This window comes from Bactrocera oleae, chromosome 4 (assembly GCF_042242935.1).
Source record: "Bactrocera oleae isolate idBacOlea1 chromosome 4, idBacOlea1, whole genome shotgun sequence".
NCBI lineage: Eukaryota > Metazoa > Arthropoda > Insecta > Diptera > Tephritidae > Bactrocera > Bactrocera oleae.
The window spans coordinates 70262190-70406368 of record NC_091538.1 but is presented as its reverse complement, the minus strand read 5'-3'; the positions used below and the strand labels follow the sequence as shown (position 1 = coordinate 70406368).

The 144179-nt window shown below is 37.9% G+C and overlaps 1 protein-coding gene across 1 annotated transcript; it reads left to right on the top strand.

The window, feature by feature from the left end:
• Positions 1-36092: 36092 nt before the first annotated feature.
• Drl-2 (Derailed 2) lies at positions 36093-129535 on the top strand. Its single transcript, XM_014240910.3, has 11 exons — positions 36093-38345; positions 70563-72265; positions 91672-91799; positions 92116-92353; positions 92496-92664; positions 92790-92950; positions 93622-93770; positions 122035-122429; positions 122491-122631; positions 122730-123026; positions 124114-129535. Exons 2-11 carry the CDS (start codon positions 72151-72153, stop codon positions 124223-124225), a joined length of 1905 nt encoding a protein of 634 aa, XP_014096385.2. The 5' UTR covers positions 36093-38345; positions 70563-72150; the 3' UTR covers positions 124226-129535.
• The last annotated feature ends 14644 nt before the right edge of the window (positions 129536-144179 follow it).

Sequence of the window (144179 nt, the reverse complement as noted above, 5' to 3'; positions counted from 1 at the left end):
CCATATAAACTGAACAATCGGAATCAACTTCTTTCTTTAAAATAAAATACGTAAAGCGATTTTTGGGAATTAAAAAATAAACTACTGTATCATTTGTTTTCAAAATCTAAAGCCATTATTATACATAACTTAAGAATACTTAGCAAAATTTGTAATGAAAAAAAGCAAACACGCGATTTCCAACGGACAAAAAAAGATATCCTCCAATGATGCAGTGATTTCGTTCTTTTCAGTGGATGAAACCTAAAACAAATTCTCTGTGGAAATATTATTCGGATAATGGCTCACGGTCGAAAAGTAAATAATTGACATTGTATGGAGAACTATTTAAAACTTTAGTATGTCATTTTTAATGATATACGCTATAGAAATATGCAAAAAAAAAAAACTTTTTCAAAATTTCACATTAGGCTTCACCCTTTATGACATTTCATACGTTACATTTTCATTAGCGTAACAGTGCAAATGTGTATTAAGATACAATTTTTCGGCATACCTACAAAATAAAGTCTCTATAGACTCTCTGCAAGACATACCTTTTCATACCAAAACAATGTTACACATGCTTTGCTTTAAGCCAATTAGAACGCTTCTTCATTTTAACCCATTGTCGTGCAGTTCAAGCATAAAATCTGTAGAGCTCATCTTTATAAGTGCTTAACTGAGATTGAATGTGTTGTTGCAATAAATAAACTAACTCACTTCCAGCTAATGTCATAACGCAAACGAAAAAAATTCACTGTTAAAGGGGCAAGGAACGAATGGACTCGAGGAGAATGGGGGCCTCAGCAGACATAAAGTAGACCAAAGGAGGAGTGCAAATATGTGCAAATGCTATAAAAAGGCGCCACCACACACCACTATTTGCAAATAAATGAATGTGTTATGCAAGAGGAGTACATATGTTTGTATATTTGTGTATGTGCATATGCGAGCACATAACTGCTGTGCACTATAAAGTTTGGGGCGCTCTAATGGCGCTGCGAATAAAAATTGTAGTCTTCAACGTCAACACTTTCGCCGCCTTTCCACTTTGTTTAATGTGCATAGGGGCAAAACAACAAACAATAAAAATAAAAATAAGAAAAACCAAAACATAAATCGTATGAACCTACAAACAAACGCACAAAATTAAGCGCCAGCAAACAGGCAAACTACATATGTATGCAAGCATGCAGTGCATTTCAACCCTTCCGCGCTCGCATGCCGCGCCGCCCATGCAAAGTCATCTATTAAAGCCGGCATGCAAACGTGCTTTTGCTACCCGAAACTTCTTCCTACCACAAACAGCAGCAACAACAAAACGAATGCTCGTCGTCACACTAACTCACTCGCTCACTCGGCGTGCACTCAGTCAGTTACTCATACGCTCACTCACGAATTTCGTACAACCAAATTAAGTTGTTATACTCTGGAAAAAATATGCAAATTGTTTTTGCTTCATGTCAGACATAAACTTTTTATGACCAAGTGACATGTAAGCCTGCGAAAGCATCACCAGCCAGCCGCCTTGCTATCGCCATCGTCAACACCAGCGCAGTGTCACATCCAGCCATAACTAGCGTACAACCATCAGCGACTGCCCCAACTAGTTGTTTCACAAGGAGCGAACAGCAGCGCACACATACCGCCGCCTGCGAGAGCCCTCGTGTTTGCATATACGTTGGGCGCGCGGCAGTAAACGGCCTTTCTCCCTGCTGCGCTGCTTATTACCCTTTCTCTTGTTTTTACGCGCTGCTTTATGACTCCTGCCAGCGTGTTTTTGCCATGGTTGCCCATGTCATTGTCATTGTCGCCGGCACTTTGTCTGGCGCCAGTCGTGTGAGTTCGTAGCACTTTACTAGCCTGCACCTCACACTACCCTCCACATAGCTGCCCCAACAATGGATGATTTTCAAGCGCGCGCACAGTTGCATTTAAAGCTTGTCTGTTCGCCCGCTCGCTCGCTCGCCTGCCCGCGGGCGGAGTTACAGCAATTTGTAATTTCGTTAGCTACGCTGTCCATTAAAACTGAAAGCCAAAAGCTTTGGTGGGCAGTTTGAATGGCAGGCACTCTATTGAGCGTACAAAAGCCAAATAGGCTGTGGGGCGCAAAAAGTGAGCGGCGAGTGACGAGCGATGCGTTGCATGCAACACTTCAACCCGCCGCCAACATTGACAATTGCGATACAGCGCTTGAGTTGCAGCGCGCGGAGAGGGTCTGCGGTGATTTTTGCTGTTGCTTTTACCTACATGCCAGCGCAGTAAGTGGACGTTACAGCGCTGGCATATGAAGGCTGCCGCATTTTCTCGGTTAATTAAGACATTTCATACGCTCTATCGCGCCACCACTTTGAGTGCTTGCTTGCTCTTAAACGCTTTGTGGCCTTCGCATGCGCTCGATTGGCGCGCAACTCCTACGTGTACTTAAACATAAGGTATTTGTCATGTTATTATTGTTGTATACTGTTTTGTGATTTTTTTCAATAGTTGCAAGTTAGTTATGTTCGTGCAAACCGCGCACGGATAGGCTACCGTTCCGCGGCGCGCATTATTTCATATGCGCGACATGTGCGAAAATGTTAAAACACAAAATATAAATTAAGTTGTTGAAGCAACGCTCACACCGCGATTGAAAGCGCAACTAATAAATGGGGCCACATGCAATACGCCAATATGCTTTACTATATATTTAGTTAGTTGTAGTATATGAAATTGCTAGGTGCGCACCGCCTCGCTTCACACTCACATCATTGCGGACGCGTGTATGTGGCAATTTCCTGTGCTGCTTTTTGTACGAGGACACGTAATCAAATTAAGCAATTATTACTGCTCCGTTTGTGCAGCGACTATGATGACTACATCAACGACAACTAAAGCAACAACAATAGTAGCATATTGTACACGAAAATCAACACTACAAACACTGTTGTCCTGCGGCGGCGTGACGTGCGCGCCACCATCCACCCAGCACTCAAACAACAACAGACGACCAGTCTAAGAGGCGGCGTTGAATGGGCCGACAAACCAAACAACCGGCGGGCATTGAGGTGTTGAAAGCGTTGAATGTTGCTGTTGTTGTTGTTGTTGTCGCGGTAGGCGGTCATCATCATTTCGAAATCAAAGCACTTGGCATTTAAAGTTACACTGTGTAACTAACTAAATTGACTCGACTGCTGACGTCGGCGAGGCGGAAGGCGACGTCGAGAGCGCTGGCCGACTCACAACATGAATTGTGGAGGCGTGACCTGTACTGCAACTGCAATGCTTAAGCAAACACAATACTACAAATGCACAAGTGGACAAACAAATATTGATACCAGTCAGGCATATGATTTTACAGCGTTGAGTAAGGAAATAGTACAGTGCCGGTGTGTGGATTTGGGAACAAAAATAGACGCATGATTAGCCTTTAGTCAAAGCCTCACTCCACCTTACTTCTGTTTCTTTGTGTTATTATTTTACAAGCATAGCCTATAAAATTAATTTTGTACTACGGAAAATTCTTATTCAATTCTGCTGTATTGTCCATTGGATATAACCTTATCTGCAGTAGAGTGAAGGATAATTGCACGGTAGTTGGCATTGTGGGATCTTAACAAACTAAAATTTTAAGTCGCTATCTCAAATGCTTTTTGTGTGTTGACCATTTTATCAGTTTTTGCTTGTTTTTTTAACCGCAAGTCATTGTAGAGACAATATCTTCTAATAGAAAAAGATTTTTTTTGTTTTATCCACTGAAAAGGGCGGAATCACTGCAGCAGTGCAGGAACGTTGCGTTTGCGCCGTCAGAGATCGCATGTAATTTCAAAAATATAACTTTTTTTTCCAATTAAGTTTTTGTTTATTCTTAAAATATGTATAAATACTATATTAATAAAACTTTAAAACAATTAATTCAGTATTGTTGTTTAATTCCCAAAACTGGACTTTTTTATTCTGTCACACTAGGTGTGCGCCTTAATTTAATTCAATTCAAACGTATCAAAACCCAAAACACTATTTTATTGCTCACTGCTGTGAAAATGTGCTGCATACACATATATTTTAACTCGTAGGCGCGCATAACGCGATAGGATATGACACGCTCATCGCCTACAACGCTGACATCGCGTGCCGATTTGCTTGCAAATGACGTGTGGAGGTGGCATAAATGCAACTAACGCGCGACATGTTCTTGTTACTGTGTCAGTTATTTTGTTGTTATTGCCTATTGTGTCCTGCACTCAATTCTATGTTTTTTCATATATTCTCTTTGTTGTGTTTGCCTTCTTTTTTTGTCGCGCGCAGATCAACGTGAATGCATTTACAATTAGTGTCACCAGCAGTCTGTTCGCAGTTTGATGACGAGCGCGGCTTGGCCGTTGTTGTTGTAGAGATTGAGTGTAAGTTCCCGGTAACTACATACTGTTGCGAATATACTTCAGCAGGCTGAACGGCCTACATGTTCGGAATATGGTATATAATCCTTTTGATAGGTGTTTTTAGGGAATATTGAATATTAAATTTTTTTCTAAAGAAATTATTTCGTTAATGCAAGTTTAAAATAAATACGTTTTTGAAAATCGGCTGACACAAAAAATAAAAAACATCAAAAATATATTATTATAATATAATCGTGGACAGACGAACTTTTTGTAATAGTTTTACTGCATTTATGGATTTTATGTTTTCTTCGAATGCCAAATGTACAGAATAGTGTGTTGTTGACTCAGGATGGTGGTAAATTTGTCATTGACACCGTTGAAAATTTACTGTGCGACCCCACCCAAAAAGCTTTCCAGATTATTCAGTCTTATACGACAATTATCGCTTTTCCAAGAGCACTAATTCCAATGCTATCATCGTGTGATATCACATTTCTGGATTTTTTCGCTGCGGTCAGCTAAAGTTAGACGATCAGTTATTTTCAACTAGGCATTGCCTGATAAATATATCTAAAAAGATCATATGAAAAATTAAAGTCGAGCGGCTTAGCCGTTTTGGAGAAATTATCCTCACCGCCTTTGAAAGTAGCTTTTCGAGAAAAACGCGTTTAAAGTTTTGGGTGCCGCTTAACGATTATACGAAGTAAAAATTTCTTAAACATATGCTTCTATCTCCGAAAATATTTGCCGGATCACTTTCAAGTTTTCAGAGCATATTCTCAAATATATTTACATTCGATATATTTGCAAAAGCAAAACAGAATTTTTTGAAATTGACAAATCAATATATCCTCCTAAAAATGCATATGTACCCATAGTTTAAAAAGTAACTATCTTAAATTTTCCTTCAAAGTTAAAGACATTTTTTCTATCCCATCTTTAATTCAGTGCTTAATTCTCTACCGCTTAAGCTTACATATTTTCACACTGAACGCATGAAAACTCAACACTCCTCTCAAAAAACATTCTCCAACCAACTGCAACTTTAATTGTGCGTCCTGAATAACAAGTTCCCAGTTAACTGTTGTTGGAAATAGAAAATTCAATGCCAACCAAATGCATAAGCTTCAGTGTTAGTTGTACTAATGAAACAACAACAAATAACACACTACTATGTGTAGTGTTGAACCTGTCCAAACCGGGAACTACAAAAATTTCAATTGTGTTAGGTTGGGTTGGAATGCGAGGAATTTCGGGTGAATCGTATTGGAGTGAATTACGGCAACAAACTGAAATTGCAGCAACAACAAAAATGTAAAATAACAACAGCACGAAGCCAGAGTAGCAATGAAAATCGCCAATGAAAACCACAAACAAATGTTTTGTCTTGTAAACAAGGAAAACAACGACGGTTTTTCATTTCCGTTTTCATTTTTGGTTTATTTAGTTTGGAGTCAGATTATTAGTGGGTCAGGTGTTGGTTGGGGGCGTGCGTACAACGGAACACACTAATGCGTACTCAAAAACCCCAAAACACCGAATTGGGTGCGTCCGTTGGGGCAGACCGGACGAATGGTGCGGACGCTGCTTTGCGCGAATTAAACGCTGTGGCTATAAAATTTCCATAATGAACATTGACCACGCAGCCAAGCGGTCGAGCGCTCGAACAGTCGGGCAGTCGAGCAAACGTCAATGGATGACATTATGTTTGCGGTTTGGAGCAAGGATTTATGGCTTTATGCTTTGTGCAAATACAAATGCTGTGAATATATATTTGTATATATTTGGGTGTGTGTGTTTGTGGAAAGTGAAATGTGTGACGTGATGCGTTGGGCGTTGGTGGCGGGCCACTAGGGCAGCGTCAATGACTTTCCCACTAACCTAATGAGCCATTAAGAAAATTCATTAGGGTTAATAGTCACCAGCGACCAACGAACGCCAAGCAAATGAAAGTCCTAAGTCGATGGCTTCAAAGCGCCAAGCCACGCCATGCGCATGCAAGCATAGCAAAGCGAACACAACAAACACGATAAACCATTATTTATCGACGCAGTTTTGTGGCAAATATGCCGCGCTGCGTAATAAGTGATAATAATAGGAAAAACAACAACACATTCGACATAATTTACAATCAATACATTAATATCCAGTATAGATTAAGGCGCCATGTAGGTGTTCAGCAATTTCCGGTGTGCCATTCGTCATTGCAGAACCTCTTAAGTTGTTCCACGCCACAGCCCTCAACATAGGTGACACGCTACACCTACTGCGTTCGAATCGTAAATTTCGTTCAGCTGAAGCCGGCGCCCATGCATGCTTTATGGCTTGTTTCCGTCCGTCCATCCTTCCTTCCTTTCTGCTAGCCTCCGATACCCTTAGACCCGTCAATAAATTTCCTTTTTATGGCATCAGCATTATTTTGGACGTGTTTTATTTGCCATAGCATAATATTTGATGGGAAGGCATGCGTATGTGCCTGGCTATTCGCTTGTTTTACATGTACCAAATCCACTTTGCGGTTGAAATCGAGAAACGCATTTCCAGCAGAGCTCCACTCCGGCCCTGTGTTGTACACTAACTGTTTTTGCTTCTCTTGGCACTTGTTGTTGCTGCGTTCGCAAAACTCGTTAAAGCAAATGCAACAGCCAGCGTGATAATGTTCGCATAAAATTTGGCGGCAACGTTTTATTTTCGGTTGGGCCACGCTACGCTCGTTCATCATCACGTGACTGGACAAGCTGCATCGACCTTTCCCAATTCGTGCTGGGATTACACCCATATGCCAAAATGCTTTGGTGTATACACGGAGAATGTTTGATAGGCTGCGGTAAAACCGGTGAGTCAGGAGGTGTAATATTGGATTGAAGCAGTGCCACTAATAACAAACAAAGGGTGATCCTGCAAGTTTAAAGATCCTTATAACCTCTCGATCTCATTTCCGTGAGACCTCTATTTATTATTGTGATGGTTGCTTTTGAAACATGTACAAGTTAGGTACAAGATAATCTTGAATAATTTAATAAGAATACTTCACTAACTAACTACACGGTATAGCTAGATGGTTGTTCGTTTTTGACTCATGTTTTAATCAAGGATGAATTTTGCTACGAAGTTTGTTAAGCTGAAGTGATCTTTTTATGAAACTAGATTCTTGAGCTCATTGAGCTTCAATAACGCGTTAACACGCTCTACTCCATCCCTAAGCTTCGCCTAGTCATCGAAATCAACAACTAAATATTTTTCAAATCTTATATATAATTGGCGTTATATTATGGCTTTTCAAATCGGGTCTTAAAGCAGATCAAAAAAAAAAAATTTTCCGAAGAAACGAATAATGCCTTGATATCTCTCAGGTAAAACCCACACCTATGATCCGAAGCAGTAAAAGCAGTTCGTTCCTTGAATTTCCTTTTAAACGTCGATATCGCGGATGATCAGCTTAATCTCAGTTCTTACCAATATTTTGGGGTTCTCGAGAAAGCTAAATTAACAACAACGTGTCACAGTAACTCTGCGCAATTGTGTCGATCTCCAACAAAAAATACTATTTCTTTGTCTTTCACGATTTAACACATATTGAGTACTGGTCGTTATGTTCGAATCAGCACAATCACAAAGAACTTATATGTTTTTGCGCTTACCACAAACATAAGCTCAGCTGTTGCGCAAGAATATGGGCTAGCTAGCATATAGTTCAACTAAGAGCCCTTGGTTTCTAAATATAAAATAATTTTTTTTTTTCCTGTCGATAGTAAGTCATTCGGCAAACAATGCCAAAGCTCTGACTATACTTCTTGTATAATTCTTATTTTGACAGATTACAACAAAGCAATTGACGAACTTTCTGCTTGATTATAAAACTTATTTCAAAAATAGGATATATGGTATGTAGCGCCAACATTTTGTCTCCATTAGCCTCATTAATTATTCTTTTTTAGTTCTATTTTTATTAATCCATTAATATGGTCAACTGGGGCCTACGATAGCAACCGCAAAGAGGATTACCCTACGGAAAAACGATGTCGACACTGAACCACACCATACCTGAGCCAATCATACGCACACGCCAATATACTTGTATACTTATATGGAATCCCTATATTCACACACGGCACCACTACACTACTACACCACCAAGGCTATCAAGTCTCATTGCAACGACCCGCCAGGCAGCACGTGTGCTCGTGTATCAATGCAGCAGTGGCATACAGTTGGAACACCTTGCTTTAAGTATCAATGTCGTTGGCAATAAAAATATTCACTGCCCTATGGTGTACCTGATGCTTGGTGGTGGCCATGACACACGCTGTGACTCGTCGCACACACTCGACCATTTCCCTTTAACCTGCCTTTGTGAGGTGCCGCATACACGTTTCGATTTCGGGCGCACTCCCCTTCAAGGGAGTGTCAAAGATGTCGATGTTCGACATATTTTTGATATTCGATACTTGAGTTCGATTTGTTGCAGCAATGAAAAAGAAGTGCGAAGAGAGGGCGCATGGAGATGGGTTGGCTGAAAGTAGTATATCAGAGTGGGACACGCGTGAAGAGTTGCATGTGCGTATTGCTCATCGATACTCGCCTGTCGGTTGTTGCTGTTGTTGCAGCAGAAATTCTTATTTCGACTACAGTTACATGACAACCCCCCTTTTATCTCGACTTTCGTTCACAATACCTCGTGCGCTTTTAATACTCTTATTCGGTTTTTTTTTTCGTAGTTGTCTTAACTCGTCTCAATTTCGGCTAACAACCACTCAAATCACTCAGGATCTGACATTTCAGCTGTAATTTTGTAAGCTAGCATCAATGAAAATGACAACAACAAATGAAACGGAAAGTTGGAAAAAATGTAATTGCATTATAAAGTCTACAAGGGGTGCTAGAGGTAAATGGGTGATCACTGTCGTCCATCATACATACAAACATAATTTTGCCTTTAGCGTTGTTGACAAATGCGGCGCAAGTTAGAACTGAGTGACAAGCTATGTGCTTATGTCAGTGCTAGTGACATTGTACCCACCTGCGAAACCGTCCATAAGTTCATCCATCTGTCGCTTCGTTAAGCCGAATCCAGCCTGATAGATACGCTAGGCAACGCGATTTGTGGTCGAAAATCGTGCTTTCACTATCAGCTTCTTTGCACTCTCATCAATATGCCTTCCAATTTTTCCACGCGTCCTTGTCCGTGCTCGAGTCCGTTTGACTGACTGATTGCCTGCTTGGGTGATTAACGCGAATATTGAACCCAGCGCAGTAAACCAACAAGGCAGACGGTTCACGGTGACCAAGTTAAAGTACAGTGTGTCAACTATGGCGTGAAGTTTTCTAATACTGTCGTCTTCGGAATTATTTTCAAAAAAAATTCAGTCACCTTATTTAATGATGGCTTTTCCAAAACTTCGTTTGAAAATCGGTTGAAAAACGGATTATTAATGTAGTACAGTTCGACGAAATTCTTATTCTTTTAAGATATGTGAACCACAAATGCACAAAAGGCGGGCATTCAATTTAGAGATTAAACGTGGATTACTCGGTTTCATTCTAGATACAGCTGGTATATCTGACTTCCTTGTTTTCATGAACTGGACTACATGAATTACACCAGCGTTAGCTTAAAAAATTGTGATTAACTTCCTTAATTATTGTGACCTCTATCTGTCGACAAGTAATCAAAAAATCGATTAAATTTCTTGTTAATCCAGCAGCCCAGAGACCTGTCTGCTGGCACATGAAAGTGAGCTCTAGCAGCGAAGTTGATTTCGAGTATTCCTCATCTACAAAACTGATCAGCCACGCTTCCACTTTTTTCCAAATGTCATGAATGATTCTCATGTTCGCAAACTAGGCACTGGCCTAATAATTAGTTGTCGCAATATACTCCACCTATTACTTTTCCGATACCTTTGAAAGTGACTCTTCGAAAGGCGAAATATTGTGAAATAAATTTGCTTTTTCCGCATCCGTACGGAGTAGAAGAAAAATCCGATATTTAACTACTTGGACCCACTGTACAAGCGACCAGTACAAAATTCTCACTGCCATAATTCAAGTTTGACGAAGGGCTACTTCAGTTGCATTTTGGGCGACCTTTAGTAAATCGATTTATCATGTGCTCCCCAGAGCACTCAGAGAGCAAATCCATGTACAAATATGCCGTACTATGTGATTGAAACCGAATGCGGTAAAGCACCAAATAGCCGTTATTAAGCCACTAACCAAGTAATCGGCGATGGCAGTAATACAACGCATGCTCCACCGCCCCATACCCGCAAAGGCAGCACCGGCAGATCTTGATAGCATAGGCTGGCAGAAACGTTTAAAGCCGTTCGAGTGGCGGCCAGTTGAGGCAACGAAAACCCATCAGTGGTGATTAGCCAACATTTTAGCATTTTCGATTAGGAACTTTTTCTTTCAATTTGTGCTACGTTTACATTTGCTGCTTGTCTCGCAGCGACTCTTCACTCATACTCATGCCACACTCAACTCACTCAGCAAGTTGCACACTTTAACGTTATTTCATTCTTTCTTTTTGCTGTGCGCATTTTATTTCGCATTTTTTGAAAATTGCTGCTTGCTATTCGTTTTCATTCCATTCGATTTCTACATTATGTTGTTGTTGTTTGTATCAAAAATAAAACCACAGACATATTTTCCAACTCATTTACTGCTCCTATGAAGCATCTAAAATGCAAATATCATTTTATTACCGAAGAGCGAATTCATGTATCGACTAACACACACACACACACACACATACACAAACATCCTCGCATAATAACAATGCAGTAGCAGCCGTCTCTCGTTGTGTGCGCTTAACAGGAAGGAAAGTATAATAAGCACGCATACAAACAATGTGAGAAGACTGGCAGCAGCCGCCGTGTGATACTTAGTTGCTGCCTCTGGCAAGGATTGCTGTTGACTGTAGTGGATGCAGCGGTGTGGGTGACAAGTGAAAACTGTGTGAAAAGTGTCACAGCGAAAACACAAAACCTTATTAAGGATTAGTAGTTACACGCAAAAAAAGTTTCTAGCGAAACTTTATATTCATGAATATATTGAGGGTTGGTTGATAGAGAAGAGAATGAAAATTGATTCTTTGGGGTTTTACTGTTTCTGAATATAAATTTACAGCTAGCAGCAGAGCGAGCTAATTCTGGTTGCTTTTGAAATACTTCTGGTAACTATGTATGCTAAGGAAGTGAGCTTTTGAACCCAGGTTTTAATGTGATAATATCGAGTTAAAGTTGTTTATATATTTACAAATTATTCTCTTGTGTCAAAGCAACAATTTTGGAGAATGAGTTGTCCTTTAAATGTTCAGGAATTTGTAACATACCATCGGATCACAATTTGACCCGGACTGTTAAAAAAAATAATATAATAATGCATTGGAATATTATTAATGGTCAAATCAATTTTATTCTAGAAAAACAGAGACATTTCAATCTCTGAAATATTCTTATGAAACAGTCATTCTGACGCCAGTTTAAAGCAGCCAATATAACATACGGAGCTCGATTACTGATCACTGAAACTTTTTCTCTTTTCCAAATAAAAGTTTACATATGGATCAGTCAAAATATGCCTCTAACAGCTGTTAAAAAAATTAAGAACTAGATATTGCTAACGCGTGATTTTTCACTTAGATATCCAGTCGAGTTCTAAGGACCAGCAAATAGTAGGATTTTTGTCTGTTTAAGACTGATTCAATTCAATTTTATTAATCCATCCAATATATGATTATAATGTATGAGAACGAGTTTAAGTGAGATTGAGATTATTTTGTTACCATCGGCTTAGAAAACACTTCGCCGAAGTAAAAATACCGAAAAGGGTAAAATATAATTTTCTATTATTTCAAAAAAAAAAGGTTGCTCGACTTTGAATCAGAAAAGTTTTCAAGTGATTAATTAATGCGCATATGTTTTTAGTAAATACATATAATTAATCATCATTTCTCACAATTTCGCGTTATCAACATCATAGTTAGGTAGAATCTGCGATAGAAACTTTTTCGTTCAATGTAGAGTGCCTTAACTGAATTATAACAATAAAGTATGCGAGCAAGGAATAAGCGGCTGGTGTGTGTGTGTTTGTGCTCGCATACGGGAGTATATTAAGATCGAATGCTAATAAAGTTGTGTTGTCATCTTGCCGCCGCTTACCATTTCTATGCCAGATGGAAGTAAGAACAAGAAAAAACGTTAGCTTCGGCTGCAACGAAGCTATAATACCCTACACAGGCGCAGTTTTTAAAGCGACTATATCTATATTTCACTAAATCTGAAAACGTATATGCTATAATGATTCGATGCGAACAATATGTTCAAAGTTTGTAGCATTGTCTTGGACAATAATCCATGTCAAATTTCTTGAATGTATCTGATTAAATAAAAATGTTGTCCGTACAAGAACTTGACTTTGAACGATTAGTTTGTGTGACTATATGCTATAGTGATCCAACGTGTGCAAAATATCAGAATTAAATCTCAAAAAATGAGGAACTAGCTCGTGTATATACAGACGGACGGTAGGACGGCCACGACTAAATAGACCCAGCACGTCACCCTGATAATTTTTATATGTTTATACTTTATAGCGTCTACTGCGCTCCTTATGGGTGATATAAATTTCGTGGCAAACTTAATATACCCTGATCATGGTATAACTACTACGCACACACATATACACGTAGACTTACATACGAGTACAATAGGGATATGATATAGTTCACTGTTCTCTGCCACCAATGTGTGGGTTATTTAGTGCATATATGTATGTGTACGGTGCTTTGTTTGTTGGGGACTCGGTCTCGTGATTTTAGTAGCACTCACTTGTATGTATATGAGTGTGTGTGTGTGTGCTTGTGGGGGTGTGAGTGAGATATGGGTGATATGGCGCCAACTTGCATAATTCAATTACATCCGATGTAGACTCATAAAACTAAATCAAAGGAAAACAAAGCGTCACGCTTCATTTATTTTTATGCGCCCGCAAAGCAAGCTTCCTACTGCAACAGGGTGACAGGGGCTGACGGGCGGAGTCGGCATTGATAAGCAGCCAAGTGCTACAGCCGGCAGCCAGCAGCCAGCAACCAACAAGTCCAGGCGCTGGTGGTAGGAGCAGACAACACACACATACACCCACACGCGTTCACAGATCAGACATCAACGAAATTGACAGGCACGCCAGAAGCTGGCGAGACACACGCATATTATGGAGATGTATTCGGAACAGGCGGAACGGGAGCGCCGAGCACGAAGAGGAAGTGCCGTTTGCAAAGGAGGCGTCAGCCAGCCAGACATAGTGCAGGCGGAGCAGTAGGAGTCAGCAGCTGCAATGTCTGCGCAAGAGAGAGAGAGAGAAAAAAATCAAATAAAGGGAGCGAAATAATAAACTGCAAACAAAAACAAACGCAAGGACCTAAGTGCGGCTGTTAAGGACTACAACTCATATGTGACTGCGAAAAACACATACACACAAGCAGACAACTATTACATACGAAGTATGTGTCTGCTCGATATTTCGCGAGCGTGCCAATTCTCACACCTTTCAGATCTCAAACTTCCGCTGCTGCTGCTGCTGCTACGGCTGTCGCTGCCATTTGGTGCATTAAGTATGACACTCGATGGTGCCTTTATAAGTTAATAGGTTAGGCGATTGGGTGGAGTGATAAGATTATTCAAACTTTGGCAGTAAGTATCATTGTTGTTGACACTCGGCGTTGCGGTTAAACTTGAAACCCACACACACCCACACACGCTCTCAAGCCTACAAATGCAATGATATTGGCGAAAACAGAAACAATTTACGACACGACTTTCAATGTTTGGCAGTTTTGCAGTCGCGTCGGCCTTAAATGGCTGGAATTGAATGAGGCGGCTGAGGGTCCCCGAGCTTCGATCATATTTTCGTACGATAACGCACTGAAGTTAAGTTGCCGCGTAAAAAGATTAAAAATTCAAAATTTATTTAGAGAAAACGAGTGGCTCATGTGTTATTTGTGGGGCAATTGCCGCGAAAGAAGCTTAATAAAGAAAGCGAATTTCTCAGTTGTTGACGATGTTGAAAATTGCAAAGTGATGCGAGTCGTGCTATTAAAGCGGATTTTTATGTGCCTGCAAAAAAACTTTATTACAACAACGAACAGGGCGAAAAATACATGCACATATTTAAATAAAATTGTTTAAAACAGCAATAAGTGCGAAAATTGGTGTTATCGCCGTTACAACAACAACAATAAGGGAGTATAATTTTAGTCGTACGCACATAAGAATTGGTGCACTCAATAACTTAGCCAAAACTCACTCCGAGAACAGAGTGTGCAAAGATATCACATTCTATTATGAACATACTCGCTCACACTTCCTTATTTTTATGTTAGAATATTTTACTTTATTTTAGCGCTCTGACAAATGAAGCCAAACATGCTAAAGACTAGGTTGTTTCCTTCTTCCAGATCACTTCTAAATTTTAAATCAATGGTTTCTGCTCTTAAATTATGTTAAGCAATATAGTACCAGACTTTAAGCAACATATAACAGCAAAAAGCCGCAAAAATAGATAATATCTATGCTGCCAGACAGAATACCATGACCTCTTTAATCGTTGAATCCGAAAAGTATGCTTTATGTACTCGAGAAAAGAAATAATATTCTCTTAAATAGGCAATAAATATAATTGAATCTTGAGACAATAAGAATATTAGCAGCTTGAACTACAACAACATCAAGTGACTCCGCTTGGCTACGAAAAACATCTTTTACAACAAACACAGCATTTTTAGGAACTATAACATACGCGAATTAATCACAGCATGCAAGTTGACTTGCGCTGTACTCATTTCTCTCGCGGTAGCTTATCGTAATCGACTTTCATTCACTACTGCCTGACATTGCTTCACATTCACTTATCTATAGCAAACAATGCTTTGTGTTAGTTCAAAAGAAATATAGTTTTGGGTTGACATAGTTTTTGTCATTCTGAGAACTACTTGTAAGTATGTTCTTGTAATTTTTAATGAAGTTATTGTCGTGTGTTAAATTCTTTGGGTTACCCTGAACTAGAACACGATCAAGAGCGATTTTTCAAGAGCTAACAATCAAATCCATGAGATTCTTAAACCAGCTCACTGTTTCAGCAAAATAAATTGTTCGATTATAACCAACTAACCAGACGACTAAACATGAATCCATTTGAGGCAATATCAAATCAGCGATCACAAAAGAGTTTACAGATGTGAGCTGTATGATAGACGTGACAAAAGTTTATATGCTTACGATGAGTTTTCATCGCATTTTAAAAAGTTTACCTGATTTGTCAAAGCATAACTTTGCTGAGGGCACATATGAGAAGTCGATATTGAGGGAAACTATCACGGATTGTATATCATTGTTTGAAGAATCTGTTTAACTAGAAATGCTGTTCCAAGTGGCAGTCAATCGAATATCGACACACATACTGCGTTATTGATCTAACACTCAAAAAACTTGGAAGCCATTATTATTGACTATGTTTGAAATATTTATTGGCTTTTTATACATTTCTTCATTCTTCTCTATAAAAAATTTAGAAACTCAAAGAAAAATATGCTACTTAATGGCTTTAGATGAGTTTTCGGCCGCGTTATGCGGCAAAGTTCCACGTCTTCCTCTTAGTTGATCTGGCTTCTTGAAGAGCATAGCAACGCCAAAGTTTTACGAATGCCCATAAAATCCATTTAGACGCGACGCAGTAAAAGTTTAATTCAATTATGCATTATTGCCTTTTATGAGCACACATACTCTCGATAAACTCGAGAACGAAATATTTGAAAATGCTCGTACGCGCTTTGTGAATGCTCAGTCAATAAAAACGAACGAGTTGACATATGATAAATGCAATTACTGGACAATTCAGAATAGATCTACGAAGCAATTGACGGTCTCCCACCGCTACAATGCCATGTATCCATATGCTTATACATACGTACACACACATGCGAGTATGGGCGCGCAAATATTTCTGAAATTCTTAGACGTTTGGTTAAAAGTTATCAAAGAAGATGCCTACACACACAAAAACTGTCGCTAACGCGCATCTGTTTGAGTGTGCGTTCGTGCCGCCATCAATGCGGATGCGATTTCTGCAAACTCATTCGCATTAAGTCGCAAATGACAAGGCGCGAAAAGTTGGCACATGAAGACGCCTACCAAAGTAACGGACGAACTAAAGGACTAACAGACTAAGGTACTAACAGACTAAGGCACAGACGGCCGGAGTGGCGCACGGGCCGACGCATAATGGTTGTCGACTGTTGGTCGACTGTGGCGCAACGGATTTGAATTTATGCCAAGTGTAAAGTGTTGGCGCATTATTATCTTTAGAACTTCATAATTCTGGGCGATGCTCCTTCGGCACAGACGCGGGCTCGCGCGTCGGATGTGGCGCTGCCACTGCCGCAGACCTTGTATCTTGACTTCGACTGCGGCTGCATGACAGGCCATAACAAGCAAAACAAGCTGTGCCAAACGGCAAGTGACAAGCGTCAACAACAACAAAAAATAGCAGTAATAATAATAATAGCAAACACACGCACACACAGGCCAACGTGCCGTGCAACATCGCGAGTTGATTACACGCAAGCTGAGTGCAAAGAAAGCGGAAAGTAATATTGTTAGCGTGCGCACGTAAAAAATCGTATAAAATTATAATTTGTATAAAAAATGGAAATATTCGTACGCAGGCGATGGAAAGTTAATTTTGTGATATGCGATATGAGTTTTGGCTTGCGCTTGTGCGGTGCTAAAATTTAATTTGTGTGTACATACATGTGTGTGTGTGTGTTTGTGTGTTGAAGTGTGTGCGCTGCGCATGTTTGCCATATCATTTTTGGCTTTCGCACGCTCTGGCACCATTGCCAGCAATTATAATTTTCAACAAGCCAACAGCAATAACAACGCCGGGCGATAATTGGAAAATCGTTGCTGCAGAGGCAGCGAAGCAGCTCATTTTGGCTCACCGCCAACAAACAAATAAAATTATCAACGAAGTTGTGACGGCAGTCGCATGGGTAAAGTATCTGCGCGCCACTTCAACTATGTGATCAATGCTTAACGAGTTAGTATGGCCCAAGACGAGAGTCTACGCGTACGTAGGCAGGCTCATAAGGGACCCCTCAAAAGCATACAACGACTTCTCCCTGTAGAATGCCGAAGAACATAAATTCTATAAAATAAATGTCACACGAATATGTATACTGTATGTGATATGCGTGTGTGGTAATTATCAGTTGCATGTCTCAACAGTCGTTGCCAAACTGTTGATGAACAACCAAAAACAGTGTCTGCTAAGCAAGTCGTAAACAATTTTTCAACATCTGTGTGAAAATACCGTAATTAATGGTCTCAAGTGTTAAGAAAAATTTAAGAAACAAATAAATGTGCTATATATTACTGATTTAATCTCAAGTATCTCAAGCCTCACATTGCGCAACATTTTTAAACCCATTGGCTCATTTTACTTAGACTCGGTTTACACATGAAAACTTATGTCGCTCGTTAACGGTTTATTCTCTGAAAATGAAAATGATAGCGAATTGCGGAGCAGCGAACTGTTACGAATAACAACCCTTCGTCTCTCCTCGTCGTTACTTCGCCTACAAAAAACCAATTTTAGCGACAAAGTCTTCATGTGTGAGCTCAGTCTTCGTAACGTCGAAATGCGATATACAATTTTATAAACAATTGTTTTGATATAAAATATGTAACGGCACTTGAATATCATATATATTGAAACCTTAATTTCTTTCCTCCTTCTAACCTTATACCAGCTGAGTCTGCTTAGCCATAATATTGATTAATATTCGCACTGATAGCTATCCCATTTGGGGTAAAAATTAATATTTCTCTAATATTGATCTGATATCGGATAGAACGCACACCCTGCCTAGTTCATACTGCGCACATCTAACGACTAAACTGGATGAACGCTGTATTAAATTTTCTAATGCCCACAAAATCCGACCCTATATACATATGTACATACATAGATGCATTCACGTATGTATACTTATGCAGTATGCAAAACCACTCGATAATTTTACATATTAATGATCATGTAAGTGTGAACAAATGTGTGTTGATGTCAATTTTAGTGATTTTAATTGTTTTTAATATTATTTTATTGGCATAAAAGCATAATTTTCGAAATATATATTCGATAACGCCTAGTTAAATGACAACTTCACATGTAAACTCATTACAACAAAACAAAAAACCATAATTTCAGCGAAATCATATGCCACTAACACGACATTGCTGCATAGCACTGCTTTGTAATTAGTAAACATCTGTTTCTGTTTTCAAGTGAATAAGTAAATGCGAAAAATATATTTTTCTTGCAAATTCACATAATTTTATATACTATATATCTACATTTTTATAACACTTACACAATGTTTGGGTAATTTGCGAGGCTTTTTTAGTTTAGGATATGATTTGCCAAGCGCATAAGCTTCCACAAAGAATAAAATGTAATAATTGAAAATATTTTAACAAAATTCATACATATGTGTGTGTGAATATGATATAAAATGAAATGTGAAAAAAAATAATTTTTTTATGTGTATTATGGTACCGTGGTCATCTCAATCGGGTCTACAATACCGGAACGGACCAGAATTTTTATCAAGTCAAGGACTATCAACTTGACAACATTCCTCAACATTATTTGAAAAATTAATTCTGCCATGTTTCAATGAATTAAGACTTAGGATAACGTAATAGCGCATATTGGTTCAATTTAACGCTTGCTCATCCATTTTAAGTATGATCAAATACAACATCACGACGATTAATATTCCTTTCTGCCTATACAAGTAAAACATACACATAAAAACGCAACACACACAAAAATATACAAGTTTGAGGTGGAAAAAACATTTAGTGCGATTCGTGAGTCGCGTCACCGCGTATGAAATATCGAAGTAGTGGTTGCCATATTCGCTTGAATTCAACATAAATAAATATTCCTTAAAAAATATGAAGTACCATGTTTTAACAGTACCAGCTAAATAGTACAGTACCAGGTTAATTTATAAATTCTTACAAGAAAACAACGCTAACCTCAAAGACAAATTTTTCACCGAATAAAAATTAAGCGCGCCCTTTGCTATATATGTACGTGAACCGTTATGCATCTCTGCAATGATTATATATTATTCTAAAAACACTAGTATAATTTAGAATATGCCACAACCGCCGTGTTATTCTGTCGCAAGTCTCAATCTTTCATTGATCAGCAAGGTCAGGAAGTGACCAATTTTGGAGATCGTGAACGAAAACATATTATTGTGCTTTAAAGAAATTGATCAAAAACGACATCATTATTTTCTTACAAAAATTTTCTTAGTCAATAAATATAAACCACTGTTTTTTTTTTAAACACTGAAGGTATATTAAGTTTGGCATGAATGGAACACTCAGAACGTCGGATACCCTACAAAGTATATAAATTATTAGCGTGACGAGTTGACTCGATTAATTCATCACCGTCCGTCCGTTCATCCGCGAAATACAAAAGTACTTCAGTTTTTGAGATATTTTTTCACCCCAAGAAAATCTATCTGAACCGCTATACGATAACGGTGCACTATAGCATACAAGTAGCTACAATACAAATTGAACGATAAAAATAAAGTTCTTGTATGGAAAGTTTTTTTTATTTAGCAAGATGTATCTTCACGAAATTTGGCATCTGCGAACATATAGTCACATATCAGATTGTACTACTTTAGCATAACATATATGTTTTCAGATTAATTTTAACTATTAAATTTTGTTCATACGTCATTCAAGTAAAGACAAAAGGCAACTAACCAATTAATAGCCAAGTTAATTTCGTAGAAATGACAAACAGTTAACTTAACAACTTCCGAATAAGTTGGATTTAAGTTCCCTCATTTACTTCCATTTGTAAGCAATCAAGATAACTCCTAACTCTAGTCTCGACGCGTACATATGCTCACACATTAATTCCGTAAGTAAGAGCAGTTGTTGTAATATTTTTTCACTTCAAACACAATTGCATTATGCTCGAAAGCCTTAAAGGCACTCACGATTAAACGATTATACTGCAGTATTTCATGTTTCTTCTGCAACTTTTTACCCAAACGATACAAAGCAAACACTGGCCGTTGCTTAAATCCAGCGGAAAAAAGAATGAGGCGAAGATAAAGAGTACTCATTGGAAAAACATTTGCGAAATTAAGTAGACAAACGTTGGCTGTGAAAATTCCCGCAGGAAAAGCACAATGCCAAGCGAAAGGTCCTGAAAGGACACAATCGTACACTGGCATTTATGCAGGCAATCGCTTAAGCGTAAAAGACGTTGATATTACATAAGAAATTATTGTACATAAAGAGAAATATCAAATTAATAATTCATTGTGTGTGCTTTGGGCAGTGATGGTATGTGTATGTGTGTCCGTGGCGTAGCACCTTGCTTATTATAAGTATTTTGCGCCGCTGAGGAGTTTTCTTTTGCACCGCTGCTCCTTTGCTTCCCCCCTTTGGTGCGCCTTGTAAGCGGACGAACGACCTGGCCAATTGTTGCAGTCGGAAATTATAGCGCAGACACTGTTATTCGAGCAAACAATAATGCAAACATATGTATGTGTGTGTGTGTGTGTGTGGAGACGGTGGAGCGCGCCAGCTGGCCGCCTCATTATCGGCATGTCCGAACAACTTGTAAGTGCTCGCCCCACAACTACCCCACCGCTCCACTTATTGCTGTTGTTTTTGCTATTTACTAGTTACTGTTGTTATTTTGCCAGCATGATTGTCTTTTGTGTTATGTTTTCGTTATTCTCCGCCTGTTGTGCACTTTTTTGCGGTCCTCTTTTATGTTCAGCTTTTTGTTGCACGCTTCTTGTATATATATGTGTGCGTGTATGCATGTTTGTATATGTGTTCTAAGTGTTCAAATGCGTGTATGTTGGGGAACGTTTTGTTGGCCAATGTCCATTGTTCTGTGTCGTTTTATAATGACACAATATGGCAAGCTGTTGCCCTCGACTCCAATGTGTTTAACACCGAAACGACACAGTGGGCCAGGTGTGAAGCAAAAATATTCAGGTGTTTTATGGAACGATTAACGGAAGAAACTCTTTTCAAGAAATTTTTATACAACAGCAATAAGAAAGCTAGCTATTCGGACTCGCTACAAGACAGTATGGGGACTCCTCATTAAGTGATATAATCCACCATCTTTAGTTCCAACAAGTTTTGTTTAACATATTTATTGATATAAGATTTACCATTGTGAATCGCTGAAATGTCAAATGACTGTCAAAAATTAGTATAAAGAGTATCTTTATTGAAATGAAAAATTAAGACTAGGAATACTAGCTGATCAAATCCGACCCGGACTGGTCCATCAATAAAAAAAGTTTTCCTAAATTGCTACAACCTTTTTTGTGTGCGAGTGAAATTTGATTTCCATATGTCATTTGTTGTGTGTTTGAAAGCTGTTTGTTTACGACGCGAAAAGTTTGACGAGCGATTTTTACCATGGAAAAAAATTGAACCATGACTTTCCATGAAATCATATTCCAATGAAATCACGGCTACAGAACCGTTGAAAAAGTTGTAAAAGTGTTTGGAGAGTGGATTTTTTCACGAACACAAGTATTTGAGTGGCACAAAGCAAAGAAGGTCGTGAAGTCTTCCAAAACTTGTGTGTCGTCTATCGAAAAAGTTAACGGAACAATGTGTGAAAATCGTCGTGCTGACATTCGAGAGATAGTAGAGACTCAACATCTCTTACGAATCGACTCAACCCATTTGGTTAAAGTTTTGGGTATGAAGCGTGTCAATGAATCAAAATCTTACCAAAAGGCCTAAATCTTTTGCAAAAAGCTTGTCGAGTAGAGGTCACAAAAGAGAACACTTAAAGTACGCTTGTATTAGCACAGGAGCCTATTTTAAAGACGATAATAACGGTTTGTACTAAATTGTTGTTTTTTACAGTTTAGGTCAAATTTGATCAGATGGTATATTTATTTATAGAAAACGTTGTTTATAGCTACTCGAAACTAAGGGTTACTAATATATTTGTTGGCGTGGATTCCTTTATTTCTCCATCAAAGAATGAAACACAATTGTGCAGAGGACAAACTAGCGCGATGCTGCCGGTCCGTTATAAAACTAGTATAGTTTGTTCCATTCGCCACTAAACAACTCTTGACAAATCGTAGAAAGTTAATTTAAATTGAATGTTTTTATCCCGGACAAGGCAGCTTTTAAGCCACAACGTCGCCTAATTATAGACCGAAAGTCATGCTAAATCTTATAACCATATTATAATATTATATTTTACTAAAAAATATTTTCACTTCAATGCACTGTACAAGTATAACAACTAAATACTAACCTAGCTTTCAACACCTCCACCGCGGTCGGTATCTAGTACAGCTATCCGGTTGGCCGGCTGCTACGTGTCGTGTCTGGCCAGCTTGGGCGATTTGTTTTCCGGCTTCTGTTTTTCAACTCATTGTCACTGCTCCCCGCCATTGCACCTTGCACACGTACATTTCTTCATTTCTTTTTGTACGCCATCTTAGTTGCGGCAAGGACCTGTGTTCTTACACACTTCTAAGGCTTGTGGGGACACTTGCAAGACAATGGGTATACTTACAGGGCTTTCTATACCAATTCATGTAAACACATATATACAAACAAGTGTTGAGTGTGTGTATGAATGCGCACTCAGCTACAAATAGTGAGATTTGGTCACGTGTCCGTTTTGTTTACATTGCGCATTAAAGGATTTCATTTCTTCGGCTGACGACGCCAATGTAAGTGCGATAGTGCGAAAAAGTGTAAAGGGAAATTGTAGAAGTGACAACAATGCTTGGCATTATTTCGATTACAAATAGTTGGGTTAAGAGTTCGCATTCACTTTTTTCCTCACTTCATACAGTCGGCAATACCCTGTGATTTTGATTGCTTTGCGCGATTGTTGCACTTATGTGCATATTGTTTTTAGGGAGAGGCTAGTTTAATTTTGGAGAATGACTAATAATTTGATTTGGTTCCGAAACTAGTTCAATTTAGGGAGGGACTGGTTATGGTTAAGCTAAACTACATGAGTCGTTTGATTTGTTAAAAAAATTCGGTCGCATCCTTCACAGGTGCATTTCTCATACATACATTATGTGTATAACTAAATCTGAAAAAATTTTTTAGTTCCTTTTAGTCACGCTGTTTCATATAAGCAAGCTTCGAGTCGAATTGAGTTTACTTAATAAGGAAAAAATATTATTTTTGGAGATCTTTATCTGAATTTTTAACTGTCAGTTTGATCTGTCAAGTTGATCTCAACCATTTGTTTGGAGGATGTACCGTTGACTTCAGTAATAATCCATGACATATTTCATGTAAATATCTTGTAAATTAAATAACTTTGTATCGCAGGTATATGCTATAGTGATCCGATGTCGACGGTAACGACAAATCAGCATTTTTTTTATGGAGAAAAGAATATACAAAATTTCACATCGATATCTCAAAAACTGAGGGACTAGTTCGCGTATGTGAAGACGGATAGACGGTCATGGCTGAATCAACTCAGCTCGTCACGCTAATCATTTAAATATGCAACTTCTTTATGGGGCTTTCGACGTGTCCTTCTGAATGTTACTAACTTCATGGCAACCCTGTTCAGGTTAACATATTACAGTTATTTGTAATACTTCTGTCTTAAAAACATTGCGGACATAAAAGAGATGTTTCCCTTAGGTGAATATATTGTTTTCAAATTGAGTACAGCAACTGTACCACATTGGCTCCGTATGTAACTAGCTCGGAAGTAGTTACTCACTATACAATAATGAACCAAACCTGTTTCCGTTTTCCTGCAGAACATTACAATCTATGTATATGCATGTATTTAAAATAAAATATTTATTTTGAAAGCAGGAGAACAATGCTCCGGTTACCCCGTAATTTCTACCTTCACAAGCAAACTGTCGAAGCAAAGAAGTGGACGATGAGTTTGTAGAATACGTAGTGTACATAGCGCAGATGCTGCTGCTAAAGTTGGAGTAAGATATGGTGTAAATTTTCACACTTGCCTGTCTTGCTGCCTGTCACACAAGCACACAACCGCCGGCCAACACGGCCGCGGCGCGTCACTCAACTCATATTACTAGTTATACCCGAACAATGCAATGCAATCTGAGCCGCAGGCGTTTGCAGGCGCAAGCGTATGTGCAAACATAACAATTACAACAACAACAATAGCGTCGCTTACAAATGGGAAAGTAAATAACAACAACGTGTCTACTTTCCATTAATATTTCCAAGCATTTATTTGCACAACATCAAGCAAACGAACAAACGAGCGGTGGTGGAATGAGAACCAGGAGCGAAAGCGGCCAGCAGTAGCAGCAGCTGTTGTTGCACTGGCGTGTGATAGCCGTGCTGCAGCGGAAGGGATCATTAAGTGGGTGTGATAAGTGTTTGCACTGGAGATAAGTGTACCGCATCACACGGCGCCCACCCGCGGCAGCGTTGCATACAACACTAGTGCCACAAATGCACACACTAAACTCTGCGTTGCTGTCGTACATGCTTACATGCACTTATGCACTAATGTGGGTGTATGTGCCTCGGTGTGGGTTGTTTTATGTGTATGTGTGTGTGTGTGTGCTCATCGTCCATTTGTACACATTTTGCAGTTAATATGTTTGGGTGGCTGAGCGCAGATTAGTGGCCTGTTATCACGAAAAAATGCACTGCCATATTGCCACGCAGTTGTTGTTGTTGTATGTGTGGCACGTTCGCAAAAAGCATACAGGGATTTTCGTTTTGCGCTAATCTACACATACTGCCACGCACATATGTACATATTTACGAAAAAGTATTTAATACGCGATTTTCACACCCCTTAATGGTTTAATAGAGTTGCTGGCAAGCTGCCACAGCAACCTTTCGACATCTACAACAATTCGGCTGTATGAGAAGGGCGACGGGAAAGCGAGTTACTGTTGCACGTCATTACGGCTGATTAGCAGTGACTAAGCAAGGCATCACTACGTAGGAGAGACGGTGGTTTATTTGTAAATATAGTTTGTGAAAATAGTATTCAAAACTAAGTGCAACATGTTGCATAGGATATGAAAAAAATCTTCTTCTAAATTTATGAAAAAATAATATTTTAAATGATATATAAATTAGCCAGAAAAATCTCTTCCAGTTTACGTTACATAAAATATGGTTGTGAAGTCGAGCTTGATTTTATTTCAAATATTTTTTGACTTACTGGCTTCTAAATCTAAGCCACTCAGTTCAATCACTCTTTCAATTAATCTTTAAGTGATTACTCTAAAAGAAAAAATTATCCAATCACTATCAAATTCCCTACATGTTCTATATATGGTTTTCCAGTTTTTTGATTTGATCTGAATTCGTGTTTTGTTAGGCCAAAAACTATAAAAATTTGGAGTAAAAATAAATTTAAACTAAAATTTTTTTTTTTGTTTTTTGACCGTATGCCATTGTACGGACAATATCGTCTCGAGAGACATTTTTTTTTCTAGGTTTCATCCACAGAGAAGGTCGGAACCATTGCAGCAGTGGAGGATCTCTTTTTTTTTTTGGAACCGTCGGAGATAGCGTGTAACACGAAAAACTTGTAACTTGAAAATTTTACTTTTATTATTTTATTAACATACATTTGATTGATATTTATTAATTTCGATGATATTATTAAATATTAACCAATACGATATATATACATTAATTAGAGACATGTGCGCACTTTTTTGACTTCGCGCCGAAATGTAGGCAACGTTTCACACAGCACTCTGTTCTTATCATGGTATTATGATGTAAATGCTAAACTTTCTACTTCAGAGCAAAGCAGGTGGTTTAAATTGTGGCTGGGAAGGTTTATTTATTAATAAAAAAGTACTAAATTTGTTTTATATTCTATATTTTAAACTAAGTACATTGTATCGTTGTCTTGGATAATTATCTATGAGAAATTTCTTGAGTACACCTCGTCAAATAAAAAGTTTTACATAAAAGGACTTGATTAAGAACGTTTAGTTTGTATGACAGCAATTTGCCATAGTGGACCGATATTGGCAATTCCGGCAAAAAAACCGCTTCTTTGAGAAAAGCAATGCAAAGTTTAAGATGGATCTATTAAAAATTGAAATACTAGTTCGCGTACATATAGACAGACATATAGACCGGTTATGCCTATTTGAAAATGTGTATGTCTTATTGAAAATTTTTCTTTAATTATAATTTATTGTACAATATAATGGAAAAATGCCACTTCATACACTGTAACTCAACGTCCAAAGCGTTGATTTCTGTGATGCTTCTAATATTCTTGCTTATGCACGTAGCTTTTATCGCTATTACTAATATAATTGCCTCACTGCTGTTGTTGCCATTGTTGGCAGATGACGCGATTCATTGATGGCACACGCGCCACACCGGCTTTTGAGTAAATCACAATTTTATCGCCACCAATTACCTCATCGTGGGCGGATAACACATCGACCAACAGACGCAGTCACAGCATTTGGCATACAAATACATGAGCAGTGCCTTGTGTGTATGAGTACATACAATAGTTTTCCATATTTAAAAGCGTGTACATATTTGCAATGCTTGCAACCGGTTAACACGTGCGTGAATTGTAAACAAAACACTTTGCAGCTCACAACCCCGGGTGAAGAGTATATTCCCTCGCTTGTATTCTTATCGCTCATTACATATTTCTCCTTTATATCCTGCACTTCCTACATAAAAGTCCGTATATTTATGCGCTTTATCCTCAACTTATGCCTGCCACCACTATTTTGCTCACAAATATATTTGATGTGATTGCATAACTATAAGTGTGTGTGTGTGTATTTGCGAACTCTGTCTGAATGCACGCTCCATTGTTTATTTGCACTGCACTTCTTACCCTAGCCATCGGCACAACAATCTGTTGATGTCAGTGCTACAAAGTCCAATACTCAATCAAAATCTGTTCAACTACCGGCTCGGCAGCGATGTATTTGTACGTATTTATGTATGAGTACCTTATAGGCAGCGCTTTTTTCTGTTGTTCTCATGTTGTTGTTGCTATTGTTGTTTATGCTGCGCGCTGTGTATGGTGTGAGGTTCAACACCAGGACGTCATCACCAGCCGCCGTCGAAGGGTGACAACCGAAATGCTTATGTGCGATCGACTTTTTCGATTTATTGCGTGCAAATCAATAATGTAGATGCAAGTAGATGAGTAAATAGAAACGGGAGTAAATAATACTTAAGTAAAAGGAATTTGTTCACATTAAAAAAATTTCACTCGGAAATTGAAAGTGTTAAATTACTTTCTAAGAGGATAAAGTTGGTGAAGGGTTTGTCGAAACTGGGTCAGTTGTATGATTTAATGTTCAATTTACCGGCGTGATTTCTTTATTCATTCAGATTTTATTGTATTTTATGGTAACAAAGTGCACCTGAATTTAAATAGATTTCATTCTAAGTATGGACTGACCCGTCTAAATTAATTGTCAAAGTAAATGTAATATAAGGCGCACACAGTTTTCAAGTGACTTAGGTTTTGCAAAAAAATTTAGAATATCATTCATGAAAAATAGAGAATTTGCTGAGAAGATTTCAATAATAGCCGTACCAATTAAGTATTAGTCCTTACAGCTTAACTAGCGGCCTTTTGTTCTCCTTCTTTCGTAATGTACGATAAATAGAGAGTTCTAAAAGCTTTAAGCCTTTTAATACTGGTTGGAAACTACGATGGATGTCTAACAGGATGATATAGCACACGCCAAGTCTTGCTGGTCTTTCGCATAGAAGAGTACTTGAAAATTTGAGAAGAAGAAATTAGTTATTTATAAATAGAATTTCAATTAGATCTCGGTTAGGTAGTAGGTAGGTAGGTAGGGTGGATGTCTGACGACGCACCTAAGTAGATATTGAGGAGGGCCATTGTGATTAGTTAGATCTTAAGTTTGAAACATTTATTTTGAAATACTTATGAAAATTTTCGACTAAATGACAATTTTAGTGATGAATCTTATATTAACGTAAAACGTCTACTACTGGCACATTTTAGGGTATTTGTGCTGCAACTAGTCGTGTCTTGTATCAACAAAGCTTTTGTCGAATTTAGTGAACTTTGTCGTAATGAGCAGTCGCATATACTTCCGAAAAAATCAAAACGGTTAGAGATTGTAGTTTATGGTTTTCCTATACCTCCCATATACTAAGTTAACATTTGACTTTGTTTGTTAGCGAATTTTATACCGGAAATATACCAGGTAACATATGGTTTGAAATTATAATACATACTTTATTTATTAATTTGTTAATTTGTGTCTAAAATGTTCTTTAATATTCACCATTTTATCGAAACATTCACTAAGTACTTAAAGTTGCTCTCACAACTCTATTGGTTTAAAAACCCTATTTTTTACTAGTTATCACTTTAGTTTGCATATTTTTAAGAGTGAATGTAAATATATGAAAGATGCGCAAAAACTCACATTTGCATTTTTTATTGAATAAATTAAGCGAAGCATACTGTTATGTTCATAATGATGACGCGACACCAGATTATGGGCATTTCAATTAGCGAATATATTAAACTTATTATATAATATTTTTATTATACATCATTATTATTATTTTATTATAATGCTTTACACTTTAATCATGGTTGCATTTGAATGCTCACCGAACAATAATTGAACTCTTAAAGGAACAATCATTTAAGTTAAAGTTATGTATATAGAAGCAAGTTTAGCCGATATATTATGCTAAATCTGAAAACAGTTTGGGGTTTTAAGAGACTAAAGTCAACGCAGATAATTTAGTTTTTTCTCAAACGTTCTTCAGTTCTTTTCATATATTTAGTTTCATTGTCGCAACAAATTTTATTTTGGCAATAGCAAACATTTGTATACACAGACACTTAAAAAAGAGATAAAAACGCAGGATTTATGCTTATTATGACATCTGAAGCTCTCGCATCGTCGTTGAATTTCTTTCACAAATTCGACTCTTTTATTTTAGATCAAGTTTTCAATCGTACAACCATACAAGGTGCAATTCAAAAGTTTCAGGACTTTTATTAAAAAAGAAATATTATTTGTTTTTTTTTTTTGAAAAATTTATTGGTCGCCTTCAAAATAGTCGCCTTCCGCCTGAATACAACGTTTTGCACGTTCCAGAAGGTTATCGAATGACTTTTTTAGGTCATTTGTCAGTATAGCGTTGAGGATGGCGGTCGTCGCCTTTTGGATGGCATCAACGTCAGCATAGCGGTTTCCTTTCATGGCTAAATGTAGTTTTCCGAACAAATAAAAATCGCAGGGTGCCATATCAGGCAAATCAAATGGTGGTTGATATGATATGAATGCGATTTTTGGTCAAATTGAATATTGAATTCTGAGGTCTTTTTCGTGTTGTTTCAAAGTGTGCGGGACAAATCGAGCACAAACCTTTCTGATGCCCAAATTTTCTGTCAGAATACGATAAATCGACGCTGCGGATATTGATAATTCCGATTCCATATATTTAAGCGATGATTTCGGTTCTGGAACTTTTGAATTGTACCTTGTATTTTGTTGCAAAACAAGGTTGTCTAAACCAATAAGAACTAATAGTTATATCTCGCTTTTGCCACAAAAGAAACAGCAAAGAAGTTTTGAAATTATTTCTCAATATATGGTATATGAGGAAAATAAAGATGTACAAAAAAAAATTGGTATCGCAAAAAGGGGACGCGGAATAAAATTTTAGAAAAAGGCAACAAAAAAAAATCATTTACAAATAAAAAGTTTGCCTACAAGAACTTGATTTTGATCGGTCAGTTTGTATGGGAGCTATATATTATAGTGGTCCGATCTGAACAATTTGTTTGCAACTTGTAGCCTTGTCTAAAAGAATAAATCGTGCCAAGTTTCGTTAAAATATCTCGTTAAATAAAAAAGTTTTCTATACAAGGAAAATTCTATGACAGTTATATGCCATAGTGCTTCGATATCGGCGGAGCTTCTTGGTGAGAAAAAGACACGTGCAAAATTTCAGATTGTTATTCAAAAACTGAGTGAGTGGCTCGTGTATTTACAGACAGACGAGCATGGCTAAATCGACACAGCTCATCACGCTGATATATATAATTTTATTTATATATAAATTTTATTACGTCTCCGACGTTTACGTTTCCTTTTGGGTGTCACAAACTTCGTGGCGAGCTTAATATAGTCTATTCAGGGTACAAAGTTAACATGAAAATAGAAAAGCGGAAAATATTGATATTTAATATTGAAACATATGCTAATGATTGAAAATAGCACATGAACAAACATTTTCGTCAGTAATCTCCAAATCTCCAAAACTTCAAAACCTATCAATAATTATATTTCAATACCAGTTTACGTAGAAAAGTTTATATTTATTACCTCAAAATATATTTAACCAAAAAAGTAATTTTTATGGCATTGAACATACTTAGCCAATATAGATTCTACAAATCTGTTTGCGGTCACAGTAAGATTAGAAAGTTAAACAAACCCTTGTCGCTGAGAAAAATGTTTATTTATTTCGGATTTGTAATCCCTTGGCAAATACACTTGACAAGTTTTAAATACGCTTTTAATTTGGAAAGCATAAAATTAAAATTAGATGTGAAGAAAAAACAAAACAACAAACTGATTTTCAAATGAGCGCCAAACTGATTTACGAAAACCGAAAAGAGACATTAGAAGCCCAGCACAGATTTATCCACATTCCAAATATTTTAACAACCTTATTCGTGGCAATTTGCATTTTTTACTTTTCGAAAGCAAATTATAACAACTGTGGCAGACAACAAACCAGCTGGTATGGGGGTGGTGGTCTGCTGCCTAATAAACGACAGATTTGAATAAATAGCTACAACGGAGGCGGAGAGAGAGGAAGTGCAAAATTCTATGCGCAACGAAGCTGTTAGCATTGCTATTTGTTTGTACGCTCTATTGGTTTTATACTGTAACGATTTTTTTTTACGTTTTTGTTGTTTTTGTATCACACACCAACCGAATGCTGCTGCTGACACGCTGCTAAATTAATTAAACTTCTTCAATTTTAATTTAGTACTTCTCGACACCGGCAACACAGGAGTTCGCAGTAATGGCCAGCAACAGCTACGGCAGTGGTGGCAAAAAATACAATAACAAAAGCAACAGAATGCATAAAAAAAACTGGAAAAAGGGCGAAATAACGGTTGCTATAGCGCTAACTTAATGATAAGAACAACATGAGAATGTAACAAAAATTAAAATTGATCGGAAAAAGTCAGTTGTAGACGCAGCAAAGTGAGGGTATGAATTTATAAAAAGTGAAATAATCACTTAAGAAGTTAAAAGTGTTGATTGGTAACGAAGCGGATGGATGGGGGCTGAATGTAAAGCACGTAAATGCAAAAAAAAAAACAAAAAAAAATGGTGTGAGCGATCGATTCGACGAGTCATAGCAGCAAGTTTTTCACAAGACCCCAGAGCCATGCAAATTTACCCAGACCGCCACACAATTCTGGCACTGAAGTTATTTCATTAAAATTTTAATTGACGGACATTTTCCGGCAAATCAACTCAAGCGAACGTGCGACAGTCGCAAAGGCGATAAGTGAAGAACAAGAGTTACGAAAAACCAGCCAGCGCCAGTAGTAGCGGTGGGCTTAACGGTACATAGAAAAATGGCGAATGGACAGCAGGAAACTTTTCGTCACCAATTTTCAAGGAAATTGAGAGCTTTGTTGTATTTTTTTTTCTTTCAACTCATTTCTCTTTTTGTTGCATAATTTTTTTTTTTTTCATTAAAATTCGCTCCGCAGGACGCTGGCTGAACCCTAGTTGCGCTGAAAAATTGTCACTAATAAAATATGGTTTGGAAAAATTCGTTAAAAAGTCAGCGTGTACTACGGTGGCCGTAGAAAGGAAGTGTAAAGTGCCAGCAGAAGAAAAGCAAAAGTGATTTAGATGAAGTGAATGAATATTTACGAGCGCGCCGCTAAGCAACTAGCTGACAGACCAAAACGATTTAGCGCCGGTTGGAGGTGCCACCGCCGTTTGTTAACAACTTCAAAGGCGGCATGCAAGCTAAGACAAGCTGAATAAAGGACATTAACATGTGCAGGCGCGTCAACTGAGTCATTTGGCAAAACGCTGAAGTGAGCATGCCGCGCCGAAAGGAATATTTGAATATCGTTAGGGCGGTGGCGGCGTAGCAGACTGGCAACACAGTTAGTAAACGCAAAGGTGGTGCGCAATAACCGGGAAGGTGCATTGCGAGACAGCTAGAAAATATATGATAATAATATTGCGCGACCACAATGAACTTACAAAGACAGCTGCTGAAAAGCACACACGTGCCTTCCTACCCACCTCACCAGCAGAAAAGCATAAGCGAATGCACGGCACAGCATTGGCGGTAAGTACATAAAATTGACTTGCGGTTACTTGCCACCTGCAGCCGTTAAGCGCCAAGTGCCACGCATCCGCTGCATACAAAACTCCCCACAATTGTAAGAAGCACGCCTTTTAGCGTAGCATGCAAGCCGCCGTCGGCAACACGCCTTAGCATACCCACTCAAACTGCGCGACAGCTTAAACACAAAGCAAAGGAGCTAGCTAACAACAACAATAAAGATCCGCCACAAACCCGCAATCCCTTCGAACACCTGAAACGCAGTTAAATAAAAGGAGGGAGAAAAAAATAATTCGAGGGAAAATCAACAAAAGCGCCAAACAATAGCAAAAAATGCGCAACAGTTGCATTTATGAAGCGCCAACAACACGAGCAACAATAAACAGCAGTTACGCCAACAGCAGCAATCAACACAGCAAGCAAGCAGTCCGCGTGGCACAGCCGTAGCCTCGTCAGACGCAACGAACACCATGATCGACTTCGGTCGGTTGGCTGGTCGGTCGGTCGGCCGGCAAGACAGCAAGCGAGCGAAGTAGCATATCCTGCGGTAAGTTTTCTCATTTCCACCTCAGCCAGACTGAGTTCAGTGCTCAGCACAAGTTTGTTCAGCTGACGGCATGTTTGTGTTGTTGTTGGAGTTTTGTCGGCAGCTGTAAATGTTCAACCGAAATGGGCAAAGTGAAAACCATAGAAGCGTGACGTTGCAAGTGGTTAGATTGGCTGCTATGTATGCAAGTATGTATGACTTGGAGATAGCATTCGTTGTGGAGCAAGGCGGTCTCTCCTATCAACAACGTTGCCAGCTGTAACACTTGGTTGATAACAACCGCAAACACCGAAAAACATACACAAACAAATTGTGAGTTATGGATACAAGCTGATAGACTTAGATTTTTCGTAATCAATAGTCTCTGCCGAATTGTAGATGATTTCAGCGTACTGTTTGATGTTTAGTATCCCGTACATTGTCTATGATTTCGACAGATATTTCCAAAGCAGGGTAATACGAGTCCTCTGGTAGACCAAGAGGATTACTCTGAATAACGAACACTTTGAAGAGGAATCAACGTATACTAAATCTAAGCATTTACCAAATCTATTCGGAATCAAATTAATTTGGTTCAGACCAAACTCCGACATTTTTTCGAAAAACTCATAAAAACATGACCGATCACAAATCGGTAAATCAAAAAATCTCCTAACGTGATTATTGAATCTGCATTACTTGCCATCGAGGTAGCAGGATTTATTAAAGAAGCATGCTGCATATATACAGATAATTACGAACGGGGTGGTATATAAGACAGGGTTAAATAAATAAAGCAACTATTAACGTAGACTCTAATATATTTAAAATCATATGAGTCGGTTCCTGGAACGAGAACATCTTAAGATGCGATAGAAGAATGTACGCCAAACAGAACACCTCCTCCGATTCTATTCAGTCGATCACATCTAAATATTTGAAATTCGCTGTTTACGATCTCATTATCAAAAATGTGAGGTTTTAACCATGTTTCTGTTAATCCAAATATATGGAAATTAAAATTGGAACTGTTTAAGTACAAGTCGATTAATTTTGTATTAAGACATCTAACATTTTGATAACAAATGCTTTGCGAATTTCTACCAAACAGTTTTTATATCGGTGGTTGCTTTTAGTAATTAGGAGGAAGGCTTCGTCCCTCATATTATCTCCAATTATTACACCTTTGCATTTCAATCAATCTTGAACCAAAAGTGCTTTATAAATGCCGAACTTTTTTTTTATCCAGCAAATCTCAATTTCATATTGAGAATTTTTTGAATTTTAGGTATGACGTTTTAAAGACGGAACACTGAGCTATTAAATTTTTCAAACTAGGTCTTATTTCCGAATTGCAAGTAAAACTATATCGAGCTTGCTGACTTTGTATGGTTTGAAATGATTCTTAAATTATTGAACCCAAAACCGAGACCATGATTACTTTTAAACACTTTTGAGACTCAGATCATGTTATTGCTCGTAGGCGTTTCGCTAGTTCCTAAAATCAGCCTACAGCAACACCATACAAATGATATTCTTCAGCAGTAATGAATTGCGAGTGGCGTTTTCACGCTCCAGATAGTAACATAATTGGCCACAGTAACAACAGAACAGTAGGCACCAGGGGTGCCAGATATAATGGGATTAGAAAATACTCTCACACCAGAAGTTTTTACGATTATAAGGAGAAAACCCAACAGACAGATCTCCTTGGAAACTAGGAACCTATAAGTTTAAGTTAAGTCAAAGGAAATCAAGAAAATAAAACTATTTGTCACGTTCTTAGCTTTACTCTTGAGCTTTTATAACATATGGACTTTATTAGGTTAAAACTGCTAAACCCAAGTAGAATATTCTCTTCTTATAGAAACAAAGTGAAAAGAAATTTCGAAGTCCTTAACGCAAATTGCAATACCGCTATGAATAACAAATTTACGGTAGAGCCAACCGGCTTTAGTTGCTGAACTCCCAAGAGAAGCCTCAGGAATGCCGCCTCCTCGAAAGCAACTGCAGCACTGTCCACACGATCATACTGCAAGCAGCAGGCGCGACCAGAGAATAGTGACAGCAGCAACATCAGCAGCACATCCTGGCCCGCAAACCGACACATGCTGACTGCTGGTGACGGCTGAACTGGCTAGCCAACAACATAACGCAGCCACAGACGTGCCAATTGACAACACTTTTGGCCGAATGTGAGCTGCCAGCAAGCAAGCTAACAAACACACACACATACACTCAAATTCGTAGGTAAATATGAGTGTGCTTGTAGGGCCATTAATGTCTTAGTGACATGTGTCCTGCAGTCGCCATATGCGCGCCGCACATTCTATGACTGTGTAGATGTGTATGTGTGTGTGTGTGTGAGCTGTTATAGATTCAAAGGAATGCCAAGCAAATACTCTGCTCTTTGTTGTCCTTTACGTTGAGCTTATTTGTGTAGCGCTCTCATCAAACTAGCAAACTGTGACTCTCTGTTTGTGCAGAGACCGGCTTGCGCGGCGCATGTGCCCACACGAGGCGCTAGCGAACGCGGCTGTTAGCATTGAAATGTTATTAGTTTGCCAACTACGTTTGATGGGGTGTTAGAGAATGCGCGGCGGGCGGCAATAAGCTGTGGTGGCTTTCGTTATGTAAACAATTTGTGAAAACCAACTCAACATTTTGTAAATTGGTATCCTGCCGAGCTGTTAGCCATTGTAGCTCGGTTTCAGTCGTACTTTGACATTCGCGTTGAGCGGTAGACGGTGCGCTGGTGAACCGATAAGCGCAACACGGTATAGAGCTAACCGAAAGCAAGCAAATGACCAAGAAGAAGAAGATTTGTGTTTGTATTTGAATGACGGTAGAAGAAGAAGAAGAGTTCGAAATAAAAGTGCCGGTGTTTTTACAAACCCCAACAAAAACACCACTTGTTAAAGTTACTATTCTGAATCGGTGTAGATCTAACTACAAACGCTGCTCTTTTCAATACTTAGCTAATCTACCCAGTCCTAAAAACAAATTCTTTAATTTCCGGTCGCACGTTCGGCAACAGTCTCGAGGCAGTGTGAAGAGGACGCTATAACAATCGAGCAAACAGTCGGTGCGCGTGTGTATTTTGTTTATACGCTTCGCGTCGTGCCGCGCCCGCAAACAGGCCTATTCAATGGTTTTCACTTAGCGACGCGCATTATTCTCGTCGCTGTCGCTGTCAGTGTCAGCACTGATAGTCCGTTGCGGTTGTGTTTTCAATTTACCATTACATGAACAAACAATCAATGACGCAACGCAAAGAAAGGAAAAAGTGAGAATAAAGAGTAGATAACAGTTAACGCTGGACGCGCATCCAGCCTTGGTGTTGTTAAGATATACAAATTGCAATTAAACCGAGCGAAAAATTTAATCCGCTTAAAGTGTTTGTTCTCAACTGAAAGCTTGTTATAAAAAGTATTTGTGCGCCTTTAAAATGCTTTTCATTAAGTAAAACGCTAACGCGTTGTGCCGCTTGTAATCACTATCCGCGCTACCGTTCAAGTGCTTTGCAACTTTACCTGTGAAAAAAGCGCGAACAATGCGCGCTACTATCAGTTGTCAAGCGCGCATACTCTTACTATCAGAAAAACTGCACAACGATATCGGTATACTATAAGCCAATTCAACTAACTAACTTCCGACTAGCAACGCGCAGAAATCCGCCCAGAGCGCCACTACATTAGCAACGCGCGACCGCGTTACGCATAAGCCAACTCGCCGCGACGCCGCTCACGCCTCATTAAAGTGTCATAAAAAGTTTCTGTTGTCATACTATTACTGTGGTTTTAACAATAACAAAACCAACAACAAAAGCATCACTACATATTTATAGCAGGAGTAGGAAACCACCGAGTTGACGCCGCGCGCTAACAATGGTAGATTTTAAAAGGATTAGATGAGTGTTGAAAGTCTACGAGTACAATGCTTTGGTCGCGCGTCATGCGAAAAGACACTAACAAGCAAATACCTTTTTTCCAACCAACAGCATTGAAGTTGGAAGTTTGTGTATGTGCATGTTGAGAAGCCAACAAAAAACATTTGAAGGCGACAGTGGAAACGCAAGCGGTGGGCGCAACGCAAACGCTTGCTGTTAAGGCTAGTTGAAATATTATCCCGTGAAAATGCTGAAAGTGCAAAATCACCGGGATAAGTGAGCTTAAGCGAAAGCGACATTATAATAACAAAAGCAACAAAAGTGAGTAATTATATAGTAAAAAATTCCATTAACTATATGTATTGCGCGTATGGCGGTGCCTTAACTCCAAACCCCAAACGCGCAACGCTCCAGACTTCAGATCTTTTGTGCGCGTCTCCACTTTCAGCAGTTACTTTGTTACGTTAGTCCTTTGTCAGTTAGTGTCACTGTCTGTGCGCGCTGTGAACACAACTATGAAAAGCGCCCAACTACGCGCTCACACTTAAGGAGCAAACACACACATGTACAAATATATGGAAATTCGAGTGTGTGAAATCGTGCGCGTTTGATTTTGGCAAAAGTGTATGCGTAGGTGTTGGTGATATATTGTGCACAAATTGTATTCGGCACTTGGCCTATGCGTGTGTAAGCCTATCCACAAACCAACTCCTTCGCTTGGCTAGTGATACGTGTAAATTGTGAGCGTGTCGAATTACTAAAAAGGATATATACACGTATTATTTATACAGTTTTTTGCGCATGTATGCGATTTATACGGAATATTCTTGTCGTAGGATATCATTTCACATCAATTTCGGTCGAGAGCAGCTCTCCGACGACACAGCAACGCTTCAGCTAGTTTATATTCAAGCGGACGTCCACAATAACAGTTATCCGGACGGCCCAGGCCGGAGCAGCCGTTAGCGAGTCGGCGTGTTAGCGAATCAAACGTGTCAGCCGGCCAGGCAGTTAGCTAGTCTGGCGCGTAAGCTGCTCAGCCATTCAACTGTGCTCAGGCGTTCGGGCTGGCGACCGCAACACCATTTAAGCTGATTGCATCTTGATAAGTAAGGATTTAATGTGTTTTTCATAAACAGCATGAACAGTTTTGCCAGTGCTACTTCTTTCTGTTGGCTTTCAATGTTTCAGTGTTTTTGGTGGCACCCTGCTTTGCATACATATTATCATACTCACTCTATAACATACATGTGTCTATCTCATATAACTTCAGATATGAACCCAAAAGCGACTTAAGAGTTCAAGCCATGAGCATTAGCAACATTTGATAAATGCCATTATATGTTTTTATTTCTGTTCCACATATACCTTTAATAATCCTTTTCGCTTTGAACTCACTCCCTGTGCAATGTCGTCAGTATAGATTTAAGTTAAGACGAGTTACTGCTGCGCTTTTTAAATTGGATTTTGCTATTAAAAGTTAAGATTGTTTAATAAGAAGCTTGAAATATAAGATTACTGGATAATCGGAAGAAATCCATAGTTTATTATTTAAGATGTTGATGAATCGAGTTATTTTATTTACCGTTACTGAAATTTACTAATAATTTTAATAACTGTTTGACTTTTTTATGAGAAAAAGCTTTAAATGAATTATCCACAACAAAACATGATTTTTAGTTGCTAATTGGGTATTAACTAAGCTTTAATAGTTAAGTCTTACTTTGTCTGATTCAACCTATTATTATTATTTTAAGTAAAACCGTATTTTGTCACAAAACGATTTTCTAATCCAATATAGTTGCCAGTTATAATGGTTATCTTCCAACTTTCTAGCATTATTTTTTATACTTTCGCAACATATTGCTATGGAGTATAATAGTTTTGTTAACCTAACGGTTGTTTATAATATCTAAATCTAAACGAGATAGATATAAAGTTACGTATATAGAAATGATCATGAGATCGCAGTAGTGCGAGGCATCTGTGGGCTGTAAATTTTCAAAGTAGACGTGACCTCGTGTTTATTAGATTTAAAGTACATAGCTCTCAAGCCACTAGAGCTATATTAACAAAAGCTGAAGAGGAATCATTTTGCCACCTACTAATACAGTGTGAAAATCGTTTGATGCATGATTACTCGTTTTCCATATAACGGTTATGTTGAAAACTACTAAAAGTGCGATAAATTGCTAAATAATTTTGTCAGCAGCATTAAATTTTACAGCTAGTATGAAGCTAAAGGGTTTCAAAATATGCGGTGTAGATATTAGACAATAGGAGTGGCACCGGCCAACTTTAGGAGAAAAACTATGACTCATAAACTACGCGACTTATTTCAACGAAGTTTAGTTCATAACATTATCCTGATTATTTTATGTAACAATACGAATATGAGGCAAATCGCACTACGGTCAACAATTAATGCTTTAAATTATAATGACTTCCGTTGTTCTAGCAGATTTTATGCCGGATAGGTAGTTCATTAAATGCAATTGGTTCAGACCTTCTCCCAGCCCCAATATACAAATTCAAAGAAGTTTTTGAAATATAAATGTTTTCGAACATCCGACTTTGAACTTTCTGTTATATAAGCGTAACCGAAAAACGGTATACATCATTGAAATAAGTGGACAATATGGATGACGTTCATATTTTAACTTTCTTAGTCATTTACAAGCTGTAATTAATAATGCTATTTGTAATAAGCCGAATCTCGCAATTCAAAGGTAAATAATAACTCATTCTCTTATAAAACAAGAAATGAAATAAATAAAATGTCAAGTTACATCAAAAGATACTTGCACATATATGTACGCTAGTTAGACATCAGCTTTGTCAACTCTATGACTACTTTGCTCCTCATTTGATTACATAGTCACAGAATTTATACGATTAGCTAATTAAAGAAAATTGCTTTTGTATAAAATACATTTAATGCTACAAAATTTCTGCAGCTGTTTGAACTAACATTAAATAGCTTCTACATCTTTGATGGATATTCCGTTAGTATATGCATATAAAGAGTATGTTTTCCGACAGACTTCTGGACGCAAGTGAGAAGTGACCTGTTGATCATCGCGGACACAAACAAAATTAACAAACAGCTGTTAAAGAATACGATTACTACTACAAGCTATGCGTGATGATATAGATTTAAATTTTCTTGCAACAGAAGACTGAAGAAAAAGAAAAAACGTTAACGTCGGTTACACCGAAGCTATAATATCCTTTACAAATAAAAAGGTTTCCATACAAGATCTTGATTTTGTTGGGACAGTTTATATGATAATCTGAAATGATCGATCTGTAAAGTTTTTTCAGATGTTATACCGTTGCCTTGGACAATAATTTATGCCAAATTTCGTGGAAATATCTCGTCAACTAAAAAATTTTCCATACAAGGACAGGTCTTTATCGTTCAGTTTGTACGATAGATATATGCTATAGTCATCCGATATCGGCGATTCCAACTAATGAGTTGCTGCTTGAAGCGAAAAGGACATATGCAAAATTTTAGATCGATATCCTCAAAAAGTGAGAGACTAGTTCGCGTATACACAGACGGACAGACATACGGACATGTCTAAATCGACTCAACTCGTCACGCTGATCATTCATATGGATATTTTAAAAAGTCTCCGACGTTTTCTTATGTATTTTACAAACTTGGTGGCAAAACTCAATATACACTGTTCAGGATATAAAAATAATTAAATGAAATTAATATTATCGTTACTAGAAAACCCTATAAAAAGGCACATTTTATCGCCAACAAAAGATATTCACTTATTTTTACTTCTTTGATATTTATTATCCATTTACTTTTAATCTGCGACCTATTTACTTCGTCGCCTTTGACCAGGCGCCTCCATAAGCAAACAACAACTGCGCTGCACTTTATTCCCTGCCATGAATGGGCTACACAGATTTACATATTTATCTGCCGTCATTTACATAGATAAATACAAATGCACATACATATAAAAGGGTAAACAAGCTTGTTTACTCTAATGCTCGTCTAACATTTCTGAAACGCCTGCCGCCCCTTGAACCCTCTTCTGCGTTATCAAATAGTACGCCATCATTTGAAATGCTCCACAAGCGCGCACAGACACACATAGAACATACAGACGCATGTAGATGCCACTAACACATATGCACTAACATGCTAAATGAGAGCGTCATTTTAATATGCTTCGCCACACTCGAGCTGAGGCATTTACGCGCCGATAAATATGCTCGACCACGCCACACCACGCTCAACTAGCGCGCTTCACACGCTCGCTAACGAAGCGCACTGAGCAAATATTTCCTACAATACTTGTAATGTCCTTTTACAGCAGATTTACATTTGCGTGACTAACCGCCAACAAACATACATATGCATGTGTATGTGTGTTGAAGTATGCATTGATAAGCGCTGAAAAAAGGGCAAACACACACTAACATGGCCATTTAATATTTGTAATGCGTCAGCCAAATGCTATGTAGTGTAAACGCGTCGCCAAGTCTAATCTGTAGTTGTTTATTATATTAGTGTTGTTGTTGTTATTGCACGAATGTGTGTGCAATTACGTTAATATTAACTGCGTTTGAACGCAAAGCTTTGCAAAGTGAAAAAAATTTCACCGTTCTAAGAAAGAAGGCGAACACGCGCCTTGCCACAACGCTTTCTCCACTTCTTCTTCTTCGCGGTTAACGGTGAAAAGTGTGGCATTAATTGAAATTAGTGAATGGAACCGAAATGAACACAAATTTAGATTTACAGTCGCCCACTTATGGGTCACTTATGGGCAAACGACGGACCGCTACGGCGTACGTAGAAAGTGTGGGGTAAGTGAAATAAAAAACCAACGCAACAAAAACAAATGTGCTGATATAAATATCCTGTCGACGTCAACGCGTCTAATGGGCACTAACAGCTGATATCAACTTGATGGACATCCCCTAAAGCATTTGAGCCAACATTTTAATGTAAACAAGTAAAATAAAGCAAATGGCCAATACACACCCACACATGCACAACTACTACAAATGTACAAAATCCAAATGTACTGTTTATATAGTGAACTCATCAGTCACCTCATTTGTGCTCGTACTTACGCTTACCATTAGCTTCCCTTCATTTGGCAGTTCCACATTCATGGCTTGACTTTTTCAAAGCATTCGTGAGCTCGTTTTCCTTTGGTCAGATGGAGTCATATCGCATAATTAAAACACAATCTTATCGCTGTTGGCACTCAGTGAGTGCGTCCGTTCCGTGTTTTTGAACTGTGCAACTGTTACGTTGCGCTTACGTGAAACGCAAATGAATACATACACACGTGTGTGTGTTTTTATGTGTCCAGAGTGGTCAATATGTGCTTGTTGAAAGCAAAAGTTCATAGAATTTGTTTTATAATTTGAAACTGTTTGGTCAAATGCACAGGATGGAGCATATATATATATATATATATATAGGAAATTGTACCTGTATAAACTTCTGGTAAAGATACAATATGCTCGTTTGCTTGAACAAATTTGAGGGGTGTTGACAAACTTGCTTATTCTTATGAATTTATATATAAATATGTATACATATACAAATATCTAGCTAAATGTAGTCTATATTTACATGTATATATATGAATACTCTGCAAAAATAATAAAAGTAAATATATTAAATGAAAAGTTTCTGAAAAAATAACTGATTTAATAACGAACTCTTGCTATGCACGTATATTCTTCGGAAATGTAGTTCGTTAGTATTCGAAATATTTATTTATTTATGAGCGACCTTGTTTGATTTCAGCAAGTTTTAGTTTGTCAAATATATTTCGACAACTTAATAAATTTGTTATATTTTTTTTTTTGATATTTGAACTATTTTGTTACTTCTCGTTGCCCTAAAATTAAATAAAATGTATTTATTTTTCTAGGTATAACGAGCTCTCTATCGTGCTAACACACTTCTTTCTACCAGAATGCCAACAAAAACTAGTCAAAATTACTTCAATTTTATATACATACATGCACACGCATTGCCTTAGTAGTAAAGGCACTTTTATTTGACCAAATGTGCGTAATTCGACAGCATCTGGTTTGGCAATCCCTGGCGTTTTAGTTCACTGCATTGGTCTGCTTTACTGCAAGCTCTTCTAAAGTTCACTTTTTATGTTAGTAATTATATTCCTTTCTCTATCGATCTTCCACAAGTATTGTATGATTACAAAATATCTCTAAAGTTCACCTAATAACAACTGAGTTATTTACAATCTGCTTTCTTTATTTTCTATTTTCTTCAAACAACCTATCTACCGTATTGACTTAAGTGATAAGATTTTATGTCGTATGACCTCGTTGACTACTTCAATGCCTCTTTCACAATGAGTGCTGTTATACGTATACACGTCAATTACTACGTATTGTAGACGGAGAACTCGGGTTACCACAATACGTCCTTTAGGATATAGGTACATAAATATATTCAATATGCATAGAATTAACCATATTTATCACGCACTGCTCCATATAAAATGCGCGCGCAAACTAAATCGATAAATATTTTTTTTTTTAGATGGACACGATCTTTACTAATGTCCATGTGAAGTTTGATCTCCATTTGTCAATTAGGGTATGTTTGACAACTGTTTGTTTACGGCGCGAAAGGTTTGTTTAGCGATTTTTACCATGAATAATAATTGAACAACGGGTTTGCTTGAAGTTTGGTCTTTCCAATGAAATAGTTGAAAATGTTGCAGAACTGTTGTGGGGAGTCTAATTTAAACACACACACACAAGTATTTGAGTAGCACAAAGTATTCGGTGAAGGTCGTGAAGTCATCGAAAACTCGCCTCAAGCGAGTCGTCAATCTCTGACCTCTGTTAATGACAGTAAGTAACATGGAAAAAATTAACGCAACAGCGCCTGAAAATCGTCGCGTTGACATTGGAGCGTTAACAGATTATCTGAATATCTTTTATGCATCGGCTCCACACATTTGGGTTAATGTTTTGGGTATGTAGCGTATCTATGCTATACTTGTATCAAAAGATCTGAATGCGTCGTTACATTTTAGCAAGACTGACTTTTGGACCAAATACGAAACGAGTGTTACCGCTTAGTTAACGTATTCTACAAAATTTGCTCGCTGTAACTTTTTTCTATTTCAAAAATCTGCTTTGGGAAACATGTCATGAGTCTATTTAGTCAGTATACGTATGTATAAAAATCAATATATGGAAACTTTATTTGACTTTAATAAAACAAATATATCTTATGTGACGTCAGTTTAGCAATAAGCTGAGTAAACACTGATGTCAATTCAAATTTTAATATACCAACTGTTTATAGATTTACGAAGATAAAGTGCTAACTTGAGAAGCAATTTTGTTATGTGAATCATCCAACTTGGATTATTGACATTAGAGCACCGAATAGGTTTGTTCCTAAATATTTTAAAATAGCTAAGAACTGGTGGAATGTATTTAAAAAAGAGAATATTGTGTACTTCTTAAGTCAGAAAGCCTTTTCATCTAGTTGATATATTGAAAATAAAAATAGAAGCAACATAAAGAAGAGGTTAGTAAAAACGTTATGATTAAGCCACTGGCTTCGCTTTTACTTGTATATAATTGATCCAGCCTTGCAAATACCGAAAATACATAGTAATTGGTAATGGCTGCCAGGTTAGTTGGATGCACCTTAGAAGTAGTCAAACTAGCCAGAAAGACACATAAATTTTCAACAACACTGAAATATAGTCAGAGAAAAATTGCTTTACTTACAGCTTAAAAAAGTTTTGGATAAATATAGAATATTAAGTCCAATTTCTAACGATTAAAGTACTAAAACTTTTAAAATTTTAATCCAAATAATATTAATAAAACCTTGCATACATTTTTTATATATTATATATAGTATACTTAAATAATAGAGCCAATATTATATTCTACAAGCAATTCATGCAACCAATATTTATTGCTATGCCTGATTTCCACCGCTCTCTTTCATAATATGAATAACTTTAGAAATATTCAAAGCAGCAAACGGCTTTAAACACTTGAGAACCTGCTTTCATAACTTCGCTACCCGTCATGCAAAATGACAGTGACGGCATATTTATTCGTTTATTCACTCCTCGTCGAAGATAAGGCCCATTCAAGAGCGCAGTCAAATCCCATTCGATATGATTTATGTGGCCATAAACGAGGGAAATGAATAAAGAAAGTGGACTTGTGAAGAACATTTAATAATAAAATCTTTAACGTTTCTCACAGTCCGCTTCATGGAAATAAGCTAAGTGTGTAGTAAGTGTGTTTATAAAAACTTGAAGAGTGCTCACTAAGAACAAGTAGAAGTGTCCAAACTGCAGGACATTGTATGAAGTCTCCAACACGGTCGCCTCACGGCCACAACGAGCCATTGAGAAGCAACTCTGAAATAAAGCCATCCAAAACGCCTAAATTTATGCAACGCGTTGTCCACAATTCATATTTGTATTTACTTTGTATATTGTCTGCACATGTATTCCTGTGTATGTATGTGTATGTGTGTTTTTGTGTTTGTGCAAGCAGACGTTTCTAAATATATATTTATTAACGTGTGCCTTGGCAGCGCGCAGGCATTTCGAAATTACGCCAATGGCGATGTTATCGACGACAACAACAATACAATACAATCAGAGCAACAACAATGGCGCTGACAATTACTCACCCGCTCGCAATAACAGAGCCATTTATTTATTTCGTCTAACACAAATTTGCCATTATGATTATCATATCTCATCTACAAGCAGGCAATGAGCGCCTGGCAGCGGCAGCAGGGAGCAGTCAGCTTCACTGTTGCACGTTCAGTCAACGGGTCGGCCATCCAACGAGGGCTACTGCTATGACACCCACGAATCAGACTTGTAGGCAACCCATTTGAATAGGTACACACACACACACGCATACATAGGCAGGCGGGAATCTGTGACAACACACGCCACGCACATTTCCGCCTGTGGCATTGTTTTTGCAGCGAAATGGTGTTGTTTCAGCCGGAGCTTATGAAAAAACGCATGCGTGATGACTTTGAAAATATGGCCTCGTTATCAATGCGTCGCGCTGTCGTTGCGTCTGCTTGGTCGAAGGCAGTGAACGTGTTGTTTGTTGTTAATGTTGAACGTGATGTTTGAAAACATTGGCGCGCGTGTTTGTGTGTGTGTGTGCGAGCGTGCATGGGTGTATTTACCTGCGCTCTAGCGCTAGCAACTAGTCAGAGGTAAACATTGAAGCGCTGTCGAGATTGCGAGATGTTAAGGTGAAATAAATTTACATTTTGCAAGAGTTGTTTATGTATGTGTGCGCATATAGGAGGCTGCAAGGTTTTTATTACATTTTTCGTGTCAATTTTGCCTTTTACGCAGGCACTTTCTGGCAGGCAGGCATAATGTATATATTTAAGTATTCATAGTTTTATTAAATCTTCCACTGTGGCTGTGAGTAGGAAAAAGCAGTGTCCTAAAGTTAGGCAAACACTGGAGTGGAGCCACGTGTTTATGCTTATACGAGTGTTATATGTAAAATAATACTCTGTCGTTGGATTGGAATAGGATTATGTGAGATATCCCAAATAATTAATTTGTATATTTCACAAGTAAGGAAGAGCTAAGTCCGAGAAAATATCTTCATGTATCGAGATATTTTTATATTAAAAAACCGTGAATGGCTTGAAATCAGATTAGGTATCGTACTAACGTATATTAAGAGTCATAGAAACATTTAGTTTTATTACTATATTTTGCTTCGTGTTCGAAATATTTGAAATTGAAAGAAATATGTGTTATAAATTCAACTCAAAAGGATATTTCTTATAAAGTGTGTATACCAGGAAGGTGTCAACTAGAGAACCAGAAATTTTTACTTATATTAAGAATATGGGGTTTAGACAAAGGTATGACTTAATATATTTAGGAAAACATGTTCACTTAATTTTATTGAAATTAAACGTTTTTGCCTTGTTAGTTGTCGTGTATTTAGTAGTTTTCGAAATAACCGTTACATGGATAAAGGGCGTGACTACTATCCGATTTAACCAATTTTCACACAACCTGAGGTAGTGGCGAAAGGATTTGTACTCGATTGATATAGCTCCAATGGTCTGTAAGATATGTTTATAAAATCTAATAGGGGAACGGGGCTAAGCCCACTTTTTAGAAATTTTTAACCCACAGGTACCCTTTACTATTGCAATCCGTTATACCAAATTTCAGTTTTGTATCTTAATTTGGAGCTTAGTTAGAGCTCTTTATATATTTCGCTTATAGGAAATTTGAGGGCATGGTAGTACTTCGATTCTATCCATCTGCAATACCAACCTACCCAAAGTGTCAATAAACACGTGCACAAAGTTTCATCGATATATCTCAATTTTTCCGCAAGTTATCGCTTGCACAGACGGACGAAGGGACAAACACATTATTGTATATCTATCTCAATTAATTCCAGGTGATACAAACAACCGTTAGGTGTAAAAAAACTATTATACTCTGAACCAACATGTTGCGAGAGTATAAAAACATAATTGTAGAGAATATAAACCGATTAGGTTGCAATTATAATATGGCGCTTCATCTAGTGTGAAAAATTAGATAACGATAAACTAACCACAGACGATGTTAAAGTTGCAGTCACATCCGTAATTATCGCTTCCGATACAATCACTTCCTTGCTTCCTGAAACGTGCTCAGGTTTATATCTAACCAAGGATCCCAGTGCGCAATACAATTTGAGAAAGGTTTAATGCTACTTTAACAACGCAGCTACATGAGCGAAGAGCCTTACTAAGACGCGAGAGCTTTTTTAAGGACTAATTTATGTTTCAAACACTCTTGCTACTATCCTCAAATCTAACAACAGATGTGTTTCTAGTGAGCAGAGTTAAATGGAAAAATTAGTTTGAACAGGCCTACCTCTACTATATTTTCATATTTAACCCTGCTTATTCTCTCATCATTACAATTTTAAGTTTTTTCAAAAATTAATTCCGGTAGGTAGAATTCAATTCAAGCACTCTGAAAAGATTTAAATATACTTAACTAAAAATTTTATAAAATATATAAATTAAAAATATTATGAATTTATAGAATTGCAGGGAAACAATCGGCGAACAAATACGTGTCTTGTGGGAGTTGGGGAATACACGCTTTCCATTGAATACTTATAAAATGGTCAGAGAGATGACAATACAGCAGAGCATTTCAGGCAAATGTGTACACACACATTTTTATATATTATTTTCATAAAAAAAAGAAACAAATCAATTCATTGCGAGCCTGCCGCCTACAATAACAATGATTATAGCCAGCATATCGAGAGGGTTATAAATTCAAAAGTACCACTTGTGCAGTATCATTGTCATTACGAGCGCCCCTTATGTCATATTACAACGGCACAACAGATTAATAATTTTCAACTGTCCCCCACAAAATGGTTTCGAAGCTAAAATCTGTCGCTCACTACAGTGCTGCGGGTACTGTCCATATCAGTTTCACATCATCTTCAATTTATACATCAACATTGTTGCTCATACGACCCAAGCAACGAACAATGGTCCACTTGCAACAAAAATCATTACGAAATCAGGCAGCATGGATCCATGCGACCGCAGCAGCTTATGGGCTTGTAGTTAGACAACGGCTCCACAGCAATGATACACTTCCCTACTGCTACACATGTACACCGCCTGCCAGCGACACCCACCATTCGTACCGCCTACTGCACCGTTATGGAGTTGAAAGTTCAAATTTCATTTTAATAATAAACGCTATAAATTTCATATTATGGCGCATTGTTCTGTTCATATGACGCCGGTGTCGGTATATCTCATGCTCACGATTCGGTGCTGTGTTTTCAACAGCCTGCATGCAGCGGAGACTGCCGCTACGTGCGGTTATGTCCTGCGGCAACTCACTACTAACTCACCTCCGCCTTGATCCCGGCCGGCCGACATTCGTAATGGTAGAAAACTGAAAAATTGTCGAATCTCAGCTGCGTTGAAATGAAATGGCCTAACGCACTTTTGCCTAACGACCAACGATGCAGAAATAACGGTATAACAGTGGTCGGTAGGCAGCCCTCCCGCGCAGTTTTTCACAGCTGTACACTACAAAGTTAAAAAATAAAATCCTACCCATGTAACATTCGTCGGTTTCGCTTTCCCGCACTGTGTAACCACCTACCTAGTCCGTTCGCTCGTTCGTTTGTTCGTTGATTCATTCATTCGTATGCTCCCCGCATTAATGTTTATGCTAATGGCGACAGGCAGTACGCTCTGTTTTCGCTGACTGCATCGTAATTGCTGCCGCCCCCTCATCGCGGTGGGAGCTCAGCGAATCTGTTACTGCCTTTTTCGCTTTTTGTCATGCGGCAAAAAGAACGTTTTAAATTGTCCCCCTAAATGACAATTTACACTGCTGTGTTTCTAGTTTTTTACGACTTTTTTTCCTTTTTTGTTTAGCAAAACAATTTTGATGAAAGTTGAAGATTTATTATGTGCAAATATTTTCACAGTCATCACCTGCAGAGTGCGCTAGTACTTATTAATTTCTTGATGCTGGCCGTTATGTCATGCTGGGGACATTTTCATGAACATTCCGTAGGTCATTTTAGGGTCAATGTGAGCTACAATTAACAGCGTTGATGAAAAGAGGATATGGACGGAAAAGAGAGGAAAGCAAACGTATTCATAGCACTTCAAGCTAAATGTACTTTAAACATAATTTATTATATTTATTCAATGGTTTGAGCTGAGATTTTAATAGTTTTTGCACTGATTGCATCGTAAGTTATAAAACAATAAAAACTTACTTGCAGATACGGAGCTATGTCAATTTGGTTAACGTTTGAAGACTCATTTCAATAGCTTGACTACAGTGTCTTTATTCCCTGTTCATATAATACATGAAGCCGTGGTGGGCAACATATAGGAATAAAATGGTTTGTCGTTTTATGTATTAAAAGTCCCAAAAATTTACTTTCTAATAAATCATTTTCAAATAAATGGTGAAGACGATTCGCCTACTTTCGACAGACGCCTCTTGGGACGAAAATGATATTTTGTAGTATTCGCTGATGGTTCCTCGATTGGTTTCGTAACTGACGTCGTTGTTAGTATATATGCCGAATTTTAGATAGACGAAGTCTTTTACTACCTCGAAATTATAACAGTCAACAGTGAAGTGGCCTACCAATTCTTGAGATCTTACTGAGTCCAAATATGCCAGTTGCATACACATAGATCATGGTTCTTTCATAGTTTACATGGCCAGTCCTAAACCTAGCGCAGAAGCCCGCTTGTTGATTAAAAAATTTTACAGCATTTATCTAGCGAGCCGCTTGCTCCAAGACTTGCAGCCGCACCAGGAGGTGGACAGACGCTGCAGACCTTGGTGAACCCGTCAACCAACTAAGCCGGAGTAGCCCCAACAAGACTCCCTCTCTCTTAACCGTGACCCTTAACAGCATTCGGATTAGATACTGTAGCTCCAAGTTGCTCAGGTTGCCCATGCGGCTTGAAGTGAACGCATAAGTAGGATTTGTAATAGGTAAACTGTCCCAAAGTCCATCACAGAAGTTTTTTCATAGGCATTCATCACACTCTCTATCAACTTACCCTCCGCATCTTAAGTGGTATTCTAGTGTCGAAAAGAAAGGGAATCAATATTTTACTATCGATTTTTTTATCAGTTATTTATTAATGTTATAAAAGTACAGAAAACAAGTAAAAATTTTTTTTTTTATTTAAAAAAGTGGCAGCTTATTAAGTGGGGGGTCTAAAAAAATTTGCACATGAACATACCCATTATTTTAACCCTTCTAGTAATCTGAAATGAATAAAAAAAGATTATCAATCTGCAATGATGTCGCAATTGTATGAACTAGCGATAAGCAATTTATTGAAAAATGACGACTGTTTGAAAAAATAAATTTTTTTTTACCATTTTTATATTATTTTGTCGTATATTTTAGAAAAAGTGAAAATTTAAATTTGGCGAGGATTCTAGATCATACTTGAGAGAGGTCTATAAAGAAGATTCTCTGAAAATTTCAATTAAATCGGTCCAGTAGAACTCAAGAAATCGTGAGTATCGCATTGAAAAAGGCTGCTCTGGGAAAAACACATTTAAAGTTCGTGTAAAGTCTTTTGTTCGATTAGACCCAACCGAATCAGTTTGGAGGCCGAGTCAGTAAAATGTCTATATCTCCGAAAATAATTTACATTTTCAAAAATCCTCTCGTATACATATTTTGAAATAGTTAACCTTTGAAAATATGAAAATTTCTACACTAGAATACTCCCTTAATTGTTCGTCGCCTTCTGTGGTCTTAGGTCAGCGAAAGTGGATCTATCCCTTAAACTAAGTATGTGCTAAATTTATATCAAGTTGCCTATTCATTTTTACAAGAGACGTAGCTTTTGTACACTGTTTTTTAATCACGGAATTATGTTGCATTTATATGAAAAAACGTGAACTTATCAGATCGACATCCGTTTCTTTCAAATGTAAAAGTATATATGGAAAAAATTTAAATTTTTTTGTATATTTAATGCACTTTAAACCGCCATTTGTATCTGCTTCGGTTGTGTTGACTTTCTTAGTTGGTAATGTGTGTATATACACCGTTGTTCCGAATATTCCGCCTTTCATTTCAGCCACTTTTTATTGTCGCGAAAATGCAATAGAATTTATTTCAATACAGTTTGTAAAATTCTTAGCTTAAATTGCGCACTTAACATTCAATTTTCTTACTTTCTACTTAATGCAATAAACGAAGAGGCACACACACACACCCACGCATGCACCTGCAACGTTGCCACAAGTACGTCCCTTGTTGCTTGGTATAACATTTCATTCGCGCGCAATTCACTTTAAAACTAAAATGCCATTATTTTCTGCAACAAAGTAGAGCAAAACCACGCCAGCGTTCTGCTTCTTCTCATTCTTCTTCTTCTTCATATTCTGTACCACCAGCGTATATAACCAGGTTGCGGCACCAAATGTGTTTTTGTTGCCTTTTTTTTGCACTATTCGCACTTTTGTTGTTTGTTGTTTTGTTGGTGGTGATCAATTGTCGCTGTTACTGTTTTCTCAGGCGATACAAAATGGCAAACGGAAACGGATGCCTTACTTTACAATTTCTCAATGCCGCGACAATGTAGACTCCATTCAACGTGCTCCGTACAGCATTCACCTTCACGCGGCGGCCACCTTACGTAAGAACAAAACCCACGTAAATAGCAACAACAAGAAGCCAACTAGAATTTTCATGCAACGCAACGAGTTGGCCGCCGCCACTGCCTCCACCACGTCCCCAGCCAGCCATACACGCCTTTGCCAAGTTAAATTATTCATTTCTTCTTTGGCACAAAGTGTTCGATGCTCAAATGAATTTGTCATTTTAAATTTGCTGGCGAGCAGCGCTGCAACACAGGACTGGCTGCGGAAATGGTGGCGGAAGACCATAAAAAGAATACAGCTGAAAACAACAAGCGGCAGCAGCAGCAGCATTAAGGTACGTGAAGCAACGCAAAAAATTATGCACTCAAACCTGCTGCTGCTGCTGCTAAGTTGTGAGAGAAGCGACAAAAAACGGAAATGACAGGAAGTGCAAACGGAAGCACAAAAAAGTGTTCAACAGCCCGGCGAACGAGCAATCGAACATTCAGGCAACCCAGCGACCAGCACACCGCTCAGAGCAAGGCAAAACGGGACCACAATTCGCCAGCGATGAGGTCAACAATGTGGTGTGAGCAGGAGAAGAGGCCACGCTTCTTCAACCCAATAGCGCTTCTAGAGTCCGGCAGTTAGTTTTTTCTGCACTATGCGGAGTGTACTCGCCTCACTTTGCTGGCTTCTGCCCAATATTCACAAATTTATTTAAACTCTTTGCTCTACTCTGCCGCCTGCCGGTGAGCTGCGTTTTCGATTCGTTGGCGGCCGGGCACTGTGCTTGTTTGCCCGCAAGCCTTAGCGTGTTGTTGGACCAGCTGTTGCGAGCGTTGGGCAACCTCACGACAGATACCCACATACATAGCCACGTATTTATCTGCCTATCGGCTGCCAAACTCCATTTGTGCGCAATAATTTCATTGTGATTTTTAGGTTGGTATGCGCTGCAAAAAATTTGAATCCATTTAAAATTCCGAGTTAACTGTAAAAATATACAATTTAAATATTGGGTTTAAATATTTTTAACAGCATCAGAAACGTTTTAATTATTATTAAAATAATTTCCAACGGCTATCGGCAATTTAAGGAAGGTAAACGAAATGAATATTAAATGTGTAATTTTAAAATCGAATCAGCCAGGCGGAGGGCTGTGAGAATTCTTTAAAAGGATGTCGCAAGATCACGCTGGATATTCGAAGCTATTAGTTGGGGCTATAGCATATTTTGCTTGATTCTCAAACTTCTGGGTTTCTTCAGGGCTATGGTGCTCTGTCGGACGGTGTATGGCCGCGAAAGCTGCTCCGACCTGCAGAATTTGGGTACTCAGATGACTGAAAGCCTGGGCAATCTGGATTCCATGCACACTTTGATTTCATTACAAAATACTTGGATTACCAATCCGGCGCAGGCCGGGCTGTCGCTTCTCTGCTCACATACCTTCTAGAAAGACATGTGAGGGGAAGACTCGCTGGGGGAGAGAGACGGTGTCCTTGTTTACGGCTGGATCAAGGCTTGCGTGGAGGATTGGTGGAGAAGTACACTGTCGGCAACTATCCATCAGCTCCAGCTTCCAAGTGAAAGTGGCTGTCATAAAAGTAGCGTAGATCTACTGCTCGGAAGTGTGAGCTGCACTGGTGACTATCCACTCTGTTAATAGGGCAGCAATATAAGCCTTGTAGGAGTCTTAATTGGACACTGTCCGATCGGGATTCATGCAGTAAAACTGAACATTTTACCGGATGCCAGTTGCATCAGCTGTTTGGAAGAAAATGAGATAGAATCACTCAACACTGAATTAATTAACAGCCGTCAATTGTCTCCAGAAAATAATTCGCAAACTGATTACATTAAAATATATTTGAACGTTGAAAAGATCAAATAAAAAATTTACACATACACGTCGAACTCTTTGAAAACTTTATGTAGCAGTACTCATCTTCACATATTTTTCTATTAGTAACAGCTTGGCTCTGCGCGAAGCACTCGCTTAGTTTTTGAGATATTGATCTGAAATTTGCACACATTATTTTCTTTCCACAAAGTTGTTCATCTATCGGCACCGACAGTATTGAACCAATATAGCATATAGCTGTCATTCAAACTGATTGATGAAACACAAGTCCTTGTACAGAGAACTTTATTTGGCAAGGTATCGCCAAGAAATTTCGCATGTATTATTTTTAAAGACATCGCTGCAATCTCCGAAGAAATTATTTACATCAGACCACTATAGCATAATCCTGCTTCGGTGCAGCCAAAATTAAAATATTTTCTTCTTTCTTTAAATGGTTACTCATAGTCAAGCTTATCAGTAGTGATGGAGTTGTGACGAACTGGCTTTCGACAACAAGCCGTGACTGCTACAAAAGCTAGTTTAAAATTTGATTTACTTTTCACAAAAAACTTTAGTAGGAAAGAATGCCTGCCGAACACCGAAGAAACATTCCTGACCCACTGCTATATGAAAGTGAAACATTACAACAACATTTTCTTTAGTTTCTAAACACTCACACACACATGCATACATACGCAACGTACATGTGTTGCGGACTATTACTTACATCTTACACTAGTATGCACAAAAGACCTTAATAAAATCGGCCGCAATACTGCGGTTTTGTGCTAAATGACGCCTACTTAGCGGTAAACACACACACCCGCATAAACACCCGGCATAACAACGGCTGCTAAAATATAGTTATTTCTTAATATGAACGCTTTATAAATTCATATATTGTGCGGGCAATTTATATATGTTTGCAGTTGTTCGTTGTTTGTGTGTATGTGTGTGTGAATGCTGCGCCGAGTTTGAAAGTTGCCACCAAAAGAAAACTTCAAGGAGCAACTTTTGCTCGCCGCGCTTAAGTGTATGTGTATCTGAGTAGCGCCAAGTCGAGCTCGACGTCCAGCATCCAGCGCTGCAACTGTATATCATGCTCACACTATGCGCACATACATATACATGCGCACACAATTTTAAAAATGGGGGCAACAGCATTTGTCCCAATTTCACCCAAAATTTGGTCGTTCATTGTTTGCTGCTCGCTTTCATTATGCTTACTTGTTCCAGTAACTTTTTGCGAATTTCTGTCACTTCCGTTACCACATCCTCTGTTGCTTTCTGTAGCGACTTTGGCTTTTCTATGCAACACTTTGCTACTTTTCCTACTTTTGCCACTGTCGAGCTTATTTCCTTCGCTTTCTTTGCCTGAACTTTTCATTATACACTTTTCAGCGTCTAATACGTATGTATTTCTCCATCTATTTCGTTTTCTTCTTCTTCTTCTTCTGCTGCTGCTGCTGCTGCTAAATCTGCTCGGCTGCTGCTTCGGCTTTGCTATTTGCTCCCAATTGAATTACTCCGGCATGAAAGCCAATTTTATAATTGAAACGCTTTCATTGCTTTGGGGCAAAGTCTATTTTAATTTACTCTGCACCAGTCCCCCCTCTGTTGGCACTTACAAATACACATACCTAAACATACATATATATGTATGTACATGGCACAAATTATTCGACTTGTTTGAGTTCCAGGCGTTTCGGAAATACGTATATGTATATTAAGCTAAAATGGCATATGAACCGAAGCAGCATGTGGCGCTCGCACCAAACACTTCATACCGCACCGAAGCAAGTTGGCCTGTCAGCTTGCTGGCCTGCTAAGCTAGCACAGCATGTTGCCAGCAGCAGCGCCAGCGTCAAAGTCATCGACATGTCTGCTGTCCCATCGTTAAATCGTAAACGTCATTTTCGGCAATCCAATGCGAGCAGCACACATACAAGCAGACACTCAGAGACTTCGTGCAAATATACTTGGATACATACGTACACATAACCTCACTTCCTTCCACATTTTGTTGAGGTTGTTTTTATTTTTTGTCTCAAACTCACTTCCGCTCTGCTTCATGCCCGCCCTTTGCTTCAATCACCCCACACGCTCTCGACCGGCTCAGCCGTCAGCATTAAATATTTTGCTCATTTTTATTGGATTCGAATTTTGGGTTCATCGAAAAAGTTCTAGGCACAAATCAATAATGGTGTGGGTTGATGCGATGTACGTTGTTGTTGTAGCGCCTTTTGGCATCAGTTGAAATTAGCTGAATTGCCTGATGATTGTTGTTGTCGTCCTCAAGGTCCTCAATGTCCTCGATGATGCAATGATGCTGCGTTGAACTGGTCGCCAAATCGTCGTCAATCGTTCGCTGCGAAATTATTATTCATCAGCCACGCCTCCTGCCATTTTGCACACAACTTCTCCGTCTTCTATATCTGCCCTTTTTCACTCTCACTCTGCACATCTGCTGCCACACAGCACTCTTTGGTGGCCGCGCCGTCGGCGTTGTAATTGAAAAGTTTTCCTTTACTTACTGAATAACAGCAGCAGAAAGGGGGTGAGCAAATTGCGGTTGGTGGTGTGCTGCCTCCTACGAAAAGGATGCTCTTTGATGATGCTACTGCTGATGACTAATAAAAATTTTTAACTGCCACATTGAGCAATTCGTAGTCGTGCTTTCATTAGCCAAATAGTTGAGTCTGCCAATATTGGTTACAGTTTTCCGTTAGGATTGACAGCCGCTTTGATTACAACGCGCACGAACTCGCATACATACCAACAAATTAAAACAAATGCCGCTTCGTTTGTGTGCGAGAGTGTGTTTGGGTGTATTGGAAGCACGCAAGTGTGCCGAAACCAAAACTATTTGCAAAATGTTTGAAATTAAAAAGCTTCCCGATAATCGTTTGAAAATTCGCTGTTGCAACAAAGATACTTACATATCCCTCATAGATTTAGGTTCAACACTTACACACACTATTTGTATGCATTAGGGTGACACAAGCTGGTATTTATAGGGCGAATTATTTTCAGAATTTGTATTACTTCAACAATTTATTTAGCTGAAGTTAGGGCATATATTGTATATTAAAGATTTTTTTTCGTGATCAATAGAAAGTTATACATAAATGATGAAATTAAAAGGTATGCCACTATATTAAGATGAAATTAGGTTTCGAAGCTGATTACCGTAACAGCAATCAAGGAATCACATTTGAACAATTCAAGCAATGATCCTTTAAAAAGATCCAGAGTTCAAGGATCCTCATGTATTGACCCTATTACAAATATTATGCGAGCGGCTTATTTCGTTTTCAGCAAATTCTTTCGGTTGAGAAGGTATGTATGACCTTGAGGAAGAAATGTTGAGATTTTTCGGTTCACCTACTGCGTGCCAGATTTCCCAAAATATTTACCCTCAATACATGTATATTGGAGGATAGTTGATTAAAACCCCTAAAACCGGGGTAATATGAACTTTCCTAAGCGCAAGTAGTATAATTAATCGGTTCTGTTCTAATTTGGACCGGTCGGGATCTTGAAGTCGCTCAATAATAGAAAGTTGAGCAGCTACGTAGCTTATGCGAAGCCCAGCTGTACTGTGGTAGACCAACAATTTTTATTTGCTGGACGTTTTTTCCATTTTTGAATCCAAGTCCAATAGAAACTGATAAATATGGAGTCATTTACCCTGAGTTCTGATTACAACCATTCTACTTTTGCGACGCCGATGGTACGAAACACTTACATTTATGTTGGCTTCTGAAGTATTTTTAAACACTCAATATATTTTATACAGGTTTACAAAACCTCACTATGTCATTAGGTAACCGCAGTTCCAGTTCTTAACTGCTGGAATTTCAAAACTGTGACTGACATAGTGATTTTCTTTTAATCGTATATAAAATAAAAAAATCTCTTAATTTTTCCAACATTTTTATTTTTTTATTTTTCATTTGAATTGCTCTTAACCAAATCTTAAGGTCTTATGCTTCAGTGGCAAATACTGGAAATGATGATGAAATTTTGAAAAAAAATATTTTACTCCACATATTAGTGAATATACAAATTAGACCATGTCCCTAACACGTAGTGAAATATGTTTAAATCATAAAATACCGCTGCGTCATTCCCTTTGAAGACCACTAATCCCTCATGCGCGAATACTCTTAACACATTTCCATAAAAACTTATGACTATTTATTTCTCATCCTATATGTATGTATGTGTATATATGTGTGCTTGAATGTGGCAAGTCTTTTCATCGCGTAGTTAATGATCACAGCTGATGATGACGATGACATTATCTTTGTTAATACATATGCATAAGCTCGTAGATGGATTCCGTTCTATCGTAAGGGTACTTCTTGTTTGTTGTTGTCATTCTGTTAATTTATACTTATGCAGGTATCGGTGTGTGTGGCATTGAGTACGTGGGACAAAAGCTACATGTTAGCAAATGGCACAGCGAAAGACGTCTGTTAAACGCCGAAGCAGACACTGTCAGCAAATAAGTGAGCACACAAAATGGCAACGCTGTAGAGGAAATAGATGCATTGTGTGGCTAGTGCATAACTAGTTTATTGCGTTATAGTATTACTCTGATTCATTCATACGTAGTAAACATTACATCGAACTATTCTATGTTATAAAGCATAAATACGAAGCCATTGAGGAAGAAATACAATATTTATTAAGCTTACAAAAGAAAAAAGTTTGGAAATTTGGAGAATACCCCGGATGGGGCAGCAGCTCGTAGTCTAGTTCCTCCAATTTAGCCGTGACGATAGCGGAGGTGTGAGCTCATGAATTGTCATGACTTTAAAAGCAGGGTTTTCCTCATTCAGCACACTAGACCCTGTGATCGTTTTAGTCTCCTCTAGGTTATCACTGTAGATGACACCTTGTGAATCTCATAAAACGGTGGCCAACTTCTCTACGTCATAGCACAGTCTTCTTCTTCTTCGCCGGTGAAGTCCATTATTTCGACGCCGTCGTGGTGTCTAGTATGTAGTATCAGTGGATCTATGTTTCGTCGCTGGTCACGATACCATACAAAAGCTTCATCAGATTAATGACATTTTTAAGAGATTGCCGATGACTGTCCTCAGCTAATAAACCTACTCATTCTCTAACTACTTCTTTCACACCCATTTCGAACCAATTTCAACGCTTCAGCAAAACTAGTCTTCGCCGAATCTGTTGAGATTTGTATTCCAATTGTTTTTGTATTTATATACTCATCGTCTATGTGCGTGAAAGCTTTAATATTTGCGCTCAGACATGTGTATTTTGACATTAGTGACACCCCGTCGCCTCAGCTGTGTCGCCAACAAGCGCCAACTACCCATTGAATTCATGTGAAATATGTCTTTTGAATTATTGATGAATGATGAACGTTGGTTACAGCGATGCGTTCGTTCTCTTGCTCGCACACTCCCACGCTCATATGCTCGCTCCTGCATTTACATTAAGTATAATTTGTATCCGAATGAATATTTGCGCACACACGCACACACACTTTGTGGGTTTATGCACTTGTGTGCGCGTGTGTCTGCAAGTATGTATGTGTGCATAAAAAAATCTCCAATATTTATTGAAATATGTGTTTGTGACTGTCTTTCCGTGCGTTTGTAATGTAAATGTACGACACGCACACACACATAACATCAGCATAATTACTCGCTCTCAACGTTTCCGTTGCTTTACGTGCATCCATCGGATGTTCCAGCGATCGCTAGGGTATTTCATTTTGCTCTGCGTTGAAATGCACACACACATATATGCTTGTGTGTGTTTTCAAGGCTGTCAGTTACTTAATGTTTGCTTTTTAATTCATTTTTTGCTTTTAACTATTTTGCGCAAATATTCGTCTGTATGTATGTAAGGTGCTCCCTTAGAAAGTTATGCATTTCATATGAAAAGCACTTGCATATTGCATATTAGATGTGCCGAACTTGCTATGCATGAGACACTTCAAGGCTACACACACATAATTATACAAACATACACATGTGTCTCACGCTCTGCACCCACTCACTTGCCTATTCGCCCAGTAATTCACTTTTGTTTCCTAAAGTGTATTTGCTTTGAATCAAAATTTCTCATTGCCTTTCTTTTCGTCAACTCTGCTGCTGTATTTATTACTCCCTTATGAGATCATATTCTGCTACATTTTGGGATTATTTCCGACTACTAAGAATTTGTGAAATTTTTAGCGCCATATTATTTTTGCTTTTTCTGTATTGGGAAATAATAAGCACTATTTTGTATTTCTTCCATTCGTCGATCTTTTGTTGAAATGTGTAACGAATGCGTTTTGCTATAATTAAACGAAAATTTGTTAATTGCTGTGACTCAAATATAAAATAATTTAGAAAAAAGAGAATATATTTATACTTTTTCAATCATTTGTGAGTTTTATTTTAGATTTAAAAAGCGATTACATATTTTAAAAGTTTGCATTACAGGATAGAAAGTGAAAAAATTATATTAGGTTTTGCCTTGTGGCAACGTACCTCAAACTTACTTCAGCGATGTTTTCTGCCGCTACAACAACAACAATATTTGATACTATTTTGCAGAAATTTTCTAAAATGAATAGCACTTACAAGTGTATATATGAAGGCATCACAATCTTAAGGGGGTTTTCTAGTCTAAACGCATTAATTTTAGTTATATTTTAAAGTGTCGTAAAACAAAGGCAATCAATATTTTTACTATCGATCTTTTATCAGTTATTTAGTAATAATAAAAAAGTACTGAAAAAAATTTAAATAAAAATTGCGGGAGTCTCAAAACATTAGCACATGAGAATACCCATGATTTCAACCCTCCTAGTCATCTGAAAATATATTATCAATCGGCAATGATGTCGCAATTGTATGAACTAGCGATAAGTAAAGTTTTGACAAAATGGCGACTGTTTGAAAAAGAAAACGAGTCTTTTGTTCGATTAGACGCAGCCAGTTTGGAGGACTGGTCAGTAAAATGTCTATATCTCCGAAAATAATTTGAATTTTCAAAAATTCTCTCGTAAAAAAATCTAATTTTTTTAAATTAAGCCTTCAACCATTATAAAACGATTTTACGTATCGTTTTTTAAGGGATTACTACTACTGTTGCATCTTCTAAAGAAAAGCATAAGCTTTCAAGTTAAGAATCCAAAAAAAAATTTACCAGCCAAAACAAAAATAAATTTCACAAATAACTTGATTTGAGCTCAGAAAGAAAACGAATTCTGCTCAAAAACATTCATTTTTTCATATTTCTTGTTGGAAATCTTTTTAAATCCACAAATAATCTACTTCAACGCCAAATCAAGCGTCTATCCAGCTATCTAACATTTCATTTTGTTGTTGTTGTTGGTTTTTCGATTTTTGCCAATTTCAAATAATAACCAAAATATCAATCAAATCGTATAAATGCAAAGCATTTGTGAAATTCTGATTTGCAATGGATTTTCAAAAACAAAACCGAAAATTAATGAATGTCAGCTCACAGTGACGTGTACGAGCAAATTGCTTAAATTGGCAGCAGTCAACCGACAGACAGTATTGTGCATGGGAATAATGAAAGCAGTAATTGGTCATTGAAGTATACAGCTACCCATTTGCGGGGCATTAATGAGCGCAAATGTAAACTTCGTTCTACAGGTAAATTTGTGCAGAATCGTGTATGAGTGTGTGCTGCTTGTTCCTGTGTATTGGCGTTTATACCGAGTATTCAGCACGAAAATAGAAACGCAATTGGCCACAATGTTTCACAACTCGGTTGTCGGTTTAAATATCAATTGCAGCTGCTCATGCATGCCAATACACGCACAAATACACACACATACTTACGCATCATTGTATTGGTATACGAGATAAAAAGCATTTAATTGCAGTTGTAGATATACGGAATAGTAATCGCTGCATTGCCAGCGGCAGATTTTTTTCCTGAACGCACATTCATTGTACACTTCGGGCGCTAAATATTGATTGCTCAAATACATACTCACACACACACACAAACACATTTTTGTGCCTTTGGAAATTTTGAGAAGCGTCTATGCATGCAATTCGCTTCACACGTGTGAAAATATGCACAGTTATAAAGTTATGTGTGTTTAAGCAGAGCTACTTTGTAGCGCGCTTGCAATCCGAGTTGAAATGTAGTTACGTTAGGTACAAACATACATCCATCTGGATGTGTATGAGGGTACTACAGTACAAAAGAGCCGACTATGCAGTTTTGAGTGAAATTGAAAATCGTGAGTATGTATTACAAGCCTTTTTTTATTCTAAATAGCTCTAATATTACTGGTACTAAATATTAGTAAAAATACATATACAATAGAAATAAGCCCTCAACCTCGACATCGAATAAACCTTAGGTTAGGTTAGGTTCGATGGCTGACTAAAGGATCGCACTTGGACTACTATATGTAGTATTTTGTAATGCCATAAAAGTATAACTCCTGTCGACAAAACGGCGTGAACGCTCTCGAACTTCCTTGTAAATGTGAACTTTTCTAAGGGCCTCCACTTCATAAAGACCGAATAGAAAATAATTGGCTGTAGTATAGTGTGTTACAGAGCCAGATGTTAATTTTCGATGAAAGACTCCCCTTTTGCCAAATGCAATCAATGCCTTCCTTGCTCTTTTCTTGATATTAGGCTTCCATGAAGGCTTACTATCTAAGACGAACCTTAAATACTTCTCCATATCTGCAGATTACAGGCGGAATAAACCTAAGTTGACTAACAAATAAATTCTTAAACTTAAAGTAATTTCTAAACTTATATTTTTAAATTTTTATATGTCGCGCTCGAGTCCAAATATATCGAGACTTGGGAGATATGAGTCCCAGTGAGAATGGTGGTATAATCACTTGCACGCATAATACCATCAACGCGTCGAAGTACACCTAGCTCACTGCTGCAAAAATATCACCACGCCATGAGTGATCTTCTAATAAATTTGACATATGTTGCCTTAACACCATTTTTCTTATCGATCCACGTCCATTTGCGTCCATCTATCCCCATGCGGTTAGTTTTTGTTGCATTGGACCAAGTGACTTGCATCCAGTATTTAATTTTAACTAGGCCTTATAATGTTTTTTACTCAAAAATCACTTCTTCACTACCGCTATGGGCTTCAGACTATCGTTTTCAGGGATGCTCAAATCGTCATGTGGCCACTATTTTGGTGAACTAAAAACACAATTTTTATACTCTCGCAACATGTTGCTACAGAGTATAATAGTTTTGTCACCTAACGGTTGTTTGTATCACCTAAAACTAATCCAGTTAGATATAGGGTTATATATATATAAATATTCAGGATGAAGAGACGAGTTGCAATCCGGGTGACTGGCTGTCCGTCTGTCCGTCCGTCCGTGCAAGCTGTAACTTAAGTAAAAATTGAGATATCTTTATGAAACTTAGTACACATGTTTCTTGACGTAAGATGGGTAATGAATGGGATGGTAATCGGACCACTACCACGCCCACAAAACGTCAATAATCGAAATCAAATAAATTGCCATAGCCAAGTTCCACAATAAGCTATAAGACTGTTATTTGGTATGCAGGATCACATCAGAGAGGGGCATCTGCAATTTAAAACTTTTTTTAAATGTGGGCGTGGTCTCGCTAAGCTATAATAACAAAATTCACTGAGAACAAATGCCTTTAGCATCTCTTTAGACAGTGTGAAAATGGGTGAAATCGGGTGACAACCCCGCCTACTCCCCATATAACGGTACTGTTAACAAATGTAATGCTCATTTGAGAAAAAAAATTTAATTCTCACTGACCGACATTTTCGACATAAAACTGTTTAGAATAACGGAAAGCATTATAAGTAGTATATGGAAGTTGAGGGTAGTGTTGACGCGATTTTATACATTTTTGCCAATACCACATACCATCAACATGCCACAGATTAACAAAATGCTTTAACTGTTTCATTAAGGTACCTCACATACCATCACCAATCAAATAAAGTAAAGTCAGACGAATGTTCGAAAATCCTGATATGAGTTACATAGGGGTTAGGTAAAATTTTTACCCGATTTCATCCATTTTAGGCACAAAGAAACCTTGTTATAAGTAAAACACGCTCACTCTTATTTTAATTGAGATAACTCACATATTCGTCGATATACGCGATATAAAATCACCCGGATGTTCAAAAATCTTAGTATTAGGTAGATCCGATTCAACCCATTTTTGACACAAAAACATACTATTATCGAGAGTTTCGTTTATTTATTTTATTATATGAATTTCAATTATATATCTTATACATGGACCGATATTTTCGGTAAAAAGTCAAGGGGGGTTAGGCACTGGGGTCCAAATACCAAAGTCCAAATCAAGATTGATAAATGAAACCTCGAACATAATAAAGCCCCGAACAGCTGCGAAAACATAGAATACAACATTTAAAACACACACTCTACTACAGTAAACAATTATTTCCAATAAAATAAATATAATCCGTTAGATTCCAATTGGGTGCTTGCGACAAACTGTCAATCTGACCATACTGCATGCATACATTATATGTCAATAAACGTGCCTAGCACTTAACAGCGATAACGGTACCATGACGGGAGTATATGTACCATGTTACAACGCCGGAGCAACGGTATCCATGGTATCCATGGCATCCATTAGAAATGTGCAGAATATTCATTAGATACACATCCAAGCTGCCGATGGGAAGGACGATGAAGCGGTCGGGCTTGCGAAGGGGACTAGAGGATTTGAAGGAAGCTTGGCATTATTGTATCCATCAACAACGAAATTGCAGAATAACTAACACATACTACATACAAGCGCCACAACAATTCATACATATAATGCATACACACATGAACGCATGTTGTCGCATTCAAGTGAGTGCGTGTGTATTTTGTGAACACGCTCGAATGAGTTAGAGTTTGTGTTCGTTGCAATGAGTTTGCGTTCGCATGCATGCATGCCGACGCTTATGCGCGTCACTGGTTGAACCTTTTATTGAAATTTATTTCATGATTTTCTTGGCGTTTTTTCGCTATTTTTTATTTTTTTTATTTGCCAAATGCGAAAAAATGCTGTTTTCAATTCTTTCTGCTTGCCTGCTCGAGAGTGTTACGAAATTGCGCCTTGACGGCTGGTGGTTGGCGGTTGCCGGTCGCAAGCTGTAGAAAGTCGGATGCCCACCCGCCGCCTGCTGTTAGCGCTTGATTGCTGACTGGCAGGCGGCGTGCATGAGAGTCACAGCCAAGCCCTGCTGATGCTTGCTTCAACTAGCAAACATTTGGAAATGAAAAGTTTGTTGCATAGTCAGCGTTGCGACGGTGGCACCATCGCTCAACCCGCGCCCGCTGTCAAGGCTCACACAAATGCGCCGCCGCTCAGGCGGAAGTCGCTACTATTGCCACACGCCGTGGCGCTTCCGCTCTCATCATCGTCGTCGTCGTTGTCGTCCTTGCAGTAGCGGCTCAACGGCAGCGCGTTGTGCGCTTTGCCTTAGCACTTCGCATTCGTTGGTAGAAGTTTTCGCGAAATAAATGCTGAAGGACACGCATACTTGCACACAAATATTAAATAAGGGTTGCATGGCAACACTTTACTCAACCGCTCAAAATCAACATACTGAAATTGATGCTTGAGCGTGTTATTGTTGTTGAAATTGAGCGCTGGGCGCACGCTTCAACCGCTGCGGAAACTGTGGACGCTTGCGACGGGTGTTTGTGTGTGAGAGAACATTAGCTTCATAGTTGTGCATGTTGCATGTGTGCGTAAATGTATAGAACGCTTAGCGATAACAACAGCTACCAAGCTGTTGCTGGTGAAAATTTCATTTTCTTGCAAATACCACAATTCCACAGCAGGCAACAGTGATCGCAGCAAAAAAATACAAAAAAAAAAAAACAACAACCAAGTTTAGAGAAAAAGCAGAAAATTTTGTATTTTTAAACTTTGGTGAAAGTTTTCATGCGCTTCAACAACAACCGGCGGTTAAACCACCACGCACATAAATATCAATATATGTATGTATGTATATGTGTGTTTAGTAAAATTTATGTGAGCCACTTGCTCTCTTTATGCTTGCATATGTATTGGCATGTTTGTAACAAATATGTTAGGAACTCTTGCAACATTCGACCATTTTAATCAAAAAGAAATTTTTCGTTCACAACTCGGCAATATACACACTTAAACCAAAAACAATTTAATACCTATATACATATGCTTGTATATAACTAAACATATATATATATGTTATGGTATAAGTAAAAATTTGCACACATGCTTGCATTCGCAATCGCAGCGCACTCAGCCAGCATAAAGTGGCACCCAAGGCACGGCAGGGCAACAACAACACCATCAATATTGCCAGCTGGTGAGAAATAGCAACAAAAAAATGCAAACTAAAAAAAACAAACACATTAATAATAGTAAATTTTAGAAAATCAAAACTAGCAAACGACCACTTAACACCAATTTCTTGGCCTCGCAACTGAATAACTGTGCTATTCTATACCAAGGCGGCTGTAGTGGGTGATTGGCTTGAATTTTGCATACTTAGGAATTTCTTTCGCTCAAGTGCTGCTCACATTTCCGCTCATAAGTGTGCGAGTGGAAAAATTCTTTAGCTTTTTTACGTGCTTCGTGAGAAAACTTTTGCTTGAAAAGATTATAGGGCCCTGCAAGTTATAGAAATACGAATAAAATGTTAGTTACACATAAGGTTGCTATAAATAACTCGTTGGTACTAAAAAGTAGAAAAAACGTTCGAAAAATGTTTAAACATGTATAGAATAATTGTTTTCACTCTAATAGAAATTTGAATATTTAATTAAGTTAAAATTCAAATGCACACATAAAATCTAAATAATTAGAATTCAACAAGAAATGGCAACCCTATATGAAATATTTAACTTTTACTAAAACGCAAGCAATTTAAGAAAGCTTGACTGTAAAAATGGCAACTCTATCGAAATTAGTACTTTAAAAGTTCTTCTTAATTCCATCCACACATAAAAAAATGATTACGTGTTATTTGCTAGTCCTGGGGCCGAGATATATACCGAGAAACTTTCATTATTTTATTATGGAGCAGCCTTCGCCTAATCACAAATACATATATGTATGTTAATATACATCATACTATGTATATCGATAATGGCACTGTAGAGATTAGCGTGTCCGATATCTTAAATTTGTCGATTCTACGATTCACTCAGCAACTCGGTCCATGCAGTCCACTAAAAGAAATATTTTTAGTTAGAGAAAAAAATTTCTTATTGCTGGTGCGCACATTTCTTAAGAGACTCTACAGACTTTTGATTTCAGAAAAAGCTATTCGCTTACTTTACTTTGCATTCCAAATTGGAAAAAGTGGCGCTTGATGAGCCCATAATGTTTGAAAAATCTACAATGCTCTCAATTATAAAATCGTATAATTATTTTCAAGGAGAGTCACTCCCAAGTATAAAAATTGTCGAAAACATAGGGAGCACTCAGGAGCATTTTCTACTTACAAATATAAAAATAAATAGACAAAAAAGGCTACTCAGTGGCTAATATAATATTTAACTAAAAGATTTTGTAAAAATATTTATTTTTTAAACACTGATCAGGGTATATTAAGCTTGTCACAATGTTAACACCCAAAAGGAAACGTCGGTAACCCTCAAATATATTATATATATATATACATATCCGTTTATCGCGAATTAGTCTTTAGATAGTTAGTTTTGAGATAGTGATCTGAAAATTTGCGCACGATCCTTTACTCACTAAGAAGCTGTTCAGAAGAACCGATTAAACTCAAGTCCTTGCATGGACAAAATTTTTTATGACAATTTATCTTCACGAAATTTGGCATTGCTTATAAGCAAAGGCATCGCTATTATCTCAACTAAAGCATATAGCTGACATATAACTGACAGATCAAACTCAAATTATTGTATGAAAACTTTTTTTTTTTGACAAGGTATCTTTGTTCAAATTGGTGAGAAGTTTAATCATGCCTAGTCTCAGTTAACTAGCGAAAGGAGTGCCAAAAAAAAATTAATTCAAAACTCAGCTTTTTTCTAACCGAATTTTTTTGTTTTATTAAAAAAATATACACACAAATAAATCAAAAGTGTCCGAAAACCTGAAGTTAATTTTAAATAACATATACCCACAACACTAAATTTGATTCACTAAGTTGAGTTGAGAATTTATTTTCAGATAATTTTGCTGCACTTTTAACAACACCCTGAGGAATACACTGTATTCGGAAAGAACTTAATTAAATAATTCCTCAGATTTATTTACTTTCAGTCGACTTCTTCTTCTTCTTTTCGCAAAGTTCCGAATAACCGAAATATACGCCACTTCACAGTTCTGCATGAAAGCTTAAATAAAACAGCAATCAAAGTCAACAGCAAAGGTGAGGCATTAAATACTGCAAATTGCCAGCAACAAACACGCACTCAAATTTCAGCGATGGGCAATGAAGCAAATGTGTGAAGCAGCTGCTAGACGACAAACATACAGACACACATATGTGGTTGTGGATCGACACGGGTTTTTTATATACATGGTACACTTGTATCCCTACATAGAGTACAATTTTGTTGCATGTTGCCGTTGCTGGCATGTGGCACGCGAAAACACTCCTCGAGAGAGAGAGAGAGTGAGAGGCTCTTAATCTTTGCAACTTTTTAATTACTTTCTCAAGAAGTTCGTAGCATTTAAAATTGTTTAGAAAACTTGGTGTGGCAGTCAAAAACAGAGCACAAAACATGAATGAAATAGAATAAAAAACAACAAAAACAAAAACCACCACAATCAAAGAGCAAATAGCTAAAAATCAAAGCAATACAAAAATTGACTGAGAGCATAGCAAAAAAAAATCAAAAAAAAAAGTGAACTGTAAACAACGAAACCTTCAAAAGGACGCGCCGGCAGGCAGGCAAACAAACCAATACCAATCTCGTGTGTGTGAGTGTTGGCGTGTGGTGTTTTGCGAGCTGAAAACCAGCCACATGCCCACATCTCCCCGCTCCAGTGTTGCTATGTTGGAATGTTTGGTATTTTGCACTGGGTTTAATCCGCCTGACTCGACCGCCTAAGCAACCAGCATGACAGCTTTGGAGCAGCGCTGACAATGTGGCTCCGGTACACGCCTTGGCGACATACGCTGCTTGTTGCCGAGGTTGCAAAGGGATTTATGCTCCCTTCAACGGTGATATGTCGCGCTAGTCCTATTTTTAAAGTAACTTTACATATATGCCTCATATGGTTTTGGGTATTTTTGGGTATTTCATACCCAATTCTTAAATGTCACTTGATGTTCTAGCACTGATTTATGTCATTGGGTATTGTTTAAAAACAGAACTGCAAGAAGAATGAGATATAAACTTATATAAAGTAAAAATTTTCGAAAATATGAAAGCATGATCGATTTGAAGTTTTTTTACTTTGGAAAGGTGAATAAGAATCCAAGATACGACATCAATTTAATTAATTTTAACTCTGATTTGACTACAATTTCCAACAGTGCTTTCTTAAAATATCGACTCAGCTCACATTTGAAGAGATTTGTGAAGAACGGAGGGCTCCGGAAAAATGCTCATCGATCATTGAAGAAGTTTCCAAACCATCTCAGTCGTCGTATTTTTTAATGATGATCAAGCAGAACTCAAGCCAGTCTCGTTCTAGAAATTATATTGTTGATGGTCCTTGATTGCATGAAAGAGCTTAATAGTTTTTCAAAACGCATCCCGGCCTCTCTCGTCTGGATCACTGGTTAATGGAGCGTAAAGAGAAAGAAGATGGTCGACAAGCTCGCTAAGAAATTGGTGACCATGGTGCCAAAATGGCCTCATATTTTTTGCAGAAAGAATACACACCATCTGGAAATCAACTTGTCACTGAAATTCAGCGGCAGAGACATTAAAACTATTCGAGATAGTCGCCGCTAAAACAAAAAACAATGTTTACAGATCGCTCCAGGAAATCTTTCTTTCTATTTCCTGCTTTTTCTTACCCTTTTTCATATTATTTTTCTTAAAAGAGTCTGAAGACATACAAAAGTCGATGCACATCAGCATATATATGTATGTGTTCGTGTGATTAAATTTGTCAATGTTCGGTTCTTTCCAAGTTTAAATTTCATTATTCGTTGCTATGCTTGCGTCGTAAACCAATTTTGTTTGCCTATTTTCCCATTTCCTAAACCATATGTGATTCAAATTTTTTCTTCCTTTTAAAACTGATTTTTCTAATATAATTTTTCATACGTTCTTCTCATTGCAGAAGGTGTCATACAAATAAAGGTGAAAGGGTAGATAGTGACAGAGAAAACGGGCGGCACCCAAAAACCAAGGGCATGTCAAGTACATATGTGACAACCAAAAACCTAACGGCATTTGTCGGCATGTAAATGTACGCCACACGCGACGCCTATAAGAGACATAAAAAATAACTGGAAAAAGAGCTGTCGAAAATAAAAGCCACCCAGAAAAGTGTAGAAAAATCCCAGCTAGAACACTGAGAACACATATTAAAAAATAGAATAAGAAAACAAACAAAAAAACGGTAAAAAAAAAAGTTGTCGTTGAAGTTTGAAAGACACGTTGCACCAGCCTCACACATCGCAGCAACAAAAACAAGCTATATGGTTTCGCATACTCATCTGACGACACAGAAATGGCAGCTGACGACTGTTGCCTGACCGATGCGACGACTAACAACCGAACAAGCACAACGACTACAAGAACAACGGCAACATTGAAAAACAAAACACAAACTGTTGTAACTACAGCAAGTGCAACCGCTTACACCTCCCCCTCTGCCATTGTCTGCACGCCAGCTTGTCAACGCAACACAGCTGCGACTGCAACAACAAAAACAACAGTTCACAGCAGCGAAACGACAACAGCAGCAGTAACTCCAATAAACAGCAAACAAGAACATATTGAGCCGCATTAAACCGCATAGCCGACGCCGTCCACACCACAGACACTGCCACAGGCGTTGCATACGTGGAGGCGCACAAGCGCACGAGCGCAGCCAAGTGTGCGGCTGGCGGCATTGCAATCACAACTCGATACGGCTGTTGATTGTGCGGCGCTTTTGGTGAAAGTGCTGGTCAACAACCAACAACCAATTCAGCCACAAAACAACAACAATAGCAACTAGACGTGCACGCAGTACATAGCAACAGCGACAGTAGAAGAAGGCAAAAAATAAACACGAAATTAAAAGTGCGAAAGAATCAAATCACAGTCCTTAGGCAATACGAGGCGCACTGAAATTGCCACTGCGTGTTTAACAGTGTGTGTGTGTCTGTTGCTGACACTGTTGTTGTTGATTTTTTTTGCGAACAGTCACTGAACTCGGTTTTCCTTCGTAGTCGTCGCTGCCGTTACGCTGTTCTTTCGCACGGTTCGTGTATTGCTGTGCCAAACAAGACCAACAAGCAGCACACTCTCCCACGCCTACCACAACGGCGACAACCAGTAGAGCGGGCGTTGAATGAGCGCACCAGTGGATAATAGCCAGCACAAAAAAGAAGTCAACAAACACATTGCAAAAGAACGCGAAAAGCAAACAAGACAACGCAAATATCCAACGTACAACTGCCATCAGTTGACGTTTTCCACTATTTTTTTGCAATTCTCTTCAATTTTTATTGGCTCACTCTCTTTCGCCGCTTTTAAATTGACTTTGGAGCAACGTTTCAACGAGCATACGTTTGTAAGTTCTCCTCTTCGGCCGCGCTGCCAGCATCCTTTAGCCGTTGTCTGCTTTAATTGAGTTGACTACTCGTACGAATCTCAAAGCCGCATCGCTTTCCCACACCAGCAGTCAGCAGCCGGCAACGGGCAATAGTGTCATAGAGATGGCGTCAAAATTTTGGTTGAATGTTTGGTGTGCGCTGGTCGGCTGGTTTCCGCTGCTTGCGAATGGCTACCTGAATGTCTTCATTAGCCATCGCGAAGTCATCAAATTGATGGGTGAGTACAAAGCAAATGTAAAGGTAAACAAAAAATACCAATACCTATATAAAAGTTTAAAGTTCGAAAGAAAAGCAAAGAAAAAACGAAAATGTCAATAGTAAAGCAGAAATACTGAAAAACAAACTTCTAGCATTTTGATATAAAAAAGCTTTTTCTGTTATAAAATTGGTTGGGGCATCTAAAAAGAAACATATGTAGGTTTATGATCAAAGCCAGCTTTAGATTCAGGCTGGTTTAATTGTTACTCATACGCCCCATATACATATGTATACAAATATATGCAAACGTATTGATAAGCGTATGTTGCAACTGTTATTGTTGTTGTTGTTTCACTCTTTCAATACAATTTTGATCACGGAAAATATTCATTTATTCATTTCATGCATATGCAAAACATTTGCATTTGCTGCAGTGGCACACACCACGGCGTATACGTAACATTTCTTTATTGCCTGTCACATCAATGAGTTTCAGCAATAATCATATTAAAAACTAATACAGAAACACATCGAATGCGTCAATATTGTTCATTTGATGTGAATATTTGTAGCAGGATGTATGTACAATATATCTATACATATATAGTATGTATATAATTTATGATTCGCCTTGAATGTTGCTAGTATCTAAAGTGCTGTAATTTGCACAATGAGAGAGCGCATAACAGTTTAAAATATTTTTTAAAAGTTGACTTTGTAAAACATAGTTCAAGCATCAAACAAGATATTGAAGTAATACTTAACAACATGGAACTCTAAAAATTTATACGTTTCTATATATTTTGTAACTTGATTTTGCCATTTAAGAAAAACACAAAAATACTTATAAAAACCGTTGACTTCGGTTGCACCGCAGCTATAATACACTTCACAAGTAATAAAAGTTTCCATACAAGAACTTGATTTTGATCGGTTAGTTTGTATGGCAGCTATATGCTATAGTAGTTCGCTATCGGCGGTTGCAAAAAATGGGCAGGAAACTAAAATATTTTTTTAATAAAACTACTTATCTTTGAAAAAAAAATTAATCGCCACCCACGCTTTAATGCCATCAAGTAAAAAAATCAAGTACTTGAGAAAAAAACTCAGTTAATAATTCGCCTAATAATTTGTTTATGCTTGCAGATTTGCTTAAATATACAAGCATGTATGGAGAATATGTCCCAAAGTTCCTAGGTGGAACACCGAGCGTCAATTAACAAATTATAATTCGATTTATTTAATGCTGGAAATTTATTTTGTCTCCAGGAAAGACATGTTTCTGGCGACTCTGCTTCAACTTGTCGCCTCCAGGTATTGGCAGGTTTCCCTCGCTTGCGGCTCCCTTGAGCACTCCAGTCTAATGGATATTAGGGGAGAATATTGTTGAGTATTTCCATAGCTCTAGCAGTTCAAATGCTTTTATTTGTGCATTTTTAATTTATTTTTATAAACAAATAATAAAATTATTAAAATAAATAATTCATAATCTATCGCTAAACCAGCTTTGCCCTCTTATCTATAAATCTACTATAACTCTACTATTAATTAAACGAATCTTTTAGTATTGGTCTGTATGTTACTTAAATGGATATCTCAGAAGCAAAACTTCTGAAATACCAAAATGAAAAACTGTCTCTATTGTACAAAGAAAGCATTGCAATCACAAAAAGCACTTCTAGAGTGTTAAGTTCAAAGAAAACTATTAACACCGCTTTCAAAACAAAAATCCAGCATTATTCACCACCCTGATAAAATACGCCACTGACACACTTTCCACATACACACACCACAAAAAATGAATGTGGACCACAACTGATTGACTGATTAATAGTAGCAGCCAAGGATCAATTTAATTCAGTTTTTCTCTCGAACGCAAACACATTTGGCGCACCACTACAAGCGCATAGCTCAGAGGCATGCAGCTATGAACAAAATTGTATGCAAACATACATACATATATATACATACATACACATATATATATATATATATATAATATACACTCATACCGAATTAGTATAACAGCCAAATAGCGAAAAATTGGGAGTGGAAAACACTTGAAGCCAAACAAAAATATAGCGAGCTCAGCAAAGTGAAAGCAAAACAAATACACTGAGCAGAGAATGTGAAAGCATTAAGTGTTGCAAAACTGAAAAACAAAAAGCACAGCATAAGCTGCTGCGGTTAACAATCGGCGCGCGATTTGCTGAACGGCGCACTTATCGGTGGGGTGGCGGAGGATAAAAGCTAGCACATTGGCGAGAATAACAAATTATCAGATGCTTGGGCATGCTTAAGTGCGTGCCAGGCGCTAAGTGGGCAAAGCAAAACGAAAACCAAAAGCGTTTACATGAATAACTGCCGCGCACATAAATGTGTATGTGCTTAAATAAATGTATTTATTTTGCGCGCGATGCGGAGCTTGAAGTGGTTTTCGAGCATATTTTCATATTTATAAAAGCGCTGCTCGAGTGTATGATAAATAGTGCGTAAGCGAAACTTAACTTCACAGACATCGTTTGTACTCAACTATTTACAATACTTGCTTTTATCGCAACCAGCGCGTTATGCCAACCAGTTCAACTTTCCACCAGCGCTGCGCTTAATCTCGACAAACAAAAGTGAAATCGATTTCGAGCTCTCAAATCAACATCGTTATGGCGCGCACTTATTATTGACAATCGCAAGCACACAACAATAACTAAAACAAAATTAACAACAAGAAGCGCAACTAACAAACACTACACACATACTAACTCACACACAAACACACACATACATATTTGGCAAATAATAATAAAGTGGAGCAATACTTATAAATAGCCGCAAACCAAAAAGGACATCAACTGCCAACCGCAAGCAGTGAATGACGCGACATCGGCGATCTCACCACCACCACCACCACCAGCGCCATTGGCGGCATGCTTTCGCTATTTTCGGCGAAATATTAATGACATATTCAAGCGCCTTGGCAGTCGCAATGCATCATTTACCGGAACGCAATCACCGTTACCATTTATGGGCACTAGCGCAGCGAGCTTGGTGCGGTAAGCGCGCAAAGCGGCGTCACAACAATGGCCTCGACCTTGCCGTCGATGTTGCCAAAAATGTTTACTGAATCGCAAACAGGCAATCAACAACTAGACAACGCCACACACTCGCCCACACAAAATGAAGCATTACTCACGCTCACACACACACATACATATGGACACATTCGAACTTTTCCAACGCCATCTGTACAATTGATTAATGATACAGCTCGGCTGCCTCATGTCCTTTTACTGTCAGCCATCCACTTACCTAAACGCAATGTTACTTATTATTATGATAGTAATCGTTGTTGTTGTTGTTGTTGTTGCAGTTGCTGTTGTCTAATACTTCTTGTCAAACCGGATTTCTTTGTTAATGCGTTTTCTGTTTTTCTTATAATGCCAGTGTTGTTTTGCCTGCCGTTTTTTTTTTCCTTTTTCTCTCAACGTTTTGTTGTCATTTTAGTTTCGTCACATTACACGCCACTTCAGTTAATAACAACCACAGCAAATACCACATACTAGACCACAAAACCAAATAGGCTCGTAACGCAATGCAAACATGAGCGAATGAATTTTGTTTATTTTAACATACTCCATTTATCTTGTGGGAATTTCGTTTGCCCTCAACACATTGTCCCTTCTCAAATTTTAGCTCGTTTCTTATACATCAATTTGTAGGCTGCGAGTACGACAGTGGTCCCTTGGAATGTGTTGAATTTAGGCTTCTAAGCAAGTCGGAAAAGTTACTTCATAGTATACGAATTTAATGGAGTAAGGCTTTGAGGTTTAAGAAATCTGAATTGACCTAAAACAAGTTTGTACATTTTTCACTATTACTTTAAGCTTCGCATATTATCTGTGGAATAAGTTTTGGGATTGCGGTTTGATTAGTTTTCCAAATTGCTTTTCTTTCTCAGCGCGAAAAACTAGCCCCAACAATAAAAATGTGTCGTGAAGTGAGATATATTTTAACTAAGAGTCCTCTAACAAAATCGCTTTAAACTTTTTTCCTTTTTCTTTTCATGTAAAATAATGAAAAGTGCGCCTAATTGTAGGCAACGTTTTTTATGCCTACTAGTGACACCAGGATATTTTTATTGTACATATGCAACAATAGATAGCGTGCAAGAAATAGATAGCATACATTTAAGAGTAATGAAAAAATCTTCATTCTTTTTGAAAATTTCTGTGTAACCCGTTTAATTGTTTACAAAACAAGAAAATACGTTAACTTCGGCTGAATCAAAACTAGAATACCCTTGACAGCTGCTTTTCAATTCGAATGGCAGCTACATATATACTACAGTGGTGCGATCTAAATAATTTGTTTGGAGATTGTAGCTTTGTCTTGACTAACGATCAGTTTGTATGGCAGCTATATGCTATATGGGTCCGATATGGACAATTTGCATACAAATTGTAGCTTCACCTCGACCAATAATTTACGTCAACTTTCGTGAAGATATTTTGTAAAATAGAAATGTTTTCCATACACAAACTTTTTTTTCGATCGGTCAGTTTAAGTATATGGCAGTTATATGCATGTCAGCGGTTGCGACAAATGATCCGTTTTTTTTGCGGAGAAAAGGAAGTATGCAAAATTTCTGATCAATATCTTAAAAACTAGTTCCTCAGCTATAGCTTCGACTATATACAGATGGATAGACAGACGGTCATGGCTAAATCGACTCAGCTCTCACGCTGATTATATATATATATATATGTATATATATATTTGACAGGGCCTTGGATGTTTACTTGTGGTTATTAGAAAATTCATGGCAAACTTAATATACTCTTTTCAGGGTTTAAAAATGAAACAAAATCGTTTTGGTATACCATAGATCGCAAAATTAATTTTTATTAGCAAATAGAGAAATGTCACATCACCAGTAAATTTTTGGGCGAATAATAAGCCAAAGTTCACAGTACAGTTTTTCATTCGAAAAATTAATCGTCGGCCGCTTTCGAAAGCTTAATGGATTTTTTATAAAAATAAAAATAAAACAAATTTGACAACAACAATACTTCTAATTGTGTAGTGTAGACCCACGATTGCGCCTGCATACACCTGCTCAGATCAACAACCGTTATAACCGTTATCTATAGTTATAAAGTATAATAAAAGTGTCGCACACAGTCATTGAAAATCATAGTTTCTCACTAAAATTGCCCACTTTGCAACTTTTAGTTTCACCAAATAGTTTAGTTTCGGCAACAGTATCCTCGCAACGTCACACAATCCTTGCCACTTTTAGAGCAAACAAATAAATCTCCTGAAAACATATTTTATATACGTACTTACACACATGGTGGCATCTTTTAAGAATTAAAATAAATGGCATATGAAGTCACAGTGCTTACGAAGAGCATTAACTAATAAACCCTGAGGTGCGCTAAGCCAGCTGAGTGAGCACCTTCTATTCAAATGCTGCACTTTTTCAGTCACGAAATCACAAATGCATACATACATACATACAGTCACATATGTATACATGTGCCTCATGTGCTCCTAATGCACTACACTTACACACATGCAACTGCATAAATAATAAGCGACATCGTTGTAAATCAGCAGAGATAAAGAATAAAATGGCAAAGCGAATAAAGCAGACGGATAAGAGGAATAAGAAATGCAAAGAACTTTTAAAAATAATCCCATGGAGCACTTTGCATGTGTCGCTTGGTGGTGTGCTGCTTAAACAACAAAAAAGATAAACACACACACATACAAGCATATGCTCGCATACAACTACAATTACACACAACTACAACAATAAGCAACCGATGGCACATTTCCGACTGCAATAACTGCACAACAGTTGCATTGCACGCACACATAGCAGAGCACAATTCAGCAGACACACACACACACATGTGAAGTAAAGGCGAAACATACTTACCTGCATGTGTGTGTGAATATGGAAAGACTTGTACTTTCTTGTAGCTTCCCGTAAATCCAATGCATTTTGGTAAAGAAAGTTTGCACGCTTGTGTGCATACTTATAGCGAGAGTGTGTGGGTGCTGCCCGCGTTCGTGTGCTCGTAAGTCTCTCGCTGGGAAGCAAAACATATGGAGTAATACGCTTGTTGTATATGCAAGTGTATCATTATACATGCCGAACTATATCTAACTGTTTGTAGGCTTATTTATATGCAATTGTGTTGGTGTGTGTGACTATGCGCTCGCACGCAGCTTATTGTTGCAAACTACACACACTTACATACCACAACTACCATACATATATACATACATTTAAAGTTTTTAATGGAAAACACATGCAAGAAGTACTCTGGCGTCGGTGCATTCGCACATCCCTCGCGGTAATATATACTTTTGCCGCCTATCTAATGCACTCCAGCCAAACATTCGTGCAGCATAAGCAGCAGGATCAGATACGTGACCCAGACAACAGGAAAACTTAAGAACTTAAAGCTGCATATTAACTCAGTGCGCTCACCCAGCGGAGTTGGTTGCTATTTCAAATAGCAGTTCGCTTAAGTACACATGTATGGCTATACAAACAACATATAGTAAGAAACAAATATAAAAACAGAAATTTTTTTCTACGCTTAAAGCTTACAAATAAAGTTTAGTCGTAATAATTAAAGTTTTTAATTATACAAAAAAACGTTAACTTTTGTCATAAAAGGGTATAAAAAGATCTTCAACGTGATTAGATCCCGTCAACTTGTACTTGTATGGCAGCACTACCCTATAGTGTGCCAAACTAAAAATTTAAAACACCGTGTCAAATAAAATATTTTTCCAAAATAGAACTTGATTTTGATCGGCCAGTTTGTACGGTAGATATATGCTAGAGTTGTATGATACCGGCGATTCCAAAAAACTAACATTTTCTTAAAAATAAAAAGACGTACACGTGAGAAATTTCAGATCGATGTCTCCAAATCTAGCTGACTAGTTTTCGTATATAAAAGGGACAGACAGACGAACAATTCATATATATGTATATAGCTTAACTTTATAGGGTCTCCGTTGTTTTCTTCTGGGTGTTACAAACTTGTCGCAGACTTAATGTATCCTGTTCAGGGTACAGAGAACTAATATAATTCTCCAAAACTTAAATGCATCTGAATAATACAAAACAAAAGTTATATTCGCTTAACCTGAATTTATGCGCTTATATAAAAACCAACAGAATTTCCAAAAAACATCAAATAACAAAAATCGATAACATTTAGCTAAGAAATTATCGCCAATGAAAACGATATTTTTGCATTTAAAAGCATAGGGAGGCCAGTTACTGTGCGAATAGTTTTAACATTTGACGTTTGAGTATATTATTTGATTTTCAGACTGAACTGCTTACAAATAATTTTGAGAATAACTTAAACATTTTCCGAAAAAAAATCTCTTTAACGCAAACAACGAAAATATTGAGTTCACGTATGTTAAGTAAGATTGGAAATTATCAATGCGTTCGATAGAATTATCGATAAATGTTACTTTTTAGTCTTTTATCCTTGTAGTGTCAATTCTGTGTTTACTTCTTTCTAAAAATAGATAGTTACGTTCTAGAATCGCTACAATATACTCCGCAGTAAATTTATGCTGACCATACTTCACTGTAACTTCCGTTACTTCAATACAACTTATCTCAGAACCGGTTATTGTAGTCAGCAACATATGTTAATCTATATATGTACATATGTATTCTATATTTATTCTCAGTTTATATTTGAAATCTCATAAGCAACACATCACTAAATCGCTGCAATTATGCTACTGGGCCCTGCTGCACCGGAAAGATGTTCGACAGACGACACGAAGTAAACACAAGTATAAATGTAATATCTGACTACCCATCTGCCCGTTTTTTGTATGTGCAACAAATGTATATGTATGAGTGTGTATGTATTCGAGTATGAACTCTGTCTCACACGTAGCAGCAAAAGACAAAGACAGCAATTTGCATAAAGTTGCAGCAGATAATTAGTGCCATTAACTCACTTTAGTTGCAAACTAACTTGGCAAAGTGCTTCTACCGACACCAAGAACACCAACAACAACAGTAGTAATAGCAACAACAGCGACGCGCACAAAGCTAAGCCACAAAGGCAGCGGTGACGATGGCAAAAAGTGCTGACTGTAGTGGTAATTGTGGCGCTCGCAGTGCCCGCTGCAAGTGTTAGAGTATGGCGGCGGGGAATGCAAATGGAGTAGTAAGTGCTGGAAGCAATTGAAACAAAAATGGGACGAATGCGAGCTTAAAACGTAGGAAGGAATAATAGTGAGTGGTATAGATGAGTCAGGATAGTACTTTCTAAGTTTAGTTGGCAGCCAATTTTTTATACCCAATGCATGTATTTCTAAAGCGTGCTCCTTAATTGATTTCTACAGACATAAAAATTGAAAACGTCTAAAGGAATATTCCAGCCGAAGTGGGTTTAAAACTCGTTTGTACTACACTTTAATCTCGCTGAAAACTTGGTGAATCATGAGCTTGAATTAAGATTCAAAAGATAACTGAAAACTCTGCTCGACACGTGATTTCAAAAACCACTATATATTAGAGTAGCGCAACAACTAGTAAAGGTGAAGAGAACTCTCTTATCCATATTAAATGAAATCTTTTTGGCTTCTGCATGAAAATTAAAAAAAAAAATGGAAAAAATTAGAAAAAATCATAAAATCACATGTTGACCTTAGAGAAATATCACTGCAAATTACCATCTCGCTATCACACCTCGGGCATAATAAGTTAGGAGAGCGTATTTGAATAGAATGCAACTAATTTGTGGCAAGTGGTTAAGGTAAAGTGGTAGCGGTGTACAATCTTATACTTTTAAATTCTATCCACTCCTTTTAGCTTCCTTTCGCCGCTGTGTGGTGGTGCGCACTCAATTATCAAAGCAGGTTGCAGGTTGCATGTTGCACGTTGCCAACTAGCGCAGATAGGAGATAGGAGCAGTTGTGCTAGAGGGATTAAGAAATACAAGTAAGCCATGTGACCTAAAAAGCAACTACGCTGCATACCAGAAAAGCGCAGGGACGAAAGTGAAGAGAAAATGCCAGAAGCAACAATCAGGCAAGAATAAAATGGAAAAGCGAAGACGAAAAAGTAGCAGCACGAATTAAAGTTGTTAAATTAGTGAAATGTAGGAGTCACCAGGGAGTCACCACCTAATAATCGCTTGTCCGCCCACAAATATAACTGCTGATACCCACACGCTAAACTTTAACTGCACGTAGTGTAGCGCGTGCCAGGTGGCATGGCCAGCAAAGACAATAAAGCGACAGAAATTGCGCATTGTACGGCAACGGGGGGGCGGCGGCGAAGAAAATGACTGCAACGTGCCACACAGCGCAATGCAGCGTAAAACTGTGCGGTGCGCAATGAACGTGAAGGCGTCTCCAGCAGGTACGCATGCACGACAGATTCTGAAGATTTGCTGTGCTGCTGCCGCTTTCTCTCCTTAAAACGATACATTAAAAATGTTTTCTTAATTCACTTTATTTCGCCATCAATGCTGCAGTTCGTCGTTCCGAAGCCCTTGGATGTTGCAGCAACTGCACTGAGACTGCGTGCCACCAGAGCGCTTGCAGCTTTGAAAGATTAAACGTTCTACGAAGAGCTAAGTTAAATAGCAAGCAGTAAAGGAAATCAAGCAAATGCAAGAAACTCGTAAGAAGATCCGGGAAATCGCAACAGCTTGTAAATAAATAATTATAAGAAAACCGTCGAAAAACTGTTTACCTTCTACGACGTGCAACAGCATAAATACTATACATATGTACATATGCCACACTCGTATAAAAGTCATGCAGAGTAAACAACATGCAACATGCAACATGCATCGGCCAGTGGCCCTCGCAAGACCACACAAAGCCAGCATTACGATCAACACATTGCCGAAGTTGGTTTATTCCGCTTCACTGATTCGCACTTCTACAGCAATTTCATATACATAAGTACACATGCGTGCACTTGTCTTTCGCTCAAAGCAAATTCGTTTAAGCAATGCCAAATGAAAATTCGTCCTCATTTCTCAGTTCACTTTCTTTCTCAGACCTTGAACGATTTCGCATCCTCCCTCAGTTGCCCATATCAAGTTGATTGGCAATGTCCACAGTCGGAGAAATGCTCCAGGAGTGCAGCATACATCCGATATTCAAGAACAACGCCAGTTTATGCATTTTCCGCATCAGTAAATCGCCAAAGAAACGCAGCGCAACGCAACGCAAACGTAATGTGTGCAAAAAGAGCAAGCCTCATGCAAACAACAACAAAAAGATGGCGCTTAATAAGAGCAATAGCAACAGTTCACTGAAATTAAGTTAAGTAGAGCTTGGCTGAGTTCAGTACAGTTCAGTTCCGTTTGGGTTCAGTTCATTCTCACAGTCGCAGTTACAACAGCTTGACGACTTTTGATTTCGAAAATGCGTTGGCACAGTGGGTTAACTGCACCCGTTGTCGTTAATTATATTATATGTGATATTACAACACATCGAGCTCGCATTATTATACTTTTTCTCTCTTGCTCAGAGATGTAATTTTGAGAACACATAAGGTTTTCTATTATTACTATATTTGGCGTTATCAGCTGTTTTGCTGACGTCACTTTAGCTACTTTTTACACAAAATGATTGTCATATTTCCTGTCTCCGTACTGCTTGAGCAACTTTCAAAATCTTGTACTCTATTTGGTTCAATTATTTTGACAATTTACCAGTTCTAAACTTTCAAAGCGACAAAGGGTATAGATTACATTTGTTTTCTGCTGCCCAAAAGATCGATTAATAGTTGATATATCTTTTGGAAATTATTAAGTTCTGAACATAAAGTAAATTGTTAATACCGTTATAGATTTGACATTATCTTCGGCAGTAATCCACACCAAATTTCGTAAAGTGATCTTGTCAAATAAAAAAGTTTTTTTTTTTGTTTTGATCGATCAGAATATGGCTGTCATATCCCATCTGATGAGCAGCTTCTTGGAGGGAAAAGAACGTGCAAAAAAGACCGCGTATATACAGATGGAAGGCCGGACAAACAGACGTACATTTCTAAATCGACTCAGCTCGGCATTATGATCAGATTATATAGATTTTATAAAGTCTCCGACGTTTTCATCTAGGTGTTACAAAGTACTTGGCAAACTTTATATATCCTATTCTGGGTATAAAAACTTTTGTCAAATAATTTTGAAAACATAAAAAACCACAGGAAGTAATTTAAAATCTGTCTCTATTTTTGCTGAATATATTTTCTATTTCACGACCATCAAGCGCTGAACGATGCGGTTAAAGCTTAAATTTGTTTAATTTCACAGCATTCGCACAGCACAACAGAGCACAACACGGCATGGCACAACATGGCACAGTGAAGCCTATGCGTTTGACTTTCTTTCTATTTGAGTTGTTATTATTGTTGTCGACGTTTAAATGAAACCTTTTTATATTTAATTTAACATTTTTCCGTTTACAACTTTTTTCTGAGCTTTTATTTCATTTACTTAAATTTGTACGGCAGAGCACAAAGGACGCACAACAGTTAAATGCGTAACGATGATGAACGGAAAGAGAGCAAAGAGCGTTTCAGGTTGAAGAAGGAGGCGCATGGCAGGAGGCTTTATTGCTGCTGAAGCTGGGTAGTGAGTAGTAGAAGGCTGGCAAGCAGCCTGTTGATGTGCCTGATATATGCCTGCTTGTTAGCGCAGCACAGTTACTTATGCCAACAACAAGTGTACTATATACCTTTGTATAAACTCGCTTACTTCGTTTCTAGGACACTTGGCCTGGCTTGGCTTGTGGAAAGAAAGCAATGTGGAAGGCTAACGTCAGGACGAGTGTCGAAGGGCGAATGTGAGCGCTGAAACGGCGTGGAGGAAATGGCTGTGGGTGCGGTTTTTGCACGCTTGCGTGATTTGTTGCTTTTGCTGTGTGAATGCTTGACTGCTTCATTTAAATTAATAATCAAAGGAATTGAAGAAAATTTGCTGGCAAATAATTTTCACTTTACTTCGTTAGCATTTAACAACCATGAATGTATGTATCTATTATATATATAATATAAGATATATATAAATACATATTTATAACCGTTGTAATGTGTGTGATTGTGTGCGTATGCAATTTACTTGCTGTTCGCTTGAGCGTGCTTCATTAACGCTTTCTACACAAGTAAAGAAAGGAAAGCGGTTGGCGCGGCATTGGCGAGAATCGCTAAAAAACGCGCTCCCGCAAAGGTCAAACGAAGGCAATTAAACGAAATTTGCGAGTCAGCCAGTTATTGAATATAAATTGGTGGTTCGCTTTAATGGCGGTGGCGCGTGCGGCTGTTTTAAGGCACCAACAAATGCAAAATACACTTACACACACAAGAAATGCATATGGAATCGAGTATTTGCGGATAAATGCAATTATAAAGAAATATATGTATTTGTCTGTATGTGGAATATGTATGTGTAATTAAAGCGGCATGCCACACACGAATTGTTGGCATATTTCGCATAACCGCACACGCACACAAATATACCGACCACACACTCTAGCAATGAACCTTTGAAAGCTACGCGCAGAACGAGGCCACATTGCAATTGATCGATATGGTGTGGCATGCCGGTGGCGGCGTTTATAGCTGCCTCGTTGGGGTATGGCGGGAAGCCAAACTTATTGGCTCTAACGTGAAACAGTTCACAAGTGGCTAATAACACTTGGACTTGAACGCTCATAACGGCAGCCAACAGTTCTGACGAAAAGTGTGATGCCATGCTGCTCACCAGCCATGCGTTACCTCTTAATCAACCTACACCCGTTTACTCATAGCGCACTTTAAGCTGCATTTGGTTGCCTTGTGGCCTCAGCTGTGGCAATAGCGACATGGCAAATATACCACATGACTGTCACAAATTGCCTCACAAGCTTACGCAGCGCTTAAATCGGTAAGATTGGAAGATTGCACTGGAAAACCCCTGTAGTGAGGTAATGAAAGAACCATATAACTAGTTACTAGGCATTAACTAGTTGATGAGTTTCTAGTGAAAGATCTTGAAATATTTAGACATGGAACTGCAATTTCGATTTTTATTAGGTGAAGTTTTTCTTATAACCATTCATAGAATGTTCCAAAAACGTTGTTGGATACTACATCGATAGTCTAGGTTTAAGAAATATCACCAGTTCCAAATTGGTAGACAATCTCTACGGATCTCCTCGCACCTAATTGTGACCTCCTTGAGAGTAAACTTTCTAAACTCTATCCGTAATCTCTTATCGTGCTTTGCCATAGTTAAACTTTATGCATCATCAAAACGAGATACCCACTGGAGAACTTGTAGAGACGCATACTAGTACTTTACTTTAATGGACCACTCTGTGTGTGCACCACTAGGTGACGATAATCCGTTATCTATACAACTCCATGTATTCGGTGCATGTATTTCCGTGATGGAGCACTCTTGTTTGTGAACCTCCGTTTCAGTTTATTTGCGTTCGAGTTCTCAGCCTCATCAGCGGGGTTGGCTTTTATCCGCTTTGATTTTCGCAAAAACGCAAATAACGACGAGCAAAGTGAGTTCAATGGAGTGTACGAACAAATATACACCATCAACGCCTACGTCCACACAGAGGCATGGGGAAAGGTTCTCAGTTGCACATACACTAGCTGACGTGGCAGACAAAGAGCATCAATGAAGGCACCGCAATCAATGGAAAAAGTAGCAAGCGAAAAACAAAAACTTTAGAGGCATTTCACTAAGTAAATGTAGGAAAATCAGCACTCTTTGGAGCAAACAAGGATTTTGTGTATTTTTCGGTGTAAATCGACATGCCTAAGTCCATGCAACAACTGAGGATCTCACACTGCCCTTGGCGAAGTACCAGCCAATAGTGTGGCCACCAAAGCCGCTCAGCGTCCATTTCAACACCAGTTCAACATGCGTTTCCAACTCTCCACATACGCATCGACATGGATATGGATAACGACATGAGACATGAGGCATGGCTCTCATTTCACTTTTATCTTGGCTATAAGCTGGTGTGCTGTACACGAGTGAACGAGCCCCCTTTCATTGCGCTTTTTCATACTTCACGTTTTATTTTAATGTTTTCTTTATTTCATTTATTTTTTATTCCCCGCTGCAAATGCTATTCCTCTGTAACACGTAATTGGATTTAAAATTGTTTCGAAATCATTCGACGTCGAAACAGTCGATTCAACTGCTTGCTCGACTGGTTTGTTGAATCCGCTTGCAGTTGTTTTGGGCTTTCCATTCTTTTTATTTCATTTTAAATGTTGTACATTTTTTCGTTGCCTCCAAATACAACGCGCTCCACTAACGACGCCACATTTTTGTATCTTCCGCAGCGTGCAACCAATTTTTAAATTTTTAAAAAACGTGGATTTTAGAAAACGCCATTGAAATCGAAAATACGATTAAAACGGCTTAGTGGTATTTGAGTGTACTGTTGTAGATTTTATTCCTCTCATAAATTTAATTAAATCTTCGCACATACATTTTTCGAACCTAACTGTATTAGCGGCTGCAATAAATATGTTTGTTGGAGAAAATTGTTTATTTAAAAATTATTTTTCCAATATTTACAAACCCAACAAATTATAAGCCTTTTTTTTTTGCTGCTCAATAATGTCGAATTAAAAAAATAAATTTCACAATGTTCAAATATTATTATGCAATAAGCAAGAGTATATGAATAATTTACAATAGCCACTTGTGGTTTAAAAGTGAAATAAGCCTTTCAGATCAATTCTTAGTTTTAATCGTCGACTAATCTGTTCTTTCATTTTGGGTTTTAGAGTTTACTGTTATTTGTCGGTATAAACACGAAATATTCACCCAGTTTTTGAGCTATCAACATTTTTCATACGTCTTTTTCGCTCCACGATGCTGTCGAAACCGCTGCCATCGGACCACTATAGCGTATATGTAGCTGTCATACAAACTGAATGATCAAAATCAAGTCCTTGTAGGGAAAAATATTTTATTTAACAAGCTATCTTCACGAAATTTGCACGAATTATTGCCTAAGACAGCACTACAATCTCCAAATATATTGTTTAGTTTGGATCACTATATATTAGGATGGAGTGAAATTTTTTTTTTTTTTTGCTTAGTCTGAGTGTAAAATTTGTAGATTATAAAAAAAAAGTTTTTGGAAATTTTAATTTTTTAGTTTAAAAAAAAAAGTCTTAAACGATAACATGCTTTCCTTAAGCGTGAAAATAAATTTTGAATCGAAAACCGGTTATTTTTATATAACTGTAAAGAAATTAAACAAAAAAAATTTTAACTCAAAGTTTACTTTAAAAGTGAGATGTTAAAAAAACTTTTTTTTTTAATTTTCTTTTATTATAATCTACAAATATTACCCTCAGGCTAAGAAATAAAAAAATTTTTTTTGCTCCATCCTACTATGTATATACATATAAACTAACCGATGTATATAAAGTTCTTGTATCGAAACTTTATTATTTGTGAAGTTTATTATATCTTCGGTCAACCGAAATTTACGAATTTTCTCATTTTAATACATTTCAATGCTTTCGAACACACAATACCGCAGCTTTGCTTACAATAGCTATAATATGAGAATATAAACAAAACTATGCAATATATTTGCAAGCATATCATATCAAAGTAGTAGCATGTTAAAGCGTCTTAGACCAGGGTCCGCCCACATTACTCATAGTCTACGAAATCTAAGAAGTGGGATTGCTGCCAAACTTGCCACTTCAGAAACGTAGTTGCGCAGTCAAGCAGCCGGAATGGAGTAGCAATAGATGTAGTGTCAACTACACAAGTCAAAGAACCAACGAAAGTGGAGAAATGTGCCCGCTTGTTGCCTGTCTTTCGGCAGTTCAAAGTCTAAAAACGAGGAGGCCGTCCGTCCGTCTGTGCGTCCAATCCACCACTTGCTGCCACATCCCGCACGGACTCAACGTATTTCATGAATCTCGCATTTTACGCTTGTGACTGTGCTTACGCAACTGCTGCTGGTGTGAGCTATGTTGTGCACCAAGCCCGAATATCCTGTCTGTCTTGTAGTCGTTGTCGTCTTCTTGTGTCTTCTCGTTATCTTTGTCTATGTCGCCGTTTGAAAGACGCTTTTGTCAATTGCGAATAGCGAATGGATTAGCAATGATCCCAATGAGTGAATAATGCAGCAAAGAAATTTAATTTCACGTCTTTTACTTTTAAGTGCACTACTCCAAAGACAACACAAGCAACGCACTGACTCCCCAAACGCTTAAAACCATTCTCGTTCGCTACAAAGCGACAGAGACGCGACGCCTCCACCGAACCACGATGCGCACACAGAGCGCCGTCAAGGAGTCACCGAAGCAGTAGATGGACGGGCGACGGACGAGTAAATATTGGAATTGAACATTGTTTGTTGTTTGCGTGTCTGAGTGCACACACACACATACACACGCTCGTGCAATTTTCTTTCCATTTCATCCGCCGCTGCGCCCTAGCAGCAAGAGCAGCATGTCGCTCATCAAAAAGACACTTAAATGTTTGCAACATCTGACAAAGACGCAAAATGAGTTTTCTAAGCAGTTTTCATTTAAAAGATATTGCGAGTATTTGACATCAACGCATTCGCCGGCATTCATTATGCTCCCTAACTCGCACATTCCTCTCTACGTCGGCTCGATTGACGTTTGATGCTTTCATGCTCGGTTGCGTGCGTAGTGCACTCCTACTTGCTGGAAAGAGCGAAGCGGTTGTGAATGAGCTGTTGCAAACAATCAGACCTTCACTTTTAACACTTCGTATCCGCGGCCAATTTTATGGCGGTTAAGTGTACTTTAAGCATAGTTTAAATAGCTAATAAAATGACAGCTACGCAAATGCAACACTACATCGAGGTGAAAGCAACTAAGCGGGAGACGCTGAATTGGATTCAAATGAGGCGAATGGATTTAACTTGGTTGTAATCTTTGAATGAGTAATAAATGCGAATGAGACGCTACAATTCGTAATATCTCAATCAAATTTAAGTTTCTTACATCAAAAGTCTCTTATTTGAAGCAATTTATAATGCATTTGTTGATTAGCTCGCTAAATTAGTTGATGACATTGTTATGCTCAGTTATTGAAATATAGCCGAATATATTATTTGTATATTAATTGAATTTGATATTGGACTGGATCGAACGGCCTATATTTAAACTATCTTCTTTTAGAAGTTATATCCACTTGCAAGTCAGAAAAACTGCGTTTGTTTGAATTTTTTTTTTTTTTTTGAAGAAGCATTTTATTTCATCAATACATAAAAACATGTGGGTTTACAAAATTTAAGGTACACTAATAATCGATTATTAATTCTGAAAAATTTTGGATTCTCTTGATGACGTAGCACATCTCTAGAAGGCCTCAAGAAATTCTTACAAACACATTCATATCACCGAAACATTTTGCCGGATAAACTTCAAATTTGCGGAGAATATTTTCAATATTTTTTGATTTTGTGAAATTCAGAATTGGATATAAATTTTTAATAAGGGTTTATAGTTCTATTGTCGAAGTAAGATGTTTGGGTGAGCATTTCATAAGATATGCTTAGGCCAACACTGTTGTCTTATATAGGACTTTTCGCTATTAGGAATATCGTAAACTACTCATTTAATAGTTTTTGAATTAAAGAAATTCCATGCCGATTCAAACTAATCTAGAAGACAACTCACTTTTTGTGCAAAAAAAGCTTCTACCAAAAAGTCCAGGCTTCCATCCATATATACTTTTCTGCTATTTCATTTAAGAAAGATCAACTGCGCGTTAAGCATTTAAACTGATTTCTTGTGTTTAATTTTCGCTAGGAGCGCATAACCAATAACGGAATATAAGTAAACTCTTTTCTCCTTTGAGAGGTTGACGTCAATTCGAAGTACTAGAAAGCGTAAGAACTTTGCCTCTTACTTTTGTTCTAACTCTCTTTAAGCAACCGAGTATAATATCGAAAACAAGGTTCATTTTGGTCCTTCATCGATTCATAATTATTCTTTCATATACTAATGGCCCTTAACAATCGATTTTGAGGAGTCATATAACTCTGTCACTAATTTTATAGCTCCATATGATAAAAGTTGTTTTAACAATTACAAAAATTACCATTTCCATTGAAATTTGTATCGAACAGCTATTGATCACTCGATAAAATAGGCAATAAACACACCTTTTAAAAGTAATTGCGGGTCACGCATTGTGGTCAAAGGTGCACTATTCAAAATAGAAACTGATCACTGACCACAATATTAAAAGTTCGCAATCCCCTCAAAGTAAAAGTGGAAGGGGGGTGTGCAAAGAAATCGGGCTATTCACACAACTACACTTTTAATATCAAAAGCTTTACCTTTATGCGTGCATGCTTCTCTGTGTGCGGGTGTGTGGCAGCAGTTTATCCCTTTCATATTTTACACATTCAAGGCAATTTATTTCCATTTCCCCGCTCTTTGAAGTGAACTCGCATTTTATATAACTACAAATGGGAATGCACGCCTACGCGCACACATAGATGTATGTGGATGTGTGTGCATGCAATTGAGAGGCTTTTGAGAAGAAACCATTGCTTGAATAGAGTCATTCATACAATTGCCATAAAAAAGTGAAAAGGCAGAAATAAACATTAAGCGCTACACAAGCAGGGAATAAAAAGTAAAACAAGAAAAAAACTCCCCCCATGCGCTGCTAAAAGGTGCGTAAAAGTGCCGCATACTATTTTCGCATATTTTCTATACACTGTTACCCGCTTGCCCAACAAATAGAGCCACTACTAGACTAATAATAAATTGCAAAGCGTTTTCACCCCTAGATGAAGCGATACTGACGCCCAAGCTAAGCGTGCGAGTCAATTTTCGTGTAATTCTTTTTATATAGTCCCGTTGCCAGAAATTCGTTTTCAAGTACAAAGCAATGAAATTTGATTGCGCGATGATGAAGGTGTCGCATTCAGCAGGCGTCGCATAAAGAAATTATTTTACTATTTTTTCAATGTTTTACTTTCCTTTCTTCATTTTTTCCGATTCAAAGACGCACACGCATTTTTCCCTCTACAACCAGCAGAAGATCAAAGCCACAAAAGCCCTGTGGCAGAAACGAAATTGTGTACATTAGTTACTAGAGTGCGGCAGTGTCAGGGGTTGCTCTTCGGTCCCTTGGTAGTGTTGGCTACAGCACGCCAAAAAGTTCAAAATATCAGCGGTAAAAAGCGAAAAATCGAAAAAAATCGAAAAATAATAAAAGGGGGAAAAACAGAAATTTCTTTGAAAATTGATACAACTAAATTGCGTTTTAATGCGCAACATACGAGCAAACATATTTTATATAACTGTTTTTTTTTTCTTTTTTATCCCACTCCACTTATTTGTGCCGCCCAATTCGCCAACAATTTACACAGGCTTGGAAGCAGACTTGTTCTATGTGCACGAGGGCGCCATCAACACTTACGCTATGCATTTCACGGTACCGGTGCCAGCAGATGTGCATGATTTAGAGTTTTCATGGCAGAGTTTGACGCCGTATCCGGTGAGTAAAAGAGCCATATTCCTTGCTGACTCACTCCATATTGTATATTTTTCTGCCAAACTCTGTGTTCATGTGTCGACATGTGTGTGTGTGTGTGTATGCGTAAGAGACGCATGCCAGCATTTGACCCCACAGAGTCTGACAGTACCGCCACCAATACCACTTGCGTAGCACTCAAAATCTAATTTGCACTCCATTAACCTTCTCGCCAACAACACAACTCTATGCGCAACCGTTGAACAACAACACCACCACCCACCAACTGCCAACGAAATTATGCTGCCTGGAATTTTATATGCACACTCGCCGGCTTCAGCTGCCCTACACCATCACAATCGACTACGAGCACGAGCAGACCGCTTTGGCTGCGCCCACGCTCAGCATACCCGACAAGGGCTATGTGCCACAGCAGATTGAGACATTTCTGGTGCATCTACCGTGTACGGGGAATGGCAATAAGGAGGTGCCGCTTGTCGTCAATATGCTTGTGAGCGGTCCACCGCGCACTAATGACACCAAATTGCATTTTAAACGGAATAAAATCTGCCTCAAAGGTAAGTCGCAACCAACGCAGTTCGCCTAATCCAGTTATGTACATTCATCCAACGCGCAACGCATTTATTGCCTGCAACGTCATTGCATTTTTAATCGCGCATTTGCAATTTTTCTCTTACCTTTTCCCGCGCTTTCCTTTAGGTTTATTTCCTGTTCCGAATCAATCAGCGGCACCCGCCCAAGCGCCGTCGCCGGGTCACGCGCTGTTGGGTGCTGCGGCTTGCGCGCTCGGTTTGGTGCTGGTTGTCGGGTTGATTGCGTCAGCCATGTATGTACGCGCACGCAAGCAGATACGCCAGGATTCGTTGCAGTAAGTATCTGAAATCGGAGGTAGGAAGCGGTGCGCGCATTCGATAAGCGCGCGCAAATGCATTTTTCATATGAAATTAATCGCAAATTTTTCTTTTCCTATTTTTTTCCTTATTATTGTTGTAGCACCAGCTTTACTACTGCCGCTTATGGCAGCCATCAAAACGTTTTCATACGCCTAGATCCGTTGGGGCGTCCACCCAGCGCGAACAGTGGTTCCTATGCGACTATCGCTAGCCTGAATAAATACCCATCGGAGTCGAAGAAGTCTTGCAATATTTTTGACAGTAAGTAGCACTTCTTAAAGTATATGATATCTATCTCTGACTAGGCTAAAGAAGTGTTAGAATACAGTATTATATATTATGATTCCAAACACGAATATACTCCAGAACTAAATCCGAATGTTAGAATTTGAAGCTTTCGCCTAAACTCAAAATTGTGTTTATTTCGTTATCATTTTTATCTGGAAGAACCAGTAATTCATATCAAGTATCTCTTCAGCTACAACTTCTACACCTTGAAAGCGAGTTTCGTAACAAAATCGATTGAAATAAATACCGGGTTGCAGCAGAAGTAAAAATTATTAACGACAGATTGCGATTTTAGGAATTCTTATTGCAAAACAAAATTTTCTACCCTTCTGAAAATTCACATCTATCGAAACACTTTCTAATTTGTCATTTGATATTGCGCCGTAATGTAGGCAACATCTTTTAGTATTTCTATTTTATGACATTTTAGCACTATCTAGAATAACTGTGTCACAGTCCAACCACACTTGGCACTTGGCACTCTTCCAACTGTGTAATAAATTCTCAAATTTAAAATATCTATTTCTTTCTCGCCACATATCACGTATGAAATTGGGTCGTTTGCCGTGTGCCAGCAAATCATAAATGCACATAACTAAGAAATAAGGAATGTACAGAGAATTTTGTTTTGATACTCTTTGCAGGATTTCGCAGTTCCACGCCGACACCCTCACCCTACGCGACCGCTTTACTGCCCGTAGGCGGCGATCAAATCGGCGATACAATTTACTCCAAACCAGAGTCGATCTGTCCCTCGAGAATATCTTATTACGCCTCGTCGCAGCTAACGCAGGTATGTGCTTTGAAACTATAATATCCATATTAATTCATATGAACACTACCAATACATATACAAGTACACATACAATGAATAATATTCCATGGCAACAACAATATCGAGGTACATACAAGTATATGCGTCGCTGCAGAAAATCTTATTTTTAATTTGAAAATGTTTTTTGAACCCATCTCCGGTTGTTATGTTCTTATGTGCCCCAGCAACCCCCACAGTCAATTTATATTTGTAGGTCGGGCTACTCCCTTCGACGATTTTGGTAATTTCTTATTAGCGGCAAATCCTTCGAAACGCCACTCAAAGCACGAAGAAGCGCTTTACAGCTTTAAACGAATTTCGTCGTTTTATGTCAGCAACACGTGTTCACATGATGACAACAATTACAACAACGGCAACAACAACTGCGTCAGTGTCAGCCTTAAAAACAACAATTATTTGGCAGTGACGAATTCGAATATCGTCATTACTTTGTCATTTTTTATTTCGCTTATTTGCTATGCAACACAATTGCAACAATAACAATAACAAAAAGAACAACATGCAATCACCAGACGACAATCGCAAGCAATTGAACTTTCATGTGAATCCCAAATGAAACGCGTTTGGAAATGCAAAATTGGCGGCAGTTGCGGCAAACTACCCCTCCCCCTTCCCCATCCAACGGGGTCCCCTTTAAATGGCACAAAATTGTAAAACCAAACTCAAACGACATCATCTTTAGAGATAAAAAATAAACTTGTGTATGCCGTCGCTTTGATAAGCAACCGTGCATTCAAGCACTTATGTGGAGAGTGTGCGAACTGTAAAAGGCATTAATAAATATGAACATTATCTTTGGCACATGCCAACTCCCCACTCGCCACGGCATTGCAAAGCGAAGTGGTGGCAACGTAACAAGGCGCCAGACGCACAGTGGGGCAAAGCGCTTGAGTAAGCCTAAGCAGCAAAACTATAAGCGAAAGGAGAGAGAGCCTCTTTGAAGAGAGCATATAACTGTAAATAGTAGCAATGAAACAAATGTAAGAGTAATTTAAAAAATGGTAAATTGCCAATCTAATTTCATTCACTGTAGTTCTCAACCGATTTACTTATGAACTAACATATGATCAAATATCTTGGTCTTGAGGAGTTTAATTATATTTTTTAAGAATTATTTCTATAAAAGTATAGTGATAAGCTATTCGAAATACAAGCTGTCTTCGATGCGCAATTTCTCTGCACGATCAGAAAAATTACATGTAAAAGCTATAACAAAGCTATCGAGTTTATTTCGTACACGACATACTCTCTTGGATACCTCACTAAAGTGGTATAACCGCTATTCCATCAAATACGTATATATAAATGATCAGCGTTATGAGCTAAGTCGACTTAGCCATAGGCGCCTATCTGTCCGTCTTTATAACTAGTTCCTCAGTTTTCGAGATATCGATCTGAAATTTTGCAAGCATCCTTTTCTCCCCAAGAAGCTGCCCGTTTGCCAGAACCGCCGGTATCGAAACACTATATCATATAGCTGACATACAAACTGTATGATCAAAATCAAGTTATTGTATAGAAAATGTTTCTGCTTGACAAGATATTCTCACGATATTTGGTATAGATCTTGTCCAAAGCAAAGCTACAATTTCCGTTTTTTTTTCTCCTTTTAACTTTTGGGACTGAGAAGGTCTTCATCAGGTTGAAAATTATCAAACTGGACTGGGAATTTTGCATCCAAATATTGATTCATTCGACTCAAGTGATATGGGCGCTCTACTCTAACTACTTTTTTTAAGAAATCGATCCGAAACACTCATTAAGACTTGGTAATGATGGCATAAGCCTTTTGACACCTATATATACATATGTCTATACTTATTTAGGTATTATTTTCGGTTACCATTTCCGCTATTTTGGCCCATTGTACACGTTCTTTTGGAAAAACACACCCAAGGGAAACATACAAATGCTGAGCAGATGAAAAGCTTCTTTCACTACTGCCGACGCATCACCTTTTCAACTTCATCAGCTGTTGGCTGCCAGCAAAAAGGAGTACAACTAAACCGGCATTCATTTACATATTGTATTTGTATGCCTGTGTCTGTCGCTGGGAGACGTGTTGGTGTTTGCGGTTTATGCAACCGAAGAAAGGGTGAGTTGCGGGTGAATTATCGTGCATGTGTACCGGTCGCATTTAGATAAGCCAGCCAGCGTCACACGGCAACAAAAGGAAAATGAAAAGTAAAAGCCGGTGTAGCAAGCATGATGCTGACAGCGGTGCTCAACCGCAAGCAAGCACAGCGTGCCAATGCCAGCAACAGCAACGGCAACCGAACTGGGACCTGGCCCATTTAAGTGCAGGAACTAAAGCGGACCAGGCATTTGGTGGGGGTTTTCGGGCACCGAAATGGAAGCATAAGCGAAAACGTTTGGTGGTTAGCAGCGTAACGGCAAATGTCATTGCAGCTACTAAAGCAATACATGGCTGTACTGTAATTTTAGTTCTTCTTATTATTGTTATTGTTTTTTATATTTCTATACCGGTTGTGTGCATGCATGCAACTGTCACTGTCATTTGCTTTTGTTTTTGGCTATAACTGCCGTTGGCAAACGTCATGACAAACTATGAGACGATTATATTTTTAATTTACATTGCAATGTGCCACAAAGCAGCCAACAACGAGCGACACACTTTCAACCAATCTACGAACACACACATATATATATATACACACACACTAGTGCATAGCCGAGCATGGCTAGAGCATTTACGCTAGATAGAATTACATGCACACCCACTTGTCTTTTGCCACAAACGGCACATAAATGTTGTGGCAAGCATAAAGAGACGAGTTCTATTTGGGGCAAGCAACTAGCTAAGCGTCGTGTGGCATGTCGCCGTTGCTTTTGTTGCTGCGGTTACATTTACTGTTGATGTTGCTGCAAGTGAAAGTTGGTGCAGCAGCTGATAAGTCCCACAACAGGCAGTGAAACCCACCTCCTTCGCCCTTGTATAAGAACAACACACACAAAGTCATGCAGCCCACATATTGCTCTCAGCTATTGGAGCATAAACAAAAGTAGCTACAATTATGCACACACACACACACACACACGCGTGAGTGAGTAAATTGCCAGCTGCATGCGATGTCCTTCGTGTTGCACGTACACAAAAACGAAACAAAATGCAACATTTACGGCTATTGAGATCGAGTGTGCTGCTGTCTGCTGCTGTTGCTGATGTTGCAACTTCTGTGGCACATACACAAAGCATACAAAGTGGCTAAGATAATCGCTGAAATTTGTGTGGAAATTAGTTGGAATTGTGTATAGCATAGCAGCGTGCATTGTGTTGCAAGGCTAAAAACGTAAATAAAATAGATTAAACACACACACTCACACACATACGAAATACTTTTTTGCTTAAGAAGTTTATTATAATAAATTCTGCCGCATGCTTTTTCGATGCAATAAATATTAACTTTGCACAAAACATTTCCATTCCGAGTTTCCGTAAAACTAATTGCGAAGTGGATTATTTAATATTTATGAACACTGGAAAATCAATTGCTCTTATTTATGTATGCGCACCTGTGCCTTTTGCAATTAGCGCCCCATCGTTTGCTTTACGCTACAACCGCCCAAGTAATTCCGCCAGCGGCTAATGAACCAAAACGCCTACTTCTTTTAGACTGGCACTTAAGCTAAAATCAATTAGAGATCTATAAAGAAGTCTCCATCTGCCACAGTCAACCGTTATATTATGACGTCAATCAATGTTGTTGGTTTTGTTGTTTGTTGTTAGAGCACATATTCAAAATTACTGCTATATTTGTAGTATTGAAGTTTCTTCATTTTCCTAGCTTAGGCGGTAATGGACTCTTTCGCGCCGGTACTATGTTAGTCCTTGGATGAATGGACATCACACAATAATTTCGAACCCTTACTAGCACAAAAAACAATGATTACAAGTAGTTCACGTCACTCTTTTATTATGAAGCAAAACTGAAATTTTATTGTGTTCTGAAATATACTCCGATCGATTACACTAAACACATGCAAAGTTTAAGCTCTTTTGACACAAATAAATCTTTTTTGACATTTTGGTCATCTAACAAAAAATTTAAATAGTAAAAAACAAACATCAATGTAAAAATTAAAAGCCAGTAACTGAAAAATTATCGTTTTAAACTCATTTTCTTCAAAGCAATCTTTTATACTTTTTTATGACCGTAGGTGTCGTGAAAATATTTATTTTGCTGCCTTTGCTTAATAAAATATTTTAAAATTGTTTGCGGTTACAACCAACTTCGCATAAGCTGATAAATGTTAGGTTAGGTTAGGAAGTCGATCCCAAGAAGAATCTCACTTGAACAGCTTAAAACGCCGGTCCGTTGTGGTAACTAAAAACTCCTATAAGTTGGATCAAAAGACCCTTACAAGTCGACAAAACACTTTGTGCCTGTAACAAACTTGTTAAGACGGCCAATATCCATTGAGGCTGAGTATTCAGATCCGCCGAATGTGTGATTGCCGAGATATTTCAATCTCAGTCTAGCAAAAGCCGGACAGGGGAGGAGAAAGTGCCGGGATGTTTCCACCTCGCTCTCCTCCATACAACTTTGGCAACAAGCATCGGGTAGTACTCTAAGCCATACCGCATGAGTACCCATTGGACAGTGTCCAGTGATAACTCCTACTATAGTAGCGAGATGCACTTTGCTCAGGGTGAGAAGTTCCCCCGACCTCCTGCGATCCACTGTTGGCCAGAAGGATATCGCGCTCGCACCAGAGGTGGTCGTGGACCAGCGTCTGTTAAGTGCACGCAAAGTCTGATGAATGTTAAAGTCTAGAAATTACTGAGCATTCATTGCAATACACATCGGCCAGCATCTAGAACTTATGATGCGCGTTTATCGCTTTTTAATTCTGAAATCCGGTACTAAACAATGGTTTGAATCATGATTTACTACTAAAGTTTAAATTAAGCCATATCATGTTGTTTAACAAACAAAAACAGCAATAATTTTTGAAAACATTGTCTAAAACTGTAAACGCACATATGATCGAATTTAAAGTTTTTAAATTACTTGTAGTTTAATTCTAACCTCACCTAACATAGTCTTTGTGTATCAGTAAGATTTACAACTTGTTTTAGTGTTTATTCTTAATTTTACGAAAATGTTGAGATCGAAACATTTAGTTTTTCTCCGTTTAATTTTGATTAGGGATGTGTTGAAACACTTAACTACCAGAATGAACTCTGTGTACCACCCTGTGCATGAACAAATTTACTTGAATTTTAATCCGCTTATTTCGGTGATTTAGAGAAAATGCTCAACAATACTCAGCATGTTGTCATTAAAATCGTTTTCAATTAGTGCAAACTCATTTCCATATTTCAACAATTTATCTGTGGCTGTGTGTATGTGTTGATTATCGCTTATCGCAGGTCCAACACAGCGACACTGCAGTGTAATTAACACCGACCGAACTGCGCATCCAGGCAATCAAAATCAAACACATTTAAAAATCAAAGTTCGGCTTAAAATTAAACTTTTTGTTTGCTCGCTGTGTTTATTGCCAACTGTCGACGGCGGGGCGGTGCGGTACGGAGATGTGGCGCAATGTTTAATTTGACATTTTGAAATTTGTTGCAGCTCATAAACTTACAGGATAATAACAACCCACTGCTGTAGCGCCGAGACACGATGACTAAATGCAGGATGCAGGAGAGGATGTGTGTGTCGGCATTTGCATACCTTCATACATGCATACGAGTATATATCCATGCTTTAGCAGCTGCTGCGGGGATAGGGGGTCGGCTAGATGAAGTGGATGTGAGAGTCAATGAATGAGCTGGCATAACGACACATAGCGACGTGTTTACTTAATGCTGTTTATATTTGTTTAGACATCAATTTCAACCCTTGTCATTATTGCCGCATGCTATGGCGAACAAATTAACAGTAAACAACAACAAAAAATGGATGAAATGCAAAGTGAAAAAATTGAAAGCAGCGGCATTTCAACCATTGCGCAGTGGCATGCCGCGGCGAGGCATTTGAATGCCGGGCGACCAACTCATTGCCGGTGCTATCTCTTAGCAACTGCAAATTTACAGCCGTACAACAACAACAACAAAAATAATAATGGTAATACCTGCCGCTGGCAGCTGGTGTATGGCAGCTGATGGTAGCGCGTGCTACAACAACAGCGCAGGCTGTAGAGGCAACGCAAGCGCGGCACGTCGAAACAAATCCGGAGGTTAGCTGCGACCCACTTATTATTGTTTGGCGAGTAAATCGAGCAACGGCGGCACAGTGTTTGGCATTCCAAAGCTGACAAACTCTCACCGACACATACACACACACACATATAGAAATGCGAGAAACAAACATTCGAGCTGGCAGTCAGTCAGTCACACGTTGGGTGATTCAGTCACTTGTGCGCGCTGAAGCACTTGGCATTCAGCCGGCTGGAAGGGAATTAAATGAATTTCAGCCGAAGCCAGCAGTGTGTATGCAGCGCGGCAGGCGGTTAGCGAAATTTCAGTTCGGTTGAGTTTTGGAGTGCTGGATTCAAAATTAGAGAAAACAGTTATGTACTACATAATTGTTCTTTTTGAATACAACATTCGTCCATGCATGTATCTGTGCATTTTGCGCCCTGTTGTAATCAGCCTGTCCACCCCCCGCCCCGGGCTGGTAATTTCGGTTACCATTCACTTTATTGGTGCACAACGTGCGTTCAGCGCTTGTTATACTCCCCATTAACTCACATCGTTTACTTTCTATTAAATCAGTCCATAAACGCTGGCAATTGCTTTAATGGCAGGCAGGAGTTTAACGCCGAGCTTGGAAGGCAACTAGCGTGTGGCGGATGCGAAGCAACACCAAAACCATATGGAACACAACGAGAGCATAGCAGTGAATAGAATCGAGCGAGTGACTTAGCATAGCCATAAAGCACTGCTAGCCGTGCTGGGGGGAAGCCCGTTAAATAGGAACAACAATCACACGGCTACATGCCAATGTGTCATTAGTAAGCACTTCTTCCGCTCTCTTTCGCTCACTGTACATATGGACATAAATGCAGACGCTCTGAAGCGTCTGAATTTACGGCTCGTTTAAAGATATCAACAAACGGAAAGGAGCATACGCTCCAGTTTACAAAGAAACCGGCAAATATGTACTTAGGTGTAAGAACAATAGCATCAACAACAACAACAGAAATAATAGCAACAATCAAAGCAATAATTGCGATACCAATTGGAGCAGCTGGAATGGGCGAAAGCATTGTTTGAGCAAATGGAATTGATGCAATTGTGGTATCTATCAGCAACAATGAAAGAATATCGCACAGAAAAGCAAAAACAAAAATCAAAACAAGAAAAGCATTATGCTCACATGAACCGCACATTGTAGCTGCAGTTGATGAGTGCGCGTTAGGCCACTATTTACCGTTTATTTGCTTAGCTCTAAAAGCTTGTGTGTGCTCTGTATTTTGACGCTACATCTGGTGAAACATGACTTCTAGCTTGCTGGGGAACACTTACAAGTTTGTTGCCACAAGCTACAAAAGCTCAATACTGCAGACTATAATTGTAAGGGAAACAGTGTTGCCAACTGATACCGAGCATTAGCAGAACTGAAATGTAAACTGCATAGTCTGCTAAAAAACAAATTTTTTTTTTGAAATTAATTGAAGTTAAACAAAAATGTATTGGTTAAAAATTCATTTGCCCTATAGTATAGACTTGGTTTTTCTGGATCACGAATTGCACTGAAAAATGTATGGTATAAAGTTTTCTCGTAGAAAAGCCCTCGCGATTACCATCTGATCAAATTTGACGCGGACTAATTCATTTAAACTCATCGCCCAAACCGAATCGATAAAATTATTTTTTCTAGACTGGTACAATCTTTTTTATGTTCGTATGAAGTTGAATCTCCATATGTCAATTCCTATGTATTTGACAGCTGTTGACTTACGAGCCGAAAAGTTTGTCTAGCAATTTTTATTATAAAAAAAACATTGTACGACGATTTTGCTTCAAATTTTGTGTTTCTACTGGAACCATGGCCACGGAATTATTGAAAATATTGCTGACCTTATTTAGGGAGTCTACTTTATTACGAATACATGTATTTGAGTGGCACAATCATGCAAGTCGTCAATCCACCACCGTTAATGACCATAAAGTCGAACAAGTTAAAGAAACAATGTTTGAAAATCATCGTTTGCGTCTTGCGAAATTTATGTTGTGTTGTATTTGTATGTTTTCGAATCGTATCTAAGAAGAGATGAAGGCACTATCATCTCGATACGAGCCAAGAAGTTATACGACCGCTGATAATGGGTTGTCAGGTTTTTGAGCTTCAGAGTCGCCTTTAACTCAGCCAACAAGAGCCACAGTTAAAAATAGTTTCCAGGGTTAGTAAATACGATCGGCCAGACTGAAGTGTAATGTTCTCACGATCCTTTATTCTTTCATCGTACACTTAACTTATTCCTTTGAAATTTTCTTCGATAAATAATATCCAATTGTAAATAGATGCGCTGACAGTTTCCGAAATTCAATTTCAAAAATGTACCAACCGAACACTCTATATAAAAGGACTTTAGAACAGGAGTATACAAATAAGCGGGATGACCACAAATTACACCTCAGAGGGTTGCCAACACATACTATAAGTGAAGTAAGGAAATAATAGTAAGGCTGAAAATTGTGCCATTATATACTACCGAAGAAGAGGGGTAAACTACAACTGAATATGTGCTACGAATAACTGTTATTCATGCATATGAGTACAAGTGTATATGTAACTAAGAATAACAAAAATTTTGGTGACATAGAATTAATGTGCGTTCTTGGAATATCGCAATTACTGCTGCGTATGTTCGTATATAGTGACATTTATTGCAGCTTCACGCCAGATATTCTGTCGAAGAAACAGACACGTTGCCAAAGTAATGGCTTTCATTAGCTCAGCAGCGATAGTTAGGGTTGGCAGGGCAGGAGTAGTAGTTCACTTTGAGGCAGGGCGACTACAAGTTGCAAATTAATTTTATGAGCCAACGCAACAACGTGCCGACACCAGAGCGCACTTTCTTTCAACAACAGCTACCAACACACAAGCATACATACTTCAACTGAAAAGAGAAAGCAACGACTATGCGATATAGCACTTATGGAGGTGCACTTGCCGCTTCCAACCCATTAACCGCGGCAAACATGCCCGCACTACTTCAGTTAAATGTCGAAGAAATAACAGGTGCGCTAATTAAAAATGTTGTCGCCTCATTAAAGAAATTTGTAAATCAAGCTGAATGTCGGCAAGACCTTGTAAATGTGTATGTATATTGAGTGGCTCCATGCTTGGCTGAATCTGTATCTGAATGTGCCTCGGTATTCTATGTAAAGCAGGGCATGTTGAACATTAAAGCAAGCGCATTAATATAATGAAATAACGGTGCATGCTCGTTGCGTACACAAGAAAATTCAGTCAATTTCTATACAAAACAAAATGTATGGTGTGGACTGTTGGCGCAATATACGCACCGAAACGTGTAAAGCATTGGGTTGTGTTTTTTCTTGCTCTCATAAATTCCAAGTTCCTTCCCACTACATCGCCAGCATTGCCAGGCGCGGTTGCTAAGCGACTTACGAGGAAACGAGTGAGTTAATTAAAATTCAAGAAAGTTGAGACATCGACGCAACAAAGCGCTGCATTAATCAAAGGCAGTGAGCGCAGGTGGTGCAGACACAACCTAAAAACCTACGAAGTTTTACACACACAGACACTGAAACACGTACACCAGCGCACGAATGTTGATGTAACAGACAGACACTATGCTTTTCCATCATGCCCAGTGACATTGGCAGCAGCAGCCTGCAGTGATTGTAATTATACTTTAGGATTACTTTTATATGAAGAATGAAGAATGTGCTCTGCCACATTGATATATTGTTCATTGACTCCGGCCTCCTTCCGCAGGCATTTACCATTCGCCCATATTCGTACAATGGCCCAACGTCGATATGCGGCATACCTCGTGTCGTACGCTCGGACAACCCATGTGCGCACCTAGAGCGGCTTTTATGTCTTCCGATTTGTTGCAAAGGCCATTATGCGATCGCGCTGGGTATATTGCTAGGTGTGTGTTTACCGGCTGGCGGGTGACCGAAGCCAAAGTTAACCGCAAAGTTGACAAATTGCATGCCACACCAAGCGCTGACCGACTCTTGCCGCACACATGGCGACGTGCAAGCTGATTTACCGATTTTCCATCTAACCTCCAGTGGCTGGTCAGTTTCCTGCCGCACTACTTTTAAAGCACTTCTCTATTGGTCAACTCCCATTTGTGTCCATAATCGAATGTAAAACTTCACACATTCCTACTTAGGTGAACTGCTTTCCAAGCTCGCCCTTGCGGTCTCCACCCATTTTGGCTCCAACCTACAATTGTTCTCATCGATAGTTTATAGCAGCGGCCACTACATTGACATTGGCGTTGGCGATAGTGGTTGCGGCGGATGCTAACCATTGTCCGGCTTGGTCACAACTATTGATTACTTCCTGTCAACCACAGACACAAAAACGGAAGAGCCCATAACGGATGTGATTTCATTTTCAATGCCCTGAAGTACATTCAGCCGAGCAGTGTTTTCGGGCTGGACAAATTCACGACTTTCATGAACGAAAAAGTCACATAAATTATTGACGAGTAAATGCATGGTATACTATTATGGAGGATTTTAAAAAAATTACTCTTAACTAATACAGTACTGAACTTCGGACAACTCTCGTTACGCCTTCGAATATGTAGGAAACTCACATTCTCTCTGCCGCCCCTTCTGGTCCGCACTTCATCAAATTTTTCTTCTTCTGGTTACCTGAGTCCAATTTTTTCTATAAATCTGCAAATCCATACTCAGTCTGAAACACTTAAGCCGGTGCGGTACAATTTTCGGCAAAGGTAGTCACACTCAGATTTTTAAAAGTCAGTATTTCATAACAGTATGACTGATATGAAAAAAAATTATTATTTATTTTTGGAATAGTGCTGATGCCGTTTCGCAGTTTCGAAGCGATCAATGATCAAGAACTCCATAAAGGTTCAATTCAGATTCAACCACTTGTAATAAATAGATGAGCTTCCCTCCTGAAAATGTCTGTTAAAATCCCACTGTGCCACTTCAGTTTCCATTTTCGCGTGTCGTTCTTCAATTTACAAGTATATATAGATACATACTTTTTTGCTGTTGGCTGCGTTGATTGCGAAAGTGTTTGAATAACCTATCGGAGGCATGAAAAACCTCTTCCGCTCTGTCAGTTGATGAGAAGCGCATAAGTAAGTAGACGTAAAGCGGCAGCGGCAAATGAGCTTAAAACACTGCATACCGGGATCCAAATCAGCGTCACAGCGCCGACAAGCACAGCTCATCCAACAAACTAAGGCAGTGACACTGACACTGACCACCCATTGAAACACTTTATTCATTCTGTTTTGTCCGCTCGGCGATGATGTTTGCCGTCGATGAGCTATGCTCATCATTGTCTCGACGGGTTGAAAATGTTGGTGTTGCTCCATTCAAAGCCAGCAAATTAATGTTTGTCGGAATATTGACTTTATTGTGGCCGACTGCGTTGGTTTGCCAAATTATTAATTTGTTTTGGTTAAAGTTACGGGACTGTTACATACCTATTCGGTTATACCGGGTGAGATACGTGGTATATACCATACATTGTATTTATTGATAAGAATATATAGTAGATTCTGTCATGTTAGAGGGAAAACTTGGATTAGATTAGCTGTTTTGAGTGTCAATCAAAAAGTGTAAGATATAGTGAATGAATAACGACACATTCTTCCTTTTTTAACCATAAACATCTAAGTAAAAATGTCCACCATTCTCCTTCGAACTGAACTCTTACGCTCTGAGTTACTCAATTTACAATTTTGTACGTAAATCGTATATTTCATGTTTATATAAAAAATAACAATTTTGCACAAATTTACGATTCGAGAAATTAGTAAAAAAAAAATTTACTTTTTCCAATCATACTTGTTTACGCATTTCCTACAAGGTTTGCAAAGGCCCAAGTTTTCCTGCCAGACCTTCATTATACACATATATTCGCATGTATATAAATTGTGCATAAAATAGAGTGTTGGATAGTTGATATTGGCGGAATTGTGGTGGCCATTAAGTGGGCCGCCTAACTGCCAACAAACTGTCAAGCCGCAACGGCCACACAAAAGCGGCCAGCAGACCGCAGCGCCATATGAGAAAAGCAAACAAACAAATACCGATAAAATTAATTATATACATACATGCATATCTCAATGCGACTGGTGTAATATGCACATAAAAATACATACATATATATTTATAGAATATACATACAAGTATATATGTGGTCAACGACAATATTTCTAATGTCAACATTGGATTGCATGGAAAAGCGAAAATTGATTAGACTAAAATATGGAAAGTGTATGGATGAATTGGCGAGCGACGGAAAGCAAAAAACGAAAGAACACCAAAAATGGCAGAAACGGAAAAAGAAAATTGGCGAAATCAAAAACCAGTAACTACGCAAAGTAAATATACACAGAACGCAGAATGGGCAGAAGAAGAGCAATGAAAACAATAACAAAAGCGAAAAACTAATAATGAATTAGGTCAACAAACAAATTCAATATGGAAGAGCAACAACAACAACAGCTAGCGTTATTTAATATACAAGGATAAGCTAAGTTGGGGTGATTTTATGCTTGCGCGCTTTTGTAGGTTCGCTGGAAAATTATTGAGTGCTTCAATTTCATAAAATATTATTGACCGTAACTAAGCGGGAGGGGTGAGCGGCGCAGGAAATGAAATAAATACACGACGCAGACGAAGAAATTGCTGCGAAAACAAAGTAAATCTACCACTGCACTTGGAAGCCTACGGCATACTCGAACTTATTACCAATAATTCCGGTTCATTAAATCAGTTGAAAATCTAACGCATGGCCAGAAAGAGAGGGACCTCTGAAGAAGAAAATAGCTCTCTGCAACCAGCAGTGGCAGGCTGCTGAAGATGACTTTGATGATAGCTAAAGGTGTCATCAACGACACCGCTAATAACTGTGAAGCACATGGTCAATGGCCGCGCCTACGCAGACACTCCATTTCGGCCTACCAAACGTGCGTTTAACACGCTGAAGCGCTATTCAACGCACTCGATATCCAATAAAATAAAATTAAATATGCTTTAAAGTAAATAAGCGCAGATGAACACATCTAATGCCATGAAAATGAGGGGCTATCGTGCCACAAAAGCAGGCCGCTAAATATGTTTTGGCGTTCAATTAAGACACCATTGTGACAGCGCAAGCATAATCAAGACTTCGATAATATTGTTGGCTGCGCGGAGCTCCTTGCATAGCCTTATCATCACTGTAATTAGACGTAATTATGGTTAAGATGTACATTGTAATATACATATCCTTATATAAGTACATACATTTCCTCTACTGGTACGTGTACTTTGTTGCAACCTGTGTGGCATAATTTGCCTACTTTACAGACACCTCTCCTTCCCTAGACGCCGCGCGCCTCTGCGTGTGTAACATCAAAGGCACGATTTACGGTAATTACTAGTTGGTTGCTAGTTCCAATTGCCGTTGACCCACCTCTGTCGACGTAGAGACGACAACTGAGCCTAATGGCGTGCTCGCTTACCCAAGTATATGGTTGTACTTGCATTTCACATTGACACTTTGACGCACGTACCGTTACGAACGCTTTCCAAACATTACAGCACAGTCAATCCAATAGCAGTCGTACCGATTTGCTTCGCCACCAAACGCACTGTCAACGCAATAAACTTAATTGAACTGGTTGGGAGGGCCTCATTGTGTTGTTAGTTTATGGCACGTCTTCAGTAAGGGCACATTTCACATTTCCATAAATGAAAGCATACATATTTATTCGTATACTCATATACCTCTCTATTCAAAGTTAATTACATGAACATTTTTAATCGTACCCAACTCTCTTTTTAATTAAATAACAACATTAAGTTATCTTTAATTATTAAAAGTTTATCGATAAAGGAATTAGTAGCAGTTATGAACAAATTATAGTTTTTATATTAATGTTTAACATTCAAAGGGTCTCTAACTATGAATATCCGCTTAACTTGATATCTATGTATTTAAAATCACCATTTTTGCGCTCGAAATGAAAAAATACTGTTTTTGGTACGAAATATATTTTTTTATTCAATATAATCTTAACTTCAATACACTTATTCCAAAGATCCTTCAAAAATGTTATGCCATCGCTATATTGACTCTCCGAGATCTCTTGAGAATACCCGGAAAAACGCTTTCCACGAAAGAATTGTTTTAAGGTTTCTGAAGAGGTAGTAGTCGCTGAAAGCCAAATCTGGTGAATATGGTGAATGCTCAAGCAATTCGTACTCATTGAGTTTTGTCATTGTTAAAACACTTTTGTAAGCATGTGCATTGTCTTGATGAAAAATGATTTTTTTAGCTGCAAAGCAGGTCTTTTTACACGTATTTTTTCATCCAGCTGATCCAGAAGTCTGCAATAATATTCAGAGTTGATTGTTTTACGTTTCTGGTGTGGCTGCGGTTTTTGGTCGTCCTCCTCCTCCACTAGCCCAAAGTTCAACGGTGCGTTTTGAAAGTGAGGACTCCTTATACACTTCTAAACAATTGTTCATAAATTTAAACCTTTCAAAACAAGGAATCTAATCACTGCGCGATATTAAATATTTTCCATATTAAAAAAATACTCTGACACATCAACTTCAAATGGCTTGTAAACAAAGAATTAATTGACAGAATGACTTGTAACTTTGCATGTGTTCTCATGACAGATATATCAACTTGAGAAAAAAAAAATTGGAACTAGTACTGCTAGTTCTTTGTGAAAAAGAAACTTTTCAACTAACCTATATAATAATGGAATCGGCAACGCGTTTTTTCCGAAGCGCTGTTTTTGGAGTTAGTGAAGAAAATTTCTAGACCGATCGACGCTCACAGACCTTCTTAGATATATAGGTATGTTAGTTATTGATAAAAGGAATAAGATTTTTGATAAGAATTTCGATTTTTTAAAACACTCTGAAGTGTAAATGTTTTTCCAAAAAACCATTTTTTTGTGATGCAGCAATGAGTCGCCAATTATTGAAGTTCATTAAATTCTATAAATATTCATCATGGTTATTTATTTATTAAAGTAAATGACTCTTCAAAAAAAATCACAAAAAGAAGCAAGTGAATCCCTTAATTCACTGCTAAGAGATCACAAAGTAATTTGTGGTTCACTGGGTAGGCAAATGTAAATATGGTAAATGCATAGCAAAGTGTCTATTTGAAGAGAGGTTTCCTTATTATATATATACATACATATATCTACATGCCTTATTATACATATACATATGTAAATCGACAGCCTGTGTTACTGTATAAATTAATGTTTGTTAAGCCTCCAACTGTATGTACGTATTTATTTCGCTTACACATTGGTGTGAGATCCTATAATTAGGTTTCGATTTTATCGTGTGACGTGACAAAACGTGACATTTAACCATTTGTCAGCTATACTTCCACCACTTCTAATATTTTCATTGTTTTCGTGTAATATCACCCTTTCGATGGGTTCGTCACTCAACGGTGAACAAGTCAGTTGAACCCTGAAATATTAAATGCAAAGTAATCATATATTTGCAGACTTTAAACTAAAAGATATAAAGGCAATTTGTGTGGCAAATAGTCTTTAAAGAAGAGAAATAATCTAATTCCCATGAGACAATGAGAATAAAAGTGGGGGAGGGCGCTTCTTTTATATTGTTGCTAACAAAGTTCATGTCTCCGCAACCCACAAAAAACAAACTTGACAAATAAGCAAATCCTTACAATTCCGAAGGGTTTATGAGACTTTAATTTTTGAGTCGCTTTGTGACATGTGCTTAAACAGCTGACGTTATAAATAAAACTGACTGAGAGGAGCAAAAAATGCTAGCTCAATGCTGCAGATGACTAATACCATCTGATCAAATTTGACTCGAATTGACAAAAACAATAAATTGTATCGCCTTTGAAGCGCTGCTGAATCAATAAAAGCATGCCAACGCTTAATCAATTTTCCATAGTGCCTTCAGCAAATTTTTTTTTTTTCGTTTCGGCTCATTTATGGAGCGCTTTTCGCTAGATAGTAGGACAGTTGCGTATTCATAAACCCACGTCTCGGGACGAGTAATGATGCGTCAGATGTATGTACGTAGGGTCCACAGCTATATTGTCAAGCATCTCTTTTATGACCCCTACTCAACGTCGTTTTTGCACGAACAAAAAAGAGGTTGTATCAATCTAGAGAAACAAGTTTTATCGATTCGGTTTGCGCGCACAGTTTAAAAGGAATAGTCCGAGTCAAATTTAATCAAATGTTATATATTCATCGAACTACTTACAAAGATAGAGGTGAGTAAAAATACCGAAACGCAAACATTCCATTTAATATAGTCTCTTGAGCTCGAAACGATATACGGATTTATTCAAAAAATTTAGACTAACATCCTTGAACTTCTTTAGTACTCTCCAATATGGATAATGCGTTAGTTCTAACTTATTTGAAATCCATGGTAATCAGATGCACCTGTTTAAATTTGATATTTCCACAGCAAGTCAGTCATATTGTAGCTTTTGAAAGCCTCAGCGAATGTCAAAAAGAATGTCAGCAATAAAACAAATTTTGCTATAGTGTGAACCCGCAATTCTACCATATATATTATATTATCGAAAAACTATAGAAAGTTGTTTGTAGCTAAAGTAATCTTCGAGCACCTCATTATATAAACTCACCGACAAAGTTTGACGCTCCTGAACAAGCCGCTGATAATCAATTACAACTTACGAAATATGGTAACGATATTTTAATTATTTCCGGCATGCAAAACACACACACCAACAAACGAAAGTTATATTAAACTTGCTCACTACCTAAAACTTTTTTACCAGCATTTTAGAACGTTTGGAATATATCCTTTTTTTTTTTGGTACCGTGAAATTTTTAATACTTATGTAAATGTGCTGCTCGTATTACATTATTAAAACGATTTAATTATGGATCTTAAATAACCACTTAGATGTGCTCAAAGCAATTAATTATACATTTTTATCGGCATTGAGGGCATTTAATTTCCTTCTACAAAAACTTTTGCGGCCCCACCTCACAGAAGCCTACGCAAGCAAGCCAAACAAAGGTCCTCACGTACTCGCGCATAGCGTAAGCGTGTTAGCGGCATGTGCAAATCTTACACATTTTCCCACTTGACTGTTGGGTTAAGTTTTCAACAAGCGCTTGCCTCACGTCAATTATGCCACTCGAATCCTGTAAATTGCTTTCGAAAAATTTCATCGTCTTACCTTTTGTTACAGTTAACTTCTTATGGGCTTCATAATATAAATTGTATAATTTACGCAATGCACAAAATTCTCATAATCCTAGTGGCGACGGCAAGTATGCTGACATTAACGAAATGAAGTGCCTGACAAATACACTTGTACGGGCTTACATAATTTTAGGCGTAAAACAGCCTGCTTGGAATTCGCAGTAAAATAACTTGTTCCACATAAAATTAACACCTCACCTGTTATGGCAGATTTCAGCGCCTTCAAGGTGGCTGCAACATGAAACCCCAAAAAGACGTAGAAGAAAAGTTGAATACTGTTGAAGGGTTCTGCTCGGCATACGGATGTACGCATAGATTTCATTGCTCAAACACGCTTGAGTGGCACACTGTTGCGCGCGCTGTCGGTTTGCCGGATTGCGGAGTGAAGCATTCGAACTACATGCTCCCTGCAAGCTGAGACCTCCAACCGGTTCGTTAGTTTTAGGCAAATTGAAATATAATTGGAAAGCTTTACAGCTCTACGCACGACAGCATTTCACGCACCGTAGGGGAGGAGTGACGGCGAAAATAAAATAGAAATGTAGCATAAAACAATTGGTGGAAGAGTAAAGAAGGTAGAAGCAAGCAATAGTAAAGCACAGCAACACTGCAAGCGAAGCGTTGGTAATGAATGTGATGATGAAATGAAACGAGTAATGAAAAGCTTGCGCACACCATCAAGAGCTTAGCGCTGTTTAAGGCGCCTTGGCAACACCTGCCCAATTTCACGTTCATTAAGTGGGCTGCTTGACGGCAAACGGCCATGGGCGCCCCGCACACCACACCAGTAAGTCCCAGTGCTTATAAGTATTTGTTATTTCTCAAATACGCTGTGTCGGTGCGTGTGTGTATGTGGCAGTTATTTTCCCAGCTGACGCAACGGGTGGCATGCAACCAAATTATATGTATAGAGTTGGGCTTTTGTCTATGACGGAATTTATATTTTGTGTAAACATGCAGCCGTGGGTGGGTACGCTGTGCGCTGGGTGTTGCACGGTATTTTACCATTTATTAGTATTTTCTCACCAATATACACTCTGCATACCCCGCGCTCTTTTCGGTAGCCATTTATTCCACTTCTGATTTGGCAAAGCACATAATTACTTGTAATGTCAGGGTGACAAAACCGGAATTGTTTGTTGCGCATTGAACAGTGCAGCTGTGCTAGGGCGAATAACTGTAAACGCACAACTGACACATAAACAGCGTGTCAACCGCTCGTGCATACACAATAAAATTACAGCGACAAAGAGTAACGGACATTCGCTGTCACTGAATGATTTGCATTTTGACATTTACTCAACCGCGTGCGTATTTACTCTCTCTCTCTCTCTTTCATCTCGCACAATTCATTTTGAAAGCGCTGCGCTGTGACAATCACTTTGATTTTATGGTCCCAAAAGCACATTAAAACACTGCCCGTCCTTTCTAAATACACCCTTACTCGTATAATTACAGCAAAGTTGTATTGTTCCACATTGTAGTGAGGTTATATATTCCCTTGATGGCAGTGTGACATTGGTTACATGCAGTAACAGTCAATCTGATGCTTGTTGTCATTCAACTTAGTACTCAAGCTTAGAACATCCGAGAGTGCAATTTCGAGTTGAAGAGCCAATAGCCTTAGTATTGGCACGGATTATGATAATTAATGCTGGAATAAGGAATTAGAGCTTGAAATCGAAATTGTAAAATAAGCAAAGGTGAATTATATGGACAGAATAAAAAGCAATTAAAAATTTTCTCTTTATAGCATATTATGAAACTTGAAATTTTTTCTACTTTTTCAATGCTAATGCATCCAACAGTCACCGACACTCCTCTCTTCCATACTTACCGACCGTATCAAATCAAATTTGTCAAAAGTTATGCCCGTAGTTCCAAGGCAGAAATCAGTTATTCTCTTTTGTTTTCATTTCACCAATGTTGCCATTGTTCTATTTGTATACACGATTTTTCACACTTTTAGCTTTTTAGTCATAAGTTTTCACAATGTCAAAGCTCAAACTAAAATCCAACCATTAAAAATAGTCTACCTATTTACAAATAAATGTATTCGACTGTAATTTTGAGTCATTTTAAGTATATTTCAAATACAATATTGTATATTCAAGTTCATTTTTTTATTACTACAAAATATCGAAACTGGCAACCATACGTTGCAAGAGATTGCTCTCTCACTCTCAGCTAACTCGTTTCTACGGGAAAAATCCAATTTTCGCGGATATCCTACTGTAGTTCATTGTTTTGATGAACAGCCTTCTAAAACCAATTTTACAATTACAACCTCTTTAATGATAAAATTTTTGCTATCAAGATCTGATCCTCGTACATTAAATTCTTACCTCGAACAATTCGCACGAGTCCAAATCACGAAAAACCAAATCTTCTTAGACTGAGAATACAATAAGCTCGTCCAAAAAGAGAAAAGCAGATCAATGTATCCTCAAACATGGCTCAAATGAACTTTCTGGTGCCCCAATTGACATATTGTGAGGTCCCCCATCACAGGTAATCGTAAACTATTTCCTATGTGAAGATTATCGACTGCCAATTCAATTTTCACTCCAGCGACATATTCCAGTTATGATAGTGCGATAATGGGAACCAAGCATTATAAATCATCTCAAATAACTCTAGAGAGTTACTATCTGAAAACTTTTAAACCATCATATCAAGATTTAGGAAAATTTAATTTATATTAAAATTGAAGAAAGCAGCTATATTACTCTTCACAAATAAAAAAGTTTTCCCCACAAAATCTTGATTTTGATCGGTCAGTCTGTTTGACAGCTATATGCTATAGTGTTTCGATATCGACAATTCTTCCGCAGCTTATTGGGGATGTGTGCCAATTTTAGATCGATATACTCAAAAAAATCGCGCAGGGCAGGCAGCTGATCACACTGATCATTTATAAATACCAAATATATTTTACACGAGATGTGTTTAGAAAAGTGTTTTTTTATTAATTATAATTTTGATTATGATTCATACAGCAATGTCTCAGAGCTTCAATCAATATTTTCAAAACTTTAAGGAGACAAAACTGCCTAAAGCTGCAAATTACAGAAACTACAACATAAAGCGGACCCTCCAGCACTTTCACCACTTCCAATTCATAAAGCACATGTCAAACCCACTTAACCCCGTTAGCATCTACCCCTTATGTCCACTACGGATCACCACCTTCTTTGACAACAATTGAACTAATAAAACGAAACGTCAAACACGTTTTAAACTTTAACAGGCAGGCGTGAGTGCGTACATAAATTGATTTAAACTGCCTATCAAGAATTTAACCACTCCTTCAAATCAACCCCTACTCCAAGCAACTCACACATACCCGCTCTACAAACACAGCACACATACATATACATATATCTGCCTATGTGTGTGTTACTCGAAGCATTTAAGCATTGAGCTATAGCTGTCACACTTACTAACAATAAAGGAGCGCCCAACATACTTACACACTTGCATACTTATATGTATGTAAGTGTATGTACACACTCACTTGAATGGTTGCGATGCGATTGTAATGACGTGGCCACTCCGACGCATTTGCTGGCTGGTGCACCCTCTTCAGCGGCAACAAGCGTTGGCAATAAGCGTCAGCTGCAGCATTGCAATTGGAACGCCAAGCTCAATGCATTGGACACACCAAATGTGAGTAGATGTCACATAAAAGCAGACAGCCATATGAGTGCTACCACAGGTACAGGCTCCTATGTATGTGTGGTTGCATGTAATGTGTCCTTATCTGTGGCCGGGTTGATGGATTAGGTTTTTGTTGGCTTCAACCTACAGAACCATTGCATTTTGCTCAGTTTTTGATTGAAAATAATTCTTCTGAATCTTAAAATTGTTATTATTAAAGTAAAAAGTATCTAGAAATATAGTAATCTGAAACTGATACCACAAAACCATTATCCAGATATACACATCTATACTACTATACCAGACTAACACATCGAAAGATATGGTTCATCTCTAGCAAGCGAATACAAGCACTTATGGATTTTCTCTGAGAATTTTTATTATTTCCAATAGTATTCTCGAAAAACTACGTTTCTTTGCCAATAAACTTCTCGAAGTAGCTCCTGAATGTGCCAGATGGAGGTTCAACTTCATTTGAACTCAAGTATTCGTCGCGTTTTGCGTAGTTTAAGAGAGACTTGATATCTAATTTTGGTACTTCTGCTAGTCCCTTGAATTGCGAAGCCCTTAGATATCTAAAACGAGTTTTAGATAAGACCAGACAGAAGTACAGGAGGTGTTTCAGCATCTCTCTCAGACTTCTCCGCCATCCCTACATCTGGCATCGTTACCAATGCCCTTTCGGCTCGCATGTGCTGCCAGTAAGTTGTGTCCTGTCACTAAGCCAACAACCGTACTGCAGTCTTTTCGAGACCGTGTGAGCATATGCGAGATTTTGGGGTTTACTAAGCAGCAATAGGTTTTTCACTACAAGAAGTCTTCCAAAATATGTTTTGTTTGAAAACGTCTTCAGACCGTTTTTTTTTTTTATAAAAACTTTGTAAAACTGTCTATAGCACTCAAGCTCATCTGTTATGGCATAATATACATTTTTTATCTAGCCCAAATGCCTCAGTATTATGGTTAACTGGGTTATATGTTTATGTTGCCGTTCGCTGTACACCAAATATATACATTTGTATTATATAAATATGTGCACCCCTTTATACACAAGTTTAGTGCTTAAATGTATGGATTTGGCATGTGTGGCTGCAGCGAATGTGACGAGTGGTGTGGGTGTGACTGTTATTGCAACAGCCGGTACGATTCGAACGACCACTCTTGGGGCATAATATTGGATATGTCATTTCGAATGTCACAACAAACCATCGAATCTGTCAACTCAACTCAACTCAATGGAGGCAGGGATGAGTGGTGGTGCTAGTGCAGCACTGCCATCACAGAACGGATAAGCATAGTTTCATGCGACCCTACAAATGTTATTCATTATTGCAAGTACCGAAATCCCCATCGCCCTGTACGCTGCAGGGTAGTGCTCGGTGGCAATTGTCAAAATTTCTAATTTGCGCTCAGCCAGCAAGCCGCAACAGCAACAACGGCACAAATGCAGGCAGCAGTTAGCAGATAAGATTGCCAACAACAACAGCTGTAACAAGCGCAATTACGGTTCCCCAGCGCCAGGCTTACACTAATTACCAACTCGCACAAGTCGTAATCTGCGGGGCCTTGACTTTTGTCGTCCAAACCAACCCCCATAACACCAACACCAGCACCAGCCATTCAACTTGCAACTTGTGCCCGGCGCTGCGCTGCGCCGTCGGTAGGAATTGCTCATTAATTTTAAGTTCAGCTATGCTGATTTTTCTATTGCTCGCAGCAATCGCTTTTTGACTCTATTAAAGATTTAAGTTATGACATCGACATACCGCAACAGCGCGTCTACGCGCAGCACCAACTGTGGCAACAGCGGCAGCTACATCGGCACGGCATGTAAATACGTTGCCACCAAAAACAACAAAATTATTGTAACAACACACAATGTCACCGCAACTGCACAGCTGCTTCACTCCTTGGCTGCTGCACACACCCGCCACACCTACGCCGTGCAACACTTTACAATATATATATGAACATAGTTGGCTCTCTTATTGCCACTTATTTGTGTGTTAGTGCGCTTCAGCTCGTTTGCTTGTCGTTAGTCAAAGTTTTAATTACACTTTCACTGCGTTGTCGGTTGACGCCCAGTGTCGCTCGCTTCTTTCACACCGCCGTCGTTTGTGCCTTCGTTCGCGTAGCGCGTTCAGTGGGTGTTGCCAGCCAGCCTCTTTCGCTGCTCCATCTCATTTTGGTACAAAGCAAACGTATTGGTACTTATTCGGCGACAAAGATTTATCACCAAAGCGTTCCAGCGACACTCCTATCGTCCGTCGTGCTCATCCTCAACCTCGAAATGAGTTTGGTTTTGTTCCTTTTTTTGTCGCTGTGGCTTTGGGATGATAGAGTGTATATTGTTTCGCTTTAATTGAAATTTTCCTTTTCTGTATATGCCATACAGTTACATAATTTAGACAATGCGTGTCTATATATATGCGAAAAAGTAATTTTGCTAGTATGAATATGTCCCGTAAGCAAAATTTTAGCGGTTCTGGTTTTGCTCCCAGAACCAGCCTGCTACTTTCCCAAATACTTTGCCCCGGCCACAGCTTCCGACCACCAGAAAACCATTTTCACTTACTTTAATAAAAATATTTATAATCGCTTTCAAAATAAGCTCCGTTCAAGCCAATACAAGCATGCCAATACTAATGGATTCGATGGACTCTGGCGCGTACCTCGATGCATGTTTTTCAGTTTCGAAAATAGACAAAATTCGCAGGGAGACAAATCTGGCCAATACGATGGCTGAGCCATTGCTCAGTTTCATGTGTGGCCGAAAAGTCAGTCACAATCAAGATATATTATCGTGGTAAAAAATCCATGAATTTTCTTCACACGGTTTTGTTTTTTCGGTTTTGGCTCATTTTTGGAGTGCCATTCGCTAGATTGTTGGACAGTTTCGACGTAATATTCATAAACTCACGCCTCGTCACCATCAATGTTGCGTTTGATGAAAGTAGTATCCTCAGCTATTTTGTTAAGTATGTCTTTTGCGATCTCAACTCAAGTTGGTTTTGCAAAAGTTTCAAGCCTGAGTTTAGCAATAACACACTATATACATACATACATAGATATTCCTCTTCAGAATATTACAAAATGGCATTAGAAACTCCATTCTAGGTTAAATGTGTTCGGATACTTGACCGACTTGTGTTTGTTGGGTTATGTTATATTTATAGTTCTACAGCTGTTAAAGACAAATCCGCTCCACATATAGCCGTTTTTTGAAGCTTGTTTTTCAAACGCGCTTTTCGCCGCAACAATCACCCGCTGAACCTTCGGCTTGCTCAGCATGCCCTCCATGCCGAACAAAGCCAACACAATTTAACATAACATCGCTTAGTGTTGCTCGTACAGCCCACGGCTTTTATGACTTGACTGATGTTATTGTTTTTTCATACTGTAGCGCAATGTTATTATTGTTGTTGTAGCAACTTTTTTTGAGTCCAGAAAGCTAAAGCTTATTTATTTATTATTTTTCTGGTCGCACTCATTATTGTAGTTGACTGGCGGCAACAGACAGGCAATTGTTTTGTTTGCTGGCTATTTTGGGCAGTGCCATCATTGTCACCGTTTAAGTACAGCACTTGCCACAGCCACATTGACGACGATTTGCGGCCGAACGCAAATAAATTTTCCTCATATTGCGGTTGTACGCTTTAATAAATGAAATTGCTGTCAATGTGTTTTACGTTTTTTTTTTTTTTGCTTTTCTCTTTGCATGTGTCACGTAATGCCCGAGACTGAGGTGGTGGTGGCGGTGGCGTCTGCGGTTCTCTGTTGCTATGTTGCTATTATCTTGTGCAACAATATTGCCATTTTTTTTGTTACTCTTGTTGGGCGCTGCTGGTGGTATCTTGAATTTTCACGATTTTCTTTTATTTTTGTAAATGCTGCATACGACTAGGCACGTGTATGTGTGTAGATGCCAATATGGTGCTAGTAGTACGGCATACAATTAAGGTACATCCCTTGCAGCCCGCGCTGCCCTTTCATGCTCTTTTATCTGTCTGCTGCATTGTTTTTTATTATTTCGTTTTTATTGCTCTCCTCTTTGTTGTTGTTATATTTGTGGTTGTGGTTGTTGTTGTTGTCGTATTGGCATTGTTTTTCGAAAATTGCCATTTGCCACATTTGCAAAGCGGTAATGGCCAGTCCCACACGCGTGCTCCACGCGTACGTACGCGCATGCCACGCGTTCAACAAAAAGCCACACAATACCGGCGGCCCTGTAGCGCTCACAGCCGTTGCAGGACAATCTGGCAATTGTTGCCGGTGGCACCGACAGTTGGCGGTTGGGAAATTACGTAATTTTTGCTTGATGAAGATTTACGGCTTGCACAAAGCCCAACCACTGGCTGGCAAATTGAGGTGGGCGCTGCCCGTCGGCAATAGTCGCCCGAGCAGCTGCTAAAATAACTACATACGTAATCAGTGCGGAGGCGGGCAGGCACAGCACAACATCGTTGACGACCACCACGAGATAAGGTTTGCTTTGGTTTCGGCTATTGGTCGTTCGCCGCTAGCCGTTGGCTTTATTGTCTCTCTTCTTTTTTTGTGCCTATTGGTCTTTTCTATGGTTTTGCGGCTTTGGTGCACTGAGCTCAACAATGACAACTCTATATACCTATTCAAAGCTCGGTTAATGCCTTACAACAACAACAAACAATTAAATAAACAATAACATTCAGTAAGTCACAAGGACAAAACTTAATCTAAAAACATTTATGTGAATAAAACACTTAAGCTCAGGCGCATTAATTGAAAAAATCACAATAAAGGCCAAAGTACGTATTAGACTGAAGGAAATTCGTGATTGCGGTGGAAAACAAAACGTAGTCGGTCAGTGGCTCTGTGTGTGTGTGTATGTGTTTACATACTATTTTCAAGCTTCGGATCGACAAATCGTGGTCTGTCATTTTTGCTTTTGCTGTTAATTAATTTGCCATTAAGGCTTTTGTCATTTCACACAACTAAACACCGGCGGCAAATGGCTTAAGCTTATATAAACTGGAATAACAAATTCAGCAAAATATTTGGGTTAAAGTTAAAATTTTAGTGAGCCTAATTTAAATTCAACTAGTGACCATATATAGTGATGAATGTAGTTGCCTTAGTTATGGTAATTTATTCATTTCCGGTTCCTAAAATAAGACGGGGCTTATATTAAAACAACAAAACCATTTTAGTTGCTGATACTCACTTTTCGAAAGTAGTATTGGTCTCTTTGGCAATCAGACGAATTTAAAATCAATTCAAGAGATGTGGAATACCCCCATCAGCCTATTAATTTGTCTTATGTTTCAACGCTGGTCTGATAGAAAAATTAAATAGTAATATTAGTAAAAATATTCGTGCAGTTTTTTTTTCAAAAGTTCAACTTTTATTAAATAAAAACATGTACAATAGTATTAATCAAAGTGCTGCCTAAAGGAAGCTATTTTCCTGGCAGTTTGAAGATTCCATCCTTAGCGCCAATTTTCAATACCCTGTTCCGATGTGAACCGTGTTCCAGTGAGGGTGTTCAGCATCGACCGAAACCAATGCTAAACAGAAGGCGCAAGGTCTGGCCGGTTAGGCGAATTAAGCAAAACTTCCCAACCGCTGTTTTTTAAATAGTTTTTAACTGGTATTGCAACATGAAGCCGAGCGTTGTCTTGATGAAAAATTATTGCCTCGTATCTAGAAAATTCCGTGCATTTTTCGACAATCGCTCGCATCACTTTGATAAGTTTGATATTAAGCGTTTCCCAATAATGATTTTAGAAGCCGATAATACAGCATATTTTTTTTTAGCGCTCATGCAGCATTTCTGACCTTCAAGAACATCTATCAAGGTTTCGTGCCTTCACTGGTTATGTTACTCAATTGCTTTGCTTTTGGATGTATACAGCTGCTTTTCGAAATGGCACCTTGAGTGACTTCTAAGGATTTTGTAAGCTCTTCTTGTGTTATGAAACAATATTCATAAAATATTGCTTCCAGTTCCTCTCCATATATTTTTGGCCGCCCAGGACGTTCTTCCTTCATTCGAAGTCATATTTACACCTAACAAGCCACAAAACCCAGCAATAATAATTACACAATTTTCAAGCCACTTTCATATTATGTATTTTAGGAGAAACTCAAGTTGGATGTACCTTTTGAAGGCTGGAATAGCCTACTAGCAGATGAGATCTTTAGAAAAAATTGTTAGCATAATTTTTATTTTTCCTTGGCCGAAAGTTGAAACCACAACTCTCTAAATTACAATTTTAGTCAAAATATTTCTCTGATTAGCTATGTTACCTCTGTAATATTTAAAGGATTCCAGGTTATTCAAGAGAGTTGACCGGACACTCCTCCTATTATTATACCATCGTTGAACTTGAAGAATCTTCACAAATAGTTCCGAGAAGATGGGGTTTGTTTCTCTAGAGTCTTAAGAGGCTTCAGTTCATGAAAACACTCTATTTTTTCAAAATTTCGGATGCTGATCTCAATGTATTGTAAATGCAAATATTTACTAATGATTGAACAAGTATGATACAGCTGAAGGAGTTTCCGTAAATCCCGTAACTTCAGGCCATATTCGTACTAATTTGATTGAACTAATTGTTAGTGTGCATGCTAATAGGATTCCATGTACATATGTCAATTGCTATTGATTGTTCAGATAGGCGTGACCATCACACTGCGTTTGATGTGTTCTTACCGCATTGTCCACAACAACACTGTTGTTAATGACGTTGGACATTTGTTTAGCCGGTGGCTTAGACAAATGCAAACGAAAACACGAAACGCCTCTTTCAGACTGAAGTACAAGTTCATTAACTCGACTATTAAACACACAAGGCCTCACCACAACTTTTCAAAACAGATAAACATATGCAACTCACACAAACGAATGTGAGTGTGTGTGCTTGTGCGTGCGCTGATTATAATGTACTCACATATGTATGTTTATATAATATAATGCACACACTGGCTCAGGACTGCAACAAATTGATTATCTACTTAATATCGGCACATCAGCATGAATAATGACTAAGTCATCGCACGCACGCACCGGTTGACACTTTAAGTGCTTAGCACACCCACACACACACGCACACAGCGTTTTACTTTACTGTTTACTCTACTTCTTTTCTCCACTCCTTGCAGGTTTACAGCATGTCCACACCGAAGAGCAGTCGCGGCGGTGGCAATGGCAGCGTTTTCGGTGGCGCTAGCTCCTCCGCCGGCAGTGGTAGTGACCCCAAAGAGAAGCTACGTCGCATACCCAACGTGCAGCCGGGCACGCTTATGTGCCAACACCTTATAAAAGAGGGCACCTATGGCCGCATATACGCGGGCAATCTCGGCGACTCGTGCGATGTAATTATCAAAACTGTCGTTGATGGCGCCTCGCTGACGCAGGTGGCTTGTCTGCTGCAAGAGGCTTCGACGCTAATCGGTGTGTGTCATCCGAACATACTGACGCCTTTGTTGGCGAACACCGAGCTACCAGGTCCACCCGAGATCGCCTACCCTTATCCGTCCAAGGGCAATCTGAAAATGTGCGTGCATGAGTGGAACTCTAATAAAAGTGTATAATTAATATTTTTGTATCTTTTATAGCTTCTTACAGAAGTCGCGTGAACTCAACTCGCCGCTTAGCACCCGGCAATTGGTGGAGTTCGGTTTGCATGTGACCAAAGGACTCGCGCATCTACACTCGATGGGTATTATACACCGCGATGTTGCCACACGCAATTGCTAGTGAGTGTTTGTTGTATTTTTTTCTTGTTACTCTTTCTTTTCATTTAAAATTGTTCTCTTAATATTGCGCTTTCTTTGTTCTTTCTTTTTATTTACAGTCTCGATATGGATTCCTACGTGAAAATTTGTGATAGCGCTTTATCGCGCGATCTCTTTCCCGACGATTATCATTGCCTTGGTGACAACGAGAATCGGCCGCTCAAGTGGATGGCTTTAGAATCATTACAGAAAAAATACTTCAACACTTATAGTGACATTTGGACTTTGGGTGTTCTCTTCTGGGAGTTGGCCACCTTGGCGCTTACACCTTTTGAAGAGGTGGATATTTTTGAGTTGAGCGCATACCTCTCGGATGGCTTTCGGTTGGGTCAACCGATCAACTGTCCCGATGAATTGTAAGTACTTTCTCTAAAAGCCTCGTAAATTTAACACAATATATAGTATAAGATTGAGCTGATCGTCAATCCTATGTACATTTTTTTATTTCTCTCGAGCTAGAGGAAGGTTAGGTCGATAGGGTTAGTCTAGTAGATTAATAAGCCACACATAGGCCAGTTTTGCCTGATGCTTTTGATATTTTCTGCATTCTACACGATCTGTCAGCCCTATCTTACAGGTTTACAGCACCACCAGACTGTGACCTTTGTAACCTGGCTACCAGTAGGAGATAAGTCGCTTATTTCTGGTGACCCTGTCCAGTGCGAACCTGCTAACCAAAAATGTTTTGGCCGATATGCATATTGCATTGATCTGTTAGTTTAAATAGATGTATTATGACTAACACCGGACAGTATATCCTCACACCAGCTCCGTTCGTCATTTTCGAGCCATCCGTATAAATCTTTATTGCATGGCGTACAGCTACCATATCTTTACGGCCCCTATCGCTTTTTAAGCTTACTCTGAATCGCCTTTCCCAGTTGAAAACTGAGATCGTGTAGCCGGCAACTGCTAGACTGCCATTACCCACCGAGCTATGCCAGAAAGTTCTGTAAATTTTTCGGCAGTCGATATTACCACCCAGCTGTTTTCGACGAAGAGACATATAGGTGGCAATTTTAGTACTACTTCATGAACCGCCATTGGGGTGGTTCTTAGAACTCCCGTTATGCAAATCGCAGCGAGCCGCTGAATACTTTCCAATGGCTTTCGGTATGTAGATTTCCGTATGCCTGCGATAAAGAAAACACAGAAAAAATGTTTATATAACTGTGACATCGATTAACGGCGATATATGAATGAAATAAGTTACACCCGAGATTTTTAGTGTAGTTTTCCATTGATGTAAAAACAGCAGCAGAAAAACTTGACACAGAATTTTCGATGTATCCACTCAGAAAATTTAATATTTATTAAATAATATGTGATCTCTGAAAGGACAAAAAAACAAATTCGAAATAATATTTAACTATCATTTCCGTTTAATTAATTTAATTATATTTTTGTAAATAAGTACCATTTTTTTTATTCGCTACTTTGCAGCTTTACCGTGATGTCCTGCTGCTGGCTGGAGGACCCCAAGCAACGACCATCATTTCCGCAACTACTCGCATACTTACAAGACTTTCACGAGGACCTGGGCAAGTATATATAAATCCATTAAAAGCTTGTAAAGCGAAGAGTGTGGGAGAGCTTACCAGGGCAAGGGCAATGCACTTGGAGCGCTACAAGTGTGTAAATAGATTGAAAGCCCGCTAATAAACTTAAAAAAAATAATAGAAAAATCTATCAAATTGATTGGGCGTTTTAAATTCAAATTAGTTAGTTACAAAAATAAAACAACAAAAGTTATGCATGTGAATGTAAATAAAAAGCTACACATATACACACACACACACAAACACAATTGCAATTGCAGCATTCAATTATGCAATGATTTGCAAAATAAAAACCACAAAAAACACAAAAACAAATAAATCTAACAAAAAGCTGAAATTAAAAGCATAGAAAGAAGAAAGAAAAAAAATTAAGGTATATTTAATGAAATTAATTTAATTGGGCTGCATAATTTTTTCGATTTACCAAACGTGACCGATGTGCGCGCAAAACTGTAGCACACACACACGCACATACACATCTATGTATGCCCGCATATTTATTGTTATTGTATTGATTGTACTCATTATTGAATAAGTATTTAAACGTATTGTGGTATATTTTTTTACATTTAAGCGAATCTATATGTATATGTATATGGAAGATATTTTTTACACACCCATTTAACATATACATACGTATTAGAGCAAATGATGGAATGGTATTTTATATGATGTAACGGTGAACAGCGCCTGTGCATAAGTATATACGAAATATGATTGAAAAAATATGTACGAGCAATCGAGCTGATTCAATAGTGAAATGTAACACTGGTAGTGAGCAACAACAGCAACAACAACTAGTATGTTTCAATATTTACATGCGAGTATATGTATAATATATACTTACACACTTATACATATACACATACATACATATTTGTATTATATTATATTTACAAAATAGCTATTTATCTATAGTTAATATTTAACATACGCACACACATACAAACACACATTTCTGTATCTGTGTAAATTGATACAGAGAGAAAAAATTGAAAAGAGCGCAACAGGAGAACAACACAATAGCTGCAATTGTGCTGAAGTTTAAGTAAATTTAATAAATGTTATCGACAACAAAGCATCCCAAGAATCGTAAAGCATAATGACAAAGGGATAAATTCGTTGTTAAATTATTGTAATTGTATGATATTAACTCAATGCCATAGCGAAATTCACTTAATACACACACACGCATACATACACATATACTGCCATTATTATTGAAAACATAGTGCAATAAACCGCGAAGAGTCAAAAGCAAAGCAATTTCATGTTGATAGAATATTTTTTTTTTATTACGATACGAGTATCTCATGAGTACTTTTGTACAAACAGTTACTTTTACTAGTTAATTTAGTCATACACTTTTTTACATATTATTCATGCATGAATGCGCACTTTTACTTGTACAATATACATAAAAATAGTATGTATTGCAGGACCTAGATACCCAGTGAGAAATGCAAAGCGTTAAGTGGTATACTTGAAAAGCTAAACACTATATACAATAATTAAACGTAATTTCATTAACGGCCGCTGAATCTATTTATTACACTCGACAAGTTCTTATGATTTCTCTTAATTCCAACTACTTATCTATTCACGCTGGTCTGCTGACAAAACCTAAAGCAGCAAGTATTAACATCACCACCCGGACTGCTCAAAAGCACTGAATTTTCTCGTATTTATTGTCGCATTCAAAGCCTTCTGCATCAATACAAACATGCCAACGCTCAATCTAATTTTCCATATATAATACTTATTACTATAAGCCTCGGCTGGGCTGGCCTTCAGTGGTTTCAGCGAATTTTATGTTCAGTTTCGGGTCATTTATGGAGCGCCATTCGCTAGATTGTTGGACAGCCCGAAGCGTCACATTCATAAGCTCACGTCTCGCCACCAGCAATGATGTGTTTTATGAATTTAAGGTTCTCAGTTACGTTGTCAAGCGGCTCTTTTGTGACCTCTACTCGACGTCGATTCAGGTCTTTTGATACAAGTCTAGTATTGACACGCTACATACCCAAAACATTAACCAAAATGTATTAAGTCGATCTATAAGAGATGTAGCGATCCTCTGCTATCTCTCTAATGCTAAAATGATGATTTTCAAGTACTGTTTCTTTAACTTTTGCGATGTTAACGGCGTTAACAGAGATGGATGGACGCATTAGGAAAGTCTTCAATGACCTACCGGTGCACTTTTGTAAAAGAGATATGTATGAGTATCTGTTCTTTAGCTAGCAACGACTCTAATTTTATTAAATAACCAATTCAACCTATCTTATTGTCTTCTTATCATATAATGCTAAAATTATTGAATATTTCAAAGAAACTGAAATAAGTTCTCACTAATTGTAATTAAAAGGTTATATCCACTTGCAAATCAGAAACAACGCATTTTTTCTGAATTTTACAATTAATTTAATAACTAAAAAAAAGTAATGAACAAGTTCAGAATTTAATGAGCTTTAATAATCGATTCGATCATTCTAAAAAAATTTTGATTGCTTCATCCTACAGCCGATCTCCAGGAGGAATTCCAAAAAATGTTTTAACAATATATGAGTACAGATAATGTTCGAAGAACTAGTTAAAATTTAGATTTTTAACAATATGTCGGCTTCCCAAAAAAGTCGGTGTTTGTGAAAAAGTTTACACTTCTGGCTTAAAAAATCGAAATCATTGTCAAAAATCCTTTTGCTTCAATCATTACATGACACACATATCTAAAAAGGTCGTATGACATTTTCAAGTGAATCGCGTTACAGAAAAATGTTCCTCACAGCCTCTGCAAACAGCGTTTCGAGAGCCGAGTACACTAAGTTAAAAAATGCCTACTAATATTCGTATCTCCGAAACTATTTGCAAGATTGACTTTAAATTTGCTGAAAATATTCTCAAATATAAATACATATGTAGATTCGATATATAGATTGAAAGTTGAAAAAAGCATTGCGACCTGTGCTCTTCGATATAACATATAAACAAAAAATTCGGTTTTTGAAATTCACAAGTGGGTACAATCCCTTAAGTTCGAAGCTTCTTTGTTAAGTGATTTTATTTAATAGCGCCACGATTTTCCTACTGGGCATTTAAAACTGAACTGGCAATACAAATACAGATATGCACCACTAACACACAACAACACTTTCACTTCGCCAACAATATCAAACCGGGCGATCACAAGATAATCTCCGTCTAAACGCAGTTTACTGCATTTTCAATTCATTTTGCGATTTTATTTAGTTTCACAAAGGAACATAGAAATATTCAAATATATACGAACTTAAATACTTCTCCAACACAAACGGTAGATTATAATACAGAAAGCAGAAAACTTGAATGCAATATCCAGATAACAGATACAATAGAAAATACAGAAAAGAATGAAAGCAAGTAAAATACAAAAGAATGAAGTAAAAAGTCACGCACCAAAAATCGAACAACTGCCACGCCCATATCACGCAACACAAACACCCAAACAAAACAAAACGAAAAAAAACAGTTATAATTGAAAATAAATTATAACAGTTGAAGCGAAAAGCGAAAGAAACATGTATTAAGTGAAAATGAAAATGAACAAAAAAAACATGATAATGGAAACGAAAACGATTTGTGATTGTGTCAATGTTACAACTAATTGTATTTTAATTAACTTAATAAAAAATTAAAGTTGCAAACTAATAGGAAAATAATTATGCTGTGAAAGCAAAGTAAAAACCGAAAACAAAAATTAAGGTAAAAGTAAAAACTACCAACATACAATAAAACCAATGAAAATAAAATAAACTTCTACTCGTACTGTTTGTATATTTGTATATGTCTTCATTTCACTCTAAGTGTTCTTTGTCCACTTTTGTACACACTCATAATAGGTATGACTAAGAGAAAAAAACTACGTTACATACCGACATGTATACAAATAAAAATACATACATGCATACATACATAAATACACACATTCAATGCTAATAACTGTACTTGTATACGTAACTCTGTATTTGTATGTAACTGTATACGTAACTGTAACTGTAACTGTAACTTTAACTGTACTTGTAACTTGTATTTTGTAACTGTATATTCCAATAGCTCATCAAATCATCTCACTCAAACTCAAACTCAATCACTCACTCACTCACTAAAAACTCTCAGTTATATCACTTTACTTATGCAAGAGCAAACTGTGCAAAAACGTTGCAGAAATATTGAAAAGAAAATAAAAAGTAATTAAATAAATTATGCCGAACCAAAAATCAAGTCTAAATGTATTGTAATTTAAACTCTAAAAACCATCGTCATCTCTAACAGAGTAAAGCAGAGAAAACAAAACTTTTACTAACATACATACTTAAAACTAAGCGTAAGTTGAATCGAAGCGAACTGAAAGCACTTGAAACTACTCTCGTACTAAAACCACAAGGAAAGAAAACAAAACGAAACAAAAAAAAACTATGTGTTATTATCAAACTAAACTAAAAATTTCAAAAACTTTCAGATGTGTGTCGCTATTACTTAAGATTATGATATGAATGCGGACTTTGGTGATCACAATCTTTAGCTCAACTTAATTGCACTGTAAGTTCAATCACATCAAAATCTAGAAAACACACGCAAAATACAAAGACAGACAACCAACATTACATATGTATAGTACATCATAAGTGGATACTATATACAAAATCTATATATAAATATACTAGTTTCGATTTTTGAATATTTTTTTGTTTTATTCGAAGATACTATTTTCAAAATACAAATAAGAATTCATTTTATTTTTGGTCTAGCTGGTTCGGATCATTAGACGGTTTCTTTACAAACTAAGGTATCTGATTTATTATATCCCTTAACAAATATTTCAACGTTCGTGGTTATAAAAGGTTTCATAAAACTCTGAATCCAGTTTGTGTGTATACTTCATCATGTCAGTTAAGACAGAGTGAGATAGAGATAATTGGATAATTCTGAATTCCTTTTAAGATAATAACAATGAAAACAAGTAAGGAAGGGCTAAGTTCGGATGTAACCGAACATTTTATACTCTCGCAAAGTCAAATAGTATACTCGTTTGAGATTTCTTTGTGGATTGGCTGATATTTTCGGTAGAAGGTCAACTATAGGCACTGGGGTCCACATATTTAGTACTTAGGGGCTTAAACAGTTTTGGTTCGATTTAGACAATTTTTGGCCACAAGGTGGCATACTTTAATCGCATTATTCACGCAAAGTTTTATCCCGATACAGTCATTGTTGCCTGATTTGCATAGTGGAAAGTGAAATAATCAGATGGAATTTAAAATGGTGTTATATGGAAAGTAGGCGTGGTTGTAGTCCGATTTCGCCCATTTTTGCACTGTGACATAGAAACATGAAAAGAACGTTATGCACCGAATTTGGTTGAAATCGGTTAAGCAGATCTCAAGATATGGGTTTTCACCTAAAAGTGGGCTGTGCCACGCCCACTGTCTAATTTTGAACGCGGTTCCTATTAAGTCATCTCATACCATCCCAGAGGTAAAATTTAATGACTCTGGCGTGTTTAGTGCTTGATTTATCGCGCTTTTAGTAGTTTTTAACAGTACCGTTATATGGGGAGTGGGCGGAGTTGCCACCCGATTTCAACTATTTTCACACCGTCAATAGAAGTGCTAAAAATATTTGCTTCCAGTGAATTTTGTTATTATAGCATTAGCGGTTTAGGAGATATGCACATTAAACCTATTAGAGGCGGGACCACGCCCACTTTTTTAAAAAAAATTTTAACTGCAGATGCCCCTCCCTAATGTGATCCTGTGTACCAAATAACAGTCTTGTATCTTATTGCGGAGCTTAGTTATGGCAAGTTATTTGTTTTTGATTAATGGCGTTTTGTGGGCGTGGCAGTGGTCCGATTACGCCAATATGCAATACCAACCGTCTCACGGTACCATGAAACATGTCTACCAAGTTTCATAAAGATATCTCAATTTTTACTCAAGTTAGAGCTTGCACGGACGGACGGACAGACGGACAGACGGACGGACAGACGGACGGACGGACAGACAGTCACCCGGATTTCAACTCGTCTCTTCATCCTGATCATTTATATGTATATAACCCTATATCTAACTCGATTAGTTTTAGGTGATACAAACAACCGTTAGGTGAACAAAACTATTATACTCTGTAGCAACAGGTTGCGAGAGTATAAAAATGCGACGAAAAGGGTCGTCATATTGGATCCACTGGATTTCGTTATTATTTCAATGAAATAAATTTTAAATTTTCTTCTGACTTCGAAATAGTTCGAAAAGGGTCATCATATTGGATCCACTGGATTTCGGCAATATTTCAATAAAATGAATGTTGCTGTTTCCTCCTTATGTGATGAAATTTCATGTCCTATAAGTCACTATATTATCCGAGTATTTAGAATAAACGCACTGCTTCTTGAGTTCCTTAGTTTTTTATTCTCAAAATTTTTAAATGTTTTCCTAAAATGCAACAGGCGATTTCATTTAATTTCTTCTTAACTAAGCAAACATTTTTACTAACTTTAGTTTGATATATTATTAAAAAATATTGGATATATGTGGTGATTATTTCAAACTTAAGTGCTGGATATAAGCTGGATAAAGTCTGATCAAACTTGACCCGGACTTGACTTAAAAGCCTCGCTGACCTTCTTTGCCTCCAGAGAGTTTTGATTTTTTCCGTTTAAGCAAACTTCGTTATTTTCTGGTTTGTGAACAGTTTCAACGCCATATTCATAAACCCACGTCTCATCAGCAGTAACGATGCGTTTGTTCAATTAGGGTCCTTAGCTGCATTGTTAAACATCTCTTTGCAAAAGATTCAGGTGTTCAGGCAACTTGCGCTGCGTCGTTTCGAACAGCCTCTGCTGTTAACACGATGATTTACAAACGCTCTTTCTTTAATTTTATCATTGTTACCGTCATTAGCAAGTTTTCGTTGACTTCACCTGGACTTCACTGAATGCTTTGTGCCACTCAAATAATTGTGCTCGTGATAAAGTAAACTCCCCAAAAAACTGCTACAACATTTTCAACGATTCCGTAGCTGTGATTCCAATTGGAAACACAAAATTTCATTCAAACTCGTTGTCAGACCAACTTCGCGTCGTACATAAAAAACATCTTGTACTAATCTAGGAAAAAATTTTAGATTCAGTTTGCGCGCACAGTTTAAATGAACCAGTCAGTCCAAATGAAATTTGATCAGATGTTAGATGTTGTCATACAAATGAAACTTAATGACTGAGCAGGTCGCAACAAGTTTAAGCTATGTGATTAATTAACCAAAAATATACCTTTACTATTCATAGTTTACGATTACTTTAGTAGAGTATCTATTGTATTTGTCGGCTGACTACAAAATTACTATTTTTTATCAAAAAAAATTTAGATTATAGAATTACACGAAATATCTGCTGCCATGTAACTAACTCACAAACTTAATGAACTACTCTTTAATTATTTATTAGCTTACTAGTTAAATGAAAATGCAGAGAATTATTCAGCTGAGTTGAAAATATTGCCATTTTATTTCGAATACTAGATAGGCTATGTACAATATGTATGTGCTTGCAACACACACATACAGACACACACGCACACAAAGGCATATTTTTGAAAAGAAAACATATTTGCAATTACCGTAATCGCATAAGAAAAGATTAAAATTGAATGAAAATGGAATCGAAACTCAAAAATCAAAAATAACTGCTCTGAAATGCAAAAATCAACTGTCCAAAATGGAAGAAACAAAAGATAAGCAAAATAAATAGGGTAAAAATATGTGAAATATATGAAGATAACAAAAAACAATAACAACAACAACAACAATGAAATGAAAAATGTTTGAATGTACGAAATGAATAAACAATTGATATTTTGTTCCTTTATTGAAAATAATGAAAAACCTGTATTTTTATTTGCAATTCAAAATATGCCACTTCCGTTAACTCCAACCAGATGCGTTGGAAATGTTATCCGAAGCGCCCGTAAGCAAGTAAGTATATTCACATAAATGGTAAACACATAAATTTATCTATTAATATGTATGGATGCGGTATCTAAACAATGTAAAGGATGAATATTGTGCATTTGTATGGGTGTATGTGTGTTTGCGCATTTACAAATTGCATTGTTCCGGAAAAATATTTTCTTAATTATTTCAAAATATTAATCATCCATACGGTCGACAATTTATCAAACCCAAAAATGTACCGAACATGTGTATGTATGTAATAATTTTATTTTTGGCCTATAACCAGAAAATCAATTTACTTCATTTATTTTGGTTGCTTCACTTCTTCCACGGTCCGTTCAACTTAAGGGCAAAGGAATAGTACACATACACACACACACACATATAATCTTGCTTTTAAATGTATTCGATGCCATAACATTAGTCAGTCAAATAGTCACTTTACAGCCCTTTTCACTCACACACACATACGCACTTGCACAAACTCCGTTAGACTCTCACTCTCTTGAGAAGCCATTTTTTATTGTAACTGTAGTTGTATGCGAAGCGAACAACTCAACAAATTTTTGTGCCTAAGTAAATGAAGTCTTTCAAAGTAAATATAAAGAAGACAACAAATGCCCGCAAGGCTTTGCACATAAATCTCAGCAATTTGCCATTTATAAATATAAACAAATTGTTTGTGTACATATCGTATTGTATTGCGTAGTCGTTTGTAGTCGACTTTAAGGCGCATACTAAATTCTGAATTAGTTTTATCGACATACATATCTTTAAGAAGCCTTGCTGGAAATATGCCAGAAAGTAAAATAAGAAAATCAAGGAGTTTAAAATGAGTTATAAATGTGGACTAGGGCCATATGTATGGAACCAACGTGGAAATTACGGAAACATAAGACGATAAAGTGGGCACTTTTTTAAGTTTAGTGCATAGCAATTTTCCATTCGCCGTTCTTTTTTATAAGAGTCTCAAGCACAAGATCACCACAGAGATATCGAAGTCAAAACACTGCATATAATGTTGTTAACTACACATTTTTTTCGAAAAGTTTAGAGGGTTCTCCCCGAGATCACCTCAGATCAAATTATATTATCTTCTCACGTCATGTTTTTTTCTGTTTTTGACAATCTTGTCAATTTTAATTGAGGCATGAGAATCATTAAATCGATTAAAACAAAAGAAATTTGTCTAACGAATTTGACCACAAAATAAACAGTTTGGTTGAAAATTAATATTTCTAAAAGAATTACTTTCACGCAATCTTGGTTAGGGTTTAGTCAAAAACAATAGAAGTGAATTGTCTAAAAAATATAAATAAAATAAAACCGCTAAAAATGTTTAAGAGGATTTTTTGCAAGTCTCCACTTGAGAAGACAGCTATTTGAGTGACATTAAAAATTCAGAAGAAAAGCGACAGGAAAAACTTAGCTCATACTGATTGCACAATCTTTTAACAACTGCAACATCGAATAAGAGAAGGAAATTGTGCTCTTGTTAATCTATAAGCGATAAAAAAGAATCTAAAGCTGCTTTATGGGTCATATCTTTACATTTTTTGGCGTACAATTTTTGGTACAGTACGCAGTACGTCGCCATTAAGCACATACCAATAAATCAGAGACCGAATGAAGAGTTATTTTCAAACGAAAATCAAACTAAAGACAGATTTCAGCAAACAAATCGGACTCTCTTTAGCATTGCTGTCAGGAATACTCAAATATCTTATTTGTCTCACTCGACTCATAGTTCATTGAAATGAAAAAGAATAAAGGTCTAGCTCAAAATCTTTGAGAGCTTATCTAAAAATAAATTGATTCTGGATAATTAAAAAATATTTCACAATTTTCATTTCTGTTTTTCTTTACCTTACTAGAATCCATAAACTAATAATAAACTAATCGAAAAGACTCATTTTATGTACCTTTCAGAAAAACACAAATTACGGCAAAAATGTTTGTAGAGTCAAAAAAAGGTGCAGTTTAATCTCATCACAGAGGTTGTAAATTTGAACTTTCTCTAGATATGTATATAGGTATAATACTCGCACATAATTAAATCCCAACAGTTATGCATAGAAAAATAATAACAATTTTTATATCATACCTTTGTTTTTTTTTTTTTTTGTTTTTGCTCGGAATAAAATTAATAAAATAGAATAAATGAAATGTTGCCAGAAAATGCACTAGAGGCTTTCCTATGAATGCAATCGCATATTTTCAATATGAACTTGAATGTATTGATATGCGAATGAGTGTTTGAACGTGTGCATACAATAAATATTTTGGATGATTGGCATGCATTTTCCATTTGATTAAACGCAAACATTGACATGACCAGCATAGCAGGCCTGCATACCGCCGAGCAAATAACACGCCATAAACAGGGTCAGAGTCGGTGATCAAGGCAGGGGCAGAAAGACAAGCGGTGTACAGAACAACTTAGTTGAGTGAGAGTGTTGGTAATGAACTAGGCAGAATGAGCTGAGAAAATCGTAGAAAAAGCAAGTCAGAAATGCACCGAAGCGCATTGAATCGAACGAGCGTAACGAAGAGTTGTCGATGCAGTCGAGAAGTGCTGCGAAAATGAAAAATTAGTGGACAGTAACTAAAGCGTAAGTAAGTAAATTTAGAAAGTATAAAAAGTTTTCCGAATTGCAAGTGAAAATTCCACAATTGTGCTTTGTTTGCTGTGCTTCAGGTTACACCACCGGATCGGACCAAACCGGACCGGAAGGCGCCAAACTTAATGGAATAATTAAAAATTTACGCCAACTTAGAGACAGAATAAAACAACGACTGGAGGCATTGAGAGTGGGAGAGTAGCGGGAGAGTTGAGCTGCGGAGAACAAAAGTGCTTAAATAGCAAATCACAGCGGGTACCGAGCGTGAGGTGGCGCCGATAACGTTGGCAACGCAGCAGGTAAACAAATTGGTACAATTGGGGGAAGGGGAGGCACGCTAGCGTGCGACGGCGACGGCGACGAAAATGAAAAGAATTTTAGTGTTGACAAGCGTTGACCGTAGAGCCATAGAGCAAGGAAGAAAAAAAAAATTTAACGAAATAAAACGAAGAAAGCACAGAAAGTGCCAGCTGAAATAGGAAAACTTAAAAAGTAAATTGGTATTTAAAGAAAAACAAAATAAAGCAAAGAACAACAAAGAAGTTGCGCTGGAATTTTTCCACTAACTTGCCACTAAGCAAGCGTATCCGCAGCAACACTGACAGCCAACGTGAACGCACAAAATGAAAGGGAGGGGCGGTACTCAATGTACTCAAGTCAATGCCTTGGAAAATGGCGTTGCAAAGTGGCTAGGGGCGCAAATACGACAGCACACATGTATGTTACACACACACACACACATAACTGTGTTGAAGCTTACAAAGAGAAGAGCGTGTGCAAAAAGTGTAAACAAAAGCAAATAAATTAAGTGAAACAACAATAACAGCAGTAACAACGCTCGACAGCAATAAAGCAAGTAGCAAGCAACAACAAATCACCAGCGTTAGAGGGTTGAAAGTGGCAGCGAATGCCACGCAGCAGGACTTAAGGACAACAATGCTGCGGAAATGGTGCGATTTAATTAAACGGCCATTAAATCAGCAATTAACAGCAACAACAAAAATTAACGCAAACACTGCACAGCATATATGTATATGTGTTGGATTATGTGTGCGGCATTGACATTAAACGTACAACGCGTCATTAGTTGACGACGCCAATGACAGCAACAACAAACAGCAACAACTTAGTGGTACGGTGAACACAAATCTATTATGCTGCGGGCAATGTTGCCATTATTGCTGTTGAGACATTTGTCGCTGTCGCTCGCCATAACTCACAGCGTGTTTACGCAGCTTGCTGCTGTTGCTGTTGTTGTTGCTATTGCTATTGCTGCCAGGCAGTTATTGCTCTTATGTCGCCAACACATGTCGTTTGTGTTAGCTGCCCCTCTCCTCTCGGCATGTTTACTACTTAGTCTGGTTCGCTGTTATTCCGCCAGCGCATTTCGCCTTTGGGTCCTGAGTCGTCACTACAACTTAAGTAAACTCCAAAGGAATTTGTTGCTCTCAAAGCTAAAGGCACAGCAACAATAACAACACTGATTGCACTACAATCCACAATATGCTGCTGATGACGGCATAGCGCAGGCGGTGGATGGACAGGCACCAATACACAGTGAAATTAAGAAGAACAATCTGTTATAAACAATAAATCAGAAGACATAAATAATAGAGGTGAATTCGGTGAAAAATCTAATTTAGTAGAAATTTCAATACCAAAATACTCAACCTTGCTCGAAAGATTCACTTCGGTGAACTACTATGTTCTTTATATGTATATAAAAGAGGTTCTTCAGCCTTTGACTCAGTTACCAAGACACCATACGATCAAATATAACCCGGAATGCTTGCTATTAACTGCGCGCATACCGAATATATAAAATAAATTTTGTTTTCTGGTTCAACGGAATCATAGGCAAGGAATAACATTAACTTCGACTGCACCGAAGCTATAATACCCCACACAGGCTCATTTTTTATAGCGTAGAGGGTATAAAAATATATTTTTCTTGATTTTGACCGACAGTTTATATGGCAGCTGTATGCTAAAGTAATTCGATCTGAATAATTTCTTCGGAGATTGTAGTAGTGTCTTAGATAATAATCTTTGTCAAATTTCGTGAAGATATCTCGTTAAATTAAAAAGTTTTCCTTACAAAGACTTGAGTTGGATCGTTCAGTTTGTATGACAGCTATGTGCTATAGTGATCCGATATAGGCGGTTCCGACAAATGAGCAGAGTCTTGAGAAAAAAAGGACGTGGACAGAGTTTCAGAATGATATCTCAAAAACTGAAGGACTAGTTCGCGTATATACAGACGGATATGACTAAATCGACTCAGCTCGTCACACTAATCATTTATAAATAACATATACTTTATAGGGTCTTCGTCGTTTCCTTTTTGGTCTTACAAACATCGTAGCAAATTTAATATACCCTGTTCAGGGTATAAAAATGTTGAAGAAATATTTTGGGGATTTGTCTCTGCGAGTGGTACATCCACTTCCACAATAGTAATAACGATAATATTCAAAAAATTTAGAGGAACAGTGCTTGAAAATCGTCGTGTTGGCATCAGAAAGATAACAGAGAATCTCAACACAATTTTGGTAAAGTTTCAGGTATTAAGTGTGTCAATGCTATACTCGTACCAAAAGAGTTGAATCTATTGTAAAACGCATCATTACTGGTGGCGAGAATTGGGTTTATGAATATGACGTCGAAACGCTCCAAAAATGAGCCAAAATCGAAAACACCACGTTCCAAAAGTCAAGGTAATGAGCATCGTTTTCTTTGATTACCGTGGTGTAGTTCACCATTAATTGATTGCACAGGGTCAAACGGTCAATAAGGAATAGTACATTTTTAGTCATCTAAGTGAAACGATTCCTCGTAAGCGACCGGATTTGTGGGCAGAAAAGTCATGGAATTTTTACCCTAAATGGATTTCATTTAATTCTATAACAATTGTGACTGACTTTTTGGAAAAACACGAAAGAAGATTAATAATCGCTCAGCCACCGTATCCGCCAGATTTGTCTCTCTGTGATTTTTTACTGCTTTCGAAACTGAAAAATCCACTTCGGAAAACGCGCCATGAGTCTATTGACAATATTAAAAGTCATTAACTAAAGGAATTGAAGCCCATTTTTAGTCACTTGATCAGAAAATGAGAACTAATGTGTAAAATTTCTTTCGGTGTTTTAATACTTTCTCTCAAAAACATACATAGAAAATTTCTCTAACAACAGAATAATTTTTTTTATCAGCTTGCACCAAACCCTGTCAATCGTTTTCTTACTCAGGTGCAGCTACGTTTTCTTACAAGCTGTAAAATTGCTAGTGTTTCGAAGTGAAATTAAAAATTTCTCACTGTAATCTCGTGAGTCAAACAAAACATATACATTTGCACACAATGTATGACTGCATGTATGTTTGTGTTATGAACAAAATCATTTAACTAAGTAGTCTCAGCTTCGTTGAGCTCATGTTGAGCGACGAAATTGCAACTTCCGTTGCTACTCGCCCAACACCCAGCACCCGTCACCCGCGACGGCATTCACTTCCGTGCAATGTCCGCGCTATTTTGCGAGCTGTCAGCCTGTTGGGAACTTAGTGCATTCTACAGGAGCTCATGGAAGGAAGGCACAAAACAGCAAACAGCGAAGGCAATGGCGGGCTGTCACTCAACCAGAGCTGCGGAGGCGTCGAAGACAGCAGCAACAGTAGCAACAAGCAGCGGAAACAAAAGCGGGCGCCATTTTTTCTTTACGTTTATTTAGTTTTTCTTACTTTAAATTTTTCCATTTTTTTTATTTTTTATTTTGTTTGGTGCTGGTTGCCGCCTGTGACAGCGAGCGTAGCACCCACTGTGCGTTCAACAACTAGCAACCAGTTTGCTAGCAAGCAAAACAACAGCTGTTGGTGACGTCTGCGGGAGGCAAATTGAAAACATAATAACAAAAACAAAAACCAAAAATAAATAAATAAATAAAGCATTGAAAAAAGTTGTAAAATCCCGCTGTGATTTTAGCTCAGTTGGTTTGTGTGGAATGCGGAATGACATGTTTTGGCTTATTTTCAATTTGCGGCTAAATGCTGATTCCATGCATTTATTTTTGTAAAAATATATTTACAAATGAAAACATTTGTCGCAGTCTTTTTCAGTTTTTTTTATAAGTCGTCACTTTTTTCCGCCGGAAATCGCTCAGGTTCAAAGCTTTTGTGCGCATACACACACTTGGCTGCATATCTCTCTTTGTGCTTTTTTGATTACCCAATTCTATATACACGCTAATTTTTTCTGTGTGTATGTGTTTTTGTATTTTCAATTTCCAGTTTGATACAAATTATCGAAATAGCACGTTGCCCCGCTGTGCAACTATGCAAAAAATGACACAATGCGCAAATTTCGCACAAATATAAGTATATGTATGTGTATGTGTGTGTGTGAGTATTTCCATACTTTTCACATACTTTCGAAGTGAAAGTGCAAAGGCCACTGCAGTAAAATATTGTATCAATGAGCCTGACGGATCGCCAGGGTTGAAAATCGATATATTGGAATTGAATTGCAAGCAAAAATGTAAACGATTGCCAGCAGGCATTGAAGTCGCTTTTTACGCTTTTCTTCATTCTCGTTTCACATTTCGGGGGTGCATGCATGACACAAGGTAATAAAAAACTGTCAAAAATGCACATTGTTGCTGTCAAGTGACGAGTTTCAGTCTATTGTTATAAATATATATTTCTTTATGTGTGTATATAAAACACAGCAGTGGAAAATGTACACACAGCGAAGCGAAAATCTAAATTTTTGTAGATCTCTAAAATTTAACGTTTTAGCCCGTAAGAAGTCATGGGAAATTTATAGATTATATAAATAGAGAAATTTACATATGTGTATAGCAACTGATCAAATTTGACCCGGACTGCTATAATAAAAAAATAAATAAAATCTGCAAGCAAACCCAATCGATGAAATGTTTACCCCCTATTTATGTTTGTCTGAAGTTTATTGCGCTATGTAGCTGTTTCTTTACGAAGCAAAAAAAATTTTCTCGGCGATTTTTAACATGAAAAGAATTCGAACAACGAGTTGGCTTGTAATTTTGTGTTTCCAATGAAATCACGTCTACGAAATCAATTAAAATGTTGTAGAAGTGTTATGGGGAGTCTATTTCAACACGAACACAAGAACTTGAGGAACTCGCATTCACTGAAGTTCATGGCCTTCGTCATCGAAAACTTGTGTCATGCGAGTCGACCATCTACACACTATTAATGATGATAACATCGAAAAAGTCAAAGAAACAGTGTTTAAAAATTGTCGTATTGGCAACAGAGAGTTAGCAGAAAATCTCAAAATCTCTTATGGATCGACTCAACACCTTTTGGTTAGTGTTTTGGTTATGAGTCAGCTCAATGCTAGACTCGTACCAAGAGATCTGAATCTTTTGCTGAAACGACGTCGTGTAGAGCTCGCAAAAGAGTTGCTTGACAACATAGCTGATGTCTCTGCGTTATTATTGGTGACGGGATGTGGTTTTATGAGCATGACGTCGAAACTTTCGAAAAATCTAGCGAATTATGCTCCAAAACTTAGTCAAAACTGTAAAAATCAAATTCTCTGAAGGCCTTGATGGCATGGTCAGCCAGGATTAAGTACTGCTATGCCTGTATTGTATTAGCAGCCTATTTTGAAGTCGATGATAAAGATATGCAGGCAAATACGTAAAAATGTTGTTTGTTTTGTCAGTCCGAGTCAAATTTGTTCAGATGTTATATACCATATTATATATACAAATATAAGATTTTGTTGGATTTTAAAAAGACAAACTTTCACTTTTGAAAAGCTTAATTAAGTACTTCTGCTGCATTATAATAAACTAAAACTTTACCTCTGTCGGAGTGGTAAACTTCTTCACTGTTGGTTCGACATTGAATAGTAGAATTATATGTTAATTTAGAATATTCCAATAGACGATCTTAGTCATAAGAAATACAAGTGATTTGTTAAATAATTCCCCAATTCATATATTGGATTCAAAATCAAGTTTTCTCCCAAATATCTGAGTCAACGCATAATCTCAGTATGCCAAGATAAGTTTAACGACGTTTCATTGCAGCTACGAACCAGTCAAATGATATCATTGGGAATGTAGATCACACGATTATCGCGTCAATTCGAAGCCATGAAGCGTATATAATACGAGGTGTGTTTAAAGGTACATTCGGTTATCAATTTTTCGTTTTTGTGATAATCAGAAAAACAGAAACATTTAGTCACGTTTTGTATACTCTTCGATTCTTGAGAAATGAAATGAACTTGAAATGTCGACTGCGGCATTCGGTGAGTCCACTTGGTCTTAAAATCAATGCTTATTCGTGATTTTTTGACCAAAAACAGAACCGTATTCACTTGCGACTTTTTCCTATTCCCAAAACTGAAGAACTTCACTTGCGACTTTTTCCTATTCCCAAAACTGAAGAAACCAATGAAATAAAGTGTTTTACCACAATTGATGAGATCAAGTCAGAATCGAAAAAAGAGCTGATGGCCATTAGGGTGGAGCGTAAAAAAAATAATTGTTTTTTTGCTTAGCCTGAGGGTCGGATTTGTAGATTATAAAAAAAAAAATTTTTTGGAAGAAAAAAATGTAACATCTTTAAAGTAAAGTTTCGAGTTAAAATTTTTATTTCGTGAAAAAATGTTGATAAGTTTTCTAAAAACTGGGGAGAATCCTCTTTCTGGAAAATTAAAAGTTATCAACTTAAAAAAAAAAATTATTTGTCCAAAAATTTAATTTTTTTATAATCTACAAATTTTACCCTCGGGCTTTTTTTTCGCTCCACCCTAATGAACATACCGAAGAGCGCATTTCAGAACTGCCACGAGGATTGGAAAAAGCGTTGACACAAGTTTATTATAACCGATTACTTTGAAGGGGACAAAATAGATATTGTTGAATAAATAAGTAATTTTCCAAAAAACTTAAAATTCACCTTTTCCTTTGCACACACCTCGTATGTATATTTTGAAGCAAAATAATGTCACAAACTTTTAATTGATCTTTTTAGAGAACTCATTTAAATATTATGAAGCTTATAAAATTTTTACAATTGATTTAGAATGTCTCTGACTGCTATACGAACGCAAAAAATTTTGACCCGAAACATTTTGATCAGTTTTTGAGTGGATATTATGAACTAGCCTACAAAATTATATTGCCAAAAACCAGATTATTACTTACTCTTAGTGGAATACAACGGTTTAAATAGTGCAAAATTACTTTTAGAGTACGAATTCACAAAGCTTATGTTTACTGGGTAAACAAATATATCTGCATTAATTTGTATTTGTGATGCAAAGTATGCTTTATTTTTATATGTATGTAAGTGTATCTGAAAACTGACTGCTTGTTAAGCATTTCATGCAGTTAACGCGTCGCCGCCCCTTTGCTGCGCACACATTCCCACTTGCCTTCCGTGCAACCGACGCAGCTTATTGTTCTGATTATTGTGCATTCCTGCAGTCCGCTATACCTCTCTGAAAAATTACGATTTGTGCGGCAAAGGCAAACGCACATACGGCCTGATGGGTTCATGCCTGCCTGCGATTCAATGGTTGCCGATACAGTCAGCGACATTGCTGCAACAAAGCACTTTTTGCTGCTTGCTCACAAGTGGGGGTGTGTGTGCGACGTGTGACACGCGCCGCTCATGCCACACATGCCACTCAAACCCAACAACAAACTGCAGCGCCGCCCAAACTTATGCACGCTCGTCATTGCGCCACTTGTGCTATATACTTTATTGCTTTTAAATTTGCTAAATTTGCCGAATTTCATCAATACCAGCAGTCAGTCGTGAGCAAATTTTAATCTGCAAGCATATTGGCACCCTCACTTGCACCCCCGACTCATACACAGACATACAATTAAACTTTTAGCTAGTCTTTTTTGGCCTGCAGGCCTTTACCGTTAATGTATGTTGCAAGAACAAAAATAGTAGTAAGTGAATTGGTACACACACACACAAACCTACTTCTAAATATATAAAATCTACCAATTTGCTCGTTAGTCCTTGCTGATGGCACACCAACCCAGACACACACGCCGCACTCACACCCACCCGAAATGTCCATTCACATATGCATGTTCGTAGATTTTATTAGTTGTGTGTCAGCTTTTGTGAGCCTTTGATTTGATTAGCATAATTTGAAAAACTAAATGCACACACTCCATACCCCGAGGCATCTGAGCGACCCCAGCCCACCCACAACAACACACAGCCACACACTGGAGCACCCTTGGAAGACAAGCTATTTCACAGTTAATCTATTTGTTTGTCGCATAGCCGTTGCAGTGCCACAAATATATCTACGTCTGTCTCCATCCCCCTTCATCATCTTTGCACCATCAGAACAAAAGGGGTAGAGGGAAAACGACAAAAATTTATTTAAATCATATAAAATTCCCATTTGAGTGAGTTCACTGAGTTTCAGCATTTTGTTGCACTGCAAATTAGTTGGGGCACTCTCTTTGACCCCAACCAAGCGGCACATCCACACACACATACATACTATTAGACAAGCTCTGCGGTGTGCGTGCGTTCGAAATACATTTCATTTCGGCGCTGCGGGTGTTAAAACTAACTTTTCCTTTTTTTCTGTTTTTTTTTTTCGTTTTGCTGAATGCGCAAAATGTCAATTTCCACAGTTATTGCCAACATATTGCGAATTTTTTTCAACCGTCACTCAAGCCGAGTCACTCAACCACTAGAAACCGAAAAGCGAAAAAACAAAATGATGGAAAACCTCGCCGCTAGCTTCCATTACATAAGCCTAAAAACACATGATGCCGCAACACCGCTCTTTCGTTTCACTCTCCCTTTTTCTTCGGTGGAAAATCCGTCGCCACCCGCAGTTTCACAACTTTTGGCGCTATGCAAAAATGTGGCAGTCGCACAAAAATCAAATGACAAAAAGTAAAAAATGAAAGCCCCAAATATTATTCACGAAACTAGGACAACGGTCAAGTGACAAAAGAAGCACGCGCCCACACACACACACGCACAAGTATACCAAAATAATCGGCCGCAAGTTAAAATATACGACCGCCCAGCGACTTTAACTGCAAAGCAGAAATAACAGCACATTTGAAAAACTATCAAAAACTAAGAAATGAGAATTCACTCCAAATCGTTGATAGAACAAAATGTGAAAACGCCGAAAGCAATCGTGTAATGAAACAGAAGAAAGGACACATGTAACGGAGGAAAAAATGTAACAATAGTGGAAAAATCTGAGAATATTTTTATATGAAAAATGTTGGGATAATGTAATGTTTGCGAGAAACTATTTAAATACTTGTAATTGTAATGTATTGGCAAATAA

Excerpts from the sequence above, each read along its gene's own strand:
- Drl-2 (XM_014240910.3), top strand. The coding sequence starts at position 72,151 with ATGGCGTCAAAATTTTGGTTGAATGTTTGGTGTGCGCTGGTCGGCTGG. Across the intron at positions 93,771-122,034 it reads CCTCGTCGCAGCTAACGCAG|GTTTACAGCATGTCCACACC; the intron begins GTATGTGCTTTG and ends CACTCCTTGCAG. Across the intron at positions 122,632-122,729 it reads GTTGCCACACGCAATTGCTA|TCTCGATATGGATTCCTACG; the intron begins GTGAGTGTTTGT and ends TTTTATTTACAG.